This window comes from Pimephales promelas, chromosome 24 (genome assembly GCF_988280905.1).
Source record: "Pimephales promelas chromosome 24, fPimPro1.hap1.1, whole genome shotgun sequence".
Classification (NCBI taxonomy): domain Eukaryota; kingdom Metazoa; phylum Chordata; class Actinopteri; order Cypriniformes; family Leuciscidae; genus Pimephales; species Pimephales promelas.
Window position 1 is genome coordinate 2,042,064 of NC_142792.1, and position 144,179 is coordinate 2,186,242.

The 144,179-nt window shown below is 37.0% G+C and overlaps 7 protein-coding genes across 13 annotated transcripts in view; 1 reads left to right on the forward strand and 6 right to left on the reverse strand.

The window, feature by feature from the left end:
* Positions 1–12,154, reverse strand: part of atxn7l1 (ataxin 7 like 1) — a 24,293-nt gene extending 12,139 nt beyond the window's left edge. For both annotated transcript variants that reach the window (XM_039660691.2, XM_039660690.2), the window contains exons 1-8: positions 12,029–12,154; positions 11,547–11,593; positions 11,008–11,112; positions 6,982–7,061; positions 5,240–5,423; positions 4,022–4,434; positions 2,668–2,750; positions 2,331–2,578 (exon numbers count right to left, since the gene is read on the reverse strand). In XM_039660691.2, the coding sequence (XP_039516625.2) occupies positions 2,331–2,578; positions 2,668–2,750; positions 4,022–4,434; positions 5,240–5,423; positions 6,982–6,997 (944 nt within the window). In that variant the 5' untranslated portion in view covers positions 6,998–7,061; positions 11,008–11,112; positions 11,547–11,593; positions 12,029–12,154. The remainder of the gene's footprint in view (positions 1–2,330; positions 2,579–2,667; positions 2,751–4,021; positions 4,435–5,239; positions 5,424–6,981; positions 7,062–11,007; positions 11,113–11,546; positions 11,594–12,028) is intronic.
* Positions 12,155–13,733: 1,579 nt separating this feature from the next.
* On the reverse strand, positions 13,734–19,536 carry sypl1 (synaptophysin-like 1). The gene is made up of 5 exons (XM_039660729.2): positions 18,949–19,536; positions 16,994–17,112; positions 15,680–15,884; positions 14,940–15,131; positions 13,734–14,137 (listed from the first exon to the last, which is right to left on the reverse strand). The coding sequence occupies exons 1-5, from the start codon at positions 19,018–19,020 to the stop codon at positions 14,006–14,008; spliced, it is 720 nt and encodes a 239-aa protein (XP_039516663.1). The 5' UTR covers positions 19,021–19,536; the 3' UTR covers positions 13,734–14,005.
* Positions 19,537–20,972: 1,436 nt separating this feature from the next.
* nampt1 (nicotinamide phosphoribosyltransferase 1) lies at positions 20,973–41,784 on the reverse strand. Its single transcript, XM_039660704.2, has 11 exons — positions 41,551–41,784; positions 35,955–36,111; positions 34,033–34,136; positions 33,826–33,954; positions 30,656–30,814; positions 30,268–30,404; positions 29,483–29,708; positions 26,306–26,425; positions 26,083–26,223; positions 25,336–25,470; positions 20,973–22,499 (listed from the first exon to the last, which is right to left on the reverse strand). Exons 1-11 carry the CDS (start codon positions 41,767–41,769, stop codon positions 22,386–22,388), a joined length of 1,641 nt encoding a protein of 546 aa, XP_039516638.1. The 5' UTR covers positions 41,770–41,784; the 3' UTR covers positions 20,973–22,385.
* A 2,550-nt stretch (positions 41,785–44,334) lies between these two features.
* pik3cg (phosphatidylinositol-4,5-bisphosphate 3-kinase, catalytic subunit gamma) lies at positions 44,335–53,433 on the forward strand. The gene is made up of 11 exons (XM_039660678.2): positions 44,335–44,545; positions 46,026–48,019; positions 48,227–48,292; positions 49,208–49,433; positions 49,522–49,625; positions 49,714–49,860; positions 49,937–50,027; positions 50,109–50,239; positions 50,523–50,634; positions 51,487–51,644; positions 52,467–53,433. The coding sequence occupies exons 2-11, from the start codon at positions 46,034–46,036 to the stop codon at positions 52,746–52,748; spliced, it is 3,303 nt and encodes a 1,100-aa protein (XP_039516612.2). The 5' UTR covers positions 44,335–44,545; positions 46,026–46,033; the 3' UTR covers positions 52,749–53,433.
* A 1,817-nt stretch (positions 53,434–55,250) lies between these two features.
* Positions 55,251–69,390, reverse strand: fgd4b (FYVE, RhoGEF and PH domain containing 4b). Of its 2 annotated transcripts, none has more exons than XM_039660687.2 (17): positions 69,007–69,390; positions 66,156–66,260; positions 65,072–65,207; positions 64,524–64,809; positions 63,192–63,272; positions 62,234–62,379; positions 62,010–62,166; positions 61,080–61,218; positions 60,855–60,913; positions 60,407–60,553; positions 59,972–60,144; positions 59,852–59,882; positions 57,388–57,471; positions 57,166–57,291; positions 56,780–56,929; positions 56,553–56,693; positions 55,251–55,935 (listed from the first exon to the last, which is right to left on the reverse strand). In XM_039660687.2, the coding sequence occupies exons 1-17, from the start codon at positions 69,122–69,124 to the stop codon at positions 55,687–55,689; spliced, it is 2,328 nt and encodes a 775-aa protein (XP_039516621.2). In that variant the 5' UTR covers positions 69,125–69,390; the 3' UTR covers positions 55,251–55,686. The 2 variants fall into 2 exon arrangements, with proteins under 2 accessions (XP_039516621.2, XP_088982882.1); XM_089126756.1 differs by lacking the exon at positions 69,007–69,390 and adding an exon at positions 67,819–67,883.
* Positions 69,391–70,553: 1,163 nt separating this feature from the next.
* LOC120470943 (protein bicaudal D homolog 1) lies at positions 70,554–96,480 on the reverse strand. Of its 4 annotated transcripts, none has more exons than XM_039660682.2 (9): positions 95,948–96,479; positions 87,752–87,964; positions 86,815–86,967; positions 85,841–86,314; positions 82,637–83,749; positions 80,138–80,289; positions 78,756–78,966; positions 74,037–74,113; positions 70,554–72,566 (listed from the first exon to the last, which is right to left on the reverse strand). In XM_039660682.2, the coding sequence occupies exons 1-8, from the start codon at positions 96,170–96,172 to the stop codon at positions 74,063–74,065; spliced, it is 2,592 nt and encodes an 863-aa protein (XP_039516616.2). In that variant the 5' UTR covers positions 96,173–96,479; the 3' UTR covers positions 70,554–72,566; positions 74,037–74,062. The 4 variants fall into 4 exon arrangements, with proteins under 4 accessions (XP_039516616.2, XP_039516615.2, XP_039516614.2 ...); XM_039660681.2 differs by having other exon boundaries at positions 70,554–72,678; XM_039660680.2 differs by having other exon boundaries at positions 70,554–72,681.
* Positions 96,481–100,733: 4,253 nt separating this feature from the next.
* LOC120470923 (paired box protein Pax-3) lies at positions 100,734–104,715 on the reverse strand. 2 transcript variants are annotated; one of them, XM_039660627.2, is made up of 4 exons: positions 104,291–104,700; positions 103,721–103,872; positions 102,182–102,310; positions 100,734–101,263 (listed from the first exon to the last, which is right to left on the reverse strand). In XM_039660627.2, the coding sequence occupies exons 1-4, from the start codon at positions 104,688–104,690 to the stop codon at positions 101,177–101,179; spliced, it is 768 nt and encodes a 255-aa protein (XP_039516561.2). In that variant the 5' UTR covers positions 104,691–104,700; the 3' UTR covers positions 100,734–101,176. The 2 variants fall into 2 exon arrangements, with proteins under 2 accessions (XP_039516561.2, XP_088982883.1); XM_089126757.1 differs by lacking the exon at positions 100,734–101,263 and having other exon boundaries at positions 101,571–102,310; positions 104,291–104,715.
* Positions 104,716–144,179: the final 39,464 nt, after the last annotated feature.

Consider the following 144,179-nt stretch of genomic DNA (forward strand, 5'->3'; position numbering starts at 1 on the left):
TTTTTGTCCATTCCAGCAATTGACGCTGAATTGCAATTGACGCTTATTTCGAAAGTGAAAGTATGTCATTTATGTAGGCTAAGGTCCGTTTTGAAGTTTTTATTTTATATTCGTCTCTTTTTAATTGGTTTTATCTCATTTAAACTTTGTGTAATTTATTTAGGCCTATTTTATTTTCTTATTCGTTAATAGGCCTAAACGTTTTATGGTTCTTATTTGTTTGGGCCCACATTTTGCCGATTTTCACTTTTTTCAGCCTATGCATGGGGTTATTTTTATTCGTTCGTTATGCTAATAAAAGTCTATAAATAAAAGTTTTATTATCAGCGAGTTGTTTTTTTTGTCCATTCAAGCAATTGACGCTTATTTCGAAAGTGAAAGTATAACGCGCACGCATTTAAAAGCTATTTAACCCCCCCGCCCTGCCCTCCACGGTGACACCGGGATTACCGGTGTTGTCACACGTCGATTAACCGGTGGGAAATTTTCCTCACCGCGGCAACCCTACTCCAGCCGACCAATCAGAGCACAGTGTGCTTTCAGAAGGAGGGGCTTCATAGAGACAAGAGCGTTACTGACAGACTGGGAAGAGAGGAGCCGCAACAATGGAGAATATGAGGAGAATAATCAACATTCAAGCAGGAAAACCTGCTCTAGATGAGAAAAAAAAAAAAAACATTAAAACTTAAATAAGACATAATAGGTCAAAACAGATGCATAAGAAATAAAAATAATAATAACCTCTGTTAGTCTAGGGCTAAGCATTATACTAAATATTCACAATTTGCAATTTAAAATCAAGTAACGTGAATATTGCAATGGTTTTAAAATGCACTTTTATTTGCCATTTCATTATGTTGTATCATTATTTGTATATAATTTCACAATCTATTCTTGTCCCAATTTAAACTTTAGTAGCAAAAATACAATTCTGTGAATCAGTTCCAAAGGTTCGTCAATTCAGGTCTCAACGGTTCAAAATGTTTAGTAAAAATATTTAGGAAAAGTTTAAAGATAAAAGTTTATTAAAGATTAAGTTTATAGTTCGTTAATATGTTGGTCAATATATATAAAAAAGATATCATGTGTTGATATATTGATAAACGGATTGATTTAACAACATTTTTACTGTTTTACTTCTTAAAGCAAATATTTTGAACCTAAGTGGCAACAATGGTTCAGATTAGTGTTGTCAAAAAACTCGGTACTTCGGTACCAAGTCGGTACTAAAAAAAAAAAAATGTTACGGTACCAGCTTTTCTAGGTACCGAGTACCAGGTTAATCCAGTTCTGTTCTAGACGCGATGTCTGAAACGTGCACAGTTGCGTCCTCTTTATAACGCTGATATGGCTCTCTCTCTCTCTGAATCCACTTGTTGACACGAAAGGAGGAAAGAGCCACATATGGAAATATTTTGGATTAGGCTAATGTCACGTTGCCATAAGAGGCCGATTACATGCAAATTCGCAATTTCAAATATAGGCGTGATTCAAGCGCGCTCATAATAAAAACTCGTTGGCGTTGCATAGCAACGACAGACGCCGCGTGAGAGCAAGCGCTTTGGAAAGAATAAGCACGCGCAAAAATATAATTAAAAAACACGCGCGACATGTGAACGGCCTCTAAAGTGCTTTCGGGGTAGTTTTACGAGTACATGAGCACAGTAGTATCTACCCGACACCAGAGTACTACTGGTATTAGTATTATCATTTAATGTCAATGCCAGTTCTAGGCGTATTCTTGCCTTTATAACTCAGCAGGTTTAAAAAGCCTTTTTAAAATTAAATATGAATGCAGTTTTAGATTAATAAAAGGACAGTCAAGTCAAATAAAACATGTTTTATGGTAATGCTACAAAGATACCATTCATCAACATTACTTAGTTATCAACACATTGAGTGAACAATATATGTTTACAACATTAATTAATGTTTGAAAATGTTATTTATTACAAACACCTGATTGTTCATGTTTGTTCACTTAATTCATTGTGCATTAAATAAATAATGGATTAAAACTTTACAAACAACTTTAAAAATGTGTTAGTGTATACTATTGTTTATTTTAGGTCATTTTATCTAATCTTTTTCTAAAGTGTTTATAATACGAATGTACAGTTTCCATACTTGTAACCGTGATAAACACTTAAATATATGTAAATTTAAACTAAGCTTTGGTACCGAAATTGGTACCGAGAACCGTGAATTTTAACTGGTATCGGTACCGAATACTGAAATTTTGGTACCGTGACAACACTAGTTCAGGTGATTGTGTGAGCGCTTTAAGATGGAAGACTAATCCTACAATCAGTGTAGTCGGCAGGACGTACCTGTGCAAGTGTGAATTGGCCAGCCTCAGTTTGAGAGTGGGAGTGGTCTTGCCATTGGTACAGCTTGCGGATTGGCTGGGTGCTGTGTCATGTGACTGCGTGACCTGCACTGATTGGCTGCCTGCTTGAACTTCCTGCTTTTTTTGCCCCACCTCCTTCTCCTTCGCCCGTCCCTTATGCTCCGCTAGAAGAAAGTCGAAGTCTCTCCTCCGTCCTGGGACGGCTCGCCGGTGGGTCAAAGAGTGAGTCTAGAACACACATGATCAAACACACGTTGTGAACCGCAACACAGCGAACATTCAAACCAACAGATGTGATTAGGAGTAACGATACCAACCTTACAGGTTAACGAACGAGTGCAGGCCCGCTTCGTCTCTGGGTCTAAAACCCCACAGTGTTTATTAGGATCAAACACTCGACCTGTACAACAAAAAGAGAGGGACTTTATAGTGTTATTTTCAGCTACATATAATGTATTTGATGTATTATATTGCATTAATATATTATGCACTATTTCATAAAATGCAGTAATTATTTTGTATCTTTTTGTATGTGTATATGAAGAGTTCAGATGCAAAAGCCTCTAAATGCCATTTGAAATTTTCTTCTAAAATGATCATTTTTATCAAGCTTGTATATTTATTGAAATTACTGAAAATAAATATACAAGCTTGATAAAAATGATCATTTTAGAAGAAAATTTCAAATGGCATTTAGAGGCTTTTGCATCTGAACTCTTCATATATATATATATATATATATATATACACACACACACACACACGCATATGTGTGTGTGTGTGTGCGTGTGCGTCTGTGTGTGTGTGTAACTGAGAAATCTCTGAGAAACTGTGGCTCAGGCGGTTTCAAACAGTCGTGATTACAGGAACAGTCCCAGGATCAGCCGAAAGCCGCATAAATCAGGCCGAGAGCCGAGTAAACAACATACGGAGAGGGACGAGGAGGATAACCAGAGAGTTACGACTAAACATTCATGCTTCCAGGCGAACAACAACTCTACAAAACATAAACCACTCAACTTGAGTTTGATTTATTTCCTTTATTTCTTGTTCATCCTTTTGATTTGTGTTTTTTATTTCTCTCTCACCCGTTTTAAAACACATAAAATTAAATAAATAAAAAACAACCTCAGACTATATACACAAATATGTTTGTTATTTTAAATTGTTATAGTGTTTCTTTAACATTTTAAAATTATTTTTAATTATTACATTTTCATTTTTTTTATTTTGTTGCGCATTTTGTATTTTTTATATTTATTTCATTTATTTTATTTCTATTTAGCTTTATTTTTTATTATTATTTTTGTAGGTTTTTTTAAATATATATATATATTAAATTTCAGTTTTATTTGAATAAACCAATCATATTTTAATAGTTTTAGTTAACAATAACAGCACAGCATAAAACAAAGTAAAAAAAAAAAAAAAATTTCAAATTCAACTATATAAAACGACTTTTCCTTATTGATGACATCACAAAGCCTATACAGGCAGAGGAAAATAATATTAACCAATAATATAATAATACTATTCCAATCAAATCCTGTCGGAAGACAAAAAGTGGTTTCCTACATTATTTCTAGTTAAATTCTAAGTTTCTCTAAAAAATAAAAATAATAAAAAAAACACAGCAAATTACATTTTTCTCAAAGCGTGTTTTCTACTCACCCGAAACTCTCCGAGGCCTCCCGCCTTTGGCTCCATTCTGATGCTTCTTGTCTGGAGGAGAAGGCGGGACTATCGGTCTCCTGTCCAATAGGGATGGAGACCTGGAGGGTGAGGGGGCGGGGCGTTTCTCCAAGGGTGACCGTGAAGGGCTGGGCCGCCTGTCAATCAGCGACGGAGGCGTGGTGGAGCGAGGAGTCCCGGGACCGCGGCCGTTCAGGAACTTCTCCTGGATCTTGTGAGATGCTGGTGACGTCGAGGAGGACTTGAGAGGAGCGGGTGATGGAGAGGAAGACGAGGAAGAGAAAGAAAGAGAAGAGCCCGTTGTGGGAGACGAAGAGTTGACTTTGATGTGCGCTCCGTCCGATCGGTGGAAACACGGCATCTTCTCCAGACTCACCACCGGTAAAGACACGCTACAGAACAAAAGATTGAGCATTTAAAAGACACAAAGTGTCACATTTTATTAGTCTAACACAAGTTTTGGGACAAAATAGACACACAAGTTGCCATTTAAAGGTTTTGGGTCAGTATAATTAAAAAAAAAATATATATATATATATATACCTACCTACCTAACTATCCATCTATTACTAATTCAGCAAGGGTGCATTAAATTAAATTGATTAAAAGTCAAGAAAGACATTTAAATTGTTACAAAATATTTATATTTCAAATAAATTCTGTTCTTTTCAATTTTCTATTCATCAAAGAATCCTTTTTTTTTTTTTATCAGTTTCCACAAAAATATAATATAATAATAACAGCACAACGGTTTTCAACTCTGATAATAATCAGAAATATTTCTTGAGCAGTAAATCATCATATGCTGAAAATTCAGGTTCGATCGCAGTGATAAATTGCATTTCACAATATATTCATAAGCTATTTTACATTATATTAATATTTCACAATTGTTACCGTATTTTTGAACAGCTTTGATGAGCAGAAGAGACTCTGAAATCTTACCGACTACAAACTTTGTGTAAATATTATAAACATTAACTGTGCCTAATTTTATTTTTTACAGATTAGACATATTTCTCTAAAGTTCAATACATAATGAACACAGCCAAACTAATATTAATATTTTGTTTCTTTGTGAATATGCCTACAAACACTCTGCTTTATCACACACACACACACACACACACAGTCTAGAACACTAAAGTGAACCGATATAATCCTGTGTTTGTCAGGGAAGGGCAGTGTTGGACCCACCAGGCCTTGGCTCGCGCTCCCTTGGGCGGATAGACGGCCAGCGGGGCCTTGCTGAAGCGGGAGTGTGGGTAATCTCGAGGAACCCGGAAGGGAAGGGGATCCACCTCGCTTTGACCCGCAGACATCTTGGCCTTGACAGGAACCAGAGGAGTCCTGGAGCCGCTGGGCGAGCAGTGTCTCCTCTCTGAACACACAAGAAAATACTGCTAAAATCATGTGTGTTTGAACTTGTTCTTAAAGGGATACTTCAGGATTTAGGTCAATAGCTGTGCTTTATTTATGATAAAACACGGCTATGACCGCTTCACCAAACGGTTCTGTGCATCACTGCGCAACACTGCAGTTCCTATGTTGTGTTCGTATGTTTATTTGAGCTTTCATGAATATATTACACACTGGAGTATTGTTGCTGTTCACGGTCAGGGACTATTTTTTCTAGCGGAAGGAAGGCTTTTAGTGATTTTACTTCATGAAAGTTGCACTAATACATTTTTTTTTTTGTACTTTAATATTTTTATTGTGTGGTAACCGTTTTATAAAAGCAATAAGGTACTCGAGGCGAGTCCTGTATCGTGAATGTGTAATGACTGTATTGCTCCGCTTCGCACAATTAATCGCAATGAAACCGCATGCGATTTGAATTTGATTCACAGCAATAAAACAAACTCGTCAACTCCGACACTTTCTTCAAATTTTCGTGTGACAATGTGTCGTGAGACTTACTTTATATTTCAAGCAAAACCGCGAAACATGAATACTAGGGCTGGGTATTGAGACAAATTTCACAATTCGATTGGATTTCGATTCACAAGCTTGCAATTCGATTCGATTTCGATTCAATATTGATTATTTTGGATATCAGTTACAATAAATGGCAATTTTTCTCAAGGGAATCAAATCTCTTAACTAATGCTGTAAACTATGGGAGACTAGTTGTAGGCTTCATTAGCCTAATATGAAGGTAATAATGAATGAATCACTTAAATTACACTTTTATTTATTTTTATAATAAGAAGATTATATGAAATATAAACATTTAAATGGTGGCTGTCATAAAAAACTTGCCAGATTTATTCAAATATGCATTAAATATTGAAGAACATTAAGATTATAATGCATATGTAATATGGTGTATATATTTAGTAAAATGCTCCTCTCTGGAGTTATTTTTTTCTAGCTGACTAACGAGTTTATGTGGGTTTTTGAGGTAAATATGACGATGACATTGATTGCAAGCTGTTTAACTGACGTCTTTCCACGGTTGAAACGCTGATTGAGTGAATCAATGTGACATATGGATTTGGATAAGTTGTCCTCTATCTTTAACACACTTTCAGATGCTCATTCATGTTTATTTCGGTCTGTGACTGGTATTATTAACCCAGAAGAGAGATCAGCGCTGCTGCTTCTCATGCCACAGCGCCAAAACGCTATTTGTGTTTTTGAATTTCTAAAGAAAATGGACGTAATTTGAAAATTGAGACTTTGTTTCATATCAATAGCAACAAAGGACAAAGATTATTGCGTTTTTTTGGATGCGCGCAGCCGCGATACAATGTCCCATTCATTCAAATGAAACAGGATGACTAATCGATTCTTGAGATTTAAGAATCGATATCGGTTCGTAAAAAAGAGAATCGATTAATATCGAGAAATCTATATTTATTACCCAGCCCTACACAAATACATAATCCAGTCCAAGCTATTAACTGACATGCCAACAGAAATGCTAATCCACTTACGGTTCTTGCTATGCATGGCTGTGGACGGGTCGAGGTGGACGCGCTCCTCTCTTCTCACTGTTCAGCTGTTCCCCAACAATCTGCAACCACAAACACTCGTTACCACACACAACGCCACACAAATCACACTTATAATCGATGTATGGCGTTTCAAAACATTACACTGTATGAGCCAGACTATGAAAACAAACAAGGATGTTTTTCTGTTTTTCGTAGTGAATTATAATAATAATTATTGGATCTGGCAGCCTTGGCCTTAACATCGAGTCTCGTCTGCCAGTGAATCTCAGCCAAGAGCCACAACAGTGTTTGCCAGGTCTCAAAAGAGCAGATTTCAGAGGCTCTGTTTGGACACGGCTGACGGGGAGAGCCCCTCGCTCGAGAGAGGAACAATGGTCTGTTCGCTCTGACCGCAGGGGTGATTCAGCATGGGGACGGTCTGAATACAAGGCAGGTGTGCAAATATAAGCCTGTAGGCGTACAGTATCCAGTGCAGCTGGCCGGAGAAAACAATTACACAAATTAAAAACTCCATCGTGTTCACAGGTATGCTGATGCTCTGATGAAGACTAATCTATAGCCATGTTTCCATCCGCTTGTTTTTATGTGCATTTTGGGATATCGCTTTAAAAACTGCTGGATTGACACGGCTAAATACTACTACTTTTTATATTTTTTTAGCTAGAAGTATTAAAAATGCTCAGGGTTTGTGATGTATTATAAAAATTGTATGTTGGTGAGGTTGAAGCAGCATAAAGACAAGTCTTCTTACTACTAACTTGAGTCGGACCCTTTTATCCGGGGGGAAAAAAACATGCGGATAAAAAAACATAAATTCCTCAATGCGCATTGTGACTTAAAGGAGTAGTTCACTTTTAAAAAATCTTTTGCTGATAATTTACTCATCCCCATGTCATCCAAGATGTCCATGTCTTTCTTTCTTCAGTCGAAAAGAAATTAAGGTTTTTGATGAAAACATTCCAGGATTTTTCTCCATATAATGGACTTCAATGGGGACCAAACGGTTCAAGGTCGAAAAGACAGTTTCAGTGCAGCTTCAAAAGGCTTTAAACGACAACGACGATGAATAAGGGTCTTATCAAGCGAAACGATCGCTCATTTAATAAATAAAAACAAAGTTTAAGTTTTATAAGCTCAAATGCTCGCCTTGCTCTGTTCTGTGATGCGCGTTCGTGACTCTCCTGTTCAAACTCGTTTATCAAAATGAATGAATCTTTTTTCGTGTCATTTGGTTCATTCAACGAAACTTCGAGAAACTTTACGAAGACACAGGTTACAATCACTCAGTCACAGTAGAATAATTCACATCATGTGAGAGAGAGAACTCTGATTGGCAGCGAACAAAACTGCACGAGAATAAAAGCGAAAGTGATGAAAGAGAGCAAAGAAGTCCAGTTGTTAGGGCGTGTAATAATTGTAGGTAATCTTACCTGAATGCACTAATATTTTTATGATAACGTGAGCCGACTGAAATGAAGAAAGTGATCAGCATCACTGATATTCACAGATTTCTATATCTGCAGTCTTAGTTTCACTTTCTGTTCTTGAATGACGAGTATAGACTATTGATGCCTGCTGATGTAGACAGATTGATAGCTTGGTGTTTCCGGGGCTTTACTGGCTCAAGATATGACTCCAGTGAAAGTCAGTGGGATTAGTTTTATATCCCACTTATGCCAGATATAAATCATTGGTCGAAACACATCTCTGTCAAACAAGCTCAGAGTAACAATAATTGTACCCGGATAAAACGTCAGTTCTCTTGGCATTAAAAAAAAACATTTTCAAACGTATTAAATGAGGTAGAAGTTGTGTGGCAGTGGCTTCCACCCGTGAGAGTGTGTGTGTGTGTGTGTGTGTGCGATTAGCGTCTCCCCGTCTGACAGGCACCAGCTGAGCTGCGTTTGTTTACATCCGGTCCGCGACCCTAGCGAAGCCTCGTCCCGCCGCAAACCTCACGACACACTCTCAAAACATACAAAGCTAAGCTAACACGCGGAAAACACACACACACGTCGTCGGTGATCGGTCGGGGAGAATCACTTACCCAACTTGAGCTTGAGGGGATGGAAGGAAAAAAAGAAAGCAGAAACGAACACGTGAGAATAACACGCCTCCCGTGTGTCTGAAGGCGTCCCGTCCGCTTTCTGTGTTTAAGCCGTGACCCCTGCGCTGAACCCCAGCACAAGCTGCCGGTCCCGGAGAGAGAGGGGCGAGGGGGACCGCGGATACGAAACCGAAGGGCCGTCCGTGCACGAGCGAGCTTTACCTCTCCAAACACACATGCTGAGGCCGAGGAAAACAACGCGAGCTGAGGATTGACTGATGGAGTGTTTCTGCGTGCTTTTTCAGAGGAGAAAGACCCGCTTTGTGTTTTTGTTTTTTACATTACCCATAAAGGTTTATAGAGCAACAATAACAACATTTTAGAAAGCACACCAAGGCTCGAGAAATGCACAAATGTAACAATGGCCCTCGTACAGCTGATGTTGAGCAGCAAGCCTTTACTGACAGGCTCAACGATCACATAACCTATGCAACATCATAAAGCCAAAACATCAAAAATACTAAAAATGGAAGATTATAAGATAATGATACATATGAACAACAACAACAAAACTTAAAGAAATAGAATATCCAAATCTTTATTTAATCCCTTAAGTGCAACAATATCTAATGTGTAAATCTATCTATTTATCTATGTATCTATGTATCTATGCATCTATCTATCTATCTATCTATCTATCTATCTATCTATCTATCTATCTATCTATCTATCTATCTATCTATCTATCTATCTATCTATCTATCTATCTATCTATCTATCTATAAATCTATCTATCTATCTATCTATAAATCTATCTATCTATCTCTATCTATAAATCTATCTATAAATCCATCTATCTATAAATCTATGTATGTATGAATGTATCTATCAATATAACTATCTATGTAACTATCTATCCACTTTTTTGCTTCAAATTAAAAGCTGCAATATTTCTAATATTACTGTTTGATTTCATTTATGGCTTATTCTACAACTCCACGACTAATCCTACAACTCCTCTGTGTCTCTCACCCACAATGCCCGGCTCTAAGAGAAGGTTTGGTTGGTGACATTTGCTAAATTAAAGGCATGTTAAACACGTCTGAGGTTTAAACCGGCTGTTCTATGGGAAACGACACGTATAATAATGAACACAGCAAATGACTCTTGCTCTATTATAACCGTACACCAGACCATTAACAGGTTACTTGAGCATTTCATCTATATATTTAGCTCTAGCCATAGAATTAAGGGTTCAGTTTAATCAGCAGTGTCTACTACGACAAATATATAACTATCATTATTGCTCAAACTCAAGGTTAGTGATTTGAACAAAGACTACAGACGCGAATCAAGCAATCAGACTTACAATTACCCACCCAGGTCATTAATATCAGCAGGCATGCCACAATTATTAATCGTTGTAATTTGATATAACAGCAATTATTTTATATAACTGCAATAATTATGCAGTTTAAATTTCAATTCTGTTTTACACTGTAAAAAACACTGTTGTAATGTGCACAAAAATAGTCAAATTATTTTGTTATGTTATATTATAATATATCAATTTTCACAGCATTAAAGAAAATCATATGGGAATTTTTAATTATAATTTTATTAAAATGTTATATACAACTTAAGGCTTGAACAAAACATTGCAATTATTTCTTTGTATGACATTTAACATTCAGTGACAAGCCTAAAATATCAGATCTAAAAATGGAATTAAGAGATTATTTATTCTCTCTAAATGAACAAATAACTGCACAATAAAACCCAAAACAGCTGACGACGGATCTATCCCAGAAAAATCAATCACATAATGAGTTTCTGAACTGAACAACCGGTCAACTTGAAACACACACTTCCCTGCACTGCACTTATGTCAAGAAAACCGTGAATCCGTATCATTACAGTGGAAACGACGGGTCACGTTGTGGCCGACACACACTTACCGTAATGAGTCAGGACGTCCCGAGGCTTAACGACTGTGTTGCAGACATGGCAAACGACGGGTTTGAAATCCTCATGGGTTGAGATGTGATCATACACGATCATACCTACAGCCCAGAGAGAGAGGGACAACATCTGAATATCACATCTTTTCCCTTTACAAGTGTATTTGAAATGGTCATGTGGCGTAACAAACAAACATGATCATCTTTTTCTCTCAAAGCGAACATGAAAAGTGCCAATCACTCTCTTAAATTAACGGAATAATCATTTTACAGTCATAAGCGATATGAAATTATTTTGGGAGCTTGTGCATTTTTTCCACTTTCTTAAATAAAACATACTTGAAGTAATATTTCACTGATAGCATGAAATAATACAATGTGTAATAATAATTTGTGTTAGCAAGCTGTATCAACTGATGAAATTTTGGTACAGAACATTATTGAAAAGTTATTGTAGCTGCAAACAGCGAGAATGCAACAATAGCATGATGACACAAGAAGAAATCAACATGACACACACACACACACACACTCACCTGCTTTACTGAGTTTGATCACCTCTGCGCCCTTCAAGAGTAAAGATCTGAAAATATAAAAATAAATCAATCTCGCTGCATGCATGCATTAGACTGACACTGTAACCAAACAGTTACCTAACATGCACAGTTACAAATACTGGTAGCTAGATGGCTGTCTTGATCCAGTAATGCAACACATACACACACACACACACACACGCACAAACAAACGCGCATGCAGAGAGAGTGTCTAAACTTATACACACTCCGTCTCATGAGCCACTAACATCCATGCATTCACGTGTAAACTACTGAAGAGCCTGACACCTGTCAATCACTCATGAATGCATGCGTGTTTACGGCGTGTTGTTTATGCAGCGGCGCAGATGCACGAGAGGACACGCGCGAGCGCGCACGCACGATCTCCCGTTCTCGACCCCGACATCAACAAGCGTCGTACTGCGGTTGAACGAGTGTGTGAGGGCAGTAATGTGACTTACAATGTGCGTTGTGGCTCCTGTGTGCAGTGTGAGCGCGCGGCGGTACAGCGTCGCCATTGCTCTTCCTTCTTCCTTCACAGACTGAGAGACGAGCGAGCGAGAGAAACATATGACGTCACCTTCGCCAGCGTTCGGCCAGTGTTCGGCTCGGAAAGGTGAAAGGTTGAACGTGTACAGTACATCAAAACATGTATCCTCTTGCGACCCAATTCCGTTATATCTTTTATAACATAGTTGCGAATCATCTTTCGGTTAAAAATCCTGAAACCCAAATATTGATTGGTGAATAAAACATTTTGAATTTTTTTTTTTAAACAACCGAGTCCTGGTGTCTACTACAGAGTGGCATAACATATTAATAATTTTTTTCAAAAATGTTTTTTTTAAACCATTTGTTTATTTTGCTCTAAACAATGTGATGACATGTAAAAAGCTAAGTTCAAAATATTTTTTTCTGGGTCTCATGTACACTACAGTTATAGTTATTTTCATTATTTTAAGTAGTGTACTAAATCAGCCCGTCCTGCACTAAATGTACAACCACAGCACAACACAACAACACGTCTCGCTGAGAGATGAAGAGCATATGTGAGACAAATAAGCCAAACTCGGACAGTCAGGGGGAGAACACCTGTAGGACATTATTACAATCTCTTTTGACACTCAAAAACATCCAGACTCCGACCTTACGAATGAACCACCATATTGAGGCATTCGCTCCGGATAATGTTTGGCTTGTTCTTTTCACAAATTGTGATCAGAGAAGTCACAGGATGAGCCAGCAAACAAAAGCGCTATTATACCAGAAGCAAACCCAGATTTATTTGGGTAAGAAATCACCCTTTCTCCCCAGAAGCACAAAACAAGAGCTATCGGGCCTGCTTAGATTGATGTTCAAACACTACCAAGTGCACTTCACAGTCAATTTTATTCATCAAAATAAGGAAAAAGAAACAAAAGCATGAACAAGAATGGAAGTAAAACAAAGAAAAGCCTTTAGGAAGGAACTCCAGCACCATTAGAAATGCTTAATACTGCATAAAACACTGCATCGATAACAATATAAAAGCAAAATAAACATGAAACTACAATTTTCAAATGCAAAAAATACTCGCTGTGAAAATGTACACACCAAGGACGGATAATGATAAAGATACAATTATACAATCGGGCCTTTACACTTGAACATGTATGCAAAGGTTGAAGAAACAGCGAAACATCGTAAAAGTAAAAGTACTTTCCATTAAAAGTAAAAAAAAAAAGCATCCTGACCGAATCTTACTAAAATGACACGGTATTCAAGTACACAAGAAATCAAAAGGTGAAAGATATAAAACACAAAAGCAGAAGAGAGAAAAATCACACGAATACAATATGCAAATTACAAATTGCAAGCATAAACTGTTGTATTTTTTGGTAACACTTTATTTTAATGCGTTACATGTAGTAATAACTATAAATTATGCATAATTACCTTCACCCTATACATGTAGTAAATTAATATTACTCAGTACTTCTATACTGTAACAATGAAGGCTTACACTTTATTTAAGGTGTCATTGTTACAATACAATGTAATTAGTACCAAATTAACATGTACTTGCTATAGGGTTTAGGATTAGTTGGACATGTAATTATGCATAATTTACTGTTATTACTACGGAGTTCAGATGCAAAAGCCTCTAAATGCCATTTGAAATTTTCTTCTAAAATGACCATTTTTATCAAGCTTGTATATTTAAGTTCAGTAATTTCACTTAAATGGCAATAAAGATTACCTATTAATTGTCATTTAAGTGAAATTACTGAACTTAAATATACAAGCTTGATAAAAATGGTCATTTTAGAAGAAAATTTCAAATGGCATTTAGAGGCTTTTGCATCTGAACTCTTCACATGTATCATATGCAACAAGGACACTGTAAAATAAAGTTTTACCGTAAGGCTAAAGTGTGTGTCATGATGTTGTGTGTGTGTTTAGATGTGCGCTGTGGCCGGACCCCGTCCCGCAGCCGGCTGAGCGTTGACCTTCTGAGAGTGCCAGCGCGTCTCCTTAAACACAAACCACGCGTTCCCAACCCATATGAGAAGATTCAAGTAACCAAACACCTGGAGATGAAGTCTGCAGTTAGTCATTAAACACACACACACACACATGCTGATCGTGCACAATTAATGCAATCAATCCCAATTAATAAAGTCCCATGCTAATATTATGGCATATGCAGCATTAAGGAAGTTAAATGCATTGAAAATGCTGTTTAATATTCATATTATTGATTATTATTAAACAATATTAACAATAATAAAACAATCAAATTGGATTATTTTTAATATTTAATATGATTAAAGCAAGTGAGGTGGATGTAAAGTTTTCACAGGCTGTGATGACGCATTTCCACAGTTATTTTTTATTGATGTACATTTATAACATTATTCTTACATTGCCTTTCATTTGACATCTCACTTTTGATGAATGCCTTTTGAAACTCATAGAAATGCTATAGTGATTTTTTTTTTTTTTTTACGATTAGGGTAAATAGCAATGCAAAAATAATATTAGTTGGTAATGATACAACATTGCATCTTAAAATCACCATGAAATCAAAACTGACCATTCTAATTTTTTTTAAGGAATATTGCAACATTTATAATAAATTCTATATCCAAGCATATCTTTTTTTTTGTGAATAACCCCCCCCCCCCCCCCCCCCCCATTTGCAGTGACATCATCTCTTCTCTGATGACGAGGGCGTGGCTTAACCTGTCACTCACATGAGATCAGCCAGTAGCAAACCACAACCATCCAATCAATTCCCCCCAGACAGAATCAAGCCCCGCCCACATTTGGACGTTTTGTGAAAGTGGGTGTGGTTTTAAAACCTAAGACGTACTGCTGATTGTGTCTCACCACAGATATATTGAGCAAGCGCATGCTGGCAAACTCCGTGACTTCACATCTGACCCCTGCGTCCCTGCAGAGCGCCAGCGTCGAGTCCATGCCAGCCGTCCCGGTGGCGTCCTTCACCGTCTGCAGGCCTCGAGCCCACGCCGACGAGCACACCAGCCACAGGAACGCAAACGCCGACGTTAACACAAAATCCTAGCAGACAAACACAATCTAAAAATATCCCTGGGATATACACTTTACAATAATGTTCATTAGTTAAAGCTGTACTCCGCAGTTTGTCGCCATCTCTGTTCGAAATCTGCAATTGCAGTCATTCGAGGGACAACTTTATGCGAGATGTGCTTCGCCATGAGGTAAAACGATATGAATACTGTTCGTTTTCTCGCAAAAACCGCTCGTTTTGTGTCTTAGGCCATCAATGTGTACTTACATTAAATAAACTCATTAAATCATGTTTAATTTGGACTTCTCTGTGCATGCTCTTTGAGGTGGTGACCATAGACCTCCATTATAATGACTGACAGACAACAATGGTTTGACCTAAAAATATCAAAATTGAAAATACTGCGGAAACAAAGACACCTACATCTTGGATGCCCTTGAGGTAAGATAAAACATACAGTACCAAAAATTAATTTCAAAGTGAACTATCCCTTTTCAATTATCACTGTAAAGCGGCTTTGAAAGAATCCATGTTGTTGAAAGCGCTATATAAATGAAGATGACTTGACAGTACTCACAAACATAGGGCCGAAGTCTGAGTCCCGGTACACATGCATGTATCCCAGATACACCAGCAGAGCCGCCATAGAGTAGAGGAACGCCAGGACGGCCACGGCCACGAAGAACTCCACCGAGGACGCGGCGTCGCCCAGCAGATGCGTCTCAGCGACGGAGCGGTTACACAGAGTGGTGTTGTTCTCCACCAGCCGCTCCTGGTTCAGCCTTCACCAGCCGACACACACACACAGGAGAGGATATGCCATTACAGGTCTTATTTTATTTGTGTTTTGGTTTTTTTTTATTATTACTATTTAGGTTTACTTTATTTCAGTTTTCGTTTAATTTAAGATTTTTTTTTATTTTTTTTTTTTATATAGTTTTAGTTAATAATAGTAACACCCAGGAAAGAGTTAATATAAGTCGGGCCAAACCTGAATGAGTGTTTCATTGCCGGAAGTTAATTTAGTTAAAAAAACGAAACTAAAACTGAAATAAAAATAAACCAAAAAAAAACTTCTAAAAATTACATTACTAAACTACGACAATTTCAGCAATGTAATTTTTATTCGTTTTTTATTTCAGTTTTAGTTTAGTTTCAGTTAGTTGCCAAGATAACATTCCCATTTATTTATTTTTTTACAGCAAATATTTCACCTTTATTTTAATTAACAGAAAATGTTTTAAATAGTTTTAGTTAACAATAATAACCTTGGAAAGACTTTATATTATTTGGGTTAAATTTTTGGTATGTGTTTCTGTCATTTACATTTATTATTATTATTATTATTAATATATATTTTTAAATATTATTATTTAGGTTTATTTTTATTTCAGTTTTAGTTTGTTTAGTTTAGTTATAGTTAGTTGGCAAGGTAACCTTTCTAATTTTCATATAGTTTAAGTTTTCTTTTCATATAACATTTGTATTTTGTTAAAGCTTTTTTTGATTGTCAAAAATATTGTAATAGTAATAAAATAACCCTGAAATGAGTTGAATACCCTAAATATCAGTCACGCCAATATTGAAACTTCATTTAAATTTGAGTTAAATTTGTAATAATTGTGTCATTTTTATTATTTATATATATACAGTATATATATAATTGATTAATTGTGATTAATCTTATCTAACATAGAAGTTTGTGTATGCACACACACACACATAAACAAACTTTTATGTTAGATTTGATTAATCGCGATTAATCGATTTGACAGTTTATTGCCATTTCAGTTTGTTTCCGTTAGTTGCCAAGACAACAATTATGTCATCTTTATTTAAATGATCAAAAAGGTTCTAATAGTTTCAGTCACTTCCCGTTCCTCGGGCGAACCTGAACGGGTACGAGAGAGTGGCCGTGAGTGTCTCGTTGTCTCCTCCGGCACAGAAGATGGAGAGCTGGGTTCTGCCGGTGTATCCTCCACACGTCCCGAACGCAAGGACAGCCGTGAGCTGCAGAAAAACACAACCGTATATATGAGGAGAAACGCCATGCAAACATCTTCAGTTTCATACATAATAAAACAACTGGCGAAACTGCTTTTAAAGTAGTAGTTCACTTTAAAAAAAACTTTTGCTGCAAAGTTTACTTTAAATTTATAAATTTAAGGCTCCAGCAGATTGGAATAATCCATCTGTGGAAATAAGATCAATTTTGTTACTTGGTTTGTTTAAAATTAGGGCTGTGCAAAAATTAATTGCGATTAATCGCATCCAAAATAAAAGTCTGTTTACATAGTATATTTTTGTGTGCTGTATATAATTATTTTGTATATATAAATACACACACATGCAAGTATAAATTTAAGAAAATGTGCTATTCATGTATAAAATATTTATATTTATAATATATATATATACAGAATTTAAGCGCAAATAATTCTTAAATATATACATGCATGCATATGTATTTATATATACAAAATAATTATACACAGCACACACAAATATATTATGTAAACACAGACTTTTATTTTGGATGCGATTAATCGCAATTAATTTTTGCACAGCCCTATTTAAAATGCTCACTTGAAGAGGAAATGCCTCTGGATTTACTGTCCAAATCTAATATTTATATTTGACTGTAGTTAGAAATTCATTCATAATTTACAGCTTAAATCATTATTGTCCATCTTGGCGGTTGTAATTTATTGATGAACATATGCAGATGTTGTTTGTTTTGATTTTTCACTTCTTTGTTGTCATGTAATTATTGTGTTATATTGAGACCCCCTCGAAAACGAGATGACGCATCTCCTAATAATAATCCCATTTTTAAATAAAAATGGATGCAGTGTTAGTCAAACAACCTCTGTTCTCCGCCCATGCATCATCTGACATCCTAATCTGATCCTGAGCTCAGTTTTAACCTTTGATTCCCTGCCGGCTTGCGTTTAACCCTTGCTAAGCTAAATGAAGACCTGCTGTTCGTGGCCAAAGTCAGGCTCATTTCCCAACACCAGATGTTTCTGTTCGTTCGCTGCATGACACATCCTGTTTGCCAGCTCATTCTCAAGATGCAATCCTAACAAACATGGAGAAATTGTTCACATCAGTCCGTCTCTCGGGTTGTGCTCAGCAACAGCTGACTCAGTAACCCCGTTTCCACTGCCAATGTCTAATTCCTTAAGGGAGGAACTTCATGTAGAAAACTCAAGACGTGCTGAGTTGCTGGTGTAGGGAATGTGCATAAATGGGGAAAACATTAAAACATGCAGTTGCGTCCCAAGAAAAGTGAAAATGCTTTATTTTTAATTAGCAATGCATATGCATGCACTTTTTATATATAATTTCTTAGTATGCATGATGCACATTACACAAAACATAACCCACACAATCCCACTTCATTTCCAACATCACAGTAAAACAAGCAACTGTGAACAATATAATACTCTGGTTGAAAATGCATCAAAATTTGTACTCTTAGTTTTAATTCATTTTATAACTGTTTTAATCTCCCTTGCTTTTATTTTGTGGTTGTTTTAATTCCTTAATGTGTAAAGCACTTTGAATTGCCATAGTGAAATGTTTCAAGAGGGGGGGAAACCCCAAATTTAAAATGTTATAATGCATCCCACATGGGTATTGCTCACTAAATAATACGTGTGCAAAAGTTACACATGTTTAAGTACTAAATCTACTCGTATAAGTAAAGCAGTTGTGCTAAATATTAAAGCTGGTGAATGTAGATAATTTGCATCGAAGAATGCATTCGCGTGAACGCGCTTTCTGCCAGGCCTTTGCCCTTCGTATGAAGTTATTAAAGCATGAAAACGATTTCTTACTTACCCACTCCACGACTTTAACAAAGCCCAGAGGCTCTCTAACAGGGCTCAAATTTAATCGGAATCCAGTCTGCATCTTTTCCCAGCGACACAGATATCCTCCAGGAAGAAAAGGAAGGAGTTTGAATCTTTGCTGGCTCAAGTTTTCATATGAGAAAAAAACTAAGTTTGACAGAGTGACGTGGTTCTGTGGTAAATGATGCTGCTCCTCCTCCGCCGCGAGGAAACGAGAGTAAATCCAGATGAATTAAGAGAAACAGATCGAGCGTTTTGATATTTAGGCATTTAGTAGCTTAATTTGATTAAAATGTGTGTATCCGATACACGTCATCGCGAGGTTTTTTTGATGCGCGTGTACTTAATATTTCAGTCATATGATTCTGTGAGACGCTAGAGATGGATTGTCGACATTCCTGTGCTCCGTTATAAACTCTCAAGTCTCTTAAAGGAACAGTTCACCCTTAGTTAAACTTGTCATTTCAATGATTTTCTTCAGGGTGCGAACTGTTGAGGTCTGTATGTGGATCTATATATAACGGATGCCTCATTAGCAGCTGCTTATTTGATCCGTTGTATGTACAGTAAGACGTCCGCCATATTGGAACGGTCAAAGACGTGACGTCAGTTATGACTTTCCGTAGTTATGATTTACTATTCCAACGAATGTTACATGCTGTTGTGTAGACCCAAACATTACAAGTGTTAAACTAACACAATATAACAAGATAGAGACTTTTAGCAAACACATAATTAAAATACTACCATAAAAAACACATATAAATATTAAGTTAATACTAATAAAAACATAAAAAAAAAAAAAACACATCCTCACGTGAGAAAGGTTGATTTAAATCTCTGCGGTTTCACAACCAGAGGCTGTATAATGTTATAGCAGCTTGGAAAACTTGATTTTTACTGAGTAACGACAGCACCTGAAATGTTGACCGTTCCAAGATGGCGGATGGGTCAACTTGATTGAATGTGGTTTCTGAGGGTATGTCTATGGCTGGAACTCTTTCAGATCAGGATCATAACAAAACAAGTACTGTATAAATATTGTTAAAACTTATATTTATTACATGTATATGCATATTTGTAATACTTCAATATTTCTTTATTAATATTTATATATTTATTATAGATTATTTGTTATATAGAACATTTGGCACTTATCTTTTGTGCAATGATTGGCTGCAACCAAACATGACTAGTAAATACATTTTCTACATCAAATGTCCACTGTATCGAGAGTAATACAAGTCAGACCAGAATTGGTATGATATTGCTTTTTATTTAAACTTTCACACTAATGTTCCTTAACACAGTTTTAAACTCGTGATCAAAATGAAGTGATTTATTAACTAGATTGAAGGCTAGTGCATCGAGAAACAACTTACTGTCCTTACAGCAGCTATAAAAGGGAATGGTTTCGTCTTGTTCACTATTCCATAAAAAAGGAAAAGAAATAATGACATTTCAGCAAAAAGGGATCGAGTGTTGTGTTTTCAATATGCTGTCGAAACGGCATCGGTCATGTTCGTTTAAAATATCAGAAGAGGTTGAAACAAAACGGGAGACCCAACATATACATAAAAACAACCATGAAATTATAATTAGCAAGTATTGTCAACCAAGTGTACAATCCAACATGTACACACACACACACACGTGCCAGAGACTAACTGAACATCAGTCTTCTACAGATCGTAACAGATCAGTGAATTTTCTGTTGTTACAAAATGGGCATTAGACAAAAATAAACAGATCTCTATTTGCACTAATAAGAAGCCAGCTCTCTCAAAATAAAAACACACGCCGATATATACAAGAGAGGAGGCAGTTTGGCCACATTATTCAGACTATGGATATTTACTATGGTAACTCTGACGGTATTTTACACCCGTCATACAAAATAATGATTCTGGAAACATTAAGTATACAAAATAGTAAAACCAAGCTCTTGTAAAATGATTCCTGCTGTATAATAAAACCTGTGTTTTCAAATAAAGCTGTAGTGAATATTTTAAAAAAAAAGATGTTTTTGTCGCCTTAAATATATCATGATGGAGCATTTAATATGTTGGCAAAACCTGGGAAATGTAGAAAGTGAAGGGTCTATTTTATCTGGTTGAATTCTGTCTCAAACATGTCCAGATTATATTTCACCCCCAAAAAATATCAAGAGAGAAATTGGAAATTATATTTTGCATAAAGGAAATGAATCTTCCTCTTAGAACCGTTGAGATTGAAAAAAAAAAAGTATATTTAAAAAATATAATATTTATACATCATGCTAGTATGTGATGCTTTTAATGTAAGTTGATATAAAAAAATATTGTAATATTAAAAAATACTGAATTACAGTAACATTTAATATTTTCAGTGTTAATAAACGATTAATCGGGAATAATCGCATCCAAAATAAGTTTGTGTTTACATAATATAAGTGGGTGCACTGTGTATAATTATTTTGTAAATATATATATATATAAATACACACACATGCATGCATATTTAAGAAAAAAAATATTTTTTATATGTAAAATATTTAAATTTATATATAATATAAATTATATATAAATCTATATACAGTATATACTACATACAATATTTCTCAAATATATACAAGCATGTGTGTGTATATTTATATACATAAAATAATAATACACAGTGCACCCACATATATTATATAAACACAAACTTTTATTTTGGATGCGATTAAACATTTGACAGCTCTAGTTAATAATGAGAATCACTGTTGACAACTACAGTAAAACAAAATTGTGGTATTTTAAATAATAATAAAAAAAATCCTTATATTGCGAAATAAAAAATACTGCAAACTGTTAATAATAAGAAAGGTTAATGAGAATTACAGTAAAAAATTCTGGACACTACGAATTTTTGGTAAAATGTGCTTAAACACGAAAGCTTCATTTCCTTTATGCAAAATTAAGTTTCTCAATCAGTTCTTTAGATTTTAGGGCGTAGCTAAACATGTTCCTGCGAGTTTCTCCATAGACATGAAAATAGAAAGGACAAACACAAAGAGAATGAACATATCCCTCTCTCCTTTGCATAAAGGAATAGATTAATCCTTTGATAAAGTGAAAACCCTACACACAACATTCACATTCGACAAACACTGAACGATTACCTTTCAATCCTACAGTCAAGCAAAGCGAAATCTTCTCGCGCTATACGCACACATATACGTCTCCATTCCTGCAAAGACGTGTGATCAATAGCACGCTTGGTCAAATACACAGTTACATGATTTAAATAGCATGACAATTGCTCTCATCCGCCATTAGAAAGAGACATTGAAGCATAGTGGAGTCAGTAGACAGAAACACAGATCAGCTCTGTACACTGAACTGAAGGTGGGGTAACTGTGTGTGTCCTCACGTCTGAGGATGATGGGTAGAGAGAGGACTGATCTCAGAGCAGCAGATCCTTCACTTCGCTCTCCTTCAGCTTGGCATTGTCTCTGACCTCATCGAAGGTGTACGACTTGACAATCTTCCCGTTCCTGAACACAGTGTGCAGCAAGTCCTGCGAGGGGACAAACACCGTATCCTATGTTAATCAGAGTTGTTGTCCTAACCATCTAATGTGTTTTAACATCACTACTGTATGGCTGCATTTACACTGCAGGTCTTGATGCCCAAATCCGATTTTCTGACTGTATCCGATTTTTTTGACGACCTGCTTACATCATCTTTTAAAAGTGACCCATATCCGATTTTTGCACTGCTGAAACTACCAAATGCAGACGTTCTGACCCGGGAAATTAAGCAAAACAGCACGAAATTCAATGGATGCCGATGCGAATAAAATTATCCAGTGTTTTCTTGATACAATATTTCAATAAGTCATCAAAACACTGTTCTCGTACGGCGGAGAAAAAAAAGAGGAGAGGCTCTGGCCATGAGCACTTAAAGGAGAACTCCGGCGAACAATGAACCTTTGGTCTAATAAAACATCGGTACCTAGTCAATCGTTCTCTGAGATTTGTTTTCTTGATAATCGAATGTAAAGAGTTTTATCTCTAAAAACTGTTTAGCGTATATTGCTAGTACTGGGGCCATTGACTAAGTAAAAGAAATCGCTAGTTTATACCACTAACAAGGCTCAAAATAGCCCCACACTAACACAGTAACATAATGAGGCTCCATACATACAAAACGAAGCATTGAGAACTTTGTAAGTGTACAGACCGTTTAATAAGAAGAAACTTTATGAAGACAGTTCATTTCGTGTATACAGACAGGAGCCATCTTAAAAAATAGTCTCGATAAGTCGATCCCCGAATGACGTGCTGAGTGATCTGAACTGTATGAAGTTCAGCGAACTTCTGAACTGTATGAATGGCGTTCGGGGATCGACTTATCGAGACTATTTTTTAAGATGGCTCCTGTCTGTATACGCGAAATGAACTGTCTTCATAAAGTTTCTTCTTATTAAACGGTCTGTACACTTACAAAGTTCTCAATGCTTCGTTTTGTATGTATGGACCCTCAGTATGTTACTGCGTTAGTGTGGGGCTATTTTGAACCTTGTTAGTGGTATAAACTAGCGATTTCTTTTTACTTAGTCAATGCCCCCAGTATTAGCATTATACGCTAAACAGTTTTTAGAGATAAAACTCTTTACATTCGATTATCATGAAAACAAATCTCAGAGAACGATTGACTAGGTACCGATGTTTTATTAGACCAAAGGTTCATTGTTCGCCGGAGTTCTCCTTTAAAACGATGCCTCATATCTCGTCAAATGTCTTCAAAAACGGATTTATTTCTGTAACAACCCTGTATTTTTGCCTGCACTCTTCACCCCAAACACTCAAAAGACATGAAACCTCCGCATTGCTCCACTGTGTGTATCCTTTCTTCCATCGCGCACTTTTTAATGACGTACGACTCGCATTACCGGGAATATCCGATTTGTCTGCTTACATGGCACACACAAATGCACGTATCTGATTCATATCCGATTTATTACCACATATGAATGAGGCCTGAATCCGATTATTCCTGCTTACACGTTCACCGGTCATATCCGATCTGTGCCACATGAGAGGAAAAAAATCGGATTTGGGTCACTTGATCCATGCAGTGTAAACGAGGCCTATGTGATCACTGTATTGTCTTCAAATGCAATATATTTTAAGTGTACACTTGCAATAGTTCCACTTTAGCACAATCAAATATACTTAAGTTATCTTCAGTTGGACCTCTGGATAACTAAAGTGCATTAAGTACACAACTAATTTAGCAGATTTGAAGTATATTAATTTAGTATACTAACAGTGCAAATCCAGGGTGTTTAGATATTTAGTGCGTAATATGTAAATGTATTTGTAGTGTACTTAGCATAAAATAAATGTATTTCAAATATATTTTATAGTGCTGTCAAACGATTAAAATGTTTAATCGCGATTAATCGCATTAATGTCATAGTTAACTCGCGATTAATCGCACATTTTTATCTGTTCTAAACGTCTCTTGATTTCTTTTTGTTGCATTATTTTTTTCTCATTTTAATGCTCTTATCAATATGGAAAAGTGGAAAAGTAGAAAAATTATTATTGAAAATAACATTGGAATAGTGTTCAATTTCACACTAACATACAGTCTATAAATAATCTCTCACACAATGTAACACTGTGTATCAATAAAAGGGTGAAAGAAATACTGACGAGGCCCTGATATTGGCGAGGGGGCGGAGAATTCGCATCATCTGTGTGTGTGTGTGTGTGTTTGCTTGGCCATCATCAAGTGTTATTTCAGACTGGACGTGCTGTGATGATGATCGCTCAGTTCACAACGACAAAACACAGATCACTTGATCTTGTCAATGGGACAATATGGCAACTTTTTAAAAGTAAACTTTCCATTCAGAATCTTAGGGCATCCATCCACTCAAAAGTAACGTTACTATTTGGCCGGCTCGCAAGCCGAAACGAGTGTGTGAGGACGTTTTGTTGCTTCTTTGACCAAAGCGCAAGCAGATCAAGACCATAAACAAAAAAACAGGCACGCCGCAAACACACGTTTGGGCTTGCGAGCCGGCTTTGAGTGTGCGAGTGCGAGACGCCGAAATGGATCAGGACGCATGCAAAAGCATGTAAAAAAACTACAAAGTTTGCTAGGACAAACAGACCGTTAATCGCGCGATAAAAAAATTAACACCGCTAAAATGGGTTTGCGTTAACGCCGTTAATAGCCAGTTAAACTGACAGCCCTAATATTTTAGTGTATTTATTTTTCACTAGGGTACAGCTGCACAAATAATCCTTAAAAGATCACGATCAAGATTCAAACACCCATTCAAACACATCATCAAGCTAAATGCATGATTCATTTTTAATCACGCTGAATGAACGCACCTCTCCATACTCCTCCAGATCACCTTTGCCCTCTTCCAGAGTGACGAAATCTCCACTTGGCGTCCTGTGAAGAGAAAGCCGACCCTTCTTTGACCTTTTGTTGGGGTCAGCAACAGGATCTTTGAAGACGTTTACCTGTAATTGACAACATCTTATTAGTTAGTTCATAATAAATCCTACATTTTCTGAATTATGCATACTATATACAAGGTCAGATATATTTCTGTTTCTGTAAGGGATGTCAATTTTCAGATGTAATTAAAATCATAAATTGACTGATTAACTGTTCACATTAATACCGCAAAATGAATGTTTAGGTCTCCAATTACCATACACATTAGGCTCATCATAAGTACAATTAAAGATGAAGCACCGATATGAACACGCTGTCCGATAACCGATAATTCTTTATGTGAAAGCCGATATATTGATATACAAATTTTTACAAAACCAAAATTCTCACCATTAAAAGCCATGTCCCAAGCACACAATTATAATGTTCTCATAATTTTATGTAGCTTATATGACAGCACATACTGTATTTTCCCTTTTTCCAATTATATTTCAAGCAATTCAAAAAACAACAGTGCGAATCTGGAGTGTCTCAGCTGAAGGAAATAATCCATTATTTATTGGCATTAATATAGGCCAAATTTTAAAAATTAAAAACCATTATAAATGAATATATATCGTCCGATACCGATATGGTGGAATCCCTACTAAATGCAAAAGCTAGTCGGTACTTACGCCCAGTCCATTCGTCACCACGTAACTGCACTTAAAAGAGCAGTTGAGCAGATCTCGGGTCAGTTTCTGCAGCAAAGCTCCTCCTGAGCCGAAAGAAATGTTCTCGATGCTCCATCTGTGCTTTTTCATGCCCTCTACAATCTGTATAAAACAATCAAACGGGTACAGAATGAGTTTAAACTCACCAAGAGCATACAGATAGCATTGAGTCTGACATACACACCTCCTGTAAAGTATTGATGTCCACGCCGTCACCCTGAATGACTCTGATGTAGGGCGGAAGCACTTTATAGCCTTTAGAGTTCTCAACCGGATGAAATTTCTTTCCTAAAATCTCTAGGACCTGGAAGACAAGATATAATGATCACAACTTTATGTGTGCTGCACAAAAATCTTTGCAAATGTGTTCCTAATATTTCTTATACCTTCAAAATAGGAAAGGAAAGCACTTAGTTTTGAAAGAAATATATTAGGGCTGTGCAAAAGTTAATTGCGATTAATCGCATCCAAAATAAAAGTCTGTGTTTACATAATATATTTGTGTGTGCTGTATATAATTATGTTGTATATATAAATACACACACATGCATGTATATATTTAAGAAAATGTGTTATTCATACATCAAATATTTATATTTTTATAATATAGATTATGTATTTATAAATATATACAGAATTTAAGCGCAAATAATTCTTAAATATATACATGCATGCATAGGTATTTATATATACAAAATAATTATATACAGCACACACAAATATATTATGTAAACACAGACTTTTATTTTGGATGCGATTAATCGCAATTAACTTTTGCACAGCCCTAAAATATATATATATATATATATATATATATATATATATATATATACACACACATACAGTATATATACAGTATATACATTAGGGGTGGCACGGTTCACAAAACCCACGGTTCGGTTTGTATCACGGTTTTAGGGTCACGGTTTTCGGTTCTGTACGGTTCTTGTTATTTTTTCTTTTAATCTTTAACACTCCAGAAATGTACTTCAGCATGTGATATATAGCTTAATTATCCACACTTTAGGATACAGTATTAAAAATATATATATTATATTCATGCAATCATGCACAAACTGAATTTGACTCTTTGACTTTAAGCACATTTTGGGACTATCTCAGAGGAAAGCTAGGTGAGATTTAGATACAGCAAGAGAGAAGAAATTGACATGCTTTTTGTTTATTTGGCAAAAAAAAGGAGAATGTGTATCACTATCATACAAGAACTTGTGCATTTTTATCACATAAATCTTATTTACACAAAGAAATTAACTTTCATGTATCAACTGCTAACTTTTGTAGCTCTTACCAAAATTCTATCTTTTAAAAGAAAAAGAGAGCAACTCTTAAAACACTGTCTTTTAAATGTCAATATACATGAAACCTCATTGCCTATAGATAATTAAGCTATAGCAATAGCAAAGGCCATAAACATAAAGTGAAATTTAAGTTCAACCTCAACACAAAAACAGTATCAACAATGCTTCTATTCCCAAAATGTGAGGGTACTTTTTTCCACTTAAAATTAAAGTGCAGGGTTTGGAAACGTATGACTGAAGCTCTTATCTATAAAGTGCCACTGTAGTTAAATTAAAATATCATAACATGAAATCCAAAATGTTCCCACACACCGGACTTATAGCATAGACTTATACGACGCTGGCGCGTCCTCCAACTCCCTCATCTCTCCCACTTGCCATTTCTCCGCGTGCCGTGACCTGCAGCGCTCCATACTCCACTTTTACTGGCTTGTTTATTAACTTGAACCGGCGCTGCACAGAGCGATCGGTAATGACATCAAATACCGCGAAAGTGATGAATGCATACGGAGCCGACTCGCGCTAGATTGATGTTATTCACCGATCGCTCTGTGCAGCGCCGGTCCAAGTCGAACAAGTTTATGTCGCGCGAAAAGAAAACACGTCACATACGGGCACGAGGTTACATTGCGCATGCATCGAACCGTGAGACGCACACGCGCTCCGAACCGAGACAAGCGAACCGAACGGTTCGGGTGTTTTTTCATGTACCGTGCCACCCCTAATATACATATATATATATATATATACACACACACACATACAGTATATATACAGTATATACATATATATATATATATATATATATATACACATTTCAGACACCTTCAACATTTCTCACATTATCACAATTTATTTGTAGTTTTTTTCTAAAAGTTTAGAAAATGGTAATAAAATATGATAAGATTCAGATTATTTTATTTCATGCCATGTCAGCAGTTAGAGCTATTGTCATGGCAAAAATTAATTTACAAAAATACAAACATCTTAAATAAAAACAACATTTTAATTTACATATGATAACCTTTTCAGGCATAATCTCATTAAATATGTCCTTAGAATAAGAGCCTTCTGTTCGCGTTAAGTCCAGGACAATCTAATAAAAAATTTTGACGGATAAAGGAATTTTACAAAACATACATAAAGTTGGGTCTTCACCTTTAAGCAAAAAAGCATGGGTCAAAGTTGTATGACCCATACGGCATCTGGTGTAGACCACTTGATCAAATCTAGTTTTAAAATTGGTAGAAAGTCTGTTTGTTATTTCCGGATGAGTTTCATACAACTTATTATTCTTGCACATATTCCACTCTTCTTGCCACTTATTTAAAATATATCGGTTAATAATCGGTAGGGTTGGGTATCGAGAATCGATTGGAAACGAGACTAACTTTTAGTTTTTCCCGGAATCGTTCAAAAGTTAAAATTTCGATTCCTAGTTTTAATATTCACAGTCCGCCGAGCGGAAGAAGAAACCGCTGAACAACACCAACGAAGAAGCGTCTACCAGAAGTGTTAGCATAACCACGCGAGTCGAACATGAGTACCTTACGTCGGCGATCCAAAGTGTGGCTTCGCTTTTCTAAAAATAACGAAATCTCGGCAAAATTCAAAATTTGTGACAAAAGGAGTATTTTTACAGAAGGAGTATTTCCTTCAGAAAGACCGTTGGTTAGCAAGGTTAGCTAAACTTTTTTGATCCTGCCTATTAAAAGAATCGGAATCGAGAATCGTTAGGAACCGGAATCGAAACAAGGAATCGGAATCAGAATCGTTCAAATTCAAACGATACCCAACCCTAATAATCGGAATATGACAAGAACTCTATATTCTAGTGTCCCGAAGTGTAACACGATTAGTGGACCGGAGGGATTTTTTTCCAAGAAAGCTCTTGCACAAAATAAATTCAAGCACTTTCAAGGACCTGTATCTATTTTCAAAACCTTTCCAGGGCCTCGAATTTTGTTTTTCAGATTCACAAACTTTCAATGATTTCATGAGTACTGTGTGTCCAATGCAAACATGCTAATATGAACGTCTACCTTCAGCACTGTGTCTAGAGGGTTTCCTGAATCAGGTCGGATCAGCAGCGGTGCGTCTGCGCTCCTCATCTCGATCAGACTCCTCAGATCTTCCCCCCAGATCTTCTCACAGGCGTTGTAGATGTCGTAGCTGTCGCTGACGATGGACACGGGGACGGAGGGGAACTGCTTGACAATGTGTTCAAAAGCATCCTTCTCATGGTCCTTCCCCCAGGCAGTGATTGTGCTGCAACACAAGGACATGGTCAGTGAGATGGGGGTCATTTTATTATTGATATGAAATTTAGCAATGCTATAAAAAAGAATGCCTATATATATAAAAACAGTAAACACTACTCCTAAAACCAGAAGTGCTGATCATAAATAGTTTCAGATTATGAGAATTACCACTAGGTGGCAGCATTGACAATATGAGTGCTAAGTTCAATGTACTGCATTGTTGCGTTGCTGAAGTGTGAGGAAATAAGATGGGTGATGAATGAATTAGGCCATGCACCTTATTTTGCCACGTGGAAGTAAGCTAATTTCCTTCGGTGTGCGATACTTGTCCGTTTTAGGTAAATAGTTAGATAAAATGAAAATAATATGGTAAGAAATACCAGTTTTCAATATCAAGCACTATTTTTTGTACAGTTAAAATAACTGGAAGTGGATGACCCCGGAATAAATTGACTCTCACTTACTACACATAAAAAGGAAACCCTGTAGGCTTTAACTTCACTTTCAGGGGTGTGAATAACTATCATCAAGCTCTTATGGGGCGTTTCTGCCTTGAGTCGTTTCACCTGTGTTCTGCAGCTGGTACTGAGTAACCAGGAACCGGGTCTTTGGTGCCGTAGTACTTCTTGATAACACCGATCCCGGCCACAGTGTCTGTTCCTTTGAAGTTTACCAAGTGTGCAGATGCGCCGATACCAGCCGTCTGGAAACGAGACACGAGTTTAAACGCATAGCTAATGCAGAAATTAAACCACTGAGAGAACATTACAGCGGTGAGGATGTTTGATATGTATTTAATGCTGGGTATTTACACTATGTGTGTTACAAATACAAGTAAGGAGACACTTTTGACTTGGATAGAGTCTCATCGTAGGTAGACATTTAGACCAACGTGGCACTTAAATCAGATTTGTGGGTTTTGGTTAAAAGCTTTGAAATGAAGTGCAGCAACACCTCTTGAGATGAAACCCCTCGGTAGCCGAAGTCATGCAGTTTATATTCCAGTCCCACCAGACTTCCTGACGTTTCCATGAGATACTTGGCCAGAATCTTCTTCTGCTCTCGTGAGTTAGTTGCGACGGTGATGGGATACCAGGACTGAACCAGGATAGTCTGTTAAGGAGACAAACGCATCATTTCAACACTTCCCCTTAGCTATTACCACACAATTGTCTTGGTTAACCCTCTGGGGTTGTTCGTTTCAGAGTCACACTCGGGGTGTTCGGGTCCAAATGGACCCAAAGGGCGGGATTCATATTTAAAAAAAAAAATTATAATTTCTTTTTTTTTTTACTCGTTTTTTATTTTTTATATATATATATATATATATATATATATATATATATATATAATATTTTTTCTTTTCTTTTTAGGTGTTTTGAGAAAATTTAAAAAAAATAAAATAATTATAATAAGTATTAATGCAATAATAATAATAATAATTTCCCCCCATTGAACATAATAGAAAAAATATTTTTTTTTTAATTTTTTTTAAAGCTGTATTTCATTTTAGAGTCAAGCCTAGGCCTCAAAAAAGCAATTTTTGAAATGAGATGGATTGCATCTGATGGACAAACTGAGCATTTTAAAAATGCAAAACACATGTATAATCTGAATTTTTTGGTGTGTTTGTGTATAAAAGTGTGTCTGGATGTGTCTGTTTTGCACTCTTGATGTTTTATAGATTCACCCCTTCACTGTTGTGTGCTCTTTTTTCAAGATCGTGGCTAATTTGTAGATTGTATGTACACAAAAAAAAAAACTCACTGTTTTCACATTTTTGCCAATTTCCCATTCATTTTCCATGCGGGTCCATTTGGACCCGAACACCCTAAGTGTGACTATTTTTTTTACAACCACTTAGACTATTCACATCCTGTCCCCAATTTTTTGGGGTGTTCAAATACCAAATACCAACAAAGTCACCAAATTTCGAACCATTCCGGGGAAGCTGTGATTTTTTTTTTTTAATTTTATTTAAATTCTTCGGGTCCATTTGGGCCGGACAACCCCAGAGGGTTAATAAGGATTCTGCATTGTGTGTTTTTAGTTTGTGTAACCGTTTCTTGCAGCTGTTTCTGAATCCATGAACATTTCCTGTGTGTGTTTTCTCTAATGTAGCTTCTGTATCATAACATGTGAAGGGGGCACATTTTTTGGACCTTAAAAATGAAGCTGGTTTACTTTTTTCCTGCGTGTAGTCAGCTGGAACATGAATCCAAAAACAACCGAAAGACCCGCTTCGAGTGCTCACACAGTCAACACAGAGGGTTTACTGGACTTATATAAGGGGATGCCAGGCAGAATGCTTTGTTTAAGACCAGCTGGTCAAGTCAATGTTAGCATACTATTCACACTAACTGATAAGCAACGCTCTTTGGACATCATAGTGTCCCAATCACATGGACTCGTGTGAAATGAGACTCTTGGACATTGATTATAAAGGCATTTAATTTGTTTCAAACCACTGATAACTTTTGAATCTGCTGCAATCCTGTCGTTTGATAGTGATCTTGTAAGTTTGTCATTGAAGAATGTTTGTTGGCAATTAACATCGTAACTTATTTCACCTCAATAACTGGGAAATGTGGGGCGAGATTTTATTTTATCTATCAGGAACTGACTGGATCATGAGTGGGAATTCTGTATTACAAGAGAGTATTCATAAAACAACTGGTTAACTTTATTCAATAGCTCACACAACTTAATAAATTGATGTGAATTAAACAGTCTTTCCCGACTAAGAATAAAATGAACCACCCCTAGTGTATTGTGTGTAAAAATAAATAAATAAATTATATATATATATATATATATATATTGTATTTTACAGAATACACTAAAAATGCAATACTAATATTTATGGCTTAATATCTGCGTTCAAGCGGTAATCCACAGAGCTTTTATTTTGTCAGAAAACCATAGGACGGCTCTTCATAACTATTATCATTTCATCATTATCATGGTTGCATGTTGCGTTTTCAAATGCACATTATGAGTGGCCTAAACTCACAGCAGCTTGCCAGACTATATATCAATATAATTAAATTGCAACCTCTGCGATTTGATAATCGTCAATAACTGTTTTGTGTACTCGCCAACATTGATTTTTACTCAGATTTGGCACTTGGAATTTGGCATGTATTGAGATAAGATGCAAATGGAGTCAATTCTGTTTTCACACTGATTTAAAATCACGAATAAGAATAAGAGATTCACTCCACCCTCACGGCACAAAAAATGAGCCTTGGAATATGAGTGAAGGTTTAGGGGAAGCTTTTTCTAAATATTTTAATTAATCAGTATAATGTCACCTTGCGAGTCTGAAAAGTCTCCAAACATTTGAGTTATTAGTAAGCATCAGTGCCTTCTCATGGTCATCATAAAGGAAGTAGACGTGTTTACAATCTCCTGAATTTACTGGAGAATAGATATGTGGAGCCAAGGGCACATACACACACACACACACACACAGTCTAAATTTACCATCTTCACATGACATGTTTGCCATACATTCAAAGCCATCTGTAAAAGGAGACCTCTTACTCAATTAAAGCGGATTTGAATATACAAATGACAAAACAAACGACCTTTCTCTCAGTGACAGGTGTACTACATCATGATGACTGGATGTCGGGCTGTCAGCATGACTCAGCAGGTTTGATGCTGGAGTTGGAGTTGTGTGGCATGATATGTCACACTGTTTACACGGTCTATTACAGGAAGTTTGACAGGAATAGTCCGATCCATAACTTGGAACGTTTTTAAAACGCTGTAGTCATTACAGAGAAGTCCAATTATATACATAATTCCTCTAAACAAGAAGAGGATCACGCTGCCAAACGGACACCCTACTGTTTACTCTACTAGTGGCTAATATACAGTGCCAAATAAATTATTAATCATATTTTGCACATATATTCTAAATAAGAGCATAAATAAATAGTTAAGATTAAAATGCAGTTTCAAGGCTGGTATTTAAATGGATTCGAGAATAATAATATTTATATATAAATATATATAGATAAAAAAATTAATAAAACGTATACCTAGAAAGCAAAGTAAGTATATTTGGATAAGAGCATTGGATGAATATAAAAATAACTGTAGGGGTCATGACTCACCTCGACCCAGTTAGTAAGCCAGTAGCACTCCGGATCGGTGCTTTCTACGGTAAACAACACATTCCCACGCGGGATAACACTTCCCTCCGGCACAGCCTTAATCTCGATGGGCAGGTGACCCTTGTATTTCTGCAGTCATATCACATAAGGGACGTTAATGAACATTCAGCATAGACGGAAAAATCAGAGAGATGAGTTTCTCCGCACCTCCAAAATGTAATTCCATCCCTTTTCGTTGAAAACATCATCCTGAAAGTGTTCCCGGTAGACCTCCTTTGCTTCCTGAATCTTCTCTGGTGTGACAACCTGTCCTGTGAGTGCAAAAAGAGAGAGGACAACTGTGAGACAAGAGCAACAATACAGATCTCAAGAATGCACATAAACAATACAGGGATAAAAAGACTGCCCCTGCTTGCATGTGTATAACAAGGATGCATTATTGCATTGAGAGAAACTTCTATGCTCACAGTGAAGCTTTGTCTTGCCAATGCAAAATCATGCAAAATGTTTGCATAAATATTAATAAATTCAATCAAATTGACTCAAAATACTCAATTAAAAAGAATAAATATTATAGAACAAAAATCAATTGCATTGGTTTTTACTGGGATGGAGGATGTTTCATTTTTAGGTGTGCGGTCACTTCTCAGGACGTGACTCCAAAACGAAGACCATCAGAGGGTTGAATTTTATGTCTTCATTTGATTACCAAAAAAAAAAAAAAAAAAATGCAGAATTCGTGGGAAATCTTTTCATAGAAATGAAACAAACAAAATATAAATATAAAATGGGTGTTTTTATGAATTCAAGCTGCTAGTTTACTGGTGAATATTACAGTACACAAACATCACAGACAATAATACTTTTATAAATATCTTACAGTTTCTTTACAGTTATTGAAGTAAACATCCCTAAAGTACCGAAAAAAGTACCGTTGGGGACCGGGACTGAATTACAAGTACCGCTACCAATACTGGTTAAAACGTGAATACCCAACCCCAATGAGCGAAACACGGCATGTTGTGTACGTCTAAAATTGGTGTATGCCACATTAATGCAATTATGGTTACCAAGCTTAATCACATCAGTTTAATTGAAGTATTGTATCAACATGTGGTAAAGTTTAATTGCATTATTGACAAAATCCCATTACAAGCACATTATAACTGTGCATGCAAATGTACTCATTGTGGAAGACTTTATATACTCAATATGCACAGTGTATTTCTTATGTGCATGTTTTATTAATGTAATGCATGTTAGCTCATTCTGAAACCTTTTATTGGTGATGTAACGTTAGTAAATAAATCAAAAATTTCACAAACGTATGATAATTTTTTTTTTAACCAATCACATGTTTGTGTGTTTTTTTTAACACATTTACTTAAAAATGTCTGAAATTTAAGTATGGAAATACTATATCATCATTGATGCTTAAATCTTTAAATTCCTTAAGTGTCAAGTTTACAAAATGATCTGCAAAACAAATACTGAGGGCTAGAAATTTAGAAACATGAGATATAGAAATTTAGAAACATTAAACTAACTGTAAAACATTAGCATAAACAACTGATTAGAGGAAAACAGCAATAGAAATAGAAGTAGTGCAACTTTAGTATTTATTACTCTACCAAAGCTGTGAGACAGACTGGTTCGGGCTGCTGTCTTTTGTGGGTTAAAGAGCAGATGTTCTATTGTCTCGTTTCATTCAATAGCACAATTGCTAAAGCCTTCACCCGAGCGCACCATGAAATCCTATACAGTGTAAAAATAGACAAAATTCCTTTATAAATGTGGTATATTTGATCGGCATGCAAGAACTAGACTGCTAGTCACACGTCTTGCACTTAAACTGCCTCTTCCTGCTGCTATTTTCTTAGACTATAACTCTACCATCAAGTTCGGTCATTTAACACTGGCTCCATCACGAGAAAGTCATTTTTTTTTCTTTCTGTTGGAACAAACAGCGTTATTATTTTTCAGCCTGCTTGTGAGCAGAATGAAGCAAACTGACTGTAAGTTTGGAGGGAAGGCTGCATACTTTAGCATGGACACAACCCAAAATTACCCACGGGGCTGCATTTCCCATTCACAAGTTAAATCAGCATTGGCAACCACGTCCAACGTACCTTTCAAGTATTTGTTGAGAATGTACTGAAGCCCATAGAAGACCGTCTTGTCGTATTTGACTTTTCTGAGCTTGGTAGAGTCTGTCCTCTTCTCACGGCACTCAAAGTAAGAATACACCTTACTAGTGTTGGGTGGATACTGTTTGTAATGCGTGACCTGAAAGAAAGAAACAATTATATTATATATTCAATTCATAAAAACAACATAACTCCTCGTGTTGTTCCGCTGGCACTAGGGCTGTCGCGGTAACCGCAATATTGTCGTACCGCGCTTCTGACAAGTCAACCGCAGAGGATAGCACGTAACCGCAGCAACCGCGATATTCACGTTTTTTTTTATAAGGCTATACCCTTCTTGTTTTGAACTTAATGCATGTGTATTGAATGTTAAACAAGTTCATAATGATAACAAGACTGTTTATCATGGTGATGATGTGTAGCCTACAGGCTTCACACAGACAGTGAAAGAGAGAGATCGGAAGAGCGCGTGCGATTACCTGCGTCTGTCTTTGAAGTCGTGAAAAGCTTGTCGTGTCAAAGGGAAGCGGAAAATTTGTCGCATCATCATTTTAACGTTCTCTTCACGGGTATTTTCCCATAAATGCGCGTCAGCAGCAGCGCTGGTCAGCATCCCACAACACAAGGAAGCCGAAATAAAATCAGTGAGTCACGCATTGAATCAATGGGTCTCTAATAAGTGAAGCATCAGCTTCAGCATTGCCCATGTGACGCATTGCTGCTCAGCTGAGCCTTGAAAAGTAGAATCTCAAAGTTAAAAATAAATAACATCTTGTTGAATCAGCTTTTTTAAACGTGTTCGTTGAATGAACGGTTCAATGACTCACTCAAAGTCCGTTGTCATAACAATATGCGCGCTGAGTGAAAGTCTTTCAATGCGCATATACTGTAGACGCTGTTAGTTTCGGTTACATTGGTTACTGAAAATGTCCTCGTTTTTGTCCACATCGTAAACATTATTTATATAGCAACAAAAAACATATAAATTAATTAATTAGATAAATAAATAAATGGCGGTAATACCGCATATCGCGCTATTGAGCCACTCAACATTACCGCAAGGGAAATTCCATAACCGCGACAGCCCTAGCTGGCACTGCTCTGTATTTGCAAATATGCTAATGGATGTCAACCATTTCTTGTAATTCAGACTGATGCTGGGTTTGACTCCAGCTTGTCTGCCAGACCTCCAGCACCAAATTAAACACATTATTAGACAGACATCTAGCCTGGCTAACTTCAGACCACGTCTCAATGTGATCTGGGAACCATGATTTCTTCAGGAAAAAATAATAAAATAATCAAGTTTGCCCTCTTGCTCTTCAAAGTGTTGTGATATAAATACACCCTATGCCGGGAACGTGACTACAGTTACACAAGATATCAAACAGACAACCTACTTAGCTAGCTCACTTCTGATATTTTGTGCATGCTGACCTTTCCCTGGCAGTTTCTGGCTGTTCTCCTGTGTACAGGGCAGCCTGGGAAAGGTTACAGACTTATGGTTATGCCCGACAGCTACAGGTGCTGTTCCCTCGCACCCTGAGGGTTAACTTCAGGAAGCTTTTTCTCCCAAAGGGCAGAAGTGCCTGTGGAGCAGCAGCAGCCGTGGAAGCCCTTTCCCTTCTGGAAAAGACCGTTCATGTGAACAGCTGCATGTGGTCCAGGCATGTGCAACAACTGGCTGTGTGTGCACGGAGGCATGCCACAGAGTTCAGGCTTCAGATCAAGAAAACCAGCCACGGTTTCAGCCTAGGAGGTTGTATGAGAGTTATTTTAAGGTGTGGCAAACTGAAATGAAAGTAAAATATTGTGAACAAGTTGTAAAACTAAAGCATTCAGATCTAATCTGATGTTGCCAAGTGGACCCATTGGTCAAAAATGGACTGAAATCTCCTGGCGGCTGAGCGATTTACTTTATTTGTATTTAAATTTTGGCTTCAAACGATTATAAAAACACAATAATAGAGATAAAACGATACCCTAAAGCAGTACACTTTGCCACTCTTTAATATACAAATCACTCAAATCATGTAACATGACTGTCGTTAAATGCAGTGTATTGTGGGCTGTGCTAAATATTAAAAAGAGTTATTCATCTCAAGAGGCTTTCTGTGTACGACCTCCGAGATGGAGCGAAATTGGCTAAATGTGTAGACAAGTGAGGTATGAGGTTTCAGATGGTCAAATACTAACGAAAATAAGGCGAGTATTGTCATAAACACAGGCAGTAATGTCTCAAGTAAACATAAACAGTTAGGAAAGAAAGTGCATTTGGTCTTAAAGTGACAGCAGCCTAATATATCTGCCATAAGTCATTAATGTTAATCAAACAAAAGACAGAAAACATTACTGATGTGTGTTTCCAGTCCAAATATCAAACATTTCTTAAATCAAGATACATTTACTAACGTATTAAAATGACTTAAGTCTTGTCTTCTGGGGAAATGAAATAAAAATGAAGTTGATGCTTAAAAAAAGCTAAATTATACGTCAATGGTGTAAGAAAAAATATCTTAATACAAACAGAAAATTTCTTTCCCCTGGAATCTATTTTTCTTTCTTTTCCCCTTTTCTTTCCCCTGGAGAACAAGACATAATATCTTATCTCATTTAGTATGCGTCTTGATTTACATTTTTTTAGATATTTGGTCTGGAAACAAGACAAAAATACCAAGTAAGAAAAGTATTTTTTGCAGTGTTTAATCGAATCCATTTGTAGCTGGCATAAACGTGTTATTGCGAATGACAGTCGGTCCGTGGGAAGTGAGTGAATGCGAAGAGACAAGATCGAAAAACTTTAAATCCTTCATTTTAAAATATACTGTGCTTTATCCAGTTGTCCACTGTGTCATATTCAATGTATGTAAAATTAGTGTTACCTTGTCTTTATTTGCAAAAAATATGATTGCCAGTGCGCACGAAATCACCAGATTACTGAGTGTGTGACAGTGTTTACTTCCGTTTTATTCACATATTTTTAAAGAATTACTTTATTTGTGTAAAATACTGTAATATGATTGCAGATTCAAGAAGTTACCATCTAAAGTACAAGCATGTTTATTTTAAAGATTGGTTTTCTAATATATTAAATGTTGATTTAAATAAATATAAAGTATATATGTATATGCTTTATATCGGCCACCCTGTTCTATAAGATATCGGCAATCAAAAAAAACAACATCGGTCGACCACTAATCACAATTTATCATAGCAGAGCTCATAGTCTGACCTAATCAACAGTCCTAAAGAAGAACAGAATGAAAATCTACTCACTCATTATCAAGAAGACACAGAAAGCAGACTGTAGTGTTGACTGAATAAATAAGGAGCAGCCAGCTATTTTCCACACGTGATCTATGACCCTGCAATGACCTCTGGGGGATCCTTAAGTAATGAAGCGTCCCTTTAAAGGCTAAATGAACGTGTCGTCAGCCTCAACGCAAAACACGAGAATCCTATTACATCCGCGGTGGGAGGATAAAAGACAATCACATCCACTCCCGTTCTCTAGCAGCACCAAGGAAAGAAAACACTGATCAAACATAGATGAGAACAGATCCACAACATAACAGACAAAACAGAAGTCAAGGACGCTACTCTCAAGGACAGAGAGCTTTGGGTTCAGGTGAAAAGACAAAGACACAAATAACAACTTCAGGACTCAGTCTTAGAAAGTAAAACTTGAGATTCAAAGGTTATGAGACACTTCCTTCTTATCATCTATAAACCGAATAATAAACACTTTGTTTGCATCACGTGTTTGCTGGGAAACGTCAGCAGTCGTTTTTCATGATACAGCATCTCGCAACATTATATTGGCACTTAAAGTATAATAAATAAACTGTATTAACTTTTAAAACACTGTGAAACTGGTTTTGTTTTTAATTTTTGTCCAAGAAATTTGGGGATGCATGCTTGACCAGAGTTTAACACACTTTAAACACACAACAAAATATTGATAGCATGTCTGTTAAGCAGAAATCTGACACAATGTAAGGGACACTCATATATCCACCCAGCACAAGTCAATTAGTTAACACAGATTTAACCTTTCATTTCTATTTCTAATATATATATATATATATATATATATATATATATTCTAATAAATTCTAATATGCTCCACAAATTGCCACAATATTATTATGGTTTAAAAAAATTGTTAATTTTTTTTTATACACTAAATGACTGTTAATTTAGTTTTCAACTTTAAGTTTAATGTTTAATACGTTTTTTCAGTAAATTAAGTTTTTGGGCTGCCAATATTAAAGAGTTAATTCACTCAAAAATGATCCCATAATTGACTCACCCTCAAGCCATCCTATGTGTATATGGCCAGTGAGTTATAAATATTAATATTTTTCTTACAAAAGACCTTTATTAACCCCATGAAGCCATATGAATTACTTTTATGATGGATGGATGTGCTTTTTTGGGCTTCGAAATCTAAGGTAACATTAACTCCCATTATAAAGGTTCGGTTGGAAGAGCCTATATAATATTTAATATTGATTGTGTTCGGCTGAAAGAAGAAAGTCATATACACCTAGGATGGCTTGATGGTGAGTAAATTATGGGATAATTTTCATTTTTGGGTGAGCTAGCCCTTTATGGATAATCGGATATTATTTAAATACATTTTAAAGCATTATATGTATCCAGGCTGTCTAGTGTCATTTTCATGTGAGATATAATATACGAAACCTTTCAAATACTATGTAAAATACTATTTAAAATACTATGCATGAAAAACTGAAATTAATTCATGGTCTTTTTTATATTTTATACATTTATAGAAAACAAGTTTTGGAGTGATGAAAATATATTTTAACTAAGTTTCAGTCGTTAACACTGTTACAGTACACTAATAGTACGTATAATATGTCATGTGAGTTACTTTGCATTAGAAATCATCCATGTTCAGTGCAGCCAGATTAAAGTATATGCAACACATTTAATTGTTTTTCAATACAATTACACTGAATATGTTGAATTTTGAAACTTGAGCCATTTACAAATATAATAATCTACCGTTGTGTAGAATTAATTTAGAAATCTCGATGTACGGAGTCACAACTATTCAAATTGAGCAAATCACGCCGGTGACACGATAACAAAAAGGTCAATACAGGTCTAGTAGAAGGTTAGTTGCACAAATATCATTCATAATTGTTATAATAAATCACGAAACACGGGGTCTTAATGAACTTTATCTAGTTTCGCAAGATGGATCCATTTCCTGAGAAAGCAAATGCTTTCAGTTTTGCTTTAGAGAAAGAAAAACCTCCCCTCAGGATTTTCGCCTCTCGTCCTTAAGGTGTAATAATTCACGCTCTTTTCTGTTTATATTCAGCTATTACTGACATAAACACTTATATTCTGATGAGAGAAAAAAAGATGTGGATGTACCTGTCGTCTCTCCTCACACACATTCGGCCTACCGACCTGACTGACACCGACTCAACCGTTAACGGCCTGAAGGATGAAACCACCTTCATTTCTCGTTCGCTTTCCCCTCAATCACGGGTTCACCGGTGGTGGTGTAACCTAGACTCGGTTTAGGATCTTTGCTCACCTTGTAGGAGTCGGTGGCTAATAAGATGTTGAAGTCCACGGCGCCTGTGTGCAGCTCCATCTTCCCCTTGACGTGACTGGAGTCGCGCGCTGCTGTCAGTTTCTGTTGTTCCCCCTCAACCAACCGCGGTTGATGAGGAGGGGGAGTGACGCAATCGGAATGGGCGGGACCGAATGGGGTGGACTGGCCAATCAGTGGATGAGGACAGCGAGACGTCATTGCAGGGGGTGAGGCGTGGTTTCAAACAGAATGTATTCAACTTTCATAAAAGCTCACAAATACAATGAGATTTAACATAAAACATAGGCCAAATCGATATTGGTGAAAACGTAACAGATCTTACATTGTACAGAGTAAAACATTACATTCTACAAATAATTTTTTTTCATTATGAGAGATAGCTTGGAAGAGAGGCTTGGTACTTCTTTTTTATTGCAAGTAACAGCAATTAACATTCATTCCATTTTGACATTCATACATTTGACATAACAATGACTAGAACTACGAGGGACATAGAGTATTGACATTTAAACAGATAATACAAAAATTATTAAATAAATATAAGGAAAAAAGAAATATATATATATATATATATAAAATAAAAATTATTTGCGTTATTTTTATTTTCTTTGCATTATACTTAAAGCATTATTTTCGTTTAGACTCAAGTAGGGGAATAGAAAGATCTAATTTTAACATGGTATCTCTGTTCGTTTAATACCTGGGATGTTTTAATTGCTTTTTGGTTTCTTTTAAATTTACTTAGGGAACTTGAGGTGCTGTACTTACCGGAAAGTAAATGGATGAATCAGTAAGATAATTAAAAAAACAATAGATTTTTTTTTTTTTTTTTTTTTAGAAAGCCCTTAATTTTAAGTTTTGCTTTATCACGATTGTCCTACAATATAATTTTACATTATATAATTATCAATAGACATTGTTATTTCATTGTTAAAGTATATGTAACCCCTTTATTTTACGTTTTATTTACAAGTGATCCCATAAAATTATTTGTTTTGTGTAATGGACAGAAGGGGAGCCAGACGCGACATTAAATAAGATTTATAATCTAGGTTAAATTAGATTCAACCCATTGGCCTCGGAAAGAAATTAGTAAAGTCTACTGGTAGTGGTTTTTTTTTTTTAAACAAACATTGTAACAGAAAGGAATATCATATTATATTAAGTGTTATGTAATGATTGTGTTAATTGGAAAGCTCTTGTTTTATTTGATCATTTACTGTGATTGTCCTACAATCAAATTTTACATTACAAAATTATCAATTGACATGTATTTCATTAATAAAGTTTATTTAACCCCTTTATTTTATTTTTTATTTACAAGTGGTGGCATAAAATTACATTTTGAACAAAAAAAAAGATGTATATTATGGAAGTATTCGTCATCGATTGTATTTGCACAAAACTGTATTGGTGTTTTCTTTGTGAATTTCTTTTCAGGAGACTACCAGTGGACATAGTGTTTAATTTCATTCTTTAATGTTAATGTTGACCCTTGAATCTCTATGCAATTTAGTTTTAGACAATCATGTCAGTGGGATAGTTTTGGTTTATTGCTTTCAAACAAGATATCTATGAAGCTATAAAGATTATAATACAATTAAAAAGCTATATGAAAGTTATTTTAGCCAATATTTTATCTAGTCGATAAAATGATTGGCATGTTCTGACCAATCTCTGGACTGCTGATAATGACGTCAAGACAGGGCCCACCACCTCAAACTCAGCCAATCACAGGGCTGTTGTAGCCGCTCTCTGATTGGCCGTGTGAAAGGCTGTGTTGATGACGTCAGTTCTACGGATCAGTGACTGCAGTTTCATTTAATGGAAAGAGGGTGAGGCGTCATTAATAGTACGATTTCTAATCTAGGTTAAATACGCGTTGGCCTCAGAAAGAAATTAGTAAAGTCTGATGTTTTTTGTTAGTTCTTTATTTTTTAAACAAACATAAAAAAATAATATAGGATTAGTAGACTTTGTCCTGTTGTGTAACAGCAAGGAGGTGTTATGTACTGAATACTGATTGTAAAATCTTACTGTACATATATGGCTAAATTGCTGAGCCAACCAACCAACCAACCATCTTGAAGTTTCTTTCCATATATATTCACACTCTCTTTCCATAAACTCAAGTTTCATTCCATATTTTCAGCGTTCTATTCATATATTCACAATCATTCCATTTGCAATTTTCTTATATATTCAGTTTCATTCCATATTCAGAGTTCCATTCCATATATTCACACTCTCATTTATTCAAGTCTCATTCTATATATCCAGACTTTCATTCATAATCATATACTCAAACCTCATAGATACAATAATTTCCTGAATGGCATACCATAATAATACCGAGTAGCCTGCATGTATATATAAATGTGTGCCTATCTTGTAACACACCACTAGAGGACACCATTGCACAAATAATATAGTCAAATATTGCCATACTGGGCAAATACCATAGATATATAGGATGCCACACTATATACACTATGTGTAGCTATATGTCTATGGGCAAATACAATGTCTCTAACATTGACACAATGTTAATTGTTTACATGTGAACAACTAAATATAAACTAAATATAAACTCTATACACAGTCTAATAAAATAGTGCTTCGATAAGTGATTGAACTGGAAAAATACCTAAAGATCTTCATCCTTATGCAATCGAAAACCCTTGTTGTCTATGCAAAGACATATTTGCATGACATATTACATGTTATTCATGTGTAAAGTCGAGAGTGAGCCGAGGTGTGTGTCAGGCCAATGGGAGCAGCATCTGAATGCGTGTGACCGTGAAGGAGGGGAACGCGCTTCTGTGACTGACTGTCGCGTTTATTTTGGACTAATAACTACTGAATTACGAGCGGTTATACTTGTATGTGGCCTGTTTTGAGTTTCATTACTGCATCCATGAATAAGTGTTCACCCGACCGCTTTCAGGGTCTTCGGCTCTGCGTTTGCTGAACGGTGAGTTTTATTATTTTTCCGCAACCTTCCGGCGAAACCGTTACCTCTGAGCTGTCAGTGTTATAAACAGTTTGTCTTGTTATTTTGTGTAAAAATGACATTGCACCATAGATAAATTACGTGTGTTTTAACTCTAAATATCATACTTGTTTAGGGTGTCATTAAAGAAACTTCCGCGTTTGCTGTGTGTTTCTACAACATGGACATTTTTAAAGTTTCCTCTCGCAAACTGGTCGATGTATGAAACTAATGCTTGATTGATGTGACATTCGGTTTGCGTTATTTGCTTACTTTTCTGCTTTGTCAACATCTGTTGTTTGGAGGGTTTAGCACATTTGTGCTTCCTGCTTTGGTGACTTCCTTTGCATAAAGTGAACGGTAACTCGTATAAGATTATGTTAGATAATGTAACTCTAAAAAGTAAAATACATCTTAATATGTTTATAAATGTACATTTAATTCTGTACTGTACTAATGACTAAAAGTAACATTTGAAACATTACACCTGCTCACCTCCTATATACATTTTCTTTAATTTTTTTTTTGTTTTTTTTTTTTGGAGGAAGCTATTTTAGGTGTAATCAGTTTGTAAAATATTGTGGTGGTGGTCCATGGTGGCATATTTGTGCATGCAATTAAAGGAAACGTTCCCCAAAAATGAAAATGATCCCATGATTTAATCACCCTCAAGCCATATATTATGTATATTACTTTCTTTCAGCTGAACATAATCAGAGTTAAATTAAATAATATCTGGCTCTTCCCAGCTTTGTAATGACATTGAATAGTGAAGCTTTAAAAGCGCATCCATCATAAAAGTAATCCATACATAATAAATGCTTTCTGAAGTGTAGCGATATGTTTTTGTTGGAAAAAATATCCATATTTAAACTTTATAAACTATAATCACTGGCTTCCAGCTACGCGTGTTCAGGAGAGAGTTATTATGTGGTTTTATTTTTTACCTAAGCTTACACTACGCCTTCGTCCTTCATCGGGTCAGAGCAGAGATGCCCTTTGCAATTTCGAAGACCCATTTCAAACAAACAGGGAGGCCCCCCCAAAGTCACCTGACATTAACTTCCTGTTTATTGAACTGCTGTATAAAATCAATAGGCAATCAAATTTGCATTTGTGATCATAATTGGGAAAACAGCACTCAATATATGGTTATAAATATTAAAAACAAGATTTTTATTAATTTTTGTGGTGTTTTTGCCTCAAATTCCCATTAAATTCCCATTAATTTCCCATTAACTTCTGTTACGAGGCCTTTTCAAAGTGAAACGGATGATCATAGCAAAGGCCGCTACTTGGTCAAAGGTAACCCTTCCACCGGATCTTGACTCTCTCATGAAAACAAGTAAAGTCTTGAGGGTTGGGTAAATTATGGGATAGGTTTAATTTTTGGGTGAACTATTCCTTTAAGCAGCCCTAGTCCTTTTTTGTGAGAAAACTGCTCTTTCTTTTACCAATTTAGCATTGGTTATGGAACAGCAAGCCAGTGATGATGAACCGCCAGTAGTTCGTAGAGAGGAAAACAAGAGGAGGAGAAGAAAAATGAAAGCATTCACGTCTAACTCAGCTGTATCGATGGATCATATACCGGTTGAGTTTATACTTCCCACCATCAACAAAAACACCAAGTCCCCAGAAACGCTGCAACTGGACGTGACTGGAAATTGGACGGTAGAGCAGGTGAAGGTCCAGCTTTGGCACAGAGCAGTCACCACTAAGTTATGCCCTGAGTTTTACCAAAAATACTCTCCGGACCACTGCATCCTACTCTACCAGAAGAAGGGCAACTGGTATGAGATCTACGACAAGCAGCAGGTATTCCAAACCCTTGACTGTATCAGATATTGGAAAGCATTGAGAAAAGAGGTTGGGAAGATTCATCTGGTTGTTAGACCACAACCTATTGAGGATTCGCTTCAGTACCAACGGTTTCTGAACTACCTGATCGGATACGACGTTACCGATGTAAGCAACGTGCATGACGACGAACTGGAGTTCACACGAAGAAAGCTCCTGACCCCTCGGAAAATCGAGCTGTCTGATCGAGATCCCAAGCTTTACTCAATGGATCCCTGGATGACTATGAAGCCCCTTCCTGAATACTTGCTGAGCAAAATAAGTACCAATAACATTTTGGTGGTGATACACAAGGACACAACAAGCCAGACCATTAAGGTGTCTATAGATGACACACCTGCCGGGGTTCTCCAGAGCTTCTTCGCCAAGATCACCAACAAGAGAGCGCTTCTAGGCATAGCAGAAGACGTCAGCGAATCCGATTTTGTCTTGAGGGTTTGTGGACGAGAGGAATACCTATATGGCAACCATGCGATTCAAAATTTCCACTGGATCAGACAGTGTCTTAAAAATGGCGAAGAGATCCATCTGGTTTTAGAGGATCCACCAAACCCAGAACAAGATGTGGTCCAAAAAGAGGACTGGTCTCAGGTCGACGACTGCACCGGCGTCGCTGGGACTCACGAACAACTGACCATCACTGAGAAAGACCACGAGAAGGTGTTCACCATCTCCCTTTGGGACTGCAATCGTAAATTCAGGGTCAAGATCTTGGGGATTGACATACCGGTTCTCCCACGTAATTCAGAGTTGATCGTGTTTGTCGAGGCCAGTATTTTCCATGGACAGCAGCTCCTGGCCCAAGAAAGGACAAACTCCAAACCCTTTACAGAGGAGGTGCTTTGGAACACCTGGTTGGAGTTCAACATAAAGATCAAGGACTTGCCCAAAGGTGCCCGACTTAGCCTTCAGGTGTCGTGTGGAAAAGCGCAGACTCAAACGTCCAAGGAAAGTGACTACAAAAACAAGAGCCGCTTGCTCTACTATGTCAACCTGTTACTGGTGGACCACCGTTCCCTGCTCAGACAAGGGGAGTTCATCTTGCACATGTGGAAGATGCCCGAGAAGAATGAAGACCACAGCAGCGTTAACGCAGACAAACTTACGTCCGCAACCAACCCGGACAAGAACAACTCCATGGCTGTTGCTATTCTCCTGGACAAGTACTGCTACCCGGTGGCTCTTCCCAAGAGCAAGGATTCTCCGGACTCGGAAATGGACGGCGAGAGAGGGCAGAGAGAGATGCCCAACCATCTGCGCAAACAGTTCGAGCAGATTATTGCTACAGATCCCTTGCATCCACTCACCTCCGAAGATAAAGAATTGCTCTGGCACTTTCGGCAGGAGTGCATGAAGGATCCCAAAGCATATCCCAAGTTTCTTTCCTCCGTTAAGTGGGGTAAACAAGAGGCTGTGGGGATTACACACTGTCTTCTGGAGAGGAGCACCGTATGGGACCGAAGCTCGCTTGATGTGGGTTTGGCTTTACAGTTACTGGACTGCCACTTCTCTGATGAAAACGTGCGCTCTTTGGCCGTCCGGAAGTTGGAGACTCTGGGAGATGATGATGTCCTCCGGTACCTCCTGCAGCTTGTTCAGGTGACTTACAACACACGCTATGGTTGGTTTTGCATATCATAACTCAATAAACAAAGGAACTCCAGTTAGCTATTAAAATCAGCAAGGGAATATTTACATAAAATGAATCACCCGATTGTATGATTGATTACAGTATGATGTGAAGTGTGCAAGTGGAAGAATACGGTATTCATCTTAGTTGTTGGTTATTTGTTTTGTTTTTTGTAGGCTGTAAAATTTGAACCGTACCATGACAGCGCACTTGCCAGGTTCCTCCTCAAACGTGCACTTAGAGTAAGTCAGAACTTCACCCGACTGTAGTTTTTACAATGTTTTCAGTTTAACATGGGGGTGGTGATGGCGCAGTGGATAAGACACATGCCTTTGGTGTGAGAGGCCCGGGTTCGAATCCACTGCGAGACACCAATGTGTCACTTTTTAAAAAAAAAACTTTTGCTGATAATTTACTCACCCCCATGTCATCCAAGATGTCCATGTCTTTCTTTCTTCAGTCGAAAAGAAATTAAGGTTTTTGATGAAAACATTCCAGGATTTTTCTCCATATAATGGACTTCAATGGGAACCAAACGGTTCAAGGTCTAAAAGGCAGTTTCAGTGCAAACTGTTGAAAGGGCTTTAAACGATTCCAGACAACGAATAAGGGTCTTATCAAGCGAAAAAAAACTAAGTTTACGTTTTATAAATTCATTTATCAAAATGAACGAATCTTTTTTCGTGTCATTTGGTTCATTCAACGAACGAAATGAACGAATTGACTCGGAAAAAGATTTGTTCATTTTGATGAACGAGTTCGAACAGGAGAGTCACAAACGCAAGCTTATAAAACTTAAACTTTTTTTTATTTTTTATTCCTTTCGCTAGATAAGACTCTTATTCATCGTCTGGTGTCATTTAAAGCCCTTTGAACAGTTTGCAGTTTGCACTGAAACTGTCATTTGGACCTTGAACAGTTTGGTTACCAGTAAAGTCCATTATATGGAGAAAAATCCTGGAATGTTTTCATCAATAACCTTAATTTCGACTTAAGAAAGAAAGACATCTTGGATGACATGGGGTCACATTTTTTTAAAAGTGAACTACTCCTTTAACCCCAGAGGCGTGCGACCTCTGACATATATATAGCAATTGTAAGTCACTTTGGATGAAATCTAAACTAACTAAATGCCAACTCTTTTAACTCCTTCACAGAGCAAGCGCATCGGCCATTTCTTGTTCTGGTTCCTGCGTAGTGAAATCGCTCAATCCATGCACTATCAGCAGAGGTACGCCGTAATTCTGGAAGCTTATCTCCGTGGTTGTGGTGAAGCCATGCTGCAGGACTTCAGGAAGCAGGTGGAGATTACAGAGGCCTTGCAAAAAGTCACTCGCGAGATTAAGCAAATGTCTGCTGAAAAGTATGATGTTTCACCACAAGGTGATGACTACAGCCAGTTTTTGTCTCTAGTGTATTGCAATAGGCCAACTCAGTTCATTTTATATCTAATGTGGTGGGAACACTGTAGTTGTTACTCAGCTGCGCCAGAAACTGGAAGGTCTGCAGATATCAGGGTTGCCGGACAGCTTTAAAGTACCTTACGACCCGGGCCTACGGGCAGGAGCACTTGTGGTACGTAAAACTATACAGTGCATCAATAAATATACTAAGATAGCCTTAGATAATACAGCCATTAAACAATACACCTTATTAATTGTAGATTGAACAATGCAAAGTGATGGCATCCAAGAAGAAACCCTTATGGCTTCAGTTCAAACGAGCCGACCCAACCACCTTGTCGAGTGACACGATTGGAGTCATCTTTAAAGACGGGGATGACCTTCGCCAGGACATGCTGATATTACAGGTAGACATGATCATTTAAAAGCATGCTAGCAGTCATCAATGCTGTCTTGCAAATAGACCTTTTTACTTTCTTTCAGATTTTACTAATAATGGAGTCTATCTGGGAGCTGGAATCCTTGGATCTTTCCTTGTTACCATACGGCTGCATTTCCACCGGAAATAAAATCGGTAATGGCGGTTGATGTGTCGTTTTTTTTTTTTTTTTTTCCAGTCAAACAGAATAACATTCCTGAACTTCTCCTCTTCTAGGAATGATTGAAATAGTGAAGGATGCCACTACTATTGCTAACATTCAGCAAAGCACTGTCGGGAACACCGGAGCCTTTAAAGACGAAATCCTCAGCCAATGGCTCAGTGAAAAGTGTGTCAATGAGGACAAGGTATGTTCTTATTTCCACTTGCTGAACTGTTTTATTTGCTAAAGAGGAAGGAAACGCCTCACTTCCTGGAAGCTTGGTTTGAGGGCGTTTGCTTTTGTGTAGACGGCACCTACACACATCCAGTGTGCTATTTTTAAACAAGCTCTCTTGACTCGTATACCAACACCTGCGGGTTTGGTGAAGGAGGTTAGGGTCTTTGCATGTGTGTATTTGCTTGATGCAAATGTGAAAAAGGTCAGGCATTGGTGATGTCATGTTTGTACATTTTTTTCCACCTCTTTAGCACCAGCAGGCTGTTGAACGCTTTGTGTTCTCCTGTGGAGGGTATTGTGTGGCAACTTATGTCCTGGGCATTGGTGATCGTCACAATGACAACATAATGATCACGGAGACAGGTAATTATTGTTATTACAGTAACCTGAATACTGCTGCTTAAAGGAGTATTCCAGGTTCAAGGTTAGGTCAATCAACAGCATTTGTGGCATAATGTTGGTCACAACCTCCAAAATTTAGCTTGTATTCTAAGTGCCTCTCCTTAAAGGGACCGTACACCCAAAAATGACTCGTTTTAGACCCTTTTTTCTTTTCTAATCTTCGGTTAAAGGAGTAGTTCACTTTAAAAAAAAACCTTTTGCTGATAATTTACTCATCCCCATGTCATCCAAGATGTCCACGTCTTTCTTTCTTCAGTCGAAAAAAAAATTAAGGTTTTTGATGAAAACATTCCAGGATTTTCTCCATATAATGGACTTCAATGGGAACCAAACGATTCAAGGTCCAAATGAGAGATTCAGTGCAGCTTTAAAGGGCTTTAAACGACACCAGATGATGAATAAGGGTCTTATCAAGCGAATCCATCGGCCATTTCAAAAATAAATAAGTTTTTTAAGCACAAATGGTCACCTTGCTCTGTTCTGTGATGCGTGTTCGTGACTCTCCAGTTCAAACTTGTTTATCAAAATGAACAAGTCATATGGTTCATTCAACGAACGAAAAAAGATTCGTTCGTTTTGATGAACAAGGCAAGGCGAGTTCAGCAGTTGTTTTTTTTTTTTTTAATTATGACATTATTTAAATTTTGGGGTGAACTATCCCTTTAACCTTGATATCTGCTTTTTAAAAGAAGACTAAATTATAAAAAAAAAAAAACACTGGAGTTTGAGTTTAACTTGTATTGAAGTCTGAATATTCCTTCAGTCAATAAACACTTCAAGGAACAATTACAAAATATATGTTTTTTCTACCAGGAAACCTGTTTCACATTGATTTCGGACACATACTTGGAAACTACAAGAGTTTCTTGGGGATAAGCAAGGAGCGAGTTCCCTTTGTGCTAACTCCCGATTTCCTCTACTTGATGGGCACGACAGGAAAAAAGAGCAGCCCTCATTTTCTCCAATTCCAGGTAGACGCTCGCTTACGCTCTTAATATTTCACCCGTAACGACTTGGCAACCGATTCGTTACACTGTATTTTGATGTTCCACTTTAGACACTCTACTAACTACAAGTAACTTTGCAACTACATGTCAACTAACTCTCATTAGAGTATTAGTAGACTGACATGAAGTTTCTTATAGTCATTAGAATATCTGTTTAAGGGCATCACAATAAATTTGGGTGCAACAATATATTGTGTCACAATATATCGCAATCCAAAAATGCAACAATATGCATTGTGTATAGTTCACCGAAATAAACAATATGAGTTTTAGTGTCAGTACAACAGTAGACTACTATATATAATGTATAATGATGCAATGGGGGAATATTTGTGTGTCCTGATAATGCAAAATTACCAGTAAAACGTGTCCTAAATTATTTTAAATATATATAGTCAGAGACAAAGAGAAAGCATATTCATCTACAATAATTCAGTATTTTCCTGAATATTGTTATTCTGGTGTCTCTATTGGGTTTCCAGCACCAAGTCCAAACCTATTCATCTACACACCAATGTAATATCAAACTTAGCATTTTAAAAAGTACATGTTTTGTTACCCTTTTCATCGCAATAAAATCATACCGTGAGTTCAGTATCGAATCGTGACATGAGGGTATCCTTACACCCCTACAATAAAGTGTTAGTGGATATTAAGCAGACAGTCTACTAAAACTCTAATGAGAGTTACTTGATGTGTAGTTTTTGGTTTAGTAGAATATCACTGAAATAAAGTGTAACCACACATTATTCTGCTGACTAAACATAACCTTCCTCATAATCGCAGAACGTTTGCCTGAGGGCCTACCTGGCTCTGAGACACCACACCAACCTGCTGATCATCCTGTTCTCCATGATGCTGATGACCGGCATGCCCCAGCTGACCAGCAAGGAGGACATCGAGTACATACGGGAAGCGCTGACGGTCGGACGCTCGGAGGACGAGGCCAAACAACACTTCTTGGACCAAATCGAGATCTGTCGAGACAAGGGTTGGACGGTGCAGTTCAATTGGTTCCTACACTTGGTGCTAGGCATTAAACAAGGTGTGGAGAAGCGCTCAGCTTGAAGACATACAGTACAGCCAGTTCATGAAGAAAATCAGTGTCTTCGTTTTAAAAACGTGTTCTGTCACTTTTTATAAACCTAAATTATATTCTTATTGAATGCATGCATGTCATGCATTGCTTTTTTCTTAATGCAGTCTTGATATTATCTTGCACTGCAACACAATACATTTTTTATTTAGAGATTGGGTCATTTTAAATGCCCATAATAAAGCTGTAAAAAGAAGAAGCGCTGCTATTCTGTTAATCTTGCATACATTTCGAGATGGAGCACCAAGTCTTTTTTCTGGTTGATACAAAAATGGTTTCGGATTTTATACTAACATCATGCAATTTTTAAAAAAATTGTTTTTTTTTTAAATTAATTTCATGGTTGAAATGCCTTGTTCACATTTATCTGTCACCCTTTATTAATTTATTATGACTGTTGTCTGGTCATGTGATCATCAACATGGTATGTAGAACAAAACTGCTTTCTCTAGAAAAAATGATTCAAAATAATATAAAGTAAAGAGGCAGTTGAAACTTTATTGATGATAATCATTATTACTAACTGTAATCTTTAGTTTAATCTCTAACCCGCAAGAGAACTGCTTTAATGAATGGACACATGTCAACATGATTTTTTTTTAACATATATTTAACTTTATATTAAAATGCTTTGTAAATAAAGTGTCATGACACTTATTCATCTTAATTCAAATGACTTCTTTCATCTGAAAGCATGAAATACCCAGATGACTTTTGTTATGCAGTGGAGCACAACAGATATTTTGACTATCTATCTATCTATCTATCTATCTATCTATCTATCTATCTATCTATCTATCTATCTATCTATCTATCTATCTATCATCTGTCTGTCTGTCTGTCTGTCTATCTATCTAGTCAGCAATTAAAGTCAGTGGGGTCCAAAGTTTTTAGATGAACTTTTAATATCTGTACAACAACAGGTAAAAATGTTTTCAAAAACTATTATTTTGTCAGTCATAGACATAGAGGTTGGGAATGAGTAAATAATGGTAATTGTTTGAGTGAACAATCCCTTACATCATCATGGTCTTTCCTTTCCAGTGAGATGTTGCCAAACATCACTGAACATGCACAACTGTTGCCAGGAGGGAGTTAAGCCTTTGTTTCATGTTGTAATTCCAGTTTTTCCTCCATTCACTAAGAGGAAGCATTTCCTTTCCGCCTGATTTACCTGCAACCAGAGAGAGCTAACGTTACATTTCTATGTGCTCATACCGCCAATATTGTCTTTGCTCTGCCAACACTAATACTGTGGAAAACGTGAAGTGCTTACCATTGATAATACTATAAATTCATACATTAACGCGTGAATAAACCTTTACATCATCCTCATGTTGTTGACATTGAGGTGAACGCTTTCCTGTTTGTCCGTTGATAGTAGGATCACGTGATCGACGGTCCTTGAACTCATGAACATTTACGACGAAAAGTAGCTGCTTCAAATTTTGACAAAAACAAATTTTCACACAGAATGATTCTGTGAATCACATTAATATATTTTCTCTACGTGTTAAACAGTAATTTTAAATAATGTAATGCTCGCATTACAGACCTTATTCAGAGCAGCGCCATTATGGCCGCCATGACAGTGAGAGGCTGTGAATAAATAAATATAAAAAATAAAAACATGTATAAGCACTTAGATCACTTAAAATTTCCCACAGCTTATGTTGTCTGGAGTTTTTTGTCTATTGAAATATCTCTTAGTGACATTTTTGCTGCGTTGTTATGAGCAAATTCCTTGAGTTACATTTTTTGTAAGTTATAATGAGCTAAAAACATTAGCATAAACAAATATCTAGGTTATACATTGTTCATGGAAGTTTTTTTGTGAAACATTTAAAAAAAAATGTCAAATGAACGTCCGATTAAATAGAGAACGTTCTATCAATCCCATTTTTTGTTTTGTTTACACAATGAAATGTTCTCTAAAAATCGCATAACCAAGATAAAACATGACGTAAGCATTCGAAATAATGTTTCCATAGCTTAGAATGTTAGAAAAATGTTCTTTGAATATTTTTGTTACCTATATGTCTTGCAATATTTTAGTAATGTTGAAAATTACTGGCATCTAGGGTTTGTGTTGATGCAACTTTTGGGGTTTAGTCTGTTCTGGGACTTCTTGTTTCTCACACATCTTCACACTTTGATTGCAACAAAAGGCAAGTCATGGTGTGCCACTTCCCCTACATACAATAAGTACAGTCTAAACATAATTATTAGCTTGGAAATAGTGTATTTTCACCATTTTGTTAATTTCACCAAACATATTTGACCATTCTGGTGTTGAATGAGCCTCAAGTCTTCCTTTACATGTGCATCTGAGGCAGCTGCTAAATCACATTTCACCCCAAAACTGAATTCAAAATAGCAAACATTAGTTTGTTAGTTTTTATTTTATTTTTTAATAAAGTAAAATGCAGAGTTTAGAAGATCCACCACACACAAGTCTAAGGATCAAAGCGATGGAGCGTTTATTATTTAATTTATTTTATTTTAATGTCAATGTTCTGGTTTACAAAAAACAATAAAGTGCATAAATTTTAGGGACAGCGACAAACAGCGTTAAAAAAAATAAAAAAAATATACATAAAAGATGATGGCACACAGAGAAAAACTAACAAATCACAAAGCATAATTTGGATTAGCTTTGCAGTGATTGGTCTGCGAACAAATACTTTTGTAGACTAAGTCAGTAAAATCATTTAAAACAATTACTGAATGTTTTACCAGTCTGATTTAGGTCGGCATTATAGTGCATTCAAATATCTGATATTGATTTGTTATCATACACTCCCAAAACAAATCCAATCTATTCCCCAAGTGTTCTTTACCAACACATATTGTAATCTGCTGGGATTTTAAGAGTTGCACACCAAAAAGGTGGAAAATCGTCTGTCTTTTTCAGGTGCCATCAGGCACGCCTTCATGGCAACCGTTGTCAAGGTCTCCATCTTTTGGAGTCTGGCATTCCATCATCTCCCCGATCACGGCTTTGCGTATCACTCTTAGCCAGCGCAGCTTCATTTCCTCCGTGTCGGCAGTGAAGCAGTGGACAGATTTGGACTGGCACAGACGGAAGCTGGAGGGAGGATGATCCACGTCCTCAACCTGGTAACCCAGGAGCGGGATGGTACACTGGGCTTTGACATCCTGTGGGAAGAAATCCCAAAGAAACAAGACTGAGTCACGGTTGATATTAACATTTAAATCTAGAAAAGGCTTATATGGTTGCTAAAGCCTTCAGATCAGTTGCTAGGGTTTCAGACGGTAGCTAGAATGTTGCAGAGGGGTTTTGAGCTGTTTCTAGCGGTTACTAAGCTGTTGATGATGCTTTCAGAGTAATTGTTAGGGTTTCAGATGGCAGCTAGGATCTTGCTAAGGTGTTCCAAGTTGTTACTAGGTTTCTAATGGTTGCTAGGATGTTGCTAAGCAGTTGCTAATACCTTCAAAATAGTTGCTATGGTTTCAGATGAGTGGTTGCTAGAGTGTTGCTTAGATGTTAAGAGTAGTTCCTTGGTGAAATGCATTGATATCATACATGACACTGGGGTTTCAGACGACGTTGCTAAGTTGTTCAAAGCAGTTCATCAAGAGTTGCTATGTTCTGAGTTGTTACTAGGGTGTTCCTAAGCAGATCCTAATGTGTTGTGAGTGGCATTGCTTTGTCAAGCCAACATAATCTAAAGCAAGATGCACAAAATACATTTTTTAGAAGAAATCAGCATATTCAGTGATATCTTTAGCCCATTATTGTGAGTGTCTCTCACCTGTGGAGCACCATACAGGTAAAGCACCAGTGCTTCGTGCTGTGGAATCACACACCAGAACCTCTGGCACAGTTTAGTTCGGTCACTGTACTGCAGGAACCCACACAGGACACTGTTTCCTGAGACCTGAGCTGCTTCAATCTGAAAACATTCAGGAGGAGAGGAGAAAAATCCAGAACGGTTCACGCAGACAGAAAGAACAAAAAAAAAACATCAATAACAAACACCTCTAGAATTCCTCTTTTCTTCCCGGCGACTGGTTCCTCGGTGTCCACTCTGCCGGTCAGGGTGAAGTAACAGTCTTTACAGACCTTATTTAATCTGTTACTGTCGTACCTCAGTGGCGCCTTGTAGTCCGAACATTTATGGCACACGACCTGAAACGCATCTTAAAACATAAGCTCATCTTTTAAAATACAAAAAATAAGCTTGCTTCACTTCAAAACCTTCTAAAAAAATCGTTTTTACAGTTATATTTACTTATGAATGAAGGGTTGGAACAACATGAGGGCGAGTAATTTTCATTTAATTTTGGGGTGAACTATCCCTTTAAGGATTTATGAGCCTGCGCCATCAAGAGTGTCACGACAGGACTGTATGCATGCAAACTCACGTATCCGCACGCCCTGCAGTGGTGTCTCCTGCGGGTCAGAGCGTTGAAGGGCTCCTTGCATTTCATGCACATGGTCACTTCATTGTCCCGAATCCAGCGTGGGGCTCTCTTCCCCAACTCCTCCTTCTGAAAAACACATGAGCCCAGATAAAGAAAGTGTTTTCAATTAAGAGCAAAGCAGTGATAGTTCGTGGATTCGCTGTTTTGCACATTTCTACTCACAGACACCTCATCCACCACTTCTTTAGAGGCTGACTTGAAAGTTTCATTCTTCTGTTCAAAGATTTCAATGGTCTCCTGGAACGCCTGGAATGTGAACAACCCACATTAAAACTTTCCTTTGGAATCTTGTTCCTGCCACGGAATATACGGGTTATGATCAGGGGGCGGAGATGGGTAGGAATATGGGTGGGGTTAGGGATCAGGGGGTGGGGTTAGGGATCAGGGGGCGGAGATTGGTAGGATTAGGGGTGGGGTTAAGGTTCAGGGGCGGAGATGGGTAGGATTAAGGGGTGTGATTAGGGATCAGGGGGCGGAGATGGGTAGGATTAGGGGTGGGGTTAGGGATCAGGGGCGGAGATGGGTAGGATTATGGGTGGGGTTCGGGATCAGGGGGCGGAGATGGGTAGGATTATGGGTGGGGTTTGGGATCAGGGGCGGAGATGGGTAGGAAAAGTGGTGGGGTTAGGGATCAGGGGGTGGAGATGGGTAGGAAAAGTGGTGGGGTTAGGGATCAGGGGCGGAGATGTGTAGAAAAAGTGGTGGGGTTAGGGATCAGGGGCGGAGATGTGTAGGAACAGTGGTGGGGTTAGGGATCAGGGGGCGGAGATGTGTAGAAAAAGTGGTGGGGTTAGGGATCAGGGGCGGAGATGGGTAGGAAAAGTGGTGGGGTTAGGGATCAGGGGCGGAGATGGGTAGGAAAAGTGGTGGGGTTCGGGATCAGGGGGCGGAGATGTGTAGAAAAAGTGGTGGGGTTAGGGATCAGGGGCGGAGATGGGTAGGAAAAGTGGTGGGGTTAGGGATCAGGGGGTGGAGATGGGTAGGAAAAGTGGTGGGGTTAGGGATCAGGGGCGGAGATGTGTAGAAAAAGTGGTGGGGTTAGGGATCAGGGGCGGAGATGTGTAGGAACAGTGGTGGGGTTAGGGATCAGGGGGCGGAGATGTGTAGAAAAAGTGGTGGGGTTAGGGATCAGGGGCGGAGATGGGTAGGATTAGGGGTGTGGTTAGGGATCAGGGGCGGAGATGGGTAGGAAAAGTGGTGGGGTTTGGGATCAGGGGCGGAGATGTGTAGGAACAGTGGTGGGGTTAGGGATCAGGGGCAGAGATGGGTAGGATTAGGGGTGTGGTTAGGGATCAGGGGGCGGAGATGTGTAGGAACAGTGGTGGGGTTAGGGATCAGGGGGCGGAGATGGGTAGGAAAAGTGGTGGGGTTTGGGATCAGGGGCGGAGATGGGTAGGAAAAGTGGTGGGGTTAGGGATCAGGGGCGGAGATGGGTAGGATTAGGGGTGTGGTTAGGGATCAGGGGCGGAGATGGGTAGGAAAAGTGGTGGGGTTTGGGATCAGGGGCGGAGATGGGTAGGATTAGGGGTGTGGTTAGGGATCAGGGGGCGGAGATGTGTAGGAACAGTGGTGGGGTTAGGGATCAGGGGGTGGAGATGGGTAGGATTAGGGGTGTGGTTAGGGATCAGGGGCGGAGATGGGTAGGAAAAGTGGTGGGGTTTGGGATCAGGGGCGGAGATGTGTAGGAACAGTGGTGGGGTTAGGGATCAGGGGCGGAGATGGGTAGGATTAGGGGTGTGGTTAGGGATCAGGGGGCGGAGATGTGTAGGAACAGTGGTGGGGTTAGGGATCAGGGGGCGGAGATGGGTAGGAAAAGTGGTGGGGTTTGGGATCAGGGGCGGAGATGGGTAGGAAAAGTGGTGGGGTTAGGGATCAGGGGCGGAGATGGGTAGGATTAGGGGTGTGGTTAGGGATCAGGGGCGGAGATGGGTAGGAAAAGTGGTGGGGTTTGGGATCAGGGGCGGAGATGTGTAGGAACAGTGGTGGGGTTAGGGATCAGGGGCGGAGATGGGTAGGAAAAGTGGTGGGGTTTGGGATCAGGGGGCGGAGATGGGTAGGAAAAGTGGTGGGGTTTGGGATCAGGGGGCGGAGATGGGTAGGAAAAGTGGTGGGGTTAGGGATCAGGGGCGGAGATGGGTAGGAAAAGTGGTGGGGTTAGGGATCAGGGGCGGAGATGGGTAGGAAAAGTGGTGGGGTTAGGGATCAGGGGGTGGGGTTTGGGATCACGGGGTGGGGTTTGGGATCAGGGGCGGAGATGGGTAGGAACAGTGGTGGGGTTAGGGATCAGGGGCGGAGATGGGTAGGAACAGTGGTGGGGTTAGGGATCAGGGGGTGGGGTTTGGGATCACGGGGTGGGGTTAGGGATCAGGGGGCGGAGATGGGTAGGTTCAGGATATGTAAGGTGGGAGGAGTTGGATCTGGATCCAACTACTCCCCCTGGATTTTGTGTTCTGCAGTGAGGACCATCTCATAATAATTGCCAAAAAGTCAGAATTGTTAGATAAAATGTTGCAATTTACTTTTTCTTTCTATTCCATGGCTGAAATAAGCTTCCATATTTTCCTGACTCTTACATGCATTTAATTCAGATTAACTTTAGCTTTGAGCAACTGAACGACACTGATACCTTAATCCAGTCCTCTTTGTCTTGCTCTGAGCTGTGAACAATGAAAAGCTACAGTCATTATGAGATAAAAACAGACGCTTATCTTTATCAACAGGTGAAATGAGTGGATTCTGTCATCACCTGGCCTGCAGCTCCAGCGTCCGCTCTTTACCTGACACCTGGAAAGTGTGAGGATAGTCGTCGTTGGAGGTCTCGCGCACCTTCATGCCCGCCACGCCGACCCGCTTGCGCACGGTGAACCGCTGACCCACAAGACTGAACTTAGGCACGCAGTACAACAACATGTGGTTAAACTGTCAAGAGAAGGATGCCGTGATTAAAATACTTTTTATTTTTATTTTTTTTACAAGCAAGTCATTAAGAACAAGTTCTTATTTACAATGGTTACACTTTTTAAGGTGTAGTTGCATGTAATTATGCCTAATTTATGGCTATTACTAGGACTCTTTAATATAAAGTGTTACCTCATATATTTTTAAAGACTTAATACCGTAAGTAATTTAGCTTCTCAAGTCAAAATAAGTGTGTTTGCATGCATGACTGTGTTGATCTCACCAGGTATAGGTATCTCTCCATGGACGAGGTGTTTCTGGCGGCCAGCTTCAGGATCTGTCCTTCTTTAATGAGCTCGTTGGACGGGTTAACGATGTCCTCCTCACATCCCAGCATCTCGTAGATCTCCATGAGCTTCTTCAGGTTCTCCTGGAAAACAAGCAGAGCAAAGACTTGAAAGCCAGATGGTGTTTTAACTCCATGCAAGCTATTTTCATGGCGAGTAACACGTTGAAATTCTATAAAAGAGCAATTTACAAACACACACTTAGTAACACTTAAAAGTAAGTTAATACTGTTAATAATAATTAGTATTAGTATTAGTTAATAATTAAATATATATTTATGACAACAATTGCATATAAACATCATAAATCACAGTCAGGAAGGCGGCCATCTTGTTCTGACTACCGCTACATATAGTAGCAGGTTTAGTGAAAGTGTGTCTCACCATCTTGCGGATGGCCGTGTTGGAGTGTGCGGCAGCCGTCGAGATGATGTTCAGAGACTCTGGAAAACAGGAAGGAGAAGTGATATCTGAGCTGACTCATCCAGTTATGGAACTGAAAGTATCTGGGAGCTAAACAACACTTTCACTTTATCCTGCATGTTCACATCCAGATGCTCATGCAAGTGAGAAGGACACACACGCACAAAACACAAAAACACGTCTCACTCTCGGCCTGGCTGCGGTCCGTGTCGTTCTCCGGGAGTTTCTTCAGGTAGTCTTTGAGCAGCATCTCGTAGCGAGGAACCCGCTGCACCGGCTCCAGCATGTGATGCTGCAGAGTCAGATTCCCACACACGTCCTGACTCTGAAAACACACAGCAAAACTATTTATTCATTTTTGGAGGTCATGGTCATGAATGCTCCTGAATGTAACACTTGTGTTGGTACTGTGCAGGACATACTGTATATTGCCTACAGTTTTTTAAAACTAGTATGTGTGCATTAATAAACATTTCAAACAGATAAATCAATCCAATATAATAAACAAATACCAATTTTCAAATTTCATTAAAGATACAATTGCACTGTCGCTTCAAGTAAATTGGTGTTGAAGAACATATGTATTTTTAAATATTATTTAATTTTATATATATTTAGACATTTAACAAAAAAATCTGACCAAATTATTTCATATTATATTAAATATTTAACTGACATAATTATTTTATTATATATATATATATATATATATCAGTTTTTATATATAAAAATGTAAAATATTTTTTATATATAAAAATGTAAAAAATATATATAACTGGAAAATCAGGCCCAATTATTTATATTGTAATTATAATTTTTAAAAAATATATATATATATTTTTGTATTATGTTTGTTTTATGTCATTAGTGTCTTTTAAGCCTATTTGGGCTGGGCATGTAAGTGCAAGACACTTTAAAAAATAAAATAATAAAAGAAAAAATAATGTATATATATATATATATATATAACTGGAAAACCAGAACCAATTCATTTAAATAATTTTATTTTATATATATTTTAGCTATTTAACTGGAAAATCAGACCCAATTATTTGATATATATATATATATATATATATATATTGATATATTGACATATAATTCAGGTAAAAGCACCTGTATGTCCTGAATGACTCCACTAAACTGTGCCGATCGCTCCATCCACTGTTTGATCAAATCCATGGCGCTGTCGAAGTTGATCACGTACTCGGCGTACATCCTCAGGAAGGGCGCGAGCTGAGCCATGATGTCCCCGATGCGGGGTGTGGAGTCCCTGCGGGAGGACGAGACGTGAGCGGGAGTCTGAGAACGTCTGAGAAGACGACGACGACGGCGCTCACCACTGGCTCATCCGCGTCTCCAGCTCCGGCAGGAGGAACTCGCTGTGGAACGTGTAGATGGATCCCACATTCGAGAAGATGCTCTTCACCACCTCGATAGGAAACGCCCCCTTCCCAGCCTCCTCTGTGAGTCTAGCACAGAACACCTGCAGAAACAGTGCAGACGTCACTCTTAAAGGGAAAGTTCACCCAAAAATGAAAAGTACCCCACTTTTTTTCTTTCAGACGAATACAATCTGAGTTATATTAAAGCATTACGTATTGTTTTAGTCTGCCAGAAGCTAGTTATTTTAATCGATAAAGTTATAAATATGGATATTTTTCTTACACAAACGCATCACTTCCTTTCAGAAGAGCTGTATGGAGGACTTTTATCATGGATAGATGCACTTTGATGGACTTCAAAAAATATACAGCCGATCACTGGCATTATAAAGCTTGGAAGAGCCAGGACACTTTTTAATATAACTCCGATTCGATTGTATTCGTCTGAAACAAGCGTGCCGCACAAGCCCTGAAAAGTGAAGCCGAAGCGTCTCCATCGCCCCCCGGTGGCCGGCCCCAGTATATATTTTATATAGCGATTTGCATGCGATAACACCCTGACCTGTCGGCGACCTCAACGATTTGCAAATCGGGCTTAAAATCATGTAGTGTGAACTAGGCTTAAGGGAACACAGCTGTCTTTGAACACAATCAGCCAATCAGAGCAGAGCTCCTCATTACTATTCATATAAGGTCATTATTCATTATTCATATATTCATTACCTCCCAAATAAGGTAAAAACAGATCATTTCATTCTGGGGCCAATTTCTAGAGTTGAAAATGGAGCTGTAAAACCATACCTGGACATTTTAATTTAAAAATAACCCCATGTAGATATAAGAGAGAAAATTAAAATATTATTTCAACACATTGTAAGGGCACCTTTAAAGTGAGTGCAGAGCATGAACTGACCTGGTCCAGCAGATGCAGGCGGGTCACGTACGCCCTCTCCGTCTGCAGGAGCTCGTTGGCGATCTTATAGAGTTTGAGCTCCTGTCGAAAACAACCTGTTATTTCCTCTCTGATACTAAATATGAAAGTATGACATGTCACTGTGGCATCTTGGGTAATGTCTGATGTTGGAAAGCCACTGAAACTACACTCTCTGGGTGGAAAAACACAGTGTCATGTGGTTGGGCTGATGGGCCACTTTTGATAAAAACAGAAATATCTGATTCGTCACACAAAGAGTGATTTGCAGCTTTAATTTGACATTAAGAAGTGTAATGACAAAACACATATTTTTACAGATTTTTTTTTAAAGAAAATGACATGTGAGACTTCCTGATGCATGCAGATGTCCTGATGCATGATGTGTTGTAATTGTTTGCCAGGGTGTTGTTTTGTGGTTGCTACGATTTTGCTTGAGTGTTTTTGGTTAAAAGAGTCTCTAGGATATTTTGGTATATCTATATATGTTTTGTGTCCCTTTTTACAAAGGAACTTACATTCGTTGATTTAGAAGACGCTTTTGTCCAAAGCCTTTACAAAAAAGTTTCAATAATTTTTAATAGCTTTAAGTAATAATTAAATTAAATAAATGTATAATAATTTTACTATTTTACTTTTATTAATCATTTAAATAATAAAAAAATCTTTTTTTAAGCCTTGACATTTTTTCTAAATAATTTTAATAGTTTTAGGTGATAATTAAAAACTTAATTTATAATAATTTTGAAATTAATTAAAAAATAATATAATATAATTTTGAATTTAAGTATTTAACTCAAAATTACAATACTGTATTCAAATATATTTAAAACATTTATACAAATAATTATTTTTAAATAATTGCAAATCTGTAAAAAGTAATAATTAAACAATAAATAATTGAAGAAATAATAATTTAAATAATTTACTAAAAATAAAATAAAATAATGTTATTGTAATAATAAAAAAATAATCACTTTGAAAAATTTTAAAATTCATAATTTGAATATTGTATTAAATACAAAAAAATGCCAATGCAATTAATTTTTTTAAAATAAAATGAACTGCATTGGCATTTTTTTGTATTTAATACAATATTCAAATTATGAATTTTAACATTTTATTAAAAAAAATTAATAACAAAAACTATTATTGTTGTATTATTATACACCCATTTTATCATCTAACAGGTGAAAAGTGTGGACCATTCATGTCCGTACCACAGTTTAATAATGAGTGTTTGGCATGGATTCAAACTACAAACACAAAGTACGAGGACTAGTAACCGTGATGCTAAAACGCAGCATAACTCACTTGTTTGTCTTCATCTTTCTCCATGTTCTGCATCTCTTCATTTAGGACGTTCTCCTCCCATCGAGTCTCGTCCTCGTGCTCCCTCCTGCCGGTTTCAGAGGCTGGCAGGAGATGTTCTGGCTCTTCAAACACACCTTCACCTTTGACCTCTTCAGACCACCAGCCGGACCACACGTGCCAGCCGGACCCCTGCGAGGACCCCTGCGAGAAGACCCCCGAGTCCGAGCGTTCAGGGTTCACAGGAGCTTCGATGCGTGGAGAACAGTCTGAGGGAGATTTGCTGACACTGGGAGAGAGTATTAGATCAAAAATACTGTGTCTGTGTCATCGCAACAGGAAGTGAAAGTCTGAAAGGCGGAGCAAAGGGCTACAGACAGAAATGAGGGGGTGATTTTCTCTCCACTGTCCTATTTATGAAGTATGAACACATATATGGCACCATTACAAATCAACTAATGTTTCTCATCTTAAGAAGGAGTGTTGACTCTCACCCCACACACACATATGTATACAAACATATTTAGTGTTTCTGATGCATGCACACACACCTCTTATCGAAGTGTCTGTAATATTTGGAGACGGCTGACGCCCTCCCTCGGGTGATATTGGTCATGGTGTCCTCTCCCTCCATCATGTTTCCACTCGAGCTCTTCACTGGACACTGGAGTTTGGGTTTCGGGAGCACTATAGAGGGACATAACGAGATGAAAGATGCTTCATAACTGGGCTTTTTGTTTTTTTGTGAGGGCCTGTGACTAGGAAGTATGTTCTCCTCAATACAAACAGCAGAGGTCACTGTAATCAAACCCACATGTGTGTGATAATAATAATATATCTACAATATTTCCTTGTTCAAATGTAAGATTGTAGGATTAACTATGGTGAAAGTTTTATATACGACTTTTACATCTATATGACATTTAAACAAACGTTTAGACTTTCTTTGTTTGTTTTAAACAAAGCTTAAAAAAAACACACTGATAATATTTAGACAAGAATAAATTGGAATAAATATCGCAATCCCATTTTCCCCGCATAAAGGGGTAAATAATGCTTTAGTAAATCGTAATTATGACATACAAAGTCAAAATTATGAGATAAAAAGGTGAAATTGTTATGTAGTAAGTCATACTTAGTCAGAGTTATGGCACTGTTGAAAGATTAAAATTATGACATACTAAGTCATAAGCCATGCTAATTATCTCATAATCTTGACCTTCAAACTTAGTATGTCAATTTCAATTCTCATGTTTTCGACTTTGTATCAGAATTATGAATATAAACGTTTGATCTCATAGCATATCATAGTCAGGATCAAGTTACTAAAATATGATTTTTGTTTCCTTGTGACTCAGAAATGGGCTTCTTTTTTATGTAAAGCATGTTACACCATTTGTCCTACAGTATATGCCCATAAACAACAACTACAAATATGACGATTAGTCATTTTGTTCCATTTGTGGGTAATGCTCTACATCACTTCCTGTTCTCCCACAGTACTGTAGAAATGCCTAGAATTGTTTTCTTTTTTAAACTAACTGTCCGGAGCTGGTCTGTTGAGATATGTGTGTGTGTGTGTGTGTGTGTGTGTGTGTGTGTGTGTGTGTGTGTGTGTGTGTGTGTGTGATGTACCTGCTGGAGGAGGCATCGATGAGACGGTGTACGCCGCAGTCTTTCCCAGCACTGAAGTCCTGTCTCTCAGCAAACTCCTGTCCGTATCCTCACATCCGACGTCTCCTGAACACACACAAAACACAACGTTTTATTGCAGTTAATCTTTTCTTGTTCTTTCATGATAATTCACCTGAATGAGAACGCAAACTGAAAGCATCATCTGAAGGGTCTCACTATTTGTGCATTTAGTGAAGATCGCTGCTTCCTCTATTGAGCACTTGAACACACACATCCTCTTGGACACAATCGGGCAACTCTAGGTTCATGAACACACTTAATGGGTGTGCTTTAATATAACCTAAACATACCACTGCAGTGTTTTTATGATGGTCATTGTTGTGTTTTTGGGGTGGGGGAAATTAACACAAGCATTTGTAATTATATTTGTCAGCCTAAATAATGGTTTATTATTTAATTGTCATAAATAGGTCTGTTTTACTCAAATACATACAATAAATGTATACTGAGAAAGATGACGTTTTGTTTTAGATATTGCATAAATATTATAGTATTTATTAATAAGCTTTTATTTATATACTTTAAATTTTTCACTTTGATTTTAGTTTAAGTATTGATTCAATTTAGTTGATCTTGTCATTTTTATTATTATTAATTTAAAATATTACAGTATTTATTAATATTTTAAATTAGCATTTTTTTTATTTTATATAATTACTTTTTTGTAATTTTCATAGTTTTTAATAATATTTATTAATATTTTGAATTAGCATTTAATTATATATTTATTTTTATTTTAAAAAAATTATTAGTTTTAAAATATTTCTACTTATTTTTTTTAAATTAACTACGTTTAAGTTGAATTTTCACCTGATATTTACATTTTATTTCATTTCAACAACAAAAGAAAAGATTTTTAAGTTTTAGTTGGCAATTACATCATTCACATAGTGTGACAACATGCCCCGCTACAAGTGTGCATTAAATCAGCTGTATTGTTTTTCCTGTAAAATAATCTTAGATTGTTTTTATATGATAGCCAAGACTTTGGAAACTTCTCAGAGTCTTCTGAAAATATCTATACGGTCTTTATTTGCTCTTTTATCATTACCAGTGTATTCCATTTTGCCTCAGAAAATAAAACAGGCTAATAATGGCGAAACAAAGGCACGTTTGACTGGTTTGAGGAGCTTCCTCAGTCGAGTTTCTCACTTCCTCAAGCTCTGGATCCACGACAAAGGTTCTCTCACTTCGACACTATTCATGACAGACCTTCATAAAGAGAAGTCCAAACCGAAAAACGCCCCCAGCTTGCATATGTATATATACATATTACAGAGATATCCATTTTTAATAGCATTTTAGAGCTGAGAAAAACCAGTAAAATGTCTATAATTGTCATGATTTTTCTCAGCTCTGTAAATCCAAGATTTAAAAAGGCCTTATGTTTTTGGGTTTTGCACAAGCGTGGGAATCCTGTGTTATGTCAAATGTGTTTCAAATTAACAGTCATTAATAAACAGCGACACGCACCACATTTTAAAAGCAGGTAACAAAACAAAACATTAAAAACTTTCATGAAATTCATGAAGTGAAATTAAGCATCATAGATGATAAAATGCATAGAGACACAAACAAATAAAAAATGCACACACACACTGACCTGATCTCCGGTCACACACTGCACTCCTAAATCAAGCGCGTTCACATGATGACTGCAGATCCTCTCTATCAGCTCACTGTATTTCCCTTTTTTTCTACATGAATGCATGTGTGTGACATTTATTTAGCAAGAAACTGCTCACAGTCCATCAAGGCTCATCCAATTAGTTTGACAAAGATTACTATGCTGTTTATTTGAAGTAGACACATATTAACGTTGTAATTTCCCAGATACTTGATTTATTCCTTACTAGAACAAATTAGAGATGATCAAATATGTCTGTGTATGATTTACCATTTGAAGTTGCATACTTTTTATGGGATAATGGGTCAAGTAATAAAGCCAGTCTTCTCAGCAGTTTATTTGCTTGCAGAAAAATTATAATATGTGTATTAAAAAGTGTTTATAGTGTCCTCTTTTGGCAGAACGCTATATCAAGATCATCAAATATGATGAAAAGAACTTGTAATCTGTATTTTTTATGACAAAATTGAGAAAAATGGTCACATTTAAAACAAAATTGAGTAACTAACTTCACCAGATAGAAACAAAAAGCCTTAGTGAACTAAAGATTAAATCCTCATGTGCTGAATTTGCATTGAAAACTAGAAAATGATATCCATCCATGCACCTTTCAGTCAATGAACTTCCACGAGCCCTTCATTACTTTTGTGTGTATAATTTTATACACAAAACCTCGACCTTAAAATAAACATTTATGTATATATAAATGTAAAATAAATACATAAAATTAGCACAATGAATGCGACAAAATATTACACGTGTACAAATAGCGAGATTGATAATGGCAGTCAGAAGAAAGAAACAGTCAACTTTATCATCACACCCACATTTCTTTGTATTTTGATGCAATAATATGAAGGATAGTGTTATAAATGTTCATACATTAAATATATATATATATATATTCTGAGAGTCTGAGGAGAAAGGGACGATGCAAACAACTCACCAATATTTTGAATTTGTCCTGCATTACCCATTTCAGCCGCTAGCTGTCAATAATATTACATACTGCACCTTTAATCAAACAGCAGAGAAGGCCTGACGATTTTTGATTCGTCTTCACAGACAATACAAACACTCACGATGCTAATTTCGAAGGAAATGTTAAACTGCAGACCATGTGAATCTACAAACCTGATACAATCGACAGTAAAGACGTCTCACCTGGTACTGAACCTCGTCTGAGCTCCATCTCCACATTTTGTCCCGATCTTCTCTTAAAAGCATGGCGTCTGAACTCCTCCACATCATACGCGCTCCTCGTCTTCACCTTCTCAAACATCCCTCAATCTTCACCATGAACACACTGCAGTCCTCAGAGAAAGATGAGCAGTTGTTCAAACTCTCGTGTTGTGTTTGCTGCAAACTTCAACCAAGCCACACCGGAGAGAGTTCAACTACACAACTCCACCCCTCCAAACGCGAAACAGGACTTCACGAAGACTTCACGTAAGTTGACGTAAAAATGCACACTATTCATTTATTAAATTGCTAATTTTTACTACTCACTACAGAACAGACCATTAAAACATTTCATATAACATTTTTAAAATAACGTTACGCCAACGTCACACTTAAACGTCACCCTCGCACTTTGAAAATATCTTTCGCGGGTCAAAATGATTTAAAAATAAAATAAATAAAAGTTTTTCTGAAAGAAATATAATTTTTTTTACATTAAAAAATGTTTGGAGATTATTTTTTATTATATATACCTTTAAATGACAAGATTTGATCAGTAATAATAAATAATAGCACATTCCTCACATTCTTTCATCTTAAATTCAAAATAAATCACAATTTCATGCATAACCCTTTTAATTCACCTTCAAATATCTTACATTAGGTGTCTTTGCCAACCGCTTGTGGAAACAAAATACTATATTCTCTTTCCACTAGATGGAGCAAACGAGCAGTTTATCTTCAGTATGCAGATACTACATTATAAAATAATTTTTTGGTAACGTTTTAGCATTTTTAGTTTGAATTTGGAGCATTTTTAGGCTTTTCTATGTGTATTGAAGTATCCCTCACATTCCATTCATTCCTATGGGGGTCAAATTGAAAAAAACACAAAACTCCTCAAATCCAAGATTTTTTTGTTTTTGTTTTTTTGGGTGTATTCATGGTTCAAGTGCGACAAAAGTCATAGGGTCTTGGACCCCTCTTATGAACACTCAATTAACAAAAAAAAAAAAAAAAAAAAAGGGTTTCGGGTCAAAATGACCCGAGGGAAGGATGAGTGTTTTAAACATGGTGAAAATGCCATCGCATTAAAACAATTTCTTTTTAAATTTCGCTCTACTTTACTTTTCTTAATAATTATGCTCGATGTTTAATTAACCAGTAATGTGGAGTTAGCGATTTCTGAGAAACGCTGTTGAAGTGGATGGGACTGAGCGGCACAAAACAAGTTGTAGCCAATCAGAAGTAAGGGGCGTGTCCTCATCAGAAGGAGCCTGTGTTGCATTGCCCATGTTGGGTTATTTATTTACATGAACACAACTTGTAATAAAGCGCATCTCAGACACTTTTGGTTTTATTAAATAAATTTATTTGGATATTCATTTAACAGGAAAATGTTACACTGGGTAGTATCTCATAGTGATATATAGCTGTATTGCTGTTCGCCAGTAAGACTCTAATCAGCTACTTCGGTTGATTATATGGATCTTTTTTTTATTATTATTGTCTTTTATTTATTATTGTTGTGTATTATTAGGCAAATACATGAGATTGAGAATACTTTGTCATGAACAAATGTTTAAGAATGCATTTCAATTCAAGTGAAAACACACCCCAGGGTAAAATACTTCATATGGTTTTATAATTGATCAAGTGGGAAGTTCGTCTGTCCTCATCTTTGGATAACCCGGCAGAAGATCCAGTGTGTGTGTGTGTGTGTGTGTGTGTGTGTAACAGCAGTTCAGTGATCCATCTGTGCAGTAGTCTTAGTTAACAGTCACACTGACAGGCTGGAATGCTCTAATGTTGTGTGTGTGTGTGTTTGTGTGTGTGTGTGTGTGTGCTTGTGCTTGCAGCTCAGTTTGCCGCTGTGTTTCCGAACACTATAGAAGAACAGATTATACTCAGTGCAAATAGAAAGTTGATTAAACGGCGATATCTCACGCATGCAACATTCACATCATCAGATGAACTAGTTAATCTGAAGTTAATGTACAGAGAGGTAGTTTATGGCATTAAATGAATATGCTTTGAAGAGTAAGGCTTATTAATACAGGATACATAAGCTTACTTCATCTTCCCAGTCCAGTCTTCAGTCATGTTCCCTCCGTTTCACGGGACTTTGGTCAAATTAGCCTGAATGTCCAGTTTCAATACAAGTCAAACTCTATCAGCAACATATATTACTTATAAATAATATAATATATACACTATATATTATATATTACATATATTACAACTGCTGTTGATTATCATTTATCACAGAAATTAATTTCAACTCGTCTCTCCGTTTGAAAAGCACAAAACTGCATTTATAGTAATGCGCTTACAGTCATTACATATCCGACATTAATATTATATAAGAATTAATAAGTAATATGATAGGACCTTTTAATTGAATATATACATGAATAAATTAACATCTATTATCAACAAATAATTTTAATTAATATTAATTAGCAAGTGTTATTTTATTATTATTTATGTACTTTTTTTCATTTTAGTCTTTATTTTAGTAATTAAGTAATTTATTAAATAAATTTACTAAAACTGAATCTAAAATCAAAATAAAGGCCAAATCAAAATATTAATAAATAATGCAACAGTATATAACGAATAAAATGCTAACGTATTGTTAATTAACATTATTAATTTTTAATTTTGATATTAATATATGTTAATTAAAATTAATACATTCTAGACATATATATTAAATTAAAAGGTCAGATCATATTTTATATTAATTCTTATAGAATAGTGTTTATTTGAAAGTTATATATATATATATATATATATATGTGTGTGTGTGTGCGTGTGTGTGTGTATATATATATATATATATATATATGTGTGTGTGTGTGTGTATATATATATATATATATGTGTGTGTGTGTGTGTGTGTGTGTGTGTGTGTGTGTGTGTGTGTGTGTGTATATAGTTGAAATTATTCTCTATACTAAGTGGCCGCATGATGTTGTCTATAAATCTTAACTTGATTTAAAACCTGAACATTCATATTTGGTCTGTCAAGGTTTCATCAAACTACTAGGGAACATGTTCAGTGATTATTCCTCTTGAATAGTGCTAGTATCAGTGTTCGTAAGGTTTAACATTCGTAAAAACCCTTTCCGCTCTCTTTTCCCTTGACGTAACCCTTTCCATTCAAGAGTCCGTGCGCTGTCACACCCCATCAACATCCATCCAGTCGACAAAACTGTGAAACATGAACACTTCAGTGTGTAAAAATGAGTGTCATAGGCAAAAAGCTGCTGGGTAAGGAGGATACAAGTGTACATCACATGACATAATGGTGATGTCAGAGCATCATGTGATCAGGTGGGCAATTCAGGGCCGCTGTGGCTTGTGTAGTGTGTGTTCGACTTAAAGCGGCGCTGTTAAATTGGAAATCATGCGGAGTCTGCTCTCGTGTAATTTGATGTAATTTCAGCGCCGCTTTACGTCGACGGATCACTGGCGTTGGTGTGTGATAAGGTCGCGGGCGTGAGGCACTCCTGCGGTGTTTCAGCTCCAAGCGGCACCTACGAGAGGCGGGAATCATGGGAAAAACGCTTCAGAGACCTGGGCAGTCGAGAGGGAAAAGTAATCGGACTTCTTCTTGTTGAATCCTGGAGAATCGCCACTATAGTCCTTCTGCTGCCACACACACAGATCACAAGATCATATGAAAAGCAAACTAAATATATATGGGTTAAAACTTAGATACATGATTTAAAATGTCAAATTGACATATTAGCAGAAAATACACAAGTTTTGGGTCTGTAAGATTTTTAAAGCCTAATCTATGTTCACCAAGACTGCATCAGAAATACAGTAAAAACAGTGAAATATTATTAAAAATTTAAAGCAACTCTTTTCAATGTAAATATATAGTAAAGTGTGATTTATTCCTGTATTTTCAGCATCATTACTCCAGTCTCGATCCTTCAAAAATCATTCTGATATTATGATTTGCTGCTCAAGATGAATTTATTATCAGTATCAATGTAGAAAACGTTGGTGTAAACCGTGATATATTTTTTCAGCTGAATAGAAAGTTAAAAAAAACAGCATTTATTTGGAATATAAATCTTTTGTAACATTATAAATGTCACGTTTCATCAATTTAATGCACCCTTATTAATGTATTTGACAAAAATCTTACTGACCCCAAACTTTATAAATGTAGTGTTTAAAAAACAGCTCTTAGAAGAAGATTCTATATAGAACTTTAAAGTTCTATAATTAAATGTAATGGATTAAGCCGCTCATAAACTTACTTTATCAATAGGAAAAACTGCAAAAGTTATGCAATTTAAAAACTTTAAAGGGATAGTTCACTTTGAAATTAATTTTTGGTATGTTTTATCTTACCTCAAGGGCATCCAAGATGTAGGTGTCTTTGTTTCCACAGTATTTTCAATTTTGATATTTTTAGGTCAAACCGTCAGTCATATAATGGAGGTCTATGGTCACCACCTCAAAGAGCATGCACAGAGAAGTCCAAATTAAACATGATTTAATGACTCATAAATGTAAGTACACATTGATGGCCTAAGACACCGAACGAGCGGTTTGTGTAAGAAAACGAACAGTATTTATATCGTTTTTACCTCTTGGAACCACAGCCACAAAGCGCCCTCAGATCACTTGGACGTGGCTGTGGTTACAAAACGTAAAAACGATATAAAAACTGCTCGTTTCGTGTCTTAGGCCATCAATGTGTACTTACATTTATGAGTCATTAAATCATGTTTAATTTGGACTTGTCTGTGCATGCTCTTTGAGGTGGTGACCATAGACCTCCATTATATGACTGACAGTCAAAATATCAAAATTGCAACAACTGCGGAAACAAAGGCACCTACATCTTGGATGCCCTTGAGGTAAGATAAAACATACCAAAATTTAATTTCTAAGTGAACTATCCCTTTAAAGGTTCTTTAAAAGTGAGTCTGGATCCCTAGAGTTGTACACAGAACCGCACTGAACTTGACGAGTGGCTCGGTTACCTGTAGGCGAAGCGTCTCCGGTGTGTTTAGTTGTTTGTGGAGCTGTGGCACTGAGGCAGGAGGAGACTGCTGACTATCTACAAGAGACTGACAGATTAGTCCTTCCACAGCTGGAGGACAGTGTGGAGCAGCGGGACAAGAGGAGCACTGACCTAATGTGTGCATGCTTTTCAATATGTATGTAAAAGGACAGTATGGCAGTACTGGCACATTCACTGCTGTTCAAAAGTTTTGTATGTTATTAAAAAAAAAAAGTCACCATTTATTTGATTAAAAAAAACTGAAATATTATAACAAATTTAAACAGCTGTTTATGTGAATATAAGTGTAATGTGATCAAAGCTGTATTTTCAGCATCATTACTGCAGTCTTCAGTGTCACATGATCCTTCAGAAATTTCTCATTATTATGAAAATTCAGCTTTGATCACAGGAATAAATTACATTTTACAATTATTTAAAATTCAAACTCCTACTGTCTGCACACCTGAGAATGTTACATGCATGCTTTATTATGTTATTATTATTGTAATATATTTTGACAAAAATAATAATAATAATATGCAAGCCTTTACTTACCTCTCTATGCAACATAATAGCTTTAGCACCATTAATGTCACACATGTTTTTTAAAACGACTGGTCCAAGCCCACTTACTTATTCACCTAAACCAGTTTGGACCAGCATGAACCAGCTAGAATCCAACCTTAAGCTAGTTATATATAGCTAAATTTTCCAGTATCAAGATATAATGTCGCTTGTCAAATTACAAAATCAGTCCCAACTGTAAAGAGAACGCAGACTCAAATCGATGCATTTTATACCTGTTATTTACAGTATATACGAAGAATATACAACATTACAGTCCAGTTAACAAGTGTTTTCTTGTATACACATGCATATGACAGCAGACAGGGACATTCAGTGACATGAATAACAGTCTGCCCTCAAAAAGTGTTGCGTTTGCACAAAGTGGCTGTTAGTTTACAGTAACACACAGTAGAAAACACACTCATCTACGACTCCAGTAGTGCAGATGGACGTCATGAATGAGATGCGGGAAGCGGGAAGCATTTGACAGGTTTCAGTCAGAATAAGAGTTTGGAGATGTGCAGCGGTGATGTCATGATCATGTGATCATGTGCATACGTGTGTGTGTGTGTGTGTGTTTCAGGCCTCAGGTGCGCGGGTGCAACAGAGAGGAGGTCTCACAAGGTTTCTGTCCTGATTTGAAAGACTCGCTCCTAAAACTGCTTCACCTGATCACAGATAATTACATAAAGCCCTCAAACAAATGCCAATCAATTTCACCCGTTTGACTTCTTAAATGCAGGAAAATCAGCTTAAATCCACACATTAAAATGAGCAAGGATAGAGGAAAAGATACTCTTTTTGAAAGATCGCCCCCTACTTACAGTTCCACCGTTCGATCGACAAATCACAAGTAGAGCTAAACTAAAATTTACACTCAATTTCATGCAATACTGAGGCCTGTGTGAGCATTCATGAATTAAACGCTGGATTGAGTCATTCTACAAACACAGTGACATTTCCATTAAAATTATTTCATTTTTATATATATATATATATATATATATATATATATATTTGGGCTGTCAAACGATTAATCGCATCCAAAATAAAAGTTTGTGTTTAAATAATATGTGTGTATAATTATTTTGTATATTTAAATACACACACATGCATGTTTATATTTAAGAAATATTTGCATGTATATACATAATTAATATTATGTGTATAAATAAATATTTGATATATTAATAACACATTTTTCTTAAATATATACATGCACGTATGAGTATTTATATATACAAAATAATTATACACACAACGCACACATATAATATGAAAACACAAACTTTGATTAATCGTTGCCCAGCCCTATATATTAGTGCCCGATTAATTAATTGATTAGTGTCAAATGGATTAATATTCATTAATCACTGTATCTAACATGTCTGTATATATATATATATATATATATATATATATATACAGTATATACACACACACATTTATATTATATATTTACAAACTTTTATGTTAGAAGCAATTAATCGCGATTAATCGATTTGACAGCGCTATATATACGTATATATATATAAATATATATATTAGGGCAGGGCAACGATTAATCGCGATTAATCGCATCCAAAATAAAAGTTTTACGTAAACAGAAACGTAATATATGTGTGTGTGTGGTGTATAATTATTTTGTATATATAAATACACACACATGCATGTATATATTTAAGAAATATTTGCATGTATATACTTTATATATATTTATATATAATTAATATTATATAAAAATATAAATATTTGATATATTAAGAACACATTTTTCAAAAATATATACATGCATGTGTGTGTATTTATATACAAAATAATTATACACACTATGCACACATATATTAAGTAAACACAAACTTTTATTTTGGATGCGATTAATCGCGATTAATCGTTGCCCAGCCCTAATATATATATATATTAACTTATCAGGAACTATACTTTAATTTTTAAACATTATAAAGGAATAATTGCAGAATTGTAGAATGACCCACTTATTAAAAATAAATTAGAAAATGTGTTTAGCTGAAACGAGCGGTTAAAAAGGCATGCAGGGAAATCATGGCAGGGTCGAGTTGAGGGATTGATACCTGTCAAATGCTTTGAGCGCTGTAGTGTGATGTTTTGTAGGTTTGTTTGGGTCTGATAAGGCTCTAGAAAGCCAGTGCGCGGCCCGTCATACGATGTGTAATGGAGAAATAATACAGCAATATTTGGACAGAAAAGACGTTTAACAGATGTTTGGGCCCATGCTTGTCCCTCTAAGTGCTTTTTGACACGCTATTTGGCAGCATGTTATTTGGCTCTCATGTGTAAGGGGAAAAACAAAAGGGGGAGTGTTTTAAAAATGTTTAAAATGACAAGAACACTCTATTCTGCTGTAGATCATATGTGTTGTAAATAAATGGTATGTTGTTAATGCCACCTTTACACAGCTGACAATGAATGATATTCCCTGAGAATTTAGTCATCTGGACATTTGCATCACTTCATCATTGACATACATTCAATGCAGTGTCACTATCGCATTATCTGAAGCAGGCTTACTGTAAATTAAAATGGTGTCTTTTTATTGTTATAAATGTGACTCAACAATTTTTGCACATTCACCATTACATGGGCTGGGCCAATTTTATACTGTTTATCCACTGGATGGCACTGTGACCACACAAGCTACTGTATGGCTATGTTTGGAATAGCATGCTGCAGTATGCATACTGTGCACATGTGTAACTAACATAGAAAACCCAGATGAGCTCCTACACAAACCTGATTAAGATTAAGATTTGGCGTAACTAAATTAAATCATGTGAGATCATATAAAAAATATTGCAACAGGAAATAATTCAAATGGTTGTATGTAGTATAGAGTGAACGGCAGTGTGCTAGTATTACGTTTAGCACATAGCCAGAAGACTTTGACGTGAAATAAGATAAAAAATGGCATGCGCTGAAATAAAATCAACTTAGTGAGAGTTTCAGGTTTACTGAAATGCACATGCATACTATTTTTTTAAAAACGGTATGCATTTAAAAAATAAATAAATAAATAAATAAATAAATAAAAATACAAAATAAATAAAACTGTGTGTACCTGCAAAAAAAAAAAAAATAAAATAAAATAAAAAAATAATAAAAACGGTATGCATTTAAAAAAAATAAATAAATAAATAAATAAAAAATAAATAAAACTGTGTGTACCTGCAAAAAAATAAATAAATAAAATAAAATAAATAATAAAAACGGTATGCATTGAACATTAGCGTTTTATTCCGAACATAGCCATCTTTCTCAGATTACACACGACCTAAACTGGCATTTCATATAAAATCCCGTTGCTTAATTGACTCTCTGTACGAACAAAAATCAATGACAGACACGCAGCGAAGGTTTCAGTGTTCAAAAACCGTGACAATTACACACATTCACCCTAACAACCCCGATTCTGTCAACGTAACGTCCTGTTGAATCTGTCTCTCGGACGTGTACTCGAACGGTCCACGCGTGTCCTGAGAACTGATCAACAGTCTCTTTTGAAGAAGGCCGGGCCACTTGTGCTCCATTTAAATCCCTGAGTAAAAAAAGCCAAACATTCAGAACAGAAACCAGTGTGTCCTCCTCTCTGCGGCACCCGTCAGTAGCGGGGATGCTGGGAACCGTAGTTTCTGGGATACAAAGGGGTGTAGGTGGACGAGGGGGGCGTGTAGCGAGACGTGGAGCGCTGGAAGTGGCTGGGAAGGGGGCGAGATTGGGACGAGCTCCACATGGAGCGGCGACTTGCCAAAAGGGGGGATCGGTAGGGCGAGGAAGGGGCGGAGCCTGGAGAATAGTGCGATTCGCTTGCATAGCGGCGGGCCAGGATTGAGCTGTGAGTCGGGAGGTGTGTGGAAGAGTGCGGGTCGACGACGTACGCCCGGACGCCCGTGGTCCAGTGGCGATACGGCGTGGTTGACGGCGTCCAGGAGGTCGAGGACGACGCGGGTGAGGACGGGGCCTCCAGCGAGGGCGGGCTGTTCGGGGCGGGTGTAAAGTTGGGTGTTGTGGGCGACGTGATGGCGGCTGCTGCCGTAAGGACTTCGGTAATTGTCAAAGGGGTGTCGGGAAGGGGCGGGACTGGCGTTCCACTTACTTTAGGCGTGCTGGTCCTCAGCCGGGTTGGTTTTCCCACGCGGGGCCGGTGCGTCTGCTCTTGGTCGAACTCCAGGTCTTCCAGTTTCTGCGTGAGGGCCAGTTTTTGCTGGATGGCCATGCGGAGGAGAGAGTTCAACGTCTTTTTCTCGTCCTCCGCCGCCGCGAGTTGTCTCTGCATCTCGTCCAGCTGAGACACGTACTCGTCACACCTGGTCAGAGAGAAAGGAGACATTCGGATTTGGGCTGGGTAGTATTGTGAAGGTTTGTTCTTCAGATGGTTCATTTAAAGGGTAACTAAACCCCTGGTCAGAGCCTGACTCCACCCACTGGCGATATTTGAAAATGCTGAAAAAGAGCGGAGATAGAGGGGACGAAATAGATGCGAAAACACTCTATCCTGATCGTTTTCAATACTCACAATTCCAATTCCTGACTCCCTACAGTGGTTTTGACGACACAAGATGGTTTTTATATTGCCAAGGGCGTAGCTGAAACCTGCGTACGTCACGAAGTGCGGAACATCCAATAGGAAAATTCAACTGCAGTAGCCACCGTTCAACCTGAAGAGGGCACTTTATAAACAAATGTCAAAAAAGTTACTCGAATCAATGACTGGTATTAATAAAGATCCATTCTTACGGATCATTAACTAAAAAAAGTTGGTTAAGTGTTTAGTTACTCTTTAAATTAACTGGTTGTGAACAAATGAGTTCCTGATTTAGTCGTATGTCCTTTTTGTAGTGAAATATTTAGTTTATCACTGCGTTTTCTATCTTTATAGGCTGTAAATCCCAACATTCAACCCGAAAATAGTCATATAACCATTGCAATAACTGTTAAGGTAAAAAAAAACCTGCATAGTGCTGCTTTAAGCATGTATGGGTTAGAAGAACGGGTATTTTAAACATGAAACATGCGCAATGCACCTTTAAAAACATCTATGCAGAATATATATAGCGGTAAATATTTAATGAATGAGTTGTCAATACAATATATAGGGTATGATTTTACCCCTAAATTCAGCATATTAACATAAAATGATAACTGCTAATCCACCTTTCGCTGACTGGAGTCCAGTTGTTTCTATGAATTGCAGCGATCCATTTGCTCCTCTTTCTATAGCAGTCTGTAAAAATATACCTCCGATTTCTTGTAAAATCTAGTTAAAAGCTCTTTCCCGTTTTAGATGTGTTTTGTGTGTTTTTTCGCGGGTATTTGCCACTCGGTGTGTGTAACCGCAGTCACTCCATCCGACGGTGACATCACATGCATACCATCTATAAAAGCGAATTTTGCATAACAGGTCCCCTTTAAAAAGCATATTTCTATATCCTTTAGATAGCTTCTCTGTAGTCATGGTGTTATGGTGTGTTTTCTCACCGTGTGGCGAACATGGCTCTGAGGGAAGAGAACGTGGCTGCATCTTCTTTCAGCGCCTTCAGCTCGTTCCTCAGCTTCATCATGGTCTCCGTCACCATGGTCTTCTCGTTCTCGTATTTACTCTTCAGGTTGGCCAGGGCCCCCTCCGCCGTCTGTCAAACACACCTAAACATTAACATCTGAAATATTGAGTTAAAGAGATACTCCACTTTTTTTGGAAATAGGCTCATTTTACAACCCCCCCATAGTTTTTCCATTTTTGAATCCATTCAGCCGATTTCCGGTTCTGGCAGTCCCACTTTTAGCATAGCTTAGCATAGCTTTTAGCATAGCTTAGCATAGCTTTTAGCATAGCTTTTAGCATCATTGAAGTGGACAAGACCATTAGCAAAAATGACCAAAGTGTTTCGATATTTTTACTATTTAAAAACTTGACTCTTCTGTAGTAACAGCGTGCACTAAGACCGACGGAAAACGTAAAGTTGCGATTTTCTAGGCTGAAATGGCTAGGAACTATACTCTCATTCCTGCGTAATAATCAAGACACTTTCCTGCCGTACCATGAGTGCAGCAGGCGTAATGATATGACGCAGCGCCTGAAAATAGTCCCCAGCTTCCAACGTGACCGGGACTAAGTTTGTGTAGTCATTACGCCTGCTGCCTCATTTTTTTTTTTTTTTTTTGAGAAATGCTAATGGTCTTGTCCACTTCAATGATGTATGCTAAGCTATGCTAAAAGTGGGACCGCCAGAACCGGAGATCGGCTGAATCGATTCAAAAACGGGAAAACTCAACAGTTTAACTCTGGGGGGAGTTGTAAAACGAGCCTATTTCCAAAAAAAAAGTGGAGTATCCCTTTAATAAACCACTACTGATATAATATAGACCACATAGGAAAGCACTGATTCATCATGACCAATACCAAGGATGCAGTTAGATTTTTTTTCACTCGAAAATCCCATTTATAAAATCATGTTCATTTTGATTTATGGGATATATTTACCAAGTAATTGCTTTGATTTAAGAATATTTTCTTGAATTCATAATCATTTAAAATGAACTGTTCATTCAAGTGAATGCGTGTCATACGAGTAACTAAGAACTCCTGTTTTGCACATAATAATGGATGTAATTACTTTGCTGGCCCATATAGCACAGCACTTTCTCTCTGGTGTGGGATCCATAAATCGTAATGTCCATTAATCATCTCTGGCCTGGAAGGGTCATGCAACATGCTTTATATCACAAAGAAATGATGTGTCGGATAGAACAGTCCCTTTTCATCAGCGTTTCATTTTACTAGCCATTAATCAAGCGGCTAAGTCATGTTTACAGCGTACCAGAGCTTTTGAGAAAGAACTAATTAGCCAGATTAGCGACGTACAATGTTTGAAAGGTTCGGTTTGAGGCACTTGTATACATTGAAACCACTAAAGGTGAGGTGGTTGAGTTCAGTTCATTTGTGGGTCCGTTTAGAGAATTTAGGGTGTTATTTCAGTATAAAAAATGCCCTTAAAGGAGTAGTTCACTTTAAAAAAAACTTTTGCTGATAATTTACTCAACCACTTGTCATCAAAGATGTCTTCAGTCGAAAAAGAAATTAAGGTTTTTGATGTAAACATTCCAGGATTTTTCTCCATATAACGGACTTTAATGGGAACCAAACGGTTCAAGGTCAAAAGACCGTTTCAGTGCAAACTGCAAACTGTTCAAAGGGCTTAAAACGACACCAGACGATGTATAAGGGTCTTATCAAGCGAAACGATCGCTCATTTTAAAAAAAAAATAACAAAGTTTAAGTTTTATAAGCTCAAATGGTCGCCTTGGTCTGTTCTGTGATGCGCGTTCGTGACTCTCCTGTTCATCAAAATTAACGAATCTTTTTTCATGTCATTTGGTTGATTCAACAAACGAAATGAATGAAAAGACTCGAATATAAATATAAATATATATATATATATATATACAGGCTATATGTGTTTGCGCACATGATATCAGCAATGTAATACACACATGACGACAGGAGGGTGACGGCAGCTCGCAAATCGAGCTACCCATCCCACATCTGCTAGTTTTACTAAGATCTCTTATCTCGTGCAAATTAATTTATATTTTCCATTAATATTCATTAATATTGGCCATTAATATTAATATTAAATCCCATCCGAATAGGGCCTAAGTGAATATTTGGCTGGGGTAAGTTGCAAAGTGGGAAGATAGCGACCCATGTGGGAACACAACGGTTTTAAAAAGAAGCCACACAGCAACATTAATGGCTAGAATAAGCTGCAAAGTGGACCAGATTTTACGCCAATAGCTACAAATCTTGATAAGCAAGACTACTGCAGCTGAAAGACAGAGACCCAAGCAAGAAATGTAGCAGTTTTAATAAGAAACAAAGCAAATCTCAGTCAATGTAAGGACTCCCATGGTTCAATACTCTCAGGCCTCATGGCAATCAATAGGATGCAGGGTAATAAACAGAGCTCATTAGCCTACCTGTTTGTTGGCTTTCAGCACAAGACGCAAGGTTGCGATCTGCTCCCTCTTTGTGCTCAGGAGCGACTTGAGTTTGAGAATCTCCTCCATGCAAGCCTCTTTGTCCTTATCCATTAGCGGGGCGAGTTCACTAGCGGCCGCTCTCTGGCGGGACAGCATGAGCGAGCGATCCACCGCCTTCTGCAAGTGCTTGATCTGATCGCGGATGATGGCGTTAAGATGGTGGATGTTGGTGGGTTCGCGGCGGAGATCGGATCCCGTGGACGACTCGGGCGCCGGGGATGAGGATGATGACGAGGAAGAGGCACTAACGACGGGCGAACCCAATGGCGTGCGGACCGGGCTCTGCTCAGCAGTGAGAGGTTCTTTGGATGGCGAGTCAGACGGGCTACGCGACTCTGCGGACGTTGCAGCATTAATCGCCGCTAAGCGGCGTGCGAGTCGCGGGGTCAAAAGCACCCGGTGGTCGTCCTGCCCCTTGAGGCCAGCGGTGGAAATGCGCGTCGGGGTCCTGCCCTGCCGGTAGTAGTCCAGCGTAACGCGGTTGGGTGTCTCGTTGTTGCACAGGCAGACGTGGTAGTAAAGTTGCGCTAACTCCTCGCTGAATGTCGCCAGCTCATCTTGGGCGGTTCCCAGAATCCCATGCGTCTCTAACGCCGTGTTATTGGCTGCCTGCAGCTCGCGTTCAAGATTCACCAACTTCTCCCGGCCTTCCCTGCAACTGCGCTCAAGCTTCACCACTTGCATCTCGAGCGCCTGAAGCTGCGCCTTCCCCTGTTCCTTGGCTCGCGCCCCCGCCTCCACACACTCGTTATATCTATCCTTCACCTCTTTAAGCTCCGCCTTCAGTCCGACCACCTCCGTCACGGCCACCCTGTACTTACACTGCAGCAGCTCGAGACTCGGGCCCTCCTGGCCGTCAGAGACGCACGGTGTCCCTTCTTCTTCGTCCTCCCTTTCCTCCTTGTTTTCCTTGCGGCGGCGAAGTTTCCGAAAGCGCTCGGCCAAGCGGCTGGCCCTCTCGTGCTGCTCTGTTAGCGCCCCCTGCGTGTGGCGGAGCAAAGCCTGTGATTCTTGCAAGTTGGTGAGCAAAGATGCTTTTTCCCGTTCCACCTGCGGAACATAAATGTACCTACTGGTCAGACTGGTTTACACTGGTTAGTCCTGGTCTAAATCAGAGCTTCTCAAACCTGTCCTGGGAACCACTGTACATTTTGGATGCCTCGCTAATCTAACACACCTGATTCAACACTCTTAGAAGAAATGGTTCTATTTAGAACCAGAAATGGTTCCATCCCCCGCTTCATATATGGAACTCCAAAATGGTTCTATATAGAACCATTTTTTTGGTAAAAGGTTCTATTGGCCAAGTATGGAACCCCAGGGTTCTATATAGAACCCAGAGGAACCCTTTTTTAAGAGTGTATAGAACCTTTTAGGGGTTCCAAATACGTAGCGCTGATAGAACCTTTTCTTCTAAGAGTGAACTCTACAGGATACAACACATTATGTTGCATTATGTTAGCACTCACAGATATATGCACACTTTTGTGTTCTTATATTGTTAAATGTGTCTAGACTTATTTAATAATGAGATTAATAGACTCATAACTAGACTCATTTGTGATTTCAACATCTACTTAAGCCCTTATCTTATCTCATGTATGGGATGTCAATATATTTTAATGGCTATATATATATATTAATTATATTAATAACTCTGTATTTATTGCAGATAGGGTACGTCGGCATCTTGCTCTTACTTAAGTGATTTTAACACACCTGATGTCGTAAATACAAACTTCCCAGCAGGGCTTGAATAGTTTGATCTTGGAAAAAAAATGCTTTGATTGAGAATTACCAGGACATATCTGAGCACATATTGAGAGCTCTTCTGAAACAAGTTTACTGGTGTCTATGTCTCAGGAAAGCCTTTTCTGTTTATTATCTACTGGAATAATGATATTTACACTAGAAAGTTTTCCCTATGGCCATTTGTCACATCCACGGTTAATACATAGTCAATGTTTAACATGGATGCAAAGTTCATACAGTATGTATATGACTCAAATGAACTTGCACTATGAGAACAGTGACTCTTGTGATGGGAAGGATATAAATAAGCCAGTAGCATGGCCCATTAGTGCATATGGTGGTCTCATATTTCATCCCACGACACTGCAGCATCCCTTTGTAAACAGAACAACGCCTAAACCAATGCAGCAGTCGTGTCCCACTATTTAGGAACATGATTTTAACATATAATCAGACATAAACTACCAGTCAAAGGTTTTGGATTGGTTTTAATGTTTTTAAAAGAAGTCTCTTGTTTGATAAAAAAAGTAATATTGTGAAATATTATTACAATTTAAAACAGCTTTTTTTCTATGTAAATATATAGCAAAGTGTAATTCATTCCTGTGATCAAAGCTGTTACTTTACAGCAGTCTTCAGTGTCACATGATCCTTCAGAAATCACTCTAATATGCAGATTTGATGCCCAAGAAATATTTCTCATTATTATCAATGTTGAAAACAGTTATTTACATTTTTATTGCATGATTCTTTAATGAATAAAAAGTTCAAAAGAACAGCATTTATCAGAAACAGAAAGATTTTGTAACATTAAACACCACCGTTCACCGTTTTTTTTTTTTTTGGGGGGGGGGGGGAATAAAATAAATCAATACTTTTATTCTTTAAGGATGAATTAAATTGATTTAAAAGTTACAGTAAAGACATTTATAAAGTTACAAGAGATTCTATTTCAAATAAATGCTGTTCTTTAGAACTTTCTAAAAGAAACTGTTTCAACATTGATAATAATAATAAACGTTTTTTTCTTTTTATCAAATCATCATATTAGAGTGATTTCTGAAGGATCATGTGACTCCGAAGACTTGAGTAATGATGCTGAAAATTCAGCTTTGATCACAGGAATAAATTACATTTTAAAATATGTTACAATAAAAAAAAAAACCGTTGCTTTAAATTGTTATAATATTTCACTGTTTTTACTGTATTTTTGATCAAATAAATGCAGACTTGGTGAAGAGACCTCTTTAACAATCTTTTTTGACAGGTAGTGTATATAAAAGAATTATTAAAGAGGTAAATCGGCAACATAAAGCTTTATAAATGTATGCTAATAGAAATATTTCTACTGTTATGTTATGTGCACATGCCCCGCCCCTTCACACTGACCTGCTGAACCTGCTGTCTGAGTTTCAGGATCTCAGGGCCATTGAGCTCACTGAAGAGGTCAGGGGTCAAAATTTCACTCTTCCTCAAACCCGAAGGCCTGAAATCTCCGTTCAGTCGGTTCAGCGCCGAACCCGCAGCGCCCTGGACCAGAAGCCCGTTGCACTTTCCCCCGTCTTCACTGCTGGGCGATGTGGCGGCTGTCGGGGTAGCACTGCCACTAGGTGGCGCCGAGCTGAAGGCGATCAGATGAGCGCAGCCTGAGCTGAAAGCCCCGTCGCACACGGTTAGATGTTGTGCTAATTCCTTGCGCAAAATGTTCTTCTGTTCTCGCTCACTTTTCAGAGCATCCAAAGCCTCCTCCAATTGGCTGTCAGAGATGTCCTTCAGGCGCAGGGCATCTTCTAATTGGCTGTTAAGCAGGGCTGTCTCCTCCTCCAGAACTTTGATTTCATGCTTCAGGCCTTCATACTCCACCTGAAAGAATGAAGAATAACCATTTGCATTGATTCTGGAAATGGACTGAGACTGTTCCTCCTACATAATCTGGTTTTAATATATTAATATAGTCAAGCCAAAAATTATTCAGACACCATATATCATTTTTACAAGTGGATGCAAGACACTATAGTTAATTTATTTTAGGATAGCGAGTGTCTGAATACATTTTGGTTTGACTGTGTGTGTTAATGTATTTCAGATGGATGTGGAAAATTAAGTAGCTGTGCAACAACAAAAATACTAACATTGAGTCTGTCGACTGAATGCATATAATGAAAGCATCTAGTTTTGAATCAATTAGTTTTGTTTTTAGTGTTTGGTGATGACATTATCGTCTTGCATTATTGCGTTTTCATTCTGAGAACATAAGAAAACAAATTCTGCCCCTTGAACCCACTGTTGAAATGCGCCCAATGGTTCTAGATTGGGTATTAGAACCGTGTCAGTGTGAAGGGAGGGATTGTGTGTGTGTTTACCTGGTTCTGCTTCAGCGTGGATACCAGTTTCTGCAGCGAGATGTTCTCTTCCTCTAGTTCGGTGTAGTCTTGCAGTAATCGGGCCTCTCTGAATTTATACTCTCTGATCTCCTCTCTCATCCGGCTTCTCTGCAGATCTAACATCTCATAACTCTGAGAGACAAAGACACGGAAACAGGGAAAGAGAGACCATTTAAAGGGACAGTTCACCCAAAAATTAAAAGTAGCCCATGATTTACTCACCCTCAAGCCATCCTAGGTGTGTTTGACTTTCTTCTTTCAGACGAATACAATCGGAGTTATATTAAAAAATGTCCTGGCTCTTCCAAGCTTTATAATGGCAGTGATCGACTGCAGTGCATAAAAGAGCATCCATCCATGATAAAAGTGCTCCACGCGGCTCTGGTGTGTTAATAAAGGCAATTCTGAAGCGAAGCGATGCATTCGTGTATGAAAAATATCCATATTTAAAACTTTATCAACTAAAATAACTAGGTGACGGGCTACGCAAGTCAAATTACGCCAAAAGAGTAAAAAAGTGCTACTCTTTGGCCGTAAATTGATGCGTATGGCCGTCTGCCTGCCCTGAAGCTAGTTATTTTAGTTGATAAAGTTTTAAATATGGATATTTTTCATATTTTTCGCTTCAGAATGGCCTTTATTAACCCGCCAGAGCCGTGTGGAGCACTTTTATCATGGATGGATGCTCTTTTATGGACTACAGCCGATACAAGAGCCAGGACATTTATTAATATAACTCCCATTGTATTTGTCTGAAAGAAGAATGTCATATACACCTAAGCGAGTAAATCATGGGCTAATTTTCATTTTTGGGTGTACTGTCTCTTTAAAAAAGGCACACCCGTCAAAACCGTGAGCACACATTCACAGGGAAACACTGCAATGTCAAACCCAAACCCCTTCACAGGTTTCTGACCTCTCTGAGGTCCTGTAGGATGGATCCGAGTCTGTCGTTCTCGGCCTGTGTGCAGGACGCCTGTGATCTGCTGCTCTTCAGCTCGGCTTGTTGCTCCAGCAGGCGGCCCATGTAATACGCCTCCTTAGTGGCCGACTCCTGCAGCAACGTCTCCTCGTTGGTCTCCCCATCTTCAGCCACCTTCCTTTGAGTGGTGTACGCCTGGCTGAAGGCCTGAGGACGACAGAGAAGACAAGCTATTATGATATTTTAAAGGTTCCTCATTTTGTTTTGGAGTCTCCAACAATAGGTTTTACTGTGCAATATATATATATATTTTTAATTTCTCATAATATACATTGCAGCATCACCTCTTTTCTCACAGTTTCTGAAATGGCTTGATAAAGGATTCGTTGTCTCTAAACCCCGCCTTTCCGAGAGCCTTCTCTGCTCTGATTGGCCAGATGACCCAGTCTGTTGTGATTGGTCTACTCTGCTCTGATTGGTCAGATGACCCAGTCTTTTGTGATTGGTCTACTCTGCTCTGATTGGTCAGATGACCCAGTCTGTTGTGATTGGTCTACTCTGCTCTGATTGGTCAGATGACCCAGTCTTTTGTGATTGGTCTACTCTGCTCTGATTGGTCAGATGACCCAGTCTGTTATGATTGGTCTACTCTGCTCTGATTGGTCAGATGACCCAGTCTTTTGTGATTGGTCTACTCTGCTCTGATTGGTCAGATGACCCAGTCTGTTATGATTGGTCTACTCTGCTCTGATTGGTCAGATGACCCAGTCTGTTGTGATTGGTCAGATGACCCAGTCTGTTATGATTGCTCTACTCTGCTCTGATTGGTCAGATGACCCAGTCTGTTATGATTGGTCTACTCTGCTCTGATTGGTCAGATGACCCAGTCTTTTGTGATTGGTCTACTCTGCTCTGATTGGTCAGATGACCCAGTCTGTTATGATTGGTCTACTCTGCTCTGATTGGTCAGATGACCCAGTCTGTTGTGATTGGTCAGATGACCCAGTCTGTTATGATTGCTCTACTCTGCTCTGATTGGTCAGATGACCCAGTCTGTTATGATTGGTCTACTCTGCTCTGATTGGTCATAAGGCTCAGACTGTCGTGATTGGTCTACTCTGCTCTGATTGGTCAGATGACCCAGTCTGTTGTGATTGGTCAGATGACCCAGTCTGTTGAGATTGGTCTACTCTGCTCTGATTGGTCAGATGACCCAGTCTGTTATGATTGGTCTACTCTACGTGTGTTGGAAACCTCTTCTACTTATAGCATATACTTTAGATAGACAAGGTCCAAATTCAAAGTTTCCTTACTTAGAAAGTAGATCTTACTTTCAGTAGATCTGAAAGCAAAAATACAGCAGTTACAACACAGGCAAATGAATATGTCAGGGTTTAATCAATGCTATTTAACTATTACTATTATAATCATTTTTTAATTAGTTAACATAATTTCAAATTAAGTCATTCAAATTTTGTAATTTTATTCTTATTTTTTAAAATATTAGTATTTAGGTTTAATTAATTTGATTTCAGTCAAAGTTATAATTTATTTCCAATTAGTATTTTTATTAAACTTATTCTAATTTTCATTTAGACTAAGTTTTTTTTTCATTTAACACTTCCATTCAACATTTGAAGAGTATTAGTTAACAACCCAGGGTTTAATGTAATCTGTGACCTCGTAATGTGAGGTGAAGTTCAGGCAATATTGGCTGTAATCTGGAAGGCGTGAGTGGAATAGATGACAATGGTGATCTCGCATAAGACACCCAGAAAATCAATGCAGTGCTCAGCCAAGAGAAGCAGAAACTCAAGTGTGAAAAATCAATTGGGAGGTCTATAGGAGCTCAACGCTCCAGGTATGAGGGATGAGAGAAGAAATAACAGACTTATGGAGCAGTGCATTATGGGACAGCCTCAATAACAAACGGTTAATTGCATGTGTGATAGGAGGCATAGTTTGCACTGAAACTCTCATTTGGACCTTGAACCGTTTGGTTCCCATTGAAGTCCATTATATGGAGAAAATCCTGGAATGTTTTCATCAAAAACCTTAATTTCTTTTCCACTGAAGAAAGAAAGACATGGACATCTTGGATGACATGGGGGTGAGGAAATTATCAGCAAAGGTTTTTTGAAAAGTAAACTACTCCTTTAAGTCGCTCACTATAATGGAGAGAGCCGAATGAGTCTTGTGTGTTCGGAGGGAAGTGTGTTCTTCCTGCACGGATGGACCCCTGAAAAACAGACGCCGCTGGGCTTTTCCATTAAGCTGGAAATTCAATCAAACTCTCTCTCATGGTCAGTGAGTCCTGCTGTGCTGGGAAAACTCTCTGTTTTTACACTAGTGTGAGATCAGAATTATTGCGCTTGAACTCTTGAAGTAGTCAAGCATCACTATTACTAATGCTCAAACGGTTTGAACAAACCTCTGATTCTAGTTATAATTCTTTTAGAACCAGATTTTCCCAAACGAATGAAAACAATCATTAAAAACATGTAAATCTTTTGTGAATTTAGTCATTTTGACTGCTAGATTCCAAACTATATATCTTTAATCATAAATACAAATTGAGAGATTAATGCATTTATTGTATTAGGATATCTTTTAAAAACAAAACAACACCAAACTGTACATTTAAACTAGTTTATTTATACATTTATAAATAATAATATTATTAGTAGCCTATCGTATTTGTCGCATATTCGCAACCGATATACCGATATATTACTTATATTTAAATATAATTTGAATTTGTTTTTACAAGCATGATGTCATTATCCACCCCCCCCCCCCCGTAAGTACCTCAAACACACAGATACAGACAGATGCACACACACAAATACACTCACGCGCAACAGAGACTCACTACTACACACACACAAACACACTCAGACACAAACACGAAATACACATGGACTGTGGAAATCACTAAACGTCTTACTGCAAACGCGCACAGAGATGCACTCCTACACACACACACACACATAGAAAATACACACATGGACTGTGAAAATCACCCAGGAGATTCTCTTTCACACAAAGACAAAGCTAGCTTTCACACCAGCCCTCCCTCTTTGTCTCTCTCTCTCTCTTTCTCTCTCTCCTTCTGTTCAGACAGACACACCCCTCACACAGATCTCACTACCACAGCGCTCTATCTATCTATCTATCTATCTATCTATCTATCTGTCTGTCTGTCTGTCTGTCTGTCTGTCTGTCTGTCTGTCTGTCTGTCTGTCTGTCTGTCTGTCTGTCTGTCTGTCTATCTATCTATCTATCTATCTATCTATCTATCTATCTATCTATCTACAGTATCCAACAGTCAGTTTTACAGCAGCTCATGTGAGAGACGGTAAGCTGAGCCTTATAATGTTCTGGAAAGAGGTCCACACAGACACACGGATCGATGTAAAGGCCCGCGGGCCGCAGTGAACCTTTATATGTGACCCGCTCTGCAGCAGAGCTCAAAAACACCTCAAAGTCTGAATCAGATCACTTCTGAAACAGGGACATTGTGAGATATGTGTGTATGTTGCACAGTGTGTGTGTGTGTAATTATATGATCAGCACTGGTATATATATTTATATTTGAAATATATTATCATACACGGCCCATCTCTTTTATAATCTAGCATCAACATTCTGGGGTTTACCATTAGTCAACAAATCACATATGAATCATATAGAGCCAATAAAATAAGTAGTTATGGCTAATAAAACCATGTTTGTTAGTTACAATATAATTTATCCTGAAAAAAAAATATTAAAAAAATAAACTAAATTAATTAGATTTTGATGAAATATAATGCTGTATACTCTATACTATACTATACTGTATACTGCAGTGTAAGCATATTTAACAAATATTAAAAAAATATATATTAACATAAACATTACAGTATTGACACCTTTTGAGAATGAAGAGAATTTACAACAACAATAAAAGCTTAAATGTAAAATGCCTGGATGCATTTGGAGAGTATAATCGTCATGAAAATAGTCACAATTCCTAAAATAGGCTTCATTTTCTTTAAGCAAGTTATTAAAAACAAAAATTCTTAATGATTCTGAGGTTAAATATGGGCATGTCATACTCAACCGGGAAGTGTTATCATGTGAATTATGCAGCGGATGTTTCTCTCAGCATATTATCCGGCTTGACGTTCACGTGTTTTCCCTCTAAGTGCCTGAGTCCGTCCGATCCATAATTCATAACTCGGAGCAGACATGTCTCCAAGCTCCGGCCCGGGCACTTCAGGAACTCGGCATGAACTCCAAAGAGATTATTTCAAAAGATAAAGCAGAAGTCTTTGTTATAAAGAGGTGGTGATGGCACATGCCTTTGGTGTGAGAGACCCGGGTTCGAATCCACTGTGAGACACCAATGTGTCCCTGAGAAAGACACTTAACCCCTAGTTTTGGGTTCGTATTCTGGCATCTGTGTGAAGCTCCTCAAAACCTTTGAAACTGCATTGATTCAGACTTCAACATGTTGGTTACAGTTGAAGTCCTTTGTGTGGAGAAAAATCCTGAACTGTTTTCCTCAAAAAACGTAATTTCTTTTCCACTGAAGAAAAAAAGTCATGAACATCTTGATTGGCATTGGTGTGAGTAAATTATCAGGAAATTTTCATTCATTTTGAGGTGAACTAATCCTTTAAAGCATATTACCACCAATCAGCACTTGGCAAATGCAGGTCTATGAGCCCAAGCATCTCATCGACAGCAAATGAGAAAACATTGTACCGTTACCTTGATAATATAAGCCATTACAGCAATCACACTTCTAATATTAAAACTCGTTCTAATATTAATAAATAAAATGCAATCACAGCTGAACGCAGCCTCAAATATCCCTAAGCAGACTCAACCCTCAAAGCCTTCACAAGACTTACACTCTCAGTCGGGGTGAAAAACACTCTGCTTTATATCTGAGATGGAGACGACACCAGACTAGTCGGGTTTGCTTGTATTTGTGATATTTAAGGAACAACTGTTGTGCTTTAATTGGCAGATTACAAGCCACAACAGAAACTGATACATTCTGCCAATTTTGCACATGCAGGTTACGGGAATCGGCCAAAAAACGGTCAATTTAGTTTGTTTATTAAGAAAGACTGCAGGAGATTCGCTCTGAGTGATTGATAAAGGCAGGGAAATTCAAGTAAACAACTATAAAACAGCGTTTGAAATACTTGTGCAGTGTAATAGCGGTGATTGTAATGAATGGCGGATTGTAATGGGAATTCTTGGGACGGTCTCGTTTGGCTCCCGGACGCTTCTCAGATCACGCGTGTGTGAGTTTGCCAAGGAAACAAAAAACAAGACTTTGGGAAACAAGTTTTTGCAAAAACAAAAAGCCAAACTGTATTGGTTACACTTTATTTTAAGGTGACGTAATTGCATTACTTACTCAAATAAGTACTGAGAATTAACAACATAGAGTTAGGTTTTAGGGTTACTTGTAATTATGCTTAATTTACTGTTATAATTATAGTAAACGTAGTAACGTAACTGCATCACCTGAAAATAAAGTGTTAACTAACTTTTTTTATGTGATTGCTGTTATATATCTCCTCTTATATCACAAAATAATTTTGTTTATAGTTATATTTTTGCTATTCCCCAGTTTCATGTTACAGTGGCAGCCAATCAGGGCGATGGGGAGTCTTGAATGTCAGAAATAGACATTTATGAATAATATATCAGCAGATGCCATCTTCATACGTATGCCTCCGATTACCATTACTATTTCATACACCGGGAAAGACAGATAATTACCAATAAAATGCATATTACAAGAAATTATATCTGGAATAATGACAATAAAAAATCTAAACATGAGCTGCTATTTTTGAGGCGGTATTTTAAGGCACCACAAGCAGACTTATGTATGTGTGTGTGTGTGTGTGTGTGTGTGTGTGTGTGTACTTGCAATCCATTCAAGATGGTGGATAAAGGGAGAGAAATGTTGATAATTCGTTTAAATAAGGGCTGTGCAAAGATTAATTGTGATTTATCACATCCAAAATAAAAGTTTGTGTTTACATAATACATGTGCATGTGCTGTGTATAATTATTTTGTATTTATAAATACATATGCATGCATATTTAAGAATTATTTGCACGTACATAATCTATGCAAATACATAATCAATATTATATATAAATATAAATATTTTCTATATGAATTATAAAAAATAAATTTTTATATAAAATGTTTAATTCATATATAAAATATGTATTTATTTATTATTTTGTATATATAATACATATGCATGCATGTATGTATATTTAAGAATTATTTGCATGTACATAATCTTTACAAATACATAATCTATATATATATGTATATATATAATTTATATATGAATAATGTATATATTTAAGAATTATTTGCACGAACATAATTTATACAAATACATAATCAATATTATATATAAATATACAAATTTTATATATGAATAACACATTTTATTAAATATATAATAAAAAATGTGTTATTCATATATAAAATATTTATTTATATATTTATTTATTATTTTGTACATATAAATACATATGCATGCATGCATGTATATACATGCATGCATATGCATATATAATAATTATACACAGCACACACACATATATTATGTAAACACAAAGTTTTATTTTGGATGCGATTAATCGCAATTAATCTTTGCACAGCCCTAATTTAAATGCGTACTTACAATTTACTTCTACTTACAATACTGAAAAGAATTTTAAAAATATATGCTGTGTCTAAAAATGTGACGCTTCCCTACTATGTATGCGGAAAACTGAGTAATATGTCTGAATACCTCGTATTTGAAAAACAGTGGGTAAACAGTACCCGGATGAAATACTAGGCTTCTTCCGGTGAGATTCTGAGCGTGCATTTGATGGACACGTTACTATCCCATGAGGCCACAGGAGAAGGTTTATCAAAGGCCTTTCTCCCAGTGCTCACAACTCTGGCACATTATCATATAGATGACACGGAAGAACACCACTAAATGCCAAATGTGTGTGACCAATTATTCCAGCGTAGACCTCTGATCTGTTAAACAACAATCAATACAGTTCATTGAGGTTTAATGGAGAACTGAAACGGCCAATTCAAAAGTAAAGCCATCTATATCACCTCCAACACACACAAAAAACACATTTTCAAGTTTTCTGGGGATCTCAATGACAGTGTTTGTATTCAAGTGCATATGGAGGACTCCTGAAGCAGACCGTCTCTGTCAATCTTATTATCCGTGAGTGTGTGTTTGCTGGCAGTCGTCACCCTGTGCTAACCTTCAGCGCAGTCCACTGCAGTCAGCAAGAGTATACGCTATACATCTACTAATAAACTGGCTGGGGGAACATAGACGAGGAAGCGATATGGGATGAAAATGAATGTCCTTATGCACCAGTCGAGAACGTGATTTAGTGTGCGACTCATCAGCGAATCTGAAACACTCATGTTTACATCTGCTGTACAACTAAATCTCTTGCTTACTCAAATCTTTTACGATCGCTGATGAGAATTCAAACGGGAAAAAGTAGATCATTGCAACTAAACGTTGCAAAAAAATAGTCCTGAACTATTTATTAATCGCGATCAATCTAACATAAAAGTTTGTATGTGATACTAGTATTTGTATGTCTTATTGATTTTTGGAAATATTCTATTTTATTCTATAACATAACATTTCTTGGCAATCTTCTATTCCATTTCATGACATGAGTTTTAGCAATATTCTATTCTACTTTGTTGCTCTCAGTTGTATTATCATTTAAAATTCTGTTCGGTTCTATAACACATTTATGCTATCCCTGTTCTGTAGAAATATAATATAATATTCTATGACATTTCTTGGCAATATTCTATTCTACTTTATTGTTCTCAGTTGTATTATTCTATTAAATTCTGTTCTGGTCTATAACACATTTATATTATCCCTGTTCTTACTAAATTTTAGAAATATTCTATTATAGTCTAGCATGACAACATTTGGCAATGTATCACCTTAGTGAGTTTTGGCAATATTCTATTCTACTTGGAATAGTTATATTCTGTTCCGTTCTGGTGTAAAACACATCACACACTCCCGGCCTGTTGTTTAAAGAGGCGCCTGTACCGTGAATGAGTGCAGCAGAATAAGATGAGAAAGCGGCGTGTGTATAGGCTACCTCCTGCAGATGCTCCAGCTCCAGTCTGAGGGACTCCTGCTCGGTCTCCAGATCCGCATACTGTTGTTTGAGGGTCTGGTTCTCCTCCAGCACCGCGAGCCCGCACTCCGCCGCCCGGACCTTCTCCCGGTTCGCCTCCGCAAGCTCGCGCGTCAGACGCTCCACCTCCGCCCGGTAATGATCCACCGACTCCCCGCACCCCCCTCCGCCTCCCCCGGCAGCCATCGGCACGGCCCGTGCCCTCCACTGCGCTGGGTGGATGGATGGATAAACGGATGGATGGATGCGCCTTACCCGAACCTCCAATACAAAGTCAATGATACGGACATATTATCAACAAAAGAATGAATGTAACCCTAAATCATTTCGAGTGAAAATCAAACATCGCGATCACAAAAAAGGGGGCTTTCTTTCTTCCTTTCTTTCTTCCTCCTCTTTTTCTGCTTGATCATGGGTGTTGGGACGCCATCATCACTAGGATGGAGAGAAAAGTGGCTCAACTCACTTCGGCTCTCCTCCAGCTGTGACGTCAGTCCATCTTGCTGCAGCCCTTCGCGATGTTGCTTCCGGGAGCGCCCAGTCCCGTGACGTCATGCATATTCATAAGCTTAAAAAATAAAAATAAAACGTTGAACACCCAAGAGCAAAATATCAAAATGTAGCCTACATCTAATTGGATTTATAAATACAATAAACAAGTATTAAGCAAGGCACGTATCAGTTAAGTAACTAATAATCATAAAAGACAATTAAGGACGGGTCTTTTCATTCTTCTTTAATAAACTGAGGTCTCTTAATATTCCAACAAATGTGCATATTCATAAGCTTCAGCCGCCATTTTCACATTTCCATGTTTCTCAGAAGCGGAATTCGTCATAGTTGGTAAAGTTAGTGGTAAATGAGAGACTACTTACCTAAATATTTTTGTGTGTGTGTGTGTGTGTGTTCCCATTTGCTTAAACAGGAGAAGAAAAAATCCACAACAGTGTTTTCACAACTTTAAAAAAAGAGGACAAAAATAGAGAGAGAGATTGATAGCGACAGTCAGAAGAGAGAAGAAACACCAAGTGTGTTATGAATGTACGCATTTAAAATAATAATAATAACAACTTGTATATAAATAATAATAGCCTATTTAAAAACGCATCATCACAGTCTGTGAAAAACATCTGTTGAGATCGCCAGCGCCCTTATTTTAATATTTATCTGCCTTTCAGCCAACCAGATAGGCATAGTTGGAAATGTCACATAACGTCATTAATATGCATAAACTCATCGTTTGCCGTAAGTTTATTTGTTTTTGATTTATCTGAAGAGTAAAGTCTCTAAGTCACAAGAGGGCAGACGTCTCCTAAACATTGATAGGCATTCACATATGCAGGTATTATTGATCACTGTTCACCATGGTAACGTTTTTTTTTCTCTCCACAGAAATACCTGATCAAACATCAGTGTATCAGTCAGGAAATATTGATTAATCCTCTATTGACCAATTAAATAGCGGGGTTTCTGCCGTAGTCAGAAGTGCGCTGATAAGACCGAGATAGTCTTGATTTCACGTCATTGCTCAGAGGCTGTAAACACAGATAAACACGAAGGTGAAAAGTTGAACATTTGGTAGAATAAGGATGTCAAGGTAAGGCTACAGCAGTAAAAATAAACGAGTGTGTGATGGTGCAATGCCTCCAGAGAAAGTCGTGAACGAAAGGACACGAATCCGTGGTTCCTGGACTATTTTTGAGCCAGTTAACTTGAGTATGGGCTTTAAGCATAGCTGCACTACTTCCTGAACTTAAGCCAGCTCCTTGTTTCCTGTCTGCCATTATTGGACAAACTTGATTAATTCAGGTGTCTTGTTGCCATGACTACTGAGGTCAGGCACACCTGAATTAATCAATTTGGCCAATAGTGGCAGACAGGAAACAAGGAGCTGGCTTAAGTTCAGGAAGTAGTGCAGCTGTGCATAAAGCCAATTGTATGGGTTGCTGCATCCTAATTCGTATACTATCTGTCCTAAATAGGATTCGAAAATAGAATTAGTACGTCCCAAATCGTAGTATGTTGAAATGAGAGTTTCAAAGATACCCGGATGGTCTACTTTTTCCGGTCAGAATCCGAAGTGTAGATCGATGCACACTCTAACGGCTGATCTTGCCCACAAACCATTGCGCGTTGGACGAGGATTCGGTTAGAACTACAAACACGAGTAAAAAGTGTTAAAAAAAAACTACAGACACGGAGGACGCGCGAGTCCCCGCGGTTATGTTGAGAGGTTTAGATAAAGAGGTTTGAGTGATTAATTAACACTATCTGACCTGACGAAAATGAATTTATTCACATTTATTCATATTTATGTTCTCCACATTATATTGAATCTGCAGCAGCATTGTGAACTTTTATAGCCTATACTTTTAGCCATTACTTTTTAAACGCATCATTATATTCAAATTGCAAAACACGAGGAACGTATACACATGAAAGACCCATGACCGGCAGATTAACGTGCTCCGATACGGTAGGAACTAGGAAATCAAATTAGATTGAATGGAGGATTTTAACTGTGACGAGATGATTGACAGGGCAGTTTACGGTGACAGGATGCACGCAGCACGCGACAGAGCCGTCCGTTAAAGATGTCCCAAAGCGTGCCTACTCTTTTGCTACACACTCATAATTATGTACTTTTTCTTCACAAAAAGAGTACATACTTTTAGGGCGTAGTATAAGTAAGCGAATTGGGACGCAGGGTATTTCTCTCTGAAAAATCCCACAATGCACCGCAAAAACCAGGGAGAATCGATGATGAAAAGATATCTATCTTGAGCTGTCATGGAAACAATACATTTTTAGTTGAACAATTTGATAATCGATTTAAAAGGTATTTATACCTGTATGATATTTAAAGCCACATTAGACCTGCGGTTTGGCAAATGGATGAACGGATGATTCAGACGCCATCTTCTGGTGAGACGCAGGAATTCATTTGGTGCTTAATTCTCACAGTGCATTATGGGTATTCTCCAGTCTTTGAGCGTAAATTGGTTGTACATAATTTTCACAGTATTTTTACTGATTCCTTTCCAGTGCCCAGATTTGTATACACTGTGACTACTATAACTACGCTAGATTATACATTGTAACTACACGAGCAGATTGAGACGCACCCATATTTTCCCTGATTTTGCCAATATTTTACTCTAATGATTTCCGATTCATTCTTTTGAATCATTTGGTTTTGTTTTTTTTTTTTGTTTTTTGTTTTTTGGGGGGGGGGGGGGGGGACCAATCAAATTGTACAAGATTTAACACACAAAGTGATTGACAGTCAGAGTCAGTTTAAAAAGGCTTATTAAGTATGTGCTCGCCTCCTTATATCAGAAACTGATTTCTCTTCAGTGTTTAGTAGGGATGTTTTAAATTTTTTTTATTAAATTATTGAAACGTCATCTTTACAATAAGACTCCCACAAATGTCACATAATGTAGCCTATGAAAAGACATGTTTTTGGAGCTTTGTTTTGGATTTTTCCCTCACAATTGTGACTGAAAAAAGTCTGAATTGTGAGTAAAACAAGCTTCCATAACACGTCTAAGTTATTAATACAGAAAATATTCCAGCTCAGATAGATCATACGCAACATGAATCAACATGTCGTAAATCATAGCACACAAATTACATCCATCTCAAAGTCCAATAAGAAGATACATGTATTTTACAATTTTATGAGGCATGGTTGAGCTTGAGTTCATTATTCCACTGGACACATTTGTTTATATATGCACTACACAAATGTATTCATATCCAGAATGCAAATTTCTTGTCTTTTCAAGAAACAAAGTGATTTTAATGGAAAACAGCATTCTTAATATGAAAGTACCACACAGGAGCTGTATGTCAGACACTATCGGGATTTGTGTACACTATAGGAGTGGTTTTGTATGTTAATTTCTAACATCTAAACATCAATATTTTGTGAATTCTATTCTTCAAACTCATGAGGAATCAGTCGCCCTGAGATTACTCGAGGCTCGAGTTTGATTTTTGTTCAGCTTGTTTGCTGTTATCTGTGGTGTGTTTCCCTTCAGCGTTCACCCTGCAGTCACCCTTGTGTTCGCCCTCTCAACCCATCCTGACCTGCCTGCGAACTCAGTCAAATTAAGATAAGGCCCAACTTTATGGTTTAAGAGACAATAAACCAATTCAGCGATAATTAGACATTTCGACAACAATATTCATTTATGGCACCATATCCATTCAAGTTTACAGTTTATCTCTCGGAGGGCGAAGATAACATCATGATGCTGTTTAATAGAACACTTGTCATGAACTATTAATTAAATACATATTTAAGTTGTTTAAAATCTTAATGTTATACACAAACATTCTTCCAGTGGCGTTAAAGCGTTATTTATACGTTGTTCATGGAACGTTTTTCAGTTGGATGTTCTAATGTTTTTAAATGTTACAACATTCCGAGAACATTTGAATGTAACGTTCCCATAATGTTTGTAACATTCTAAAGTGGAATGTTTATATAACTTTCAAATATCCAAGAAAGAATAACATTTTAAAAACAGGACATTCAGATCATTCAGAAATAACCCCAATATAATTTCCAATAACTTAATGGGAACTGTGGAAAAATAGAATATATATATATATATATATATATATTCTATTTTTCCACAGTATATATATAATATTATACACAGGTTACATTTATAATAATATATATTTTTATTTGCTGAGTATAATGCCACTGGATGTGAACTTGAATTATAGACGTCATATTTGATTCACTTGTATGAGCCTGATCATTTCCATTTGCCATTTTCTCAGGAATGAAATCTGATCGTCTTCAGACCTCTGGAAATGAGATCTCATCTTTCATCTTCTGGAAATTTCTCCGTTCAGTCGGTGAGTGCTCTCTGTCACAAATGATAGGCCTATTATTAACTTAGTGGTTTTATCAGGGTTTTATTGTGATGAGATAAGGAAATTGAATTACAACTTGTCACGCGTTCATCACTTCACGTATGATTTCTTTTTAAAAATACATTTTATATACAAAAACACATACAGTCATGCTTATATATACACCAGTGTGGATAAGATATTAAATGTGCTTTTAATCCAAATTCAAAAGGAAAGAATAGATCCAAAAAGGGCTTGATCTTCATAACACTGAAGCTGGAAATGTCTTGTGAATGGTGGCAGACCTATGTAAGGTCAAAAGTATGAACGATGATATTCAGGAGGGCCAATGGGAGGACAGATTGACTCCGACAGCCAGAACTTCTGGTGAAAGCTCCGGCACTGGAATTGAAAAAAGCCAATTAGAAACAGAAATTTTAGCTACTTGCAAATTCATTTTTAGCATAAAGTAAAGTCGCAATGAAACTGAATAGCGACTGATCTTTTCCATATGTATCTTTGTGTATAACAGGATTATTGAAAGGGGAAAAAAAGTAGGGCGGGGACTTGGTGCATTGGTTGCTGATTGGATGTTAAGATGTGGGTGTGGCACTCACAAGTGGAGAGGCGGAGTTTAAGCGCCCTGAATGATGAACAGTCTGACGTTTTCACCAGAAGGTCTGGTTTTTATTACAACATTTGTTAAAAAAAAGAAAAGAAACAAATGCATGGATATATAACATGCATTTACAAAATAGGGTCCCACTTTATATTAAGTGGCTTTAAGTACTACATCGAAAAAACTTTTCGTTATTGCAATCTTCAATCTTACAATCATCGTTATTGTAAAACGAAGTCCATTGTATCAAATTATTAATTTCAACGTAAGTACATAGTATAAAGCCACTTATAAAGTGGAAGCCAAAATAGATATGGTGAATTATCATTTCATGTCGACTTTAAAATCCATCTTTTAATAAACAGTGTGGGATGTTATTTAGATTTAAAGAGCTAAATTTGCACAAGCAAATGATTTTGCAATTAACTGGAATTTAAATGGCTTTGAATTAAATATTAAATTTAATATCGCAAACGTTTCGTCATCTAATAAATGTACTATTTGACACTCATCAAGACCCTTATACATTACTGGTGATCCAAGATGTGATTTTATTAAAAATATTAGCTAAATTAAAGTTATTAATTTAACTTTGTTACTCAAGTTAAAGGTTAGTTATTTCTGTGCTTTTTCTCTTTCGGGACATCAGTAATTTGGCTCAAAGGTCCTCCGCTCGTGGATGGATGTGAAGGAAAGTTTACCGGAACAAAGAGGACAGGAGGCAGGAGGTGCCGGTAAATGTGTTTTGCATCTTTCGACACTGCTAACGGTCTGTGCGCGGCTTTAGCTTCACTGCGCCTCCACTTCGCCCGTCGGTTCTGGAACCAGATCTAAACAAATAGGATAAATAAATATCACTCTTAAAAAAAATCGCTCTTTGGCTGAACATGATTCAATCATGGACAGTGTTTCCACTTGATTAAAACAAGTAAAGCCCAAAAGAATCAGCCATGTAAAACTAACTCGAATCAATGATGTCCATTTAACTGAATCCCCCATTTAATGCTTCTGTGCATTTAAATAACAACAAACTAAATATAACTTTTCTTTACACACTTCATTAGTCCAGAAGTTATACTGGTTTCATCCAGAGTTATACTATGTGCTTAAAGCAATTTAATTAGCAGGTTTATACAAATTTCTCAAAAATGCATAAAATAACACTTTATTTCAAGATTTACTCTCCCACTTCAGCCGCGTTGTAATTGTAAAGCATGATGGGAAGTGAAAGTCCTGTTTGATTGGGTTACTTGATTGAAACATGTTATTTCAAAATGAGTCAAAGAAAACTGTTTCAAGTCAGTTTAACATGAATCACATTTAAACCAATGATTTTAATGTAAATCAAAATAAATTGTTGACAGACATATACTTATTCATATCTACTTAATATCCATACTATGTATATTATGTTGTATTATAGCTGAAATTATATAAGCAGTGTTATTTATACAATATTTTATGTAGACTCATACAAAATACATACTTAAATTATATATAGCAAGGTGCAAATACTGACATGGTAATTGAATTATGTTATAGTAGATTTTTATATTATATTATAATATATTATTCATAGCTCAATATTTATACTTTAATATAAATTAGTTTTTCGCGCCACAGAACTACTTAGACAAATCCAAAAAGCTAGATTAATGTGTGTTGAGTTACAGCAAATAAATGATATATTTCTTCCTTACACTGTAAAAATGAATATGCTTTATCTAATCAAAAAAATTGTGGCAACAAATTCTTAATTAAATTTAACATAAATATGAGTAATAATTAATCAAATTAATTCCTTAAAAGTTAGTAAAACTTAAAAAGTCAAGTCACCATTATGATGATCTGTGTTTATTTAGGTTTATTTTAAAATGACGGTTTTGTCCTTCAGTGATTCTGCTGGTTAACATCAGGTGTCTTTAATGTTGGCATTATAAAATAAAGAGCTCTTAATTAATCTTTGATGCCTGTCTGTCAGTGAGATATTTTTGTTAATTGTTTTGGTGTGAACTTCACTAATGGTTAACTTTTAAGGAATAATTTGATTAATTACTACTCAATTCTAATTTGTTCAATTTAATTAATAATATTGCTTGTAATCTGTTGCCACAATCCTATTGTTTAGATAAAGCATATTCATTTTTATAATGTATATGCCTACAAAAATCTTAATATTGCAATAGTCATATCTTAACGAAAGCATGGATGATTAGTGTGTTTGGGAGGGCGTATAGTACCTGCACTCGTCCCTCGGAGAGCTGCGTTCGACAGGCGACCTGGTCTCGGGTGTGTGCGTCAGGATAGTGTGTTTCCTGGAAAACTCTCTCCAGCTCCTCCAGCTGGGTCACTGTGAACGTGGTCCGCACCCGTCTGTGACCCGACCCACGGGCTGCACCATCAGAAACGTAGGAGAAAAATTGCTTATTGGGTTAAACAGATAAGAAATGGTATATTTTTTGATTGCACTTTATTTTAAGGTGTCGTTGTTACAGTGTAATAATTAGATAACTGTACATACTTATATAGAGTAGGATTAGGATTTGGTTGAGGGGTAGTTGCATGTTAATGTTATTACGATAAGTATATATAACAAGGACACTGCAAAATAAAGTGTTACCGGTACTTATTTTTCTTGGTCACACTTTATTTTAAGGTGTCATTAATTATATATTAAGAACTGGGTAACATGGGTTATGATGTTTGGTTGAGGGTTAGTTGCATGTAATTATGCATGTAACAAGGACACTGTAAAATAAAGTGTTAAACAAGTTATTAAGCCTGATATCAGTTGACAATAAAAAAGACACCTGTGCATTGGCTGATTTTAGGAGCGTCCGGCTTTATGTTGGTCTGTGTGCATCCAGATGTCTTGTCTAGGTCTGTTCTTTCAGGTCGGACTGTCAAACTGGACGGTTTTTTCAGTATTTCCTCGATAGAGTGAGACAGAAACTTTGAGCTGTGTGTGGATGTCCTGCTCTCCGTGTGTTTCTCTAGCTCCACATCAACTAATTGCATTGTGCTGTCGTCCTCAGCGTCCCAGATCGACTTGAGCTTCTCCAACAAGTTGTCTAGTAGTTGCGTTCCCAGTCTGTGTGATGATATGGTCGAAGCATTCATAGGAGGAGTGTAACTAAACTCCTCAGTCATAAATGCTGCTCCACCTCTATCCAAACCATCAAAAACTGCTTGGGATATTTTCAAATGCATGCCTTTTATTGATTGGCTAACAATGCAACAGGGCTGGTGTGGCGCATTATAATTGCTTGATAAGAGTTTTTATTTATATAAATGATGACAATTATTTCTTAAGCAGTGTAATTTGGCCATTGCAGTTGCACAGATGTGTGAGATCTAATAGCATATTTGACATAGACAACAGCGCCATCCAGTGGTCAGTTGTAGGTTGACTTTGTTGTTGCAACTGTAGAAGTGATGACGTCACTTTGTAGGACAACTCCCTATAGACTTTTGGAAAATCGCAAAAAAAAAAATAAGATCTGTGTTTAACAAAGGTTTGTGACCCTTACACGTTTTGTCTAGCAAGATAATCTTTACAAGTGAATCCAACATTTATACATTTTGAAGCCTATATAAAGATTTTAAAAAACACAATCAGACACAATAAAGTTAAAAAACACAAGCAGGTTATAACTGTGTGTTCTATGTCATAGATCAAAACGTGAAAATATTTAGAGGCTTTATACACCTTATTTCAGGCGATTTAGCAAAAACCCATTCAAAAATCCCATAGGCTTTAGCGCGAGGGAACCGTAGTGCTAAAATGCTAACTCACTTCCGCGTTTTGGCCTACAGAGTGACGTCGTAACTTCGCCACTCTATGCAGACGTTCGATCACGTGCGTTTTATTTAAAAACACGCCCACCAAAGACACGACAGCCAATCCCATACTGTAAAATGAAAATTGACTTTTCAGGCCATCTATATTGCTAGTGTACTCCTAAAAGATGATTTAGCACAAATGTATATGTATTAAAAATACATTTCTCTGAACATGATAAACATCTATTAACTTTACATTGAGACAGCTGTGATTAAAACACATAAATAATTGTATATATCACTATGTCTAATAATAATATTTAATTTTTATGACCAACATAGGCCATCAGGACATTACAAGTCGTCCGTGTCACGCTTATCTCTTTGTATGTGAAATGATCAGGGTTGAGTATTGATGTTTAAACATGGAAGGCCAGTTGTGATGCCATGAACGAGCTATGTTTGCAGTTTAGTTTCAATAAATATTTTGGGTGGACTGGGAAGTAACTGTTTTCCATATATCAATGTCAGTCCCACCCTGGCTGTGGGAGCAGAGTACAGTAGGGTGAAAGTCAGCGTAGATATTATTCATCCTTTCACTATTTATCCACACTCAGATCTAAAAGTCAGGCTACAGACGTCCTTCATGGATGACTCGAGGGAGATTTTCATCTATATTAGATGACGGTTTGTCCGTGACTGACGTGTCTCTGGCTAAATCTGTGTGTGTGTGTGTGTGTGTGTGTGTGTGTGTGTTTATCTGTGCTGCGATTCACATTTCTGGAAGCACTTGAAAGTCTTTTACCCCTGGAGACACTAGATGGCAGCCTAAGACATCAAAAGCAGCGTGTTTTATGTGTGTAGAGATGAGCAGCACTGTAATGAAAAAATAGAAAAGCATTACATATTTAACTGTAATTAAAGCTCATAACACTCATATTCACACCTCAATCAGAACAAAATCAAACTGCGATTGACATGAATAAGGAATATGGCTTGTATATATTGGCATTTTAGCACCAATTCTATGTTATTTACTTTTTATAGCTGGCTACGCTCTAAAAATGCTGGGTTGTTTTAACCCAATTTTGGGTCAAATATGGACAAACCCAGCCATTGTGTTACATTTTTTAAATTACATTTTTAACCCAATGTTTGAGTTTGTCCATATTTGACCCAAAATTGAGTTAAAACAACCCAGCATTTTTCATTTTAAGGTGGCGTAGTTACATTTACGGACTCAAATACTTACTTATTATAGAGTTAAGGTTAGGGTTTATGGTTTGTAATCATGCATAATTAACTGTTATAAGTGTCACCTTAATAATTAAGTGTTACCTTTTAGATTTATATTAAACTTTAACATGGGCATTGTGTATGCCATTCTGAGCATATTTAGCACGCTTTACTAAACGGATTATTCTATGTGAACAGTTTTGTTTTCAGCTTTTCTCTCGGGCGTCTGCTACTCCTCTGACAGTCGACCTTTTCTCCGCTAGTCTCTGCTGTAATCTGTCTCTGAGAGGCAGGAGTTGTGCCAGATAGCTTTATTTCTGCAGTCTGAAGCAGCAAATGGATTACACATTCAATTAACACACAAGCCATCCTGCGCTCGCAGCCTCACGGCCAATTTACATGTCAACAATACGACACGTCTTAACAACAACAACGTTCAATTACTTCATTTGCAGCAGCACTTGTGATCCTCACACTGATAAACCCAGATTCTCATAAATATATAGGCTATTTATTTATTAATCAGCCACAGACCCCCTGCAGTACCTGCATGTGCCCATAGGGGGCTGTAAACCTCCTGTTCAAAATGGGCTTTACAGGATCGTGACTAATAACTCTGAACTATAAAACCTGTTCGCTCTGAGCCTGAATGAAATGTCACACTGCTAACTATTTTTAGTATTTGAAGCATTAATACAGTATGCATACAATCACATGACACAATATTGACTGTATTAGAAATCGGTGCTGTCATGATTCTTGTCTTGTGTGTACTTTTGTCATTTCCTGTCTTGTGCCATATTTTGTAGTCCTATGTAGTTTTTCATGTTGATTCCGTCTCCCCAGGTGTATCTTGTTTGCCTCTGTGTATCTATAGCCCTTGTGTTTCACTTGTTACTTTGTGAGTTGTTGTACATGTGTGGTTGCTTATAGTTTGGTCCTTCTCATGGTTTTATTTCTTTATTATTTGTTCTATGTGCTATTTCATTAAAATCATTATATATATATATATATATATATATATATATATATATATTGTATTTTAGCTTTTGGCAACCTGATCAAATAATTACTCCTATAGAAAGTTTTCATAAATATTTTGCACACTTTAACACAGATTATGTTGAAACAGTTTTCACTCAGATATTGCTAGTAAATTTCAGAAATAATGCCAGTAACAGTGTATTAAACATGAAATTTTGAAGTGGAATGACTGAAATACACTCTTAGAAGAAATGGTTCTATTTAGAACCAGAAATGGTTCCATCCCCCACTTCATATTTGGAACTCCAAAATGGTTCTATATAATGTAGAACCTTTTTTTTTTGGTAAAAGATTCTATTGGCCAAGTATGGAACCCCAGGGTTCTATATAGAACCCAGAGGAACACTTTTTAAAGAGTGTATAGAACCTTTTACCAAAAAGAGTAAGGAGTTCCAAATACGTAGCGCTGATAGAACCTTTTAAGGTTCTATATAGAACCTTTTCTTCTAAGTGTGTAGTATTAACACTCACTATAAGTTATTTGTCACACTGGGATATTGCATGTGTGCATGTAATAGGGAATTTCCATGCATGCATAATATTTACACTATATAATGTACTGTGCATATTGCAAAAATAGTAAGAGTTGCATCCTAAAATGCTTTCCCAATGTCGCTCGTTGCCTAAGGTGTGTGTGTTTCAGTGCTATTGGTTGATTTATCCAGAGCTGTCTCTGCCTTGTGGCTCTTCTATAGCAGTCGACTTGCTGATTCCCAGACCACTGAAGGTCGAGCTCAAACACAGCTCTGGAGCAGCCGGACGGCACTGCATCTTCCAGGTGAAAGCATTTGAGTGAACACTTTTCATGCAACATTAAAGAGACTGCAATCAGTCCAAAGTGCACAAGGGTTTGAAGGAAAAGTTGGTCTGTCGTTATTTTCTCCTCATGCCGTTCCGGATTTGACTGCCTCTCTCATAGTTAAATTATAGCTTTGTGTGATGAACAGAGTCAATAGACTGATTATATGAAGCTTTGATGGTGCTTTTTGTCATTTTTAAAGCTTCACAGTGGCAATGATTTTTTTTTTTTTTTGGATGATCTGTCCCTTTAAGTGTGTGTTACATCATCAGATGGGGAGTTAGTAGCTGCTTTACTGTATATGGAGGACATACATCTGACTGTTTAGTATGCATCATTCTCTACATGCCTGTATCTATTTTTGACTATCCTTCACTCGCCTAAAGGTTATATGGCTGTGTGTAACTCAAAACTGGCTAGAGCTCTTGTCTGCTATACTGTAGACCCGTTTCATTATTCCCTTTGCTAATTGTCCTGTCCTGTTCTGTCTCGGTTTTCCCTCATATCTTAATCTGGGAAAAGGCACTGCAGTGTCATTGTGCATTCTGTTCACAGTTCTCAGAGGGAAGCTCGCTTTGGTGTAGACTAGTGAAGTTCGGTGGTGTGAAATGAAAATGCTGTATCATGTTATACTCTTCATGTTTTCTGTTGAATGAGCGTATTAAAATGTATAAAAACGTATTTTTGCATGCAGAGACACATGCAGCAGCCATTCAAATCACACTAGACACTGCAAAGGAACACCATGGCAACCACATTGAAACCCTGGCAACCACCCACAACTACATAGCATCTTGGTAACCACTGTAGCAACTGCATAGCAACATGTTAAAATCCCTAAGAACATTTTCGCCATCACATAGTAGCGTTATTATTCACTCACCATAGCAACCATATAACAACACCCTGACAACCACCCACAACACACTAGCAACCACAGAGGAATTCAAACCACCTAAAACATTCTCACAACCACATAGAAACCACGGGCAACAACCAATAACTGCATAGCAACATTTTGGCAACCACCTAGAACACTGATGCAACTGCATAGCAACATGGTCAAATCACCAAGAACATTTTCGCAATCACATAGTAGCATGTTATCAATCATCCAGCTCACCATAGCAACCATATAACAACACCCTGACAATTACCCACAACACACTAGCAACCACAGAGGAATTCAAACCACCTAAAACATTCTCACAACCACATAGAAACCACGGCAACGACCAACAATTGCATAGCAACATCTTGGCAACCACCTAGAACACTGTTGCAACTGCATAGCAACATGGTCAAATCACTCAGAACATTTTTGCAACCACATAGTAGCATGTTATCAATCATCCAGCTCACCATAGCAACCATATAACAACACCCTGACAATTACCCACAACACACTAGCAACCACAGAGGAATTCAAACCACCTAAAACATTCTCACAACCACATAGAAACCACGGCAACAACCAACAACTGCATAGCAACATCTTGGCAACCACCTAGAACACTGATGCAACTGCATAGCAACATGGTCAAATCACCAAGAACATTTTCGCAATCACATAGTAGCATGTTATCAATCATCCAGCTCACCATAGCAACCATATAACAACACCCTGACAACCACCCACAACACACTAGCAACCACAGAGGAATTCAAACCACCTAAAACATTCTCACAACCACATAGAAACCACGGCAACGACCAACAATTGCATAGCAACATCTTGGCAACCACCTAGAACACTGTTGCAACTGCATAGCAACATGGTCAAATCACTCAGAACATTTTTGCAACCACATAGTAGCATGTTATCAATCATCCAGCTCACCATAGCAACCATATAACAACACCCTGACAATTACCCACAACACACTAGCAACCACAGAGGAATTCAAACCACCTAAAACATTCTCACAACCACATAGAAACCACGGCAACAACCAACAACTGCATAGCAACATCTTGGCAACCACCTAGAACACTGTTGCAACTGCATAGCAACATGGTCAAATCACTCAGAACATTTTTGCAACCACATAGTAGCATGTTATCAATCATCCAGCTCACCATAGCAACCATATAACAACACCCTGACAATTACCCACAACACACTAGCAACCACAGAGGAATTCAAACCACCTAAAACATTCTCACAACCACATAGAAACCACGGCAACAACCAACAACTGCATAGCAACATCTTGGCAACCACCTAGAACACTGTTGCAACACACCAAAATCACTAAGAACTGGCTGGTAGTTTAGTTTTAGCTGTGTCATTGAAATTGGAATAGAGATTGTGAGCTCTAACTGGTATCTAAAAATGTTGGTGTCGTAACTGCATAAGCGGCAGATGTGCCGAAAAGTTAGTTTTAGACCCTGTGTATTTATCATCTCATGTGTCAGCGCTGTGATCACATTTAATGCAAGGAGTGACAAGGAGCCTCCAGCAATATTTATTCACGATTGTGTTTTTTCAAGCATCATTACCCATCACGGTACATGTAAACATGACAGCGGCTGCAGTGCAACACGGATCCGATGAGACGTTTCCGTTAACGAGAAGCCTCATTGGTTCCTCGACTTACTGCTCTGCGATGCACGTTTGGATAGAGACAGAGCCGCATGCAAGAATCCTTTATGACTTTGGTGACTTTCTCCGTAAACTTGATTTATGTGTGTTGTAAAATTACTTTAGGACAGACGTCTGTCAGTCAAGCTCTACTACGTGACTCTAGTGCCCCACACCTTTATAAGGTCATATCATGGAAACAGGATTCCTCTCGTTCTTTTAATAATAAATGTCGGCATACATTGACATTCACAGGTCAACCTGGAGCATTTATGAAAAATGTGCTGCAAATATGGCTCATTGACAAATGTGCATGTTACCATTTGACTGGCTATATTTAACACTTATTCAGCAACTTATTTTGGTGTAAAAAAAATATTTATTGATAATCACATTAACATTTATTGATTATTATTGAACATTATTTATGAATTTAAATTGTGTTTATTTTTATAATTATTATGTAATATATATAATCATTTAAATTAAACATTTTGTATTTAAAATAAATTTAATGTTTATTTATTTATTTATTTATTAATATTTTTATATTTATCCAAATAAGTATTTATTGATTAAAATGTATCATTTCTTTTTGTATTTTAATTGTACTTATATTACATATTTAATTATATTTTCAAATGTTGTCTATATAGCCAGTAGCAAAAACAACCTGTTTCATTTTTAGGGTGAGAATATAAAATACTACAAAATAAGATATTAATGTAAAAACAAATTACACATACTTTTGCTACAATAAACCTTGACTGATATTTTAAGAAGAGTTTAGGAATTGAAGTAATGCTACAAAAGTGAAGAAGCTGTTATTGAGTTAAATAATGCCTTATTTTTATAAGAACTGAGTGAGATTTACATTTGCATTTGGCAAAGTGACTTGCATTGCATTCAAGGAATAGTTTATCATGCATTCCTTATTCATGTCAATCGCAGTTTGATTTTGTTCTGATTGAGGTGTGAATACGCAACCCGAGTGTTTTATTGCTTTAAAGGGTTAGTTCACCCAAAAATGAAAATGATGTCATTAATGATGTCGTCCCAAGCCCGTCAGACCTCGTTCATCTTGAGAACACAGTTTAAGATATTTTAGATTTAGTCCGAGAGCTTTCTGTCCCTCCATTGAAAATGTATGTACGGTCTACTGTTTAAGAAGATAAATACATCATCAAAGTAGTCATGTGACATCAGTGGGTTACTTACAATGTTTTGAAGCATCGAAAATACATTTTAGTCCAAAAATAACAAAAACTACGACTTAATTCAGCATTGTGTTGTCTTCCGGTTCTGTTGTGGATCAGTGAAAAAAATATTATTTATATATGAAATATTTATATTTATAATATATATAATATAAATTATATATAAATCTATATACAGAATATACATGAAAATATTTCTTAAATATATACAATCATGTGTTTGTATTTATATAAATATATATATAAAATATATTGAATGAAACCCTATACTCTACAGGAATGAGCATCAGCATCGATGACTCTAACACAGAATAGAAACACACGAGCTGCCCGTGTGAAGTTAGATGGCGTGTTTCATGCCGTCAGACAGAGATCGAGGTGGGCCGGATCCACTGCAGCACCCAGCGGACTCCTCTGTCCTGAAGCAGAAAACACACACGTTTAGACATGAATGACAGTACAGAGGAGAGCGCTGTCAGGTCAGATTTACAGCGGCTGCTTTACACTCTCTGATCTGGAGACAGACACTGTTTTCGGGTCCATTAACCCTGAAATGAAATCAGCGTCAAGTAAATCACCGCTCCTCCTCTAGAGTCCAGACGGATGAAGGTTGAATTACCAACTCAAAGATTGGCAGCACATGCAAACGCTCTCCGTCAGTAAAATCAATGTGTTTTACTCTATACACCCCCTATATAGCCCAAGACGACATTCAGAGACTACTCCACTGTACTTCTGCTACAGTGCAGAGAGATCAAAAGGATAAACAATGCAGATTTATTTTTTACAACCAGTTTTAATCATATTTACCAGGAGTGCCATTAATTCTGGGCATCATATGTAAATAGAGTATGATATAAAGAGTTACACAGAAACATTGAAGAACCTTAAGAGTCGGACTAAATTCCAGGTTAATGTCAAAGTAATAACTTTAGTTATTTATATGTAGTTAAGTAACTAAAGTATATTTTTTATTAATTAATTATATTGACTACCAAATGAAAAAACGACTGGATTTAATCTGGGGTCACTTGCTCTAAGAGCGTAAGATGTCCTGAGGACTGATCTGAGAACATGAGTGTGTGTGATGATCTCTGACAGACATCAGATGATGCTCTTGTCCGTCCCTCATTAGCTGGAGGGGATGTGCGTTCGCTTGCCGTAGTCCTGACCTGTATGACATCATCAGGAACAGGACGGGAAAGGGCAGCGCTGTCGGAGGAGATGTTCTGCATCCATCTGACCAGAAAAGTGTGTGTGAGTGTTTAAAGATCAGACGTGACTGTCAAATTTACTACGGCATATGGCATCATTTTACTCTATACCACAATGCAATGGGCTCATGACCTCTCAAATCCAGTGTGACGGATGATGAACCACAATTTTTATATCCAATTCAAATAATATCCATTTATCAACTTGGAAAAGGGTATTTAGAATTTTTTTAATGTGTGAAAATGTCTCTGTTTATTCAAATTTGAAGTTAAAAACATCTATCTATCTATCTATCTATCTATCTATCTATCTATCTATCTATCTATCTATCTATCTATCTATCTATCTATCTATCTATCTATCTATCTATCTATCTATCTATCTATCTATCTATCTATCTATCTATCTATCTATCTATCTATCTATCTATCTATCTATCTATCTATCTGTCTGTCTGTCTGTCTGTCTGTCTGTCTGTCTGTCTGTCTGTCTGTCTGTCTATCTATCTATCTGTCTATCTATCTATCATTTAGTTATTTATTTAATTTATGTATGTATGTATGTATGTATGTATTTATTTATTTATTTATTTATTTATTTTATTTATTATTTCTGCAGGTTTGGGCCAATAATACAGTTTTTTTTATTCGCTTTGGTACTATTTTCACAAGTAAGGTGTATATTTTCAAAACTCTTAGTACAAAAACCCAAACTGATCACACTTGTAACGCAGCTAGTCATTCTTTCAAAACCTGATGTAATGCTTTCAGTCAGTTGCACATGTTTTCAGTCCACATAATCATTATTTCAAACACAAGATTATTGTAATATGTAATGAGAACATTTGGTTTAATCACTGAAACACAACAATATGATCTTCTTTCAGTTTAGTACTTTTAACAATCAGTTCATCCAACAGCAAACAATGCAAGATACATGTTTCAAATCGGCCTTAGAAGTGCTGAAATGAATATGCTACAGTACTATAAAAGACAGATTACACAGTTTTACTGTAACATTAGGCAATACACTTACAGTACCCAACATTTACATAATCTATAATTTATAAATATCCATCATATATGTAATCAAGTGAAGGATCAATGAAGACATCCTCTACAATCATTTAGGCAAATTACTGTATAGTTTTTATTTTTCAGATATAATTGTAACATATGTATACTTTCTGTAATCAAATGTAACTAAATGAGAACAAAACATAACATTTAGTGCACACATTACAGTAAATTACTGTAATTTGGATCAAGCCTGTCCTGAGCATTTGGCCGTAGATTCTTGTCCACATCACAATGAATGTTACAGTATATAGTGGCCAATTGTGGTTACCACTATGTGAAATCAATTAGCTATTACGAGTATTCATCAGGTGTGGTTACATGTAATTTAAATATTCATGCAAACACACATTTTATTTCTGTAGTTCTTAAAATCCATATACTGTATATTGCTGAAATGAAAATCTATAGGTTTACCAAATGATTAATTGATTAACCATTAAGATCTGTTGGATTAAATAATAGACAAAAGTATTAAACTGAACAAAAAGAGATGCAAATCAAAAGTTTGATAGCAAGAGCTTTATGAAAGGCAGTTACTGTGAATGAAACAATAATGTAGATGAAACACTTATTTTGTGTTGTGAAAAGGATACTTTGTGATTGTGTGAATTGTACTAACACAGTTGAAAACATGATGAAATGTTTGACAAAAGTGCACTTTTGATGATCTGTTGTGATATTAGCACTAAGAGTTTTGAAAATGTACACCTTACTTGTGAAAATAGTACCAAAGCGAATAAAAAAAACTGTAATAACAATAATAAAATGGAAATGAAAATAATGAAAATGTAAAAAATAAAAAAATCATTCAAAATAATAATGTAAACCATAATAGTATCTCAAAGATATTAAAACAACACTGGTGCACAGTAAACTATTACGAGCACAAGCAGAGAACTGATGTGTGTGTGTGTGTGTGTGTGTGAGAGAGAGACATAGACATGAAGTGTGCAAACGCAGCAATAGTTAGAGTGTTATTGCACAAAAGCTCTCTGTTTCTGTCAGGCTTGTCTAGTGTTCTCACTGCGAGTTTGTTTTTAAGATCAGCCCCGCTGAGAGAACATAAAAATGTGTGCGGTCCATTAGCATTCCCTCAGCGTGACGACGACGAGGCCCGTCCAGACCCGCTCTCGGCCCGAGTGACAGCTAATACGGGCCCGTCTCGTCCCTTCTACCTTTGATTCAAATCTCTCCGGACTGGTTTCATTTCTTAGAGGGTAAATAAATATAAAGAAATAAGTTAGCCTGGGGATTAGCATCTCAAAGCCACGTACGGCTTTATTGTGTTCCTCCAGCCATCCAACAGCACTTCACAATAACGTTACAGGAGGTTATGATAAGTGTTCATGATAAGCGTTTGTGTCCTTATCACACTGAATATAAAGCCTATTTTTCCTTGTGAAATACTTGCGGATTCTTCACGTAGAATAGCCTTCGGCTCTTTTAGGGAATTAATGAGGTTGAAATCTAGATCTTTCAAAACCTGAGCTTCCCATTGTCAGAAGTTATAGCAGATGTCCTGATATGCAGAACAAAATTAATGCATATACATACTGTTAAAAAGTTTTGTTTTTAAAAGACACTGATCCAGTTATTCATCAAGGATGCATTCGATTGATCAAAACGGACATTTATGATGTTACAAACCATTTCATTCACATTTTACATAACAATATAAAACAGTGTGGAATCTGATTATTACATAGCAATATAAACACAGATGGTGTAGTTAACCAGTCAAACACTGACCCTTAGGTTACACCTGTATTGCAGTCGCATTTGGGTACCCTGCCATCCTTTACACGTGATTAGCATAACTTGTGTGCATAATTAACAAATGATTTAGCAGTGATGCACCTGCAGTGTCACGTTGTGTCTGTTATCCGTCTAATGTTTGCTTTGTAAATGCAAATATCACTGCACTAATTGTCAGATATCCTTTCTAGTTGACAGGTCCCGCTAATTGGCAATCAACCTCATGCGACTGTTCTTTTGCAGCTGCATTTGTAATTTCCCATTTAATTACATTGAAGTCAAGAACATCCTTTTGCAATTTTATTATTTCAAGTCAACGCTGCTTGCTTGCTCAGAATGCAATGCAACGTGCAAATGCATGTGAAATAGATGCATTTATTCTACTGAAGATGACCAGTACACCATTACACGACCCAGGACATACACAAATGGATGGGTTTTCACAGCACATCTCGGTCTCCATATCCATGTAAAAGGTGCTCACATGCGGCTCTGAGAGCAGATAAATACTTTAGGTGCCATTTTCACTGATGAAGCATTGGACTGTTCACCTCCATCTGAGGACTGAGGATGAATATGGTGAAAGCAGCGTTACAAGGAAAGAAATGGGGGATAGTTTGGCTGAGTTTTGGGAGACAAAAAATGAATGCATAGGAATTTAACGAAGTACACGATGTGCGAAATCCAAAATCAAAAGAAGAGAGTAATCGTTTTCACTTTTTTCACATTACAGTCATAAAAAGGGTTTAATAAATGCATAAATGCAAACTATATTTATTTTTCTGTATGATTTTGGGATAAGGAATGAGTTTGTGAGATAAGCCGTGGGTGAGGTGTTAGACAAAAATGAAATGCAATGAAAATCAATGCAGGTGGCAAGGGCACTGCTAAAAGCATAGAAAAGGTTGAGTTGGCAAAGGATGAAGTCACTGACATTTCGATCAGACCTGGAAAGGATCCCGAGATACCAACCTTGTTCAGCTTTAACCCTTTGGTACATGTCTTCATGATGCACTAATGTCTAGACTGTGCATTGCTATTCTCTCCTTGCATGTTAACGTTGAATTTTTGCATTTTGTATACTTTGCCTGTTTTGCTCCACGTTTCAAATGAAGCCACACCAGTCAACACAGTGTTTCTTGCTGTGATTCTGTGTTTTCAATCAAATCAGTGAAGTGATCATTTGACCCATCATAAAGCCACTTGTTTTGTAATAAATATGCACTTTTTCAAAGAATTAGTTGAATGAATGATTTAATGACCCACTCATAAAGCTAGTCAATTGTTTTGTAGCTAAATGAATCAGCATTTTTTAATGAATCAGTTGAGTGAATGATTCAGTGAACCAATCTTAAAAATAGTCACTTGTTGTTTTGCTAAATAAGTGCTTTTTAATGAATCGGTTGAGTGAATGATTCAGTGACCCAATCTTAAAGATAGTCACTTTTGGTGCTAAATGAATCAGTGGTTTTGAATGAATCAGTTGAGTGAATGATTCAGTGAACCAATCTTAAAGATGGTCACTTTTGTTGCTAAATGAATCGGTGCTTTTGAATGAATCAGTTGAGTGAATGATTCAGTGACCCAATCTTAAAGATGGTTACTTTTATTTCTAAATGAATCAGTGCTTTTGAATGAATCAGTTGAGTGAAGGATTCAGTGACAACTCGTAAAAATAGTCACTTGTTGTTTTGCTAAATAAGTGCTTTTGAATGAATCAGTTGAGTGAATGATTCAGTGACCCAATTTTAAAGATAGTCACTTTTGGTGCTAAATGAATCAGTGCTTTTGAATGAATCAGTTGAGTGAATGATTCAGTGACCCAATCTTAAAGGTAGTCACTTTTGTTGCTAAATGAATCGGTGCTTTTGAATGAATCAGTTGAGTGAATGATTTAGTGACCCAGTCTTAAAGGTAGTCACTTTTGTTGTTAAATGAATCGGTGCTTTTGAATGAATCAATTGAGTGAATGATTCAGTGACCCAATCTTAAAGATGGTTACTTTTATTGCTAAATTAATTAGTATTTTGAATGAATCAGTTTAGTGAACGATTCAGTGACAACTCGTAAAAATAGTCACTTGTTGTTTTGCTAAATAAGTTCTTTTGAATGAATCAGTTGAGTGAATGATTCAGTGACCCAATCTTAAAGATGGTTACTTACTTTTATTGCTAAATGAATCAGTGCTTTTGAATGAATAAGTTGAGTGAATGATTCAGTGACCCAATCTTAAAGGTAGTCACTTTTGTTGCTAAATGAATCAGTGCTTTTTAATGAATCAGTTGAATGAATGATTCAGTGACCGAATCATAAAGCCAGTCACTATTGTTGCTAAATAAATCTGCACTTTTGAACAACTCAAGAAAGGATTTGAATGAATGATACACCGACTCGCTCATTTTAGTAATATAATATATGTGTTTGTTTGTGTGTGAAATTAAATAAGCCAGTAATTAACTATACACTAACTTGACTGTGTAACAGTTTATAGTCTACATAAGTTTGTGTGTTTGTGTCATACATTACGTTCATATTTAAGGATTGTTTGCTTTCCTGACAGTCAAGGCATAAATATAGTCATGTTCTAGAAGTATTTGCCTTAAGATTTGACATAAAAAAAAGCTTTTTAGTCCATTTTTGCTTTAATTTCCATTATTTGACATTTTCAGGGCCACAAAAACAGCATTAAAATAATAGACACTCAAATACAAGGGACTAGAGACAAGGATATTTTCAGCTACAACCTCCTACATTCACAAAGAGCTTTTGATTTGTTCTGGGAACTGGAGCAGAACATCCTGGACTAAAAACAGGATAGTGCTCATAGTCAGCACACTTACATCGGGAGACGGGGATGGAAAACAAACATGTCGCCTCATATCACTGCTTTACCGTAAAGCGAGACGCTGAGACGTCAGAAGAGTATGATTAGAGTTCACCTGTGTTGTGTGACCAAATACATCTACCACAGCAAAATCTCCACTCTCAAGCATTATCAACTAGCATACAGTAGATAGTGGGAAAATAATATTCCTACAAGGTGTATAAATGAAAACTTGCAGTGAAATCTCTTCAGAAGCAGCTAATGACAGCCATGGGCAGGTTTAGCATCTCCTGATGCCAACAGAGGAAAGATTTTGCCAGTGTGTTTCCTTGGAAACTCCCTGAATAACAACTGCTTCTGGCTGTTTGTTGATGCTCCCAGCTCTTCCAGTCTGATGCATACCAGCGTGTGTTTGTGTTTGAGGTGCGAGGACGCTGCTGTTGAACACATGCATGGCAGTTCTGTATCTCAATGAAGCCAAAAACGTGCCTTGTGCTCAGTTGTTTGCGGTTGACCTCCTAAGCCCCGCCCTTAAAACATTACTAACCAATCAAACCATTGCAGGTGTTTGAAAAAATCCGTAGTTGGTTTTTAACGATAGCTACTGAGAGGTATGAGGTTTTTAATCATCGAAGCTTCATTATTTCAACGTATTTTTTAATAATCGTGTGGAATTCCTGATGAAAACTACACGACCCATGATGCTGTGAATTAATTTCACCAATCAAGGAATCAAAACCAAAAATTTGCGCCAAAAGAACTGCCCACAATTGAGTCTCTTTATGATCTCAAACTACTTCAGTATTTGTGTAAATATACAGATTTTGCAATGTAAAATATATACATTGGGCCCTATTTTAACAATCTTAAACGCAAGTGTCAAGCACGCAAAGTAAGTTTGTGGGCGGGTCTTGGGCGCTAAATGAATCAGTGCTTTAGAATGAATCAGTTGAATTAATGATTCAATGACCCACTCATAAAGATAGTTACTTGTTGTGTTGCTAAATGAATCAGTGCTTTTGAATGAATCAGTTGAGTGAATGATTCAATTACCAAACCACATATATAGTCACTTGTTTCATTGCTAAACGAATTAGTATTTTGAATGAATCAGTTTAGTGAATGATTCAGTGACAACGTGTAAAAATAGTCACTTGTTGTGTTGCTAAATGAATCAGTGTTTTTGAATGAATCAGTTGAATTAATGATTCAATGACCCACTCATAAAGATAGTCACTTGTTGTGTTGCTAAATAAATTAGCACTTTTGAATGAATCAGTTGAGTGAATGATTCAATTACCAAACCATATTTATAGTCACTTAGCAAATTGCCAAATTAATTAGTATTTTGAATGAATCAGTTTAGTGAATGATTTAGTGACAACTCATGAAAATAAACACTTGTTTTTTTGCTAAATAAGCGCTTTTGAATGAATCAGTTTGAATGACCCACTCATAAAGATAGTAACTTGTTTCATTGCTAAATTAATTAGTATTTTGAATGAATCAGTTTAGTGAAGGAATCAGTGACAGCATGTAAAAATAGTCACTTGTTGTGTTGCTAAATAAGTCAGCGCTTTTGTAGTTTCCCTTGGAGAGCAAAAGCTGCAGTATAAACGTTGACTCTTGACACTTTTCCAATTGGCTCTTGAAGACAATGTGAAGAGATGCTATGAAGCTCTGCGGAGACACATAGCTGATTACACGTTGGGAGCCGACTCGCTCAAGTCCCATCATTTTGAGTGCCCAGCGCCGGATGTAGACTAGGACTCAACATTAATACTAGTGTTTCCAAAAGCCATTGATGGCGTCACAAGCTACACTGCAATTAACTCCTGCTAGCGTGTAATCCACATGAAGTAAAGACAGGTTGTGGTTTGCTGTGTTTGCTAAGGCAAGCAACACTACTACTTGTGTTCATACTTAGGGTTAGGGATATGAATAAACCTCTAATGGTAAGTTTGGTTTGTTACTAGCTTTTCTATGCATCAGACTAGGTTAGAGTACACACACACAAACGACTAATTGAATAACTTCAGTACATGAAGCGAGGCGATGTCTTCAAATAACACTCATCAGAATATTTGTGTTTCTGTAAGAGTCAAATCAGTCTCCTTCACTTTTTCTCACACTCGGCTGCCTGATGAGGTTGCCTTGGCAACTGCATCGCATCCGTGAAGTCTCTGGAAGTGCAATCCTGCCCCTGAAAAAAACCCTCAAAGTCAATGGGAAACAGTGATGGCTTCATTTTCTTCCCTAAATTAGAGCATATTGTTGGAGTTTAAGGTGATGAGCATGGGGAGAATTTCCCCTGACACTCGTCTCTCTGATAGATACAAGCCCCGCCCACTGAGACGGCGAGGACCCAATCATCATCTCGCATTTTGTTTGTGGAGATCAAGCCATTTAAGCTGCTTAGATTGGCCATCTGAGCTTTCGCAATCCAGGATCAAGAGGAGAAAATACTGGAACCCAAAGTTTTGATTGAGCTGAAGTGCTCAGAATGTTAAAGTAGAGTCTGATTGTCTATTTGAATCCACTACATGATGCTTATTAAACCACAAACGTTGGTTGCATAGTGAACTCTGTGTCAGTCTCCATTAGAACTTGATTGTTGGCGATATATTGCAGTAGCACCTCAATGCAGTACCTGAGATCCACGGGGAGGAGTCGGATCACGATCCAAGGGGTGGAGATGGGTAGGATTAGGGTTGGGTTTAGGGATTAGGGGGCGGAGTTGGGTAGGTTTAGGCGTATGTAAGGTGGGAGGAGTTGGATCTGGATCCGACTCCTCCCCATGGATTTCATGTTCCGCAGTGAGAACCAACTCATATATATAGAGAGCCTAAGTCCCGCCCCTCCGCTTCCGGCTCATTGGACCTTATTTGGGAAAAAATATGAATGGTAGTCAATGGCGAGAGACAACTTATCTTTTTATTCCGTCTGAACTGTGCCCTCAATTACACGTATGATGTTTGTCAATTTAAAAGATAATTCTGAAAGTCAAAAACGTCACAGAAGAGTAACATTTAGTTTTATGTGAAAATCGCTCAATGAACTACATCTCCCGGGAAGCGAAACGAGATCCGCTGCTCGTGTGTGTGCAGTCTGGTACAAAACACTCGGGTATGACGGCGTAACGTTACGATTATAACGTAAGACTGTAGAAACAATGACAGACAGCCTCAGTAAAGTTAGCTTCATTCATTGAGAGAAAATGTGCGCCTTTGGGGTTTGTAGTCTTTGTAATTACGTATTTTCACAGTCTTATACCTCAACGGTTTTACATCAAACTGCGACTTTCTTTACTTTAAAATGTATCTTTTAAATTGACAAACATCATACGTGTAATTCAGGGCACAATTCAAACGAGATCAAAATATTTGTTGTCTCTCGCCATTGACTACCATTCAATATTTTTCCGAAATAAGGTCCCATGGTGGTCGACCGGAAGGGGAGGGACTTAGTCTCTCTAATGGCGTCTCATTGAGTCTCGGATGCACGAGTGACTCCTTTTAAAGTTGGTGTCTCCATTATTTCACTCCTGACCTCATTCTCCACCCCACCGTGAGAGACTGCACACATGTAGTGCATGCAGAAATGAAATTCTCCTTCTATTTTTAGCCCAAAGCTGCATTCTAGCCGTGTGCTTCATCACCAGCTGTGCTTCAGGTCGACACCATGACACGTATCAAAACACTGCTGGCTGTGTGAACTTCCTGTGGAAGCACTGTTTGATTTGACTTCACATCACTGCGGGGATGAGGCTGGAGAGGAGCATCTTTTGAGATCCCGAAGAGCGTGACAGATGCTTTTTAAAATTCAATTCGGTTTCTTTTCAGAGTTCCGATTCAATAACTGAATAGAAAACAGGATGCTGAATCATGACTTACAAAAGGAATTAAATTCATGTATAAATGTGTGTGTGTGAGTGTGGAATGAGAAATATATTCATATTATACACTCACCTAAAGGATTATTAGGAACACCACACTAATACTGTGTTTAGAGCTGCCCATTCTACGTGGCATTGATTCAACAAGGTGCTAAAAGCATTCTTTAGAAACGTTGGCCCATATTGATAGGATAGCATTTTGCAGTTGATGGAGATTTGTGGGATGCACATCCAGGGCCACCACATCCCAAAGATGCTCTATTGGGTTGAGATCTGGTGACTGTGGCGGCCATTTTAGTACAGTCAACTAATCATTGTCATGTTCAAGAAACCAATTTGAAATGATTGGAGCTTTGTGACATGGTGCGTTATCCTGCTGGAAGTAGCCATCAGAGGATGGGGACATGGTGGATATTAAGAGATGGACATGGTCAGAAACAATGCTCAGGTAGGCCGTGGCATTTAAACGATGCCCAATTGGCACTAAGGGGCCTAAAGTGTGCCAAGAAAACATCCCCCACACCATTACACCACCACCACCAGCCTGCACAGTGGGAACAAGGCATGATGGATCCATGTTCTCATTCTGTTTACACCAAATTCTGAATGTCTCAACAGAAATCGAGACTCATCAGACCAGGCAACATTTTTCCAGTCTTCAACTGTCCAATTTTGGTGAGCTCTTGCAAATTGTCGCCTTGTAGTGGAGATGAGTGGTACCCGGTGGGGTCTTCTGCTGTTGTAGCCCATCCGCCTCAAGGTTGTGTGTGTTGTGTCTTCACAAATGCTTTGCTGCATACCTCGGTTGTACCGAGTGGTTATTTCAGTCAAAGTTGCTCTTCTATCAGCTTGAATCAGTCGGCCCATTCTCCTCTGACCGCATCAACAAGGCATTTTGGCCCACAGGACTGCCGCATACTGGATGTGTTTCCCTTTTCACAACATTCTTTGTAAACCCTAGAAATGGTTGTGCGTGAAAATCCCAGTAACTGAGCAGATACTCAGACACCAACAACCATGCCACGCTCAAAATTGCTTAAATCACCTTTCATTTCCCATTCTGACATTCAGTTTATAAAAATATCTGTTAAAATAAGTTCTGGAGATTTTATGGTTCTGACTGTGTGGCAAAAGTTTCCATCTATTTTGATGTTTCCGTAACTTGTTTTGACTGCTCACGGGGAATAATTATGCATATGTAGTTAAATGTTTTTAGTTGGACTATTGAAATTTGTTCTTTCTGTCCAATTCAGATGTGGCCAAATCAATTCAGATTCACACTTCCAGGCATTTCAAAAGCGTCTCTAGCCACTGTTCCTCAATATGAGCCACATATCATTGAGCCACATGCTAATGCATCTCTAACACTGACTGAGGCCGGCCAGGAACACTCTCGATGCTCATGCATGTCACCAAAAAGATGAAAACAGATGATTATGCGTCGCAGCCATGCAGGGCCTGAGGCCATGATCTAAGTCAACTTTAATCACAGATATTAGAGACACCAGGGGCGCGACCGAACAACACCTAACAAAGTCTATCCGCAGGGCTCTATTTGAAGACGGCAAACCTCATGTAATATACATGAGTGTGTTCTCATTTAGATCCAGCGCTAGCCCATGGGTGAGAGGTTTAGGATGCAGGACTGGTGATTAGGGAGGACAATTGTAAGGAATTGAATGATTCTGGCTCCAATTCCATTGACATTTTTCCAGGGTCCATAGAATGATTCAATAGAAGGGAGGAGTCTTTTTGACCAATTCAATAAAAGATTTGAGTCTTTCTGGCAGATTCATTCATAGATTTGTGATTCTTTTTGACTAATTCGGTAAAAGATTTAAGATACTTTGAATTGAGACTGATTCATAAACACATTTGTGAGTCTTTTGGACTCAACTCGTTAAAAGATTTGTGATTCATTCTGATCGATTCATTTATTGATTTGAAGACATTTTTGACTTATTCAGTGAAGCATTAACACATTTGTGAGTCTTTTTGATTATTTCATTATCTTTTGGTCAGTTCGGTATAAGATCTGTAGGTCTTTTTGACAGATTCATTAGATTTGTGAATTTTAAAAAACTGTTTTTGATGAATTTACTACAACATTTTGAGTCTTTTTGACTCAGACTGGTTCGTTTACACATTTGTGAGTCTTTTTGACTCAACTCGTTAAAGGATTTGTGATTCATTCTGAATCTTATCGATTCATTTATTGATTTGAGAATATTTTTGACTAATTCGGTGAAGCATTAACACAATTGTGAGTCTTTTTGATTATTTCATTATAATTGTTTTTTTTGGTCAGTTCGTTATAAGATCTGTAGGTCTTTTTGACAGATTCATTAGATTTGTGAATTTTTCGACTGATTAATAAGTCTTTTTAAGCAGTTCATTAAAATAACTGTTTTTGATGAATTCACTACAACATTTTGAGTCTTTTTGATTCATTAGACTGATTCATCAACACATTTGTGAGTCTTAACTCTTTAAAAGATTTGTGATTCATTCTGATCGATTCATTATAAGATTTATGAATCTTTTTGACAGATTTACTAAAACGATTGTACGTTTTTTAAATGTCTTTTTAATCAATTCATTGTAAGATTTGTGAGATTTTTATGACTGATTCATTTGATGAATTCATTACAAATAGCATTAAAACATTAGTAAATCTTTTTGACCAAGTTATTAAAGAATTTGTAAGAGTCATTTTTAATCTTGATTCAGACTACAACGTTTGTCACATTTTGTATTTAACAAATATAGTTTTTGCATTATTTAATTTTTCATTATACATTCAATTCAGTTTCTATTGCTGTGGATTTATTCTCTGTAGTGACTTTAGTATGTCGTTCTGTCCACATTCAAGAAACAATTAAAGAAAAGCGAAGGTTATAAAACTCAATATTTTAAAAAACCCTTACAGGTCCATTTAGATGACTAATTTTGTTTGTACTAGTGGTTCATTATGGATATTAACAAGTTAAATTTGTGCCCTACCACCGGAGGCCATTATTATTCTGAAGGTTAAAAGGTTACAGCCAATAGAGCAGCATGTATAATCGCTCGCTTCATTACAATATGATGGAATATGATTATGAAGACGGGCCACTTCTTGTCCTGTCATAACACAAATCAACCCTGACTGCTAATTCTTGTTGGAAAAACTATCACTCCACACTAATTACTTGAGGAGGAAATGATATGATAGGCTTTTTGAGGTGTTAAATTCACGTCTGGATGTTTGGCTCGGATCTCAACGCAGACTCCAAGAGCAAATACCTCGGCCCTCAAGGTGAGAGACCCTCTGCATACCAAATCACTCCGGCTCCTCCTGTCAGGTCCCATTCGGCAGAGCATCCATCTCACCCGGAGATCAGGGTTACAAACGGCATTGTGGGAAATGATATGCCATCATCTTAATGCTCGCGGTGCGTGGCGTCTAATGGAGAGCGTGCACGTGCGCACAACATGGATGTTCACCGGAATCATGTTCCCCTGTTTTGACAGCAACATGACACACACTGACACTGACACTGCGCAGGGGACTCGTGATGGGGATGTTGGATAAATATTTGATATTCATGAGGATCTTTGCATAGGTTCAGAAATTGTCCTCTAAAATGAAACAAATATATCAAGTGTATTGACTTTTTGTTCAGATTTTTTTTTTTTGTACAGTCAAACACTTTCTAGAATAAGAATTGTTTCATTTATATATATATTTATATATACATATATACACTCTTAGAAGAAATGGTTCTATTTAGAACCAGAAATGGTTCCATCCCCCGCTTCATATATGGAACTCCAAAATGGTTCTATATAGAAGCATTTTTGTTTTTGGTAAAAGGTTCTATTGGCCAAGTATGGAACCCCAGGGTTCTATATAGAATGCAGAGGAACCCTTTTTTAAGAGTGTATTGAACCTTTTAGGGGTTCCAAATACGTAGCGCTGATAGAACCTTTTAAGGTTCTAAGTAGAACCTTTTCTTCTAAGAGTGTATGATAATATATATTGTATATATAAATAATCATTGTATTGATATGCTATATATACTGTATATATATAAATACGAATTAAGTATAAAAAAGCAGAATAAATAAATATTGAAATATATATTGAATAGAACAATATACTATATTTCTCAAGAAACCAACAGTAGGAAGTTTATTTTCCCATATCAGAGAAATGGAAGCTGAACATGAGGGTTGATTCTGATGAGGTCAAAGGTCAGGGGCGATGAAGAGCACTTCGTAAGCATCGGCATCAAAACCGGCGGTCGTCAGAGCCACTTTGTGGTGTCTCGTACCACATCTCCGTCTGAGCTCTCATAATCTGTCTCTTTTGTTTAGCAGAGAGAAACTATCCCTGGCGGCGCACAGATAAAGATTATCATTAATCCAGTTTCTCTTAATAAGAGCTTCATACAAAGCAGCTGGTGCATATTAAACCCTGAGCGCCGCAATAAAAGGTAACACACACATTTTTTCACGCATCACATTAACGTGCAAACAAACGGGCACGAAGCCTCATCTACTTGGAAGCAACACATTTTTTCCATTAAACTTAAGAAAGTCCATGTGCAAAGCATGGCTGTCGAACTTTAATATGTTGTTGAAAAGTGTGGTTTGAAGTCGGTGTGAGGAGGAAGGAGATGGGACACATCTGCAAACGTGATGGTCACTCACACTTTATTCAGTCTGAGTTTGATGCAACACCTCTGGAAAACTCATTCAAACCTCCACATGAAACAACGGCGTTCACAGATGCTTTTGCTTTTTTTTCGCCTACATTGCAGAAAAGACGAAGCATCAGTAACGGCACGACACCGGTCAAAGAAACTCAAAAGCTACACGCTAGACTCCTGAAGTGTGTTTCTCTCAGCATTATACGAGTCGTCATGCAGAGAAGGACACAGAGTGCTCAAACACAAAGACATGCATTAGCATCCTTCATAATTCAGCCGCTCATGCATATTTACATTAATAAATGGATGGCAGACTAATGCACTTTATGAGATAAATTAATTCTGTTGATTAATTAATGTTGTGGTTGGAGACTAAATGTTTCGCTCAAACTACATGTTTACTTTTTTTTTTGTTTGCATAAGCAAAATTTACCGTCGTTTGCTGATGTTTAAAGTTCAGTAATAAGAAAAAATGTCATTCAAATGGATAAGTCATATCCAAAAAAAATAAATATTTGTTCTTTTGCACTTTCTATTCATCAAAGAATCCTGAAAATAAATGCATCAGTTTCTACACATATATTAGGCTGATGGATCATGTGACACTGAAGACTGCAGTAATGAAAATACAGCTTTGATCACAGGAATAAATTACACTTTACTATATATTCACTTAGCAAACAGTTATTTGAAATGTTAATAATATTGCACAATTTTTACTGTTATAAATTCAGCTGGACTATATTATTTGTATTATTATAAATGTGAATTAATTAAAACAATTTATATTTGTTTTGTATTAAATAAATAATCGAATATTATTATAAAATTAAAATAAATGTTAATAAAACACTTATTTAAGGGCTGTGCAAAGATTAATTGTTATTAATCGCATCCAAAATAAAAATTTGTGTTTACATAATACATGTAAAAATGCTGGGTTGTTTTAACCCAACTTTGGGTCAAATATGGACATACCCAAATGTTGGGTTAAAAATGTAATTAAAAAATGTATCCCAATGGCTGGGTTTGTCCATGTTTGACCCAAAGTTGGGTTAAAACAACCCAGCAATTTTTAGAGTATATATATTTAAGAAAATGTGTTATTTATTATATATATATATATATATATATATATATATATGTATATATATATGTATATATATTTGTATATGTATTTGTACCTGCAAATAATTATTAAATATATACATGCATGGATATGTATTTATATATACAAAATAATTATACACAGCACACACAAACATATATTATGTAAACACAAACTTTTATTTTGGATGCGATTAATCGCAATTAATCTTTGCACAGACCTATATAGATAATATAACAAACAATAGGAGTTGATAAACATGCAATAAAGAATGAACACATTTTCAAAAATTTTCTTTTGACTAAATCTGTTCCATCTGCAAAAAAATAAATAAATAAAATGGTGAAAAGTACCATCAGAGCCATCCATCCCATGATCCTTTTGTTCCCAGTAAATCCAAGCAAAACACATCGCAGTGAGAGTTCATCTGCAGTTCCTCTAGGTCCGTCCTGAAGCACTCACACACACACACACACACACACACACACACTGCTGATCAAAGCTCGGCAACATGGTTTGTAGCGTAATTGCAAACAGGCTTGATAATGAAGTTAATCTGCATTGCTGTATTCACCTCACTTGAACTCAATCACTAGCAGGATAATGCACGACCTCAGGCCGACATGATGAAAATAAGAAACAAATGCTGTGCTTGTGAAAATCCATCTTTTGTCTCCCGTCTTCATGCATCTAATAGCCTTGAGTTCCTCACTGCAGACACAGAGACATCTGGTTGCACGATGGTCTGATGAATAGAGGAAAAGACATGAGGAAATGTATGTTATAATGTATGGGCCGATGTCCTGCTAATGCTAGCACGGATCATCACTATTATGAACAAAATACGCCTGGCTTTTTCCTCAGTGCTTTTTAAACCCTTAAACGCATTATATATAACTCATTTCTAAAGTAAAATAAATTGCATAAGTGGTTTCCAGCTGATGGAGAGTGCAGTTTAACCCTCTGCTCGAAAATGAACGATTTTCTTTTATTTCAATGAAGTGAATTTACTATATTTTAGTGTGATGATGTGTTTATTTAATATTTTGTATTTTAGGGGATTTTATGGTATAATTATGGAATCGTTATGATCCATTTGTTACTTGTTTTGAGAAATGGACCTCACTTAAACTGTAAATCTTAAATGATTTAGAGCACAAATACATTTGGGCTCTGCCAAGACAGAAACTTGGCAGATGATGAAGTGAAAGTGGAACAAGTTTATTTTTATTATGAAAAATGCTTGTAAATACTATTTTTATTTAAAAAACACCAAAACTGAGAAAATCAAATCTAAACAAATGATATCTCAAAAAAAAAAAAAAGAGCTTTCAGTGAGATTTTGTTTGGGCGCAGTACCAAATGCTTCCACTAGAGGAAATTATCTTCCCATTCATTTCCAATGCGGTCAGTTTTGACCGTGAACAGTACAAGTGTGACTATTTTTTTTACCTTTCCATGATTTTTTTTTCTGTTCACACAAAACCTTTACAAGTTATGTATCATTCAGATGAAATAAAATACTTTTTTTTATTAGGCCTATAAGCGTTAACTTTTTCAATCACAAATAACAGAAGAGCACCAAAGCTTCTTCATTGATTTTAAACTAAGAACTAATCAATTACACTAAATTAACTTATAAATGAACACACACACACACACACATACACAGGTGAAACTCAAAACATTAGAATACATCGTGCAAAAGTTCATTTATTTCAGTAATTCAACTTAAAAGGTGAAACTAGACTCATTACATGCAAAGTGAGATATTTCAAGCCTTTATTTGTTATAATTTTGATGATTATGGCTTATAGCTCATGAAAGCCCCAAATTCAAAATTAGAATATTGTGCAAATGTTTTCACAGCTGTAATCCATAATCATCAAAATGATAACAAATTAAGGCTTGAAATATCTCACTTTGCATGTAATGAGTCTAGTTTCACCTTTTAAGTTGAATTACTGAAATAAATGAACTTTTGCACGATATTCAGATTTTTCAGACGTATATTCACCACCAAATCCCAGCAGAAGACGAACTTTGTCAGTTTAGTAGAGACTTCAGAGCGGTGGAGATATGCAGTGATGCATCAATCCTGATCCGCCGAGCCATTTGAATTTCTGCGGACAGAAAAAGTGTAATTACTTTATTTTCATCCCAAAAGTAATTTCCTGAGCCACTCAAGCAAGGCTGATACATAGAGTATTAATGAGAGCAAGCTGAAGGCACAATCTCCTCGACACATCTGAAACGCCTCTCATACAGAGCAGGAAGAAAGGACGCTTTCTCCAGGAATGGCCGATCCGTACATTAATATGGATGTTGAATACACACACTCGGTGTGTTCTGCCCTGTTCAACTCGCATCAACACAGTAATAACTCACAATCAAATCGTTTTTCTTTGCCATTTGCAAATGACCATCGCACTGAGGGTCCCGTTACATAATAGTCAATATCTCATGAATCCTGCAAGAGCTTAATGAACTTCAATTTATGAAGCTTTGCAAAAAATAAATAAATAAATAAATAAAAATTTGATATAATATAATAATATTTTATATATGGTAAAGAAGAATGATATTTTTATTGATATGCTCTACTTATTATTTAATTATATATATATATACACACACACACCACAAAATCAATTTATGAAGCTTTGCAAAAAATAAATAAATAAATAAAAATTATATATAATATAATAATATTATATACTGTATATAGTAAAGAAGAATTATATTTTTATTGATATGCTCTACTTATTATTTAATTATATACACACACACACACACACCACAAAATCAATTTATGAGAAAATATTGATTTAACATCAAATATATGTATTTACAAATAAACAAGTAATGCATTTATGTCCCCATTTTCATTATCATAATGAGAAGTGTATATATTAGAGATGTAAGTATTTAAAGATTAGAATCCAAATCAGTGTGTTAATATAAATGATTATTGAAAATGATGAATGATAATACTGAGACATTATTGCTTTAAATGTGCCGTGATAAAAACACAATAGGATGCAAGTTTCCTAATTCCTTCGATTTTTTGAAGATGATTTTTGGCGTTTTCACGAGAGAGCGTATATTTTATGTATATTTCATATACAGACATGCATATGATTCATAATTGAGATTCCTGATAACCATGGTAACTGCATAATATTGCTCAGGGCCATATATAGATGATGAGGCGTGTCAGTGGATACAGATGAGGTTTCCTCACACACTCGCACACGGTGTCATGACTGACACATATGGACCCGACCCAACTGTCCGTCAGGGTTCACAGCGGGTCACGGCAGGTCTGAGGTCAGCCGCACGGCAGCTGAGTGCTTCAGGTTACATGTCGGAAATAGCAGGGAACCGATTACGACACAATACAGAGACTTTCCTCTCACTGGACAGCAGTCACACCACGGGTGTTTATTCCAACACTTATTGAAGAGAAGCTTGAATTCATTTGTATTGATCCGTGAGCAAAGAGGCCAGACGAATTCAACTCAGCTTCTCTCAAATGTAATTTTGGGCTTGCTTAGATGGGGACATTTCATTATTCAACAATATTTTTGATCTGCCTTACTTCAAGTGGATGGTGAAGCAATTTTATTCTAGAAACAAGCTTGTATTTATCTTCATGTTATCTCTGTGAAGCTGCTTTGATACAATCTGTATTGTAAAAAGCGTTAGTAAAGTAAAGATGACTTGACTTAATGTTAATTAAGCATTTGTTGCATGGTCTTTAATAATGTTCGCAAAAAGTTAACACACAAAATATATTTATATATTTTTATATATTAAGTGTATATATTTATACACTGTAAAAAAATCCAACTTACTGGCAAGTTTTTATTACGGTAAAAATACCGTATTCATATTTACAGTACCATTTAACTTGCTGTAAATGTATTTACAGTATAGTGTTTTTTACTGTAAAACACAACTTTTCCCCAGTAATACACAGTACTGTACACTATAATTTGTTGTAATTTGTTGTCCACTTTTACGTTTGTATAAATTGTCTTGGCATTTGGCAACTATAAAATAAGTTTAAGTTTTGTATGTATTTTATTTCACTTTGTTTAAATTTCTTTCAAGTAAAAACTGTTTTTTTTTTAATGGTTTTAGTTTAATTTAACGAAGATTCTGATTCATATTGCAATGTCCCTTCTTTATCAGTCAGACATTTATAGGAGCGTTTTCACAACAGTTTCTGCTTCTAGAAATCCTGTTGTGTTTCTCGATTTAAATATAAACGATTATATGAACGATTATTTGCATGCATTTATAAACAAGTGGCCATGCAGTTGATGTTGAGATGCATGTGTTTGTTGATTTGAACTCCACTGGGAAAGTCCTAGATTTATTTCTAAGTTTGTTGAGACGCTGTGGGCAGAAATGCAAACGTTCCTCCAGATGTCGTTCTTCCAAAGCTGATGTTGGTTTCTCCTCTCACAGCTGGTCCTTCTACATGGCTTTGGGCAACAGCGACACATTGGTGTGAGAATACCAGCGTGTGTTGCAGAAAAGTGTGTTTCTGCCTTGCTCTTTTGTGCATGGACCGAAACAGTCGCAATAGTAAAGTTGAGGTATTAACACAGTGCAAAGTCTGGTGTGAATAATGTGTAATGAGTAACCAGGAGATCAGCGTCTGGACGACACACACACACACACACACACACACAGCTTTGAGTGCATGGTTATTCATCCTGAGCTGCTGCCATGACACACCACTAAAGAAATATGTCAAATAATGCAAACAGAGCACAGCTGGAGACTCTTATTTTGTAGGACAAATAAAAAAAAATGTCCTCCTCTTTTTTTAGGTTTGGATTAATTAAGATTTTTTAAAAATGTTTTGAAAGACGTCTCTTGCTTACTAAGGCTGCATTGATTTGATCAAAAAATACTAAAAATGTCAACTATTATTACAGTTTAAAACTGTTTGTGTTTTCTATTTGAGTATATTTTATAATATTGTTTATCCCTGAATTCCCAGTCACATGATCCTTCAGAAATCACTGCTCAAGAAACATCATTTTTTATTATTAGAGTTGAAAACAGTTTCATATTATTGTGGGAACTGATACATTTCAATAAATTGACAGTTCAAAAGAACAACATTTATTTGAAATATAAATATTTCGCACCATTTTACATTACTGGCATTTGATCAATTGAATTAATTTCTTTAAAAAAGAAATCTTACTTACACCGTAAAGTTTTGAATGGTACTGTATCACATTATTATTGTTTCCATTAATAAATATGAAGCAGCACAACTGAGTTCAACATTAATATTAATCCTAAATGATCATCAAATCCTCATATTAGAGTGATTTCTGAAGGATCATGACACTGAAGACTGGAGTAATGATGCTGAAAATACATAGAAAACAGCTGTTTTAGATCAAACAAATGCAGCCTTGGTGAGCATAAGAGACTTATTAAAACATGAATATACAGTATGGTGTTCCTGGAACATTATAGTCACGTTAGTCTGAGTAAAACACACTCGCTGCAGGAGAGCGATCTCAGTCCCGCAACATGCGTGTTGGTGAGCCCTGATTGAGCCATGATGCGCTCAGCGTGAACCCCTCCAGCAGTGTGTGGCACTAAACCAGTAACTGATGTATAATTCAGCCGTGTGAAGAGGGAAGTTGAGCTCGGAGATGGTGTCCGGCACAGCAGGACGCTTTCATCCCAAAATACAACTCTCTTTAAGAGCTCCACTACACTCATTGATATTCAGAGCTATGTTTAGGGCTTGATGCAAGTCGACGCAGTGTCTGGAAGAAACACCTGTCCCACACACACACATGGGTTCCATGTTTAATGGGGACTTTATCCCATTACACTACCAGAAAAAGCTTTATAAGCTTGTTTTCCCCAGGACCACACACACACACACACACACACTCACTCACACTTTCCCCGTGGAGGTTAGGTCGTGTTTTGCAGATGCTATAACTCAAGGGTCCCATGAGAAATCTGAGGATTATCTGTGACTGTGGATATTATAACGCTTTTCATTATTTATTTTGACCTTTTGGCTAATTTCTCATTTTGACAGCCTGGTTCACCGTTATAATGGATTTACAGCTTTCTGACGGTTTTAGCAAAAATAGAATAAATATTAATTGTTTAAAAAAAATATTATAATTCTCACTGTAAAAAATATTTTCATGATTTGTAATCGCAACATTTTTTCTTTTGTCAAATCAACTTCAGTTCAGATAACATAATATTTTGAGTTTCTGGTGATCTCCTTCATTGTATTAACTCAATTTTTTCATTTCAATGAACTTAAAGTTTTAAGGCAACCAGGTTACTTATTTTTTTTTAAGTTAAACCAACTATATTCTTTAATAATATAGAGATAAAGATACTTTAATAAACACTGTGAACTATAGAAAACACAACTTTAAGACGACGAACAAAGAACTGAGAGCTTTTTATGATTTATCACAACATTTTTTCTTTTGTCAAATCAACTTAAATCATTTATTTAGTTCAGATAACATATTATTTTGAGTTTCTGATGATTAAATAATTCTCCTTCATTGTATGAACTCACTTTTTCCAGTTCAATGAACTTAAAATTTGAAGGCAACCAGGTTTCTTACTTTTTTAAGTTAAACCAACAATATTTTTTTTACAGTGTATGAGAGATGTGCGAGAAGAAACTACAGCAACAAACTAAAACTCAGGGAAAATAGTGACAGAGAATGAAACTAAACAGACATTATCGTGCAACAGCTCAACTTCGTAAGACACAATGTAAGAAGATATATAATGCTCGCCTCGGTGAATGAGTCTGAATCCTCATAAACATCCGGTCTCGAGTCGAGTGTTTATTTGCTATATTAGCCAGACTATAATTTGATGAAACAACTAACATTTAAACAGCACTGAATGTGTTTCATTTTTCTCTTGGTCTATCAGTTTCTTCCCTCTAGCTCTCTCACCCACAAAAACAAATCTCATTTAATGGGATTTGCTGGTTTTTGACAGCGACGTCACCTCACTTGTTCCCTTAAATGTGCTGAAGTGTACAGTGTAAGTGTAAGTGTGTTTGGCCCAGACCGAACCACAGAGCGATCAGCTGTAAAATATTCCCATTAACTCACGCCAGACCGAAAGATTTGACTCAAATGCTCAATAAGAAGAAATATTTATGGACTGTGTTTCCTAGTGCTGATGATTTCTAATCTTGAATTAAACAGCGGGAATTGATGAACAAAAACTTTTAAATGTCATTAAAAGATTAGTTTTAAGGGATGCAATTATTGGCAACATGGGGACTTTAAGCTGTTACCATAACCTTTAGTGTTTAAAATCACGTTTCAAAGGAATGAGGAACAAACCTGTCAGTCTGGGAGATTTGTGTCACAGGTAGACGCACCTTAATAAACACACACCATTTTACAATCTCAAGTGACAAACTTACACTCATAAACCTGCTTAACCTTTATTCTGTGTGTAGATTAGGGCCTTAACCAAGTACTAAGCTTTACACAACCAATCACACCGGTGTGAAAGTCTATCTGTGATTGTATAACCATTTTGATTATACAATCATGATAAAGTACATGCAAGTGCAAGTTATGAAGTACATGCAAATACATGGTGTTTGATTATAATCATTCAGTACCATATCACAAATTAGTATGCATGCTATTTCAATGCTTTTTGTCCTACTGTTACAGTGTGTTTGTTTGCCCCTCCTTGTGTTTCAACAGGCTGGTGTGGTAATGACAGATTTTGTCATAATCCTCTCTCCGGTGACACATCGACCAGCGTCTCACGATATCTGCCACAGCATGCACACACACACACACACACTCGCACACAAACAGTCTTCAGATTGTGTGTGTGCGCTAATTCATGCATGTCTCACTGTACAGAAGACACACATCATCCCCGTCAGACTCTCGCCTGCCTCGTTCATTCACACACTCAAAAAAAAAAAAAACTCTTTGAATGAACATAAGCTTTTTCACATGATTAACATGCTTTATTTCGGCATTATGCAATTCTGTTCTTCCAATTTAATGTTCTTACGTTGGGTCAACTTAATGTATTAAGGTTGATTCAACTTATTTAACATGGTTGGGCACACACTGTAAAAAAAATATTGTTGGTTTAACTTAAAAAAGTAAGTAACCTGGTTGCCTTAAAATTTTAAGTTGATTGAACTGAAAAAAGTGAGTTAATACAATGAAGGAGATTGATTTAATCATAAGGAACTCAAAATAATAAGTTATCTCAACTAAATAAATTATTTAAGTTGATTTGACAAAAGAAAAAATGTTGTGATAACAAATCTTGAAAATATTTTTTACAGTGAAAAAGGCTCCCTGATATGATTCAAGTATTCAAATTCAGAATTATTCATTCATCCAATTACATTTATTTTAGTGTCTCACTAATACATTTCTCGACTATAACCAAGTATTAGCTACCAAAAGCAATTGTTTGCAACTTATTTTAAAACATTTACATCAACCAAAGCATTTGCTGAAGCTCTTGTGAATCAGTTTTCACCCTAACCAGATGCTCCACTCTTCTCCACAATGGTAACCCACTGTAGTTTAAATGGTACTCATAATTGCAATGTATTTGAACATTAAACACAATTACGCACTACTTAGTCTTCCCCTTTTCTCATTTTCTCAAAAACACATAAACTAACACTTAATTTAGACATTCTCTTAATTCAGCCATATGCAAAGCATGCTGGGAACTAACAAGCACAGCCCAGTTTCAGTTAATGCAACCAAATCATTCATGTACACTCTTAGAAGAAAGGGTTCTATATAGAATCTTAAAAGGTTCTATCAGCGCTACGTATTTGGAACCCATAAAAGTTTATATACACTCTTAAAAAAAGGGTTCCTCTGGGTTCTATATAGAACCCTGGGGTTCCATACTTGGCCAATAGAACCTTTTACCCAAAAAAAATGGTTCTATATAGAACCATTTTGGAGTTCCAGCAGGGGATGGAACCATTTCTGGTTCTAAATAGAACCAAGAGTGATCCAACACAAACGGATTAAGTAAACTTAAATTTGACATATTTAAGTAGATTGAACACAATCAAATTAAGTATGGCAATTGTGTTTCTAAAGCTCATTTTAACTAAGCAATTTCGATAAACAGCAAAACATTTTTGAGTGTAAAAAGCAATGTGGGTTGTGTTCAAAAACAATCCTTTATTTCAATCAATAAGACCAGAAGTGCTTGTCTTTGCAGCTCAGTGAAGTTCAAGTCAAGGTATGTAGTGCAAAGTTGATGCAATATGTGTGTGCACAAGCCCAAAAATTATGATCAGTTGTCCCACATGTTGGTCATTTCGGATGCGAGGCACACCTCGCACAACACAGTTATGATTTCCATATACGACGCTGCTTCAAAAGATTGCCGGCCTTTAATCTGTGAAGGTAAACAAACCGTGTCAGTCAAGTAAATTCATGCAGCTGATTTCCATAATTCGCTGGCTTTGGTTTGCTTTAAGGAGACGGGTCCATTTGTATCCAAATTTGTATTGGAGCATCAACTTATTACTGTCCTCCGTATTTGTGCGCATGTATTGACGGGTAATTGCTATGAGGTGCTTGTATTTACAGTCAAACAAGTTATTATGGTTTGCGACAGGACAAATAAAAGATATCTTGGCCAACAAAATACACTGGAAATATTCTCACGTCGAGCTCTAAATATTCATTACAATAACTTTTGAATTTTATTACTGTGCTGTGTGGGAATTCGGAAATATAAAGTTAGCTTTCGCATTTCGATTTGATGCGTTACACCTCGGCTACATTCCAATTCACAGACTTCTATTACACACACTAGAAGTATTTACTTCACTGATGGGAAAGTGGTATTTAAAGTAGTAGTTAATAGCTCTATCCCTTAAAACTCATCCACCTCATCACCAAAATTACAATCTTTGTGCCTTAAAATGTCTTGAATGTAACTTGACACCCTCGTCTCATTTAGTATGCGCGGTTCTATAAATATGCAAATTAGCCCCGCCTTCACTCACTCACTCAGCTCAGAGATCCACTGGTTGACGATCACACGTTGATCTGATTGGTTACAAGGTCGTTTGTGACGTCAGAAACACCAGCAACACCACATAATGAACAATAAACAACATTAAACGCTGCATTGTTAATTTAACACTGGAGTTTTTGCTGTGTACGAAGAGCCGTAGTTCACTGACAAGCTAAGCCATATCGCATTAATTATTGTTGGCGATATGTCCTCGATTTTAACGCGATTCGGCTCAGCTTGTCAGTGAACTACAGCTCTTTGTACACTGTAAAAATATTTTCAAGATTTGTTATCACAACATATTTTCTTTTGTCAAATCAACTTTATAATAATTTATTAAGTTCAGATAACATATTATTTTGAGTTTCTGATGGTTAAATCAATCTCCTTCATTGATTTAACTCACTTTTTCCAGTTCAATGAACTTAAAATTTTAAGGCAACCAGGTTACTTACTTTTTTAAGTTAAACCATCAATATTTTTTTACAGTGTAGTAAATGGCGCTCCATCTGAAAGCAGGTGAAGGTAATTTACTACTAATCAAGGAACCGGTTTTACTGATTAGATGCGCATAAGAACATCGTGTGATATATCGCCCAGCCCTACTATCAGGATCTAACGCCGAGCTGCTGCCCATGGCCAAAGTGAACTGTTGATAATGCGCTGTGTAATTGTGTGTCCTAATGGCACTTCTAGTTGCAGTATTATGGCACCTAAATAACCCGTTGGTTGCACATAATGATGCTTTTATTTGTCGCCCAGGCTTGTGCCAAAGTTGCGGTCTTCCACAATGCACCCTGGAAACCAATTAGGAGCGCCAATTCACTCCAGCAGCATGACGGGACACACATGTGCAAACATGCTAACTTTGCCAAGTTTGCCTGCCGCCTGTTTACACTGCAAATGACAGGTCGAGAGTGTGTGCTTATCCTACAACTGCCCTGCTTCACACAGCTTTTTAGATTGCTGTTGGCAAACACCAAACACCGTTTTTTTTTTTTAAGATTTAAGTTTAAGATTTATTGCATAATGTATTTGCTTTTGGTGTTTTATGGAGTGGGTAAAACTGTTTTTAATGGCAGGCTAGCAGTAGCCATTGACTCGCGCTAGCCTAGCAGCGGCGAACTATGCAACTGGGACATTATTGGGACATTTCTTTAGCAGTCATCTCTATAGCAAAAATTGCCCCCAATTTACTTTTTTTAAACATTTTTATGCATCATAGACTCACTTCTGATGCAAATCTGTTGTTAGTAGACACTAAAACAATGCATGTAGGGTTTAATGTAATGCATGCATCTTGCATGGATAAGTCAATCCCATACACTCAGAAAAAAGGTACAAAAGCTGTCACTGGGGCTGTACCTTTTCAAAAGGTAAACTTTTGTTCATTTTAGGTGCTAATATGTACATTTTAGGTGCTAATATGTCCATTTCAGGAGCTAATATGTACATTTCATGAGCTAATATGTCCATTTTAGGTGTTAATATGTCCATTTTAGGTGATAATATGTACTATTTAGGTGCTAATATGTCCATTTCATGAGCTAATATGTCCATTTTAGGTGCTAATATGTCTATTTTAGGTCCTAATATGTCAATTTTAGGTCCTAATATGTACATTTCATAAGCTAATATGTCCATTTTAGGTGTTAATATGTACATTTTAGGTGCTAATATGTACATTTTAGGTGGTAATATGTCCATTTCAGGAGCTAATATGTCTATTTTAGGTCCTAATATGCCAATTTTAGGTCCTAATATGTACATTTCATGAGCTAATATGTCCATTTTAGGTGCCAATATGTACATTTTGGTAAAACTGTTTTTAATGGCAGGCTAGCAGTAACCATTGAATCGCGTTAGCCTAGCACCGGCGAACTATGCAACTGGAACGACTGGATGAAATTTTTTTAAAACTGTCTGATAAATAACACTAAAGCTAACTTGGAAATGAGGCCCGGTGTCCAAAATCCTGAACCACCCCTTTAAGACGTAAAGTCAACGTTAAATCAAAACTGACCAGCAGATTTCTGGTCAGTTCCAGGTCATGAAGCATTTCAGAAGGGTTGCATGATTCACAATACACAGCAAACTCAGCCATTTTTCATCATCCAATCAATTCCTGATGGATAAAAGTTTCATTTGGAAATATTTCACATTAAAGAAGCGTAATGAATGGATTGCAATTTCAGCTTCATGTCAAATAAAAAAAAAAAAAAACATTATAGTTTAATGCATCTCTACCAGTCCAAAAGGCTTTCTAACGTCTAACATCCCAATACCATCCGTCATCCTCTTAAATAAGCGATGCTAGCGTTTGGGTTTAATGCAGCCTGTCAGATGTTGCAAGCACAATGCATGTCATTCGTAATGGGAAGTGACAGGAGGTGTTTGTCTCTCAAGAGATCATGGCTTTTGATGCTGTTGTTTTTCGCTCATGTGAAGGATGATTCTCTGCCTTTCGAGGTCTGATATCGGGAAAACACATCCACCATCACAGGGCTACCAGACCAATTTGCAACCCTTTTTATTTGCGTAAAGTGATGTATTTATGTTTGAAAAACAGGATAGGCAATTTAACAAAAAGCATCATTATGAATTGGGAATTGATTGGATTGTAAAGAGAATGTTTATAAAAATCTTCACTCTTAGAAGAAATAGTTCTATTTAGAACCAGAAATGGTTCCATCCCCCGCTTCATATATGGAACTCCAAAATGGTTCTATATAGAACCATTTTTTTTTTTTGGGTAAAAGGTTCTATTGGCCAAGTATGGAACCCCAGGGTTCTATATAGAATGCAGAGGAACCCTTTTTTAAGAGTGTATAGAACCTTTTAGGGGTTCCAAATACGTAGCGCTGATAGAACCTTTTAAGGTTCTATATAGAACCTTTTCTTCTAAGAGTGTTCAGTTTCAAAGCAAATAATAACACTGTGATGACAGATTGCGAGCATTTTTTACTTTACAATAATGTTAAACTGATAAATCATTCACAATATGACCAGGACAGTTTTCATTTCAATGTGGCAAACATTATATCCGTCATTAATTTACTCAAAGAGGCCACATTATGCCGTCTTGATTTACGTTTTGAGCCTCTAATAGAATACGTTTTCATGCTTGAATGTTCAAAAAACACATAATTTTCCTCATATTCCCCATTGTTGCGGCTCGTCTCTTCCCAGTCTACCAGTAACGCTCTGTTTAGTTCCTGTCTCTATGAAGCCCCTCCTTCTGAAAGCACACTGTGCTCTGACTGGTCGGCTGGAGCAGTGTGTTGTGATTGGTCGAGCGCTTCGAGTGTGTTTGGGAAATGTCCCGCCCCTTTCCATAACCACCAGTTTAACACACTACTAACTAACTCAACCAGGCCCCGCCCCTTTATTCTGCGCATTAATTATTTAAATGAGGAATATTGTGACGTGTTCGTTCCCGGAAGAAACTCAATTGAGTACAGAGACTCTGACACTGATATAGAGAATAACTCTCTTTTTCATGCTCAAACAGCAACATTACACACTAAAGAGAGATGAAAATGTCTCTTTAAAGCTGGTTAGCAATGTTTACTCATTTGTCTCATGCAAAAGTGATTCATCAGTATTCCGGCATATAACAAAATCCTTTCAGGAAACAAGCCATCATCTCACAAACTAATTAAATTGAGGGAAGACTAATGGAATCGCACACCCATTATGACCCTCATGTAAATGGAAAAATTAAACGCCTCAAACTAGTGGCCGGCATTGCTTGATTGAAACTCCCTTTTCCGAGTATTTCTGTTTCATAAGCCAATTTCGCCTTTGACTAAAGCCTCCACCAAGGTCCGTACGACTCATTATGGTGTCATTTATTGTTAGTGGCGCTATTGATATTGATAATGCATCTGAAGGCTCGAACCAGAGTCGAATGCCTTAATTTACCGTCCACTAAGGTGAAATGACACTTTCTTATTGCCTGACGTAGCTCAGATGTGCTATGCAATTCCCAAGAAATCCTTTCGTGCCCTAAGTTGTCTCAAAGTTGAACAACTCTATTTAAACCCCAGCCTATCCAATGGGCCTTGTCACGGGGAATTGATTGTGTGATGAAAGAGACAAGCCTTCACCGGCTGAGCAGAGGGTTTTTTTCTCTCGTAAACGCACCATCCATCTCTTTGATTCTGTAAGCTGACCTTCTTCCGCCTGTGTTTTGGTTTTCCCCGTTCTGTTTTTTCCCCTATCTTGTGAAATTTGTGTCTGAACAGACCAGAACTGTTGCAGCATGAGAGAACTTGTCTAAATAAAGACGTAAATCTTCTTCATTTCCATGAGAGTGGCTCATTGTGCGCGGGTTAGGAGCACAGCTTGTTACCCCTCACCGTTTTGATTAGGTCACACTCATTTTCTTAATCTCCATTGCGTTTTGCTGGCCATCACTGCACATTATACTGCGGGAAGGAGAACATTACGATCTGGAGAGTAATTTAGACTTAATTCGGCACAATTAAACACCCTTTTTGCTGGTTTCCGTCCTGAATTTTCAAGCTCTCTCTCTCAAACACAGATAGTTCACCCAAAAAATTAAAACGCTGTCATTATGTTGAAGGTGAATGGAAGCGTGTGCTCCCAAAATGATGAAAAAGCATCATTAAAGCACCATTAAAGTTTCATAAAAGCCGTACGATGGCGATCTGTGACGTCAAACCTGGTGTGGTGCATCTTCGCATGGCGTATTTGAATATGAATGAAGTCGAATCTGGAGACTGACACAAAAATACTGTCCTGATCAAACTAGGGTTAATGCAGAATAATTGGGACATTTCTTTCGCAGTCATCTCTATGGCAAAAATTGCCCCCAATTTACCTGTATTAAACATTTTTATGCATCATAGACTCACTTCTGATGCAAATCACACTAAAACAATGCATGTAGGGTTTAATGTAATGCATGCATCATGGATAAGTCAATCCCATACACTCAGAAATAATGTACAAAAGCTGTCACTGGGGCTTTACTTTTTCAAAAGGTAAACTTTTGTTCATTTTAGGTGCTAATATGTACATTTTAGGTGCTAATATGTACATTTTAAGTGTTAATATGTATATTTTAGGTGCCAATATGTCCATTTCAGGAGCTAATATGTCTATTTTAGGTCCTAATATGTACTATTTAGGTGCTAATATGTCCATTTCATGAGCTAATATGTCCATTTTAGGTGTTAATGTGTACATTTTAGGTGCTAATATGGACATTTTAGGTGGTAATATGTACATTTAGGTACTAATATGTTCATTTTAGGTGGTAGTATGTACATTTAGGTTCCAATATGTACATTTTAGATATTAATATGAATATTTTAGGTGCTAATATGTACATTTTAGGTGCTAATATGTACATTCCAGG

Bases quoted from the DNA above. Each gene is read 5' to 3' on its own strand.
- pik3cg (XM_039660678.2), top strand. From the start codon at position 46,034: ATGGAACAGCAAGCCAGTGATGATGAACCGCCAGTAGTTCGTAGAGAG. The intron at 49,626-49,713 runs GTACGTAAAACT...TATTAATTGTAG, and splicing joins TACGGGCAGGAGCACTTGTG to ATTGAACAATGCAAAGTGAT. The intron at 50,028-50,108 runs GTAATGGCGGTT...CTCCTCTTCTAG, and splicing joins TTCCACCGGAAATAAAATCG to GAATGATTGAAATAGTGAAG.
- nampt1 (XM_039660704.2), bottom strand. From the start codon at position 41,769: ATGACGTCTCGCTGTCCTCATCCACTGATTGGCCAGTCCACCCCATTC. The intron at 26,224-26,305 runs GTGTGTATGTCA...TGTTTTATACAG, and splicing joins ACATCAATACTTTACAGGAG to ATTGTAGAGGGCATGAAAAA. The intron at 22,500-25,335 runs GTGCGTTCATTC...GTCCCCTCGCAG, and splicing joins ATCTGGAGGAGTATGGAGAG to GACTTGCTGCACACTGTGTT.
- fgd4b (XM_039660687.2), bottom strand. From the start codon at position 69,124: ATGTTTGAGAAGGTGAAGACGAGGAGCGCGTATGATGTGGAGGAGTTC. The intron at 60,554-60,854 runs GTGAGACACACT...CTTGTTTTCCAG, and splicing joins ACACGGCCATCCGCAAGATG to GAGAACCTGAAGAAGCTCAT. The intron at 56,930-57,165 runs GTGAGTTTGCAT...GATGCGTTTCAG, and splicing joins ACTGCAGGGCGTGCGGATAC to GTCGTGTGCCATAAATGTTC.
- sypl1 (XM_039660729.2), bottom strand. From the start codon at position 19,020: ATGCAGACTGGATTCCGATTAAATTTGAGCCCTGTTAGAGAGCCTCTG. The intron at 15,885-16,993 runs GTTCGCCCGAGG...CGGCTGGTGAAG, and splicing joins ACTCTCTCGTACCCGTTCAG to GCTGAACCAGGAGCGGCTGG. The intron at 14,138-14,939 runs GTGAGACACAAT...CTTCATCTCCAG, and splicing joins GCTTGCTCAATATATCTGTG to GTGTTTGGTTACTTGAATCT.
- LOC120470923 (XM_089126757.1), bottom strand. From the start codon at position 104,690: ATGCATTTGAAAATATCCCAAGCAGTTTTTGATGGTTTGGATAGAGGT. The intron at 103,873-104,290 runs GTGTCTTTTTTA...CTGATGGTGCAG, and splicing joins TAAAATCAGCCAATGCACAG to CCCGTGGGTCGGGTCACAGA. The intron at 102,311-103,720 runs GTACTATACGCC...CTATTTGTTTAG, and splicing joins TCTCCGAGGGACGAGTGCAG to ATCTGGTTCCAGAACCGACG.
- LOC120470943 (XM_039660679.2), bottom strand. From the start codon at position 96,172: ATGGCTGCCGGGGGAGGCGGAGGGGGGTGCGGGGAGTCGGTGGATCAT. The intron at 86,315-86,814 runs GTAAACACACAC...TCATTCTTTCAG, and splicing joins CCACGCTGAAGCAGAACCAG to GTGGAGTATGAAGGCCTGAA. The intron at 78,967-80,137 runs GTGAGAAAACAC...CTCTCTGACCAG, and splicing joins AGAGCCATGTTCGCCACACG to GTGTGACGAGTACGTGTCTC.